The sequence below is a fragment of the Neovison vison genome, chromosome 1 (genome assembly GCF_020171115.1).
Source record: "Neovison vison isolate M4711 chromosome 1, ASM_NN_V1, whole genome shotgun sequence".
Classification (NCBI taxonomy): Eukaryota; Metazoa; Chordata; class Mammalia; order Carnivora; family Mustelidae; genus Neogale; species Neogale vison.
Window position 1 is genome coordinate 178,754,049 of NC_058091.1, and position 144,179 is coordinate 178,898,227.

General features: G+C 45.6%; 1 protein-coding gene across 1 annotated transcript; it reads left to right on the forward strand.

Annotated features, from left to right (window-relative positions):
* The first annotated feature begins 8,003 nt into the window (after positions 1–8,003).
* On the forward strand, positions 8,004–110,369 carry PRDM6 (PR/SET domain 6). The gene is made up of 7 exons (XM_044263827.1): positions 8,004–8,586; positions 17,645–17,952; positions 78,224–78,351; positions 81,896–82,020; positions 93,575–93,917; positions 102,520–102,696; positions 109,393–110,369. The coding sequence occupies exons 1-7, from the start codon at positions 8,004–8,006 to the stop codon at positions 109,505–109,507; spliced, it is 1,779 nt and encodes a 592-aa protein (XP_044119762.1). The 3' UTR covers positions 109,508–110,369.
* Positions 110,370–144,179: the final 33,810 nt, after the last annotated feature.

Sequence of the window (144,179 nt, forward strand, 5' to 3'; positions counted from 1 at the left end):
ATATATATAACAAATAATAATAATAAATATATATGTGAAACATAGTTCTTTATTGTTTAAAAAAAGCAGGTCAGAGAGTTCTAGCTTGTACCATCCAGAGCCAGGAAGTGGCGTTGCTGAGCTTGCCAAATCTAATCCAGTGTATTTCTGCTGTGCTGCTGGCTTTATACTGGAGCTTTCAGACTTAAACTTGAGCATATCAAATCAGGACATTCTCATAAACCAACTGTTCTGAGGCTGTGGAATAGAAGTCCAGGCCCCCGGTGCAGGAGTGGGGAGTGGGACTCACTCTGCCTTGAGAGAGCACGGCCAGCCACCCCGCTGGTATTCCCATGAACGGGCTTAGAGAAGTCCCCTGAGCCTCCCGGTTTATCTGTTTCGGGTCTTCTCTCCGGTCTCTGCTCAGGCAGTGCCCCCTGTCCTGTAATGCCTTTCCTCGCTTCCTCACCACCTGCCTGAATGTGGACTATCCTTAGAGCCCATCTCCTTCGTGGAGCTTTGCCTGGTCATCTCCTTGCCTAGTGACGATGTCTCCTCTCCAGAACTCTTACGTCACTGACCGGCTCCAGATCCTGGGAACTGGGCAGAGAAGGCTGGGAATCCATCAGATTTCCCCAGACCATGGAAGTCGAGGGCACTGTGATTGATCTTCTTCTGCTGCCCCCAGCATTCTGCACAGGGTCTTCATTTGGCTCTAAAGACAAGTTTTCTGGTTCCAAAAAGGAAACCAAGAGTAGGTTCTATTTGTTTGTTTCCTGGGAGGCTCTTACACAGAGAACAGAGACCCACCAAAAATCATACAATAGGGGCGCCTGGGTGGCTCAGTCGAGTAAGACTCTGCTTTCCGTTCAGGTCATGATCCCAGGGTCCTGGGATCAAGTCTTGCTGCCTCAGGCTCCCAGCTCAGTGGGGAGACTGCTTTCCCCTCCCCCTCTGCCCATGAACTCATGCTCTCTCTCTCTCTCAAATAAATAATCCCTTTAAAATTAAAAAAAAAAAAAAGAAATCAAAGAATAGAAACACATTTCAGGGCCGTCCTTTGACCCCCGAAATCAGAGGAGCATGATAGCCTGACTCCAGCCAGCAGAGCATATGATGATAGGGCAGATAGGTTTCTCAGGGCTCCCACAAGTATGTCCGAAGAGCCCCTGTGGAAGTTGGGGGGCCTATTTCCGCCAGCCACCCTGGGGCAAAGCCCTCAGGGCCCCCTTATTTGTGGGGCTCCCTGGAAGCCATGCTAGCTCTCAGACCACTGCCAGGCACTCGGGGGAACCCACCAGGCAGTAGGAACCACCACCCCTCCGAATGCGAATCAACTGTAGCATATGTTCCTAATTTCAAACAGATGCCCTACAATATGCTTGCCTTATCCTGATCAGAATGTGAGGCCTACAGGCTTCGCCTAATTCAGGCAACACTCTGGTGACCAAAAGCCGACTGTGTTAGAACCAGGTGGGTCTGCTAGAAGAACGTCAATGGACGTTGTCCCAGAGATGCCCCCCACCCCCGTAGTCTCTTGCACATAGTAGATGTCCCTTAGCTGTTCGGTATAGCTGTTAATTTGCAGCTGATTCCTCTTGGTCTCCTCTGTTCTTACAGAATCTGGGGAGAATGGAAGAGTGGTTTAGGGGAAATGATGGGGGCGGGGGGTTTGGGGAGTAGCTAAGAAAGAGACTGTGAAGGAACTACCTGAGTTTCTGAAGGGACAGTTCTCTACGTTTAATTATTTCTCTTTTCTTTGACTTGTCAAGATGAAAAAAGAGCAGCTGGCTTTCGCTCCACGGCTGTTCGTGAAATCTTTACGGGACTGAACTTCCTTGATATGTTTTAAAGTCATGAAGTCTTTCCAAATCATAATCGCTGATTTCCCTGAGCTTCGGAAGGGATATATTTAAAAGCTTTCCTGCGGGGGAATGAACCGGCCCCAGGGATCGGTAATGGACTGGAGAGCCTTTTGCCTCGAGGTCAGCAGGTCAAATCCAAATCCAAAGCAGGCCCCGGGTGCAGAGAGAGGTATTGTTTGAGTGACAGCTGTTGGGGGACCCTGTGAAAGGTACTGGTGGGTTCGGCTGCATTTCAAGTGAAGTGAACAGGTGCCATGTACGGTGATGTTGGCAAAGGATGAAAGAGGGCGGTCAGAAATGGGCCAAGCTTGGGCTCCTGGCCTCAGAGGCCATCTCTGACCTGGCAGAGTGTGGCACTTGCCTTCCCAATCCAGTCGTGACGGGAGGCAGGCAGAGGAGATGCAGGGTCTGAACTGCCAAGGCCTCAGAATGGAGAGCCTCCTGCGGCAGCCTCTGAGGAAAGAGCTTTCCAGCAACTTCCATTCCCCCTACCCCAGCCCTGCGTCTTACCCCTCACTGGTGGCCTTTCTTTCCCACACACTGCTTTTTGTCACTGAGTGAGGACAAAGCGGGGAAGATGCCAAGGGTCAGGAGGGAAATGGCAGTGATTAGCGTAAGTGGTATGAGTGTCCTTGTTTTGGGTTTCTCGGTACATTTTGCACACCACACATCTTAGACTCTCTGAGGTTGGGTGTAAAATCGATCACAGACATGGAGGTCAGCATTTGGTAGCTCCTTCATAAAAACCTGAGGATGGAAAGCTGCATTAGTCCCATCCTTCCATTTGAACGTTGAAGAAACAGGGTAGTTGGGGTTGGGAAGGCTCTAAGTCACCAGCAAGAGCCGACTTCCGCTGATGTCAACATTGCCTTTGCAAGGACATGGAGGAGCTCACAGCATCTTTCCGGAGCTGGGGGGAACTGGTGGGAGCAGAGGGAGCCCAGTGTCCAGAAGCTGACAAGGCAGACTCCTCCCCAGGGCCTTGGGGCTCCTTGAGAGGAGGCCCTTTTATTAAGGGAGCCCCAGGGCCAGGAGGGTGGCATAGCGAATGCCCCATGCCAGGCACAGGACAGTCCTCCTCTTGCTTTGAGTCTGTATTCCAGTCAGAAGAGGAGCCTTTCCTGACGACCGTATTTCAGTTACTAACACCCGCTGGTCCACAGCATGTTCTTTCCCCCTCGCCCTTCTGCAGTTGCTCCCCAGAGCACTTATGAGTATCTGACAACTCCTTGTTCATTGTTTCTTTTTTTCCTATCACCCACACCCCCCAACCCTGCCCAGGATAGACTTCTTATGGATCTGGGCTTGGTGGTTTGGTTTGGTTTGCATGCCCCCATAGTGCCTTTCTGAGGGGATGCTGTCCACCAGGATCCCTCTGTGCCCTTTGACATGGGTGCAAGTTGTAAAGCTCCTCCTTTGGGAACTTCATAGGAGCTGGCGGGGGTGAGGGGTAAGGGGGTAGGATCATCTCTTTCCAGAGATTTCCCCCTTTTGCCTGCATTCCAGGGTCCTTGGATGCCTCTTCCAGATCTTCAAGCTGGAGAAAGGGGGCTTTGTGAATAAGGCAATGTCTACAGAGGCAGAAGGACTGCTGGAGGCCAGAGTCCCTGGGCTGTTTGGATGCCACATTTTCTACCAAGTTTTTGTCAGCAGGCTGGAGGGACCTGTCCACGAATCTGGCTAAATAAAGATTCCTCCTAGCTGGGTCCAGCTCTCCCTTCATTTCCATTTTTCTCCTTCTCCCTCCTTTCACCTGCAGCCCCCCCCCCCCGCCTCCATTTCCCAGGAAAATAAATCTCCGGGAGGAGGCGGGAGAGCGGGTCTCAGAGAACCCTTCTGAATAAATGTCTATATTAATGAATTATTAACTCAGCCATCCATGACCTTAAACCTAGAAGCGGGAGCGCCGAGGGCAGACAGGAGAGCTGCTGAATCCTTTATTGGAGTCCTGTCAAAGGCAGCGGACCATTTGTTCCCCTCCTCCATCAGGAAAAAAAAAAAATATAATTAATATGAAAGGCAAACTTTAAAATTGTATGTCAAACGAAATCAGATCGAGGGTCTCCCTGACAGAATCCTCTTCTTGTTTTCCTGCCCTTTCCTGCCACTCCCGCCTGCTTCCGCCTCCAGCTCCCCATCTTCCCCTCCCAGCTCAGGGTGCAATGGGCTTCCCAAGGATAATTTTCAGGGAAAAAAAATTGCTCGAGAAAATGATGAATTTGGGTAGTTAATTTATCGATCCCGACTCCTCTTCCCACTTGTTTTATTTTAGAGGTCATTAATCAATGAAGAAAAACACCACCGTGTCCCCCCGTTTGCATTTAATACACTCACGCTCCTTATTTATTCCTCTGGAACAAATTCCCAGCAAATATTCGTCCATCGATTTGGGAGCGATGGATTTTTATAAAGGTTTGATCGCTTCCTAAGTGGTGCAAGTGATTTGTTTCCGCGGTCGTCTTCTAAATAACGAAGAGGAGGGGAGCAGATTTGAGGGGCGCCTGTCCTTCCGGCCGGTGGGCTCGCTTTCTAAGACCCCGGGAGGAGATGTGCCAGGGAGGCGGCGAGCCCGAGGGGTCCGGGCTCAACTGGGTAGGTGGGCGGCGGACTCCGCCCGGCACTGAGCGCCCCGGGCCGGCCGACGCAGCTCTACGACCACGCTGACCTCGGCCCCAGCCCAGCCCCTCCGGCCTCATCTGGGTGCCAGCAGCGCCCTGACCTCGAGTCGAGTCGTGGGCCCCCTGGGGAGGTGCTGGGGAATGCTCAGACTCCCAATGCACTCTGCTCCAAATCTGGTCTTGCGCCCCTGGACTCCCAGGCCTTCAGAGCGTCCGCTCTAACTTTTAACCGCCTCCTTCACGCATGTTCTCTAAGGCCTTTGCACCCTAGGGCCCCGTCGAACCTGATGAGTCAGGGACACCACTTCCTGTCATAGGGACGGACCGAGGGGACAGAGACTCCGTTGCAGTCTCTGCTTCTCCCCTTGACCCCCCACAAGGCAAGGGGAGCCAAATCTCCCTCGAAGTACCAGACAACCCTCTGGCGTCAGTCTGGAAGGTGAGAGGAGAGGTTGGACTAGGGTGGACAGGAGAGTACACGTGGTGCCTCATTGGCCCGGTTTCCAGCACTCAACAATGGTGTGACCTGAGGCAACCTAGTTTCTGAGCCTCAGTGTCCCCATCTGTAACATGGGGTTAATGGTAACGCTCTCTCCGCGGGGCTGCTGGGCAGAATAAACATAGTGGAAGCTCCTACCCGCGCCTGGCCAATCCGAGGCTCTCGTGGACCGATCCCCTAATCTTCCTAGAAAGGCAAACCCCTGGCTTCCCAGGGTATGGGCGCCAGGAGGTCTTGGGAGCAGTTCCTGCAACTGGCGTCCGAAAATCTCGATAATTTCCAGTGTGTTTGGGGGTGGCGGTATGGGGAGGAGTTCTCGGAGAAGGCCAGTCCCGGGTTACCAAACGCTTGTGCGCAGCCGGCTTGGCTCTAAACAAGAAGGCGGCGGTGCCGCTGCCGGCGGCGTCCGCGCTCCCTTCCCCGGTGCTCCCAGTCTGTCCCAGAGATCCAGCAAGGAACCAGCAGAGTGTGAAAAAGAGAGCTTGTTTGCCCCTTTTCCCGAGGCCCTACCGCTTCTCTTCGGCAGTTCTTCCAGCAAGTGGATTGAAACGGGCCTGGAACTTCCTACTCTCCTCCCGATGGAGTTGTTCAAAGCCCGCGCAGACTGCTCGGTTAGCCTCGGGGCCCACAGCACGTGGGTTTTCCCTCGTGGTGTTGGCCTTAAACTTGGGTACTATCAATCTATCCAAGAATGACTGATGACCTTGTCACAACGACGCCAGTCAAAACATTGTTGGTCCAACTCTGTTCCAACCAGCGTCGAAGCAATCCTGCGTGAGACCCGGACAAAGTCTAAACAGCGCGGTTCCCAGGCTCAGACGAAATGAGTGGTGGGAAGACAAAAAGAAACAAGCAGAAATCAGGGAAGAGTGGCTATCAATTGTTCAGAGTGGCGGGTGCTAAGTAAGTTGGCTTGTTTGGGGAAAAACAAATGTCATTTCTTCTCTTTGAGTGTGGACACAACTCCAGCGTGGGGAAAGCGCCTGAGCCGGTCAATTTCACAACCCTCCCCCCACCGCCCCCGTCCGTGCCCTACCCCCACGGAGCTCTGCCGGTTCCTGGAGGAACTGGGGGCCTGTGCCCAATTCGTGGATGTGAGACCGCGCAGGGAAGGGTAGCCTCGCGGCCCAAGGCACCGGGAGCGGTCAGGGTGGAGGTGGGGCTGCTCTCCCAGCCTGCACCCCGGATACCAAGTTTGCGGCAAGAACCTCCTACAAGACACACCGCTCCCCGCCCCCACCCCCCACACGGCGCCGCCGGGGGCAGCCCCTACAGTCAAGGGCAAACAAGCTTCGCAGGCGTCCGAGAGCAGTTTAACACCGTGAAGAGAGCTGGGGATACTTGCCTCCGATGCCCACACGGAGAAGAGTTCCCCAGGGAGACAACTGGAGAGTGGGTGGGCTTAGCGTTAGCCCGGTGAGACTCCGCTGTGGCCGCCTCCCCTGTCCCTATGCGGACAGACTTGAGTCCCGCCAGCACTAGGTGCCCATTAGAGACCCTCGGTCTCACGCCTCCCAGCTAACGAAAGCCCGTCTCTTCGTCTGCAGCCTGAGGCTTTCATACCAGCGCGCAACCCGCCCTGCCCCGGCCTCTCCACGCCAGGATTTCTGTGGGAAGTTGCGTGGCAGGCTAGTAGATTCTGGCACCCAACAGTACTCCTGCAAACACTGAGCGGGGTAAAAGCACAAACCCGGTAGTGGGACTTGGTCCCCTCGCGGTTTGGGCGCGCCTGCTCCAATGCGGACACCCGAGTGCGTGCGGAGATGCATTCCGGTTTCCGCGTTTCCACTGCTTGCACGATCAGGGCCGTGAGCTGGCACCTCGAAAAGACTTATCATGGGCAGAAAGAGACAACAAGCGAGAGCGAGACGTCACGCCAAAACCGGGCGGGGGCCCGGGTGGCTGGGTGGGAGGGCCGAGGAGGTAGCTGTGCGGGAGAGGCGCGCCAGCCGCGTGTGGATCCAGCCGTTAGAACTTCCTTCTTACCCCCTCCCCTCCCCTTCGTGATTCTGGCCTGCCTCCTGCCTCCCTCCTCCCCCGACTCCCTACCTCTGTCTCTCTCCCTCTTTCTCTCTCTTTTTCTCTCTCCCGCCCTCCTCCTCCTCCTCCTCTCTCTCTCTCTCTCTCTCTCTCTCTCTCTCTCTCACACACACACACACACACGCACGCACGCACACACATTTGTATTTTGTGCTGTCGTAAAACCCACGTGTCCAGCCGGGAGGCTGCCAGAGCGTGGAGCTGAGGGACCGGGACGCGGCCGCGGCCGAGCGCAGCAGCCTACCGGGGCTCGGATCCGCGCCCGGGTCGGCCCGCGCTCCCGCGCGCTCGGTTGAACTGCTCCAGCGCGCTCCTCCGGCCTCCGCGCCTGTCCCTAGAGGCCGGGGAGGGTTTGAGGCTGCAGGACTACATCAAGGGCTTTCCTTCTCCGCCGCGCAGGGGCATGTAGCGCAGCCGGGACGCACACTCTCCCGCGCGCTCACGGATACACACGCACGCACGCACCCACGCACCCGCCGGCAGTTCTGAGTTTCCAGGTAAGGCGAGGCTTGTCTAGGGCTAGGGGTCTTGGGCCTCCTGGGTAGGATACTGGAGATCCTGGGCTAGGGGCGGGGGGCGAGACTGTCCCGCCTCCTGGCGCCGGAGGCCAACGAGGCTCCGGCGCTGCGCCACTCCGGCTTGGTCGGCTCCGGGCGCCGGCGGACAGCGGGGGCTACCTCCTGCCGCCGAGTTGTGCGGGCGAGCGCCCTCGCGCCCTCGCGCCCTCGCGCCGGGCTTCAACTTGCGGGCCGGGAGCTGGGCGCCCCGGGTCGGAAGCAAGGCGGGCTGCACGGAGCTCCCTTCGAGCGGCGCCGCGGCTTCAGAGTAAACTTTGCGCCCTAGTGGAGTTGGAAAGAGGGAGCCGCGGCGCCGGGCGGCAGCAGGCGGAGCCCGGAGTTCAGCTCTCGCTCGGGGGTCTGGGCGGTCATCCTCCCCGGCCCTGGGGCCCGACTCACGCACACCCTCCTTTCTACCCTCTGCTCCCAGCTTGAGAGGTCGGACATGCTGAAGCCGGGAGACCCCGGCGGCTCGGCCTTTCTCAAAGTGGACCCAGCCTATCTGCAGCACTGGCAGCAACTCTTCCCGCACGGCGGCAGCGGCGGCCCGCTCAAGGGCGGCGGCGCCGCGGGTCCCTTGGGCGCGCCGCAGCCTCTCCAGCCGCCGCCGCCACCCCCGGAGCGCGCAGAGCCTCCGCCGGACAGCTTGCGCCCGCGGCCCGCCTCGCTCTCCTCTGCCTCCTCCACCCCGGCGTCCTCCTCTACTTCGGCCTCCTCTGCCTCCTCTTGCGCCGCCGCGGCCGCCGCCGCCGCCGCGCTGGCGGGTCTCTCGGCCCTGCCCGTGGCGCAGCTGCCGGTGTTCGCGCCTCTGGCCGCCGCCGCCGTCGCCGCGGAGCCGCTACCCCCCAAGGACCTGTGCCTCGGCGCTGCCTCGGGCCCGGGCCCTTCCAAGTGCGGCGGCAGCGGCGGGGACCTGCGGGGCGGCCCGCGCTTCCGCTGCAGCGCGGAGGAGCTGGACTATTACCTGTACGGCCAGCAGCGCATGGAGATCATCCCGCTCAACCAGCACACCAGCGACCCCAACAACCGTACGTAGCTGCAGCCCGCGCGCTCTCCAGGGGCGCGGGCGCCGTCGAGCGCGGCCGCCCAGCGGGGAAGCGGGGCGGAGGAGCCGAGCTGGGACTCCGGGGTGGTGGGCTGGTCCAGGCCGCGGCTCTGCACCTCTCAGACCATTGTGGCAAAATTTTCCCGTTAGAGAAAGCGAGAGAACGTATGGGAAGCCGGGTGGCACCTCAGGGTTCCCTTTTCCTAACCCCCTCATCCCTGCTTCGCAGCCCCGCGTCTTTAAACCCGAGCTTCTCGAGGACCGGGCACACATCTCTGGCCTCCTGTGGGATTGTGCCCAGGGCCGGGCGGGTACGAGCAGCGCACGCAGGGGCTTAGCTTGGCCTCAGTGGGACGCGAGAGGGACGCTCAGTTTTTCTGGGCACCGTGAATTCCAGGGCTTGTGTCTCCTTCTCCTTATTTTGCTTCTGGAGTTAACTTCATCTGCTTATTTTCGGACCGCCGGGTTGTCAGGGGACCCGCTGAAAGCCGCTGGAGTAGGAATTTTGGATGACACTGGGTCAGTTTCTTCTTGCAGGCAGGCATTATTATTAGGTCTTCTATTTATTTAGAAAGGAGAAAAAGAAAAATTGCCAGCTGCTTAATGAGAAAACATTTCCGTCTGCAGGGTGGGGTCGTTCCCTGCGGATCCCGCGTTCTCCCTGCACCCGAGATCGTTTATACATTCGCAATCCGTAGGCACGCTTGTTGGTTTACTTGTTTTGTTTTGTTTTAATGATTGTGGCAGTGGTTTAGTATTAGCAGTGTACTCTCCTTGTTGCCCAGTAAAGGGCAAATGCCTAATTCAAAAATTAGGCAAAAGCCTAATTAGAGCTCGATGCCTATATTCAGAGTTTCAAACGCTGCTCACAAGTACAAGCTCTGTTTTGAGGTCTTTTTTTTCCCAATTTATTTATTTTCAGAAAAACAGTATTCATTATTTTTTCACCACACCCAGAGGTCTTGCAACAAAAGACTAAATGAAGGCCAAGAATGTGCATTGCTGTACACCCAGTTCTTTTTGGTAGTGTCAGAAGTTACGATGTGAACACCTAAGGCACTGGTGAAGGTGCTCCATACAGTTCCAGAGAACTCTGGAGAGAATATTAAAGGAAAAGAGAGTCAAGTTGAAAGCAGTAGAGGATTTGAAAGCTCAGCGCTCACTTGGCCCTTTTCATCTCATTCCTTCCTTTAGTTCCTGCAGGAGGAAAGTTGATGATAAACACGTATAATCACTCTACTTTGAATAAGCCCCTTCCTGCAGAATGTCTACCGCTCCCTGAACTTCTTAATTCCCTGAACTTCTTAATTCGTTGTAAAAGCAAAATAACTACAGGTTTGCGCTAAAGGACTCCCAGAGTCATTACTTTGATGAGGATACGCTAGACACGAGCCTAGGGATGGCGATATTTCAGTCTTTTCATAAGGGATGGGGATCGTTTTTCTGATGGTGATAATTATTACTAACAAAAAAGAGCAGTTATATTTACTTTTTTCCTCTTCAGAGCTTGAGGGTAAAGTATTGGTTTAAAATGAGGGTTTCTCCTCGAATTTGCCCTGCTGTTAAGAAGAGGTGTGTATTTTGGAACTTTAGAAGATTTGATAAAATTATATTGTCCTAATGGATTTTTTAAAAAAAAAACCCACTTATCTTCCTCCTGAATTTCTTGAATATGTTGTTTTCATAAACAGTTCTTTTTTTTTTTAATGGGAATTAAAAAGGCAAGAAATGCTTTGGAAAAGACAGTTCTGAAATACAGTCATTGTGGCCTGAACGTGCCTCATCAAACTTGCAGTTTCTCTGCTGAATTAAATGAGTGTCGGAAAAGATGGCAGCAGCAGCACCCTAGACCTCTGCCTATGCCCTGGGGTCCTGTATTGTTCATGGTGCAGTCTTAAGGTTCAGTGCATTTTCAGAAGAAAACCTAGATTAATCTGAGAAAGAATTGGGAGAGTGCTAATTAATATGTGGCTATTGAGCCATCTGATCATCCAGGTAACATTTTCCTCTGGACGGAGGAAATGGATTATGATTTATTTAAGTTATTCCCATTGTGTTAATCATCCGGTATCCCCTTTTAAGTCAACTGACTGAACTGCTTCCCTGTGCAGAGTTGGGGGGGGGGAGACCACAGAAGGCAGAGAAAGGCAGTGTGTCCTATTAGAGGTTGCACTTCTCGTTGTTTCCTAATTAAAGGGCCTTTGAGAAAGAAAATGGAAAGCTGAGGTAGCTTTGTGTAATGCTGGCCTAGCGGGCCTGCCATCCTTCCAGAAACTTCTCTGGGCCAGAGTACACACTCATTGGAAACCTTGGGATGTGTTTTCCAAAGATAGAGTGAGAAGTGCTTGGGTTTAATCTGGGGGAGGGAGGCGGAGAGGGGGTCAAAACAAAATCGAAATGCAAAACAGAAATGCAAACTTTGCCCCCCCCCCTTGGCGGGGTAAGTTGGTCTGTTACTGGAAAGGTGGTGAAAACCAGAGCTGCTGCTTATTCCCAGGTTTTATGAGGGTGGGGGTGACATGGGGTGGGGTGAGGGGCTGCCGAGAAGGAAAGCATCTGTTAATTTTTCTCCCCTGCACACACTTTCCTAACTAGGCAAACTAGGAACCTTTTAGGTTCTTGCCATCTGCTTGTGGAAGCAATCTGTGAAGTGACCACTCCACATTGCTTTATTTTATTATTTTCTATTTAAAAGGATGTTGAGTCATTTTCTTTCTCTTACAAGGCTAAGAAAGGGACCCCCTCAATTCTCTTTCCTGTACAAGAGTCCCTCTTTGCCTGGGAGCAACAACCCAGTAACACGTGTGAATCATTAACACTCGCTTCACCTTGAAACTTTATTGGCATCTTTGGCCAAGACCACAGTTAAGGCATAGCGGAGGGTCCTGTAGTTTGCTTTCACACGAAAGGACTTAAAAACAGCAGACACTGTATATGCTGGCTGGGGTGAACTCTTCCCATATATTTCTCTTATCCCTGTGGGTTTATTCCACCATGGAAGTACACTTTCCCCTGACTCTCTGAATGCCTATTTGCCTCTTTTTTTCACCTCCCTAATCCCAGTGGGCGGTGGTATAACAGAAACGGAAGACGGGGCCTTTCTTCCGTGTCCTGTATTACCGTATGCCCGTATTTGCTGCCTGGTTGCCTAAAGCCACTGATTAGGTCAGTCTCCTCTGCTGTTGCCTCTTCTCAGTTTGGGGAGCTGGTGCCTTGCTTGAGACCCCGTCACTCCTCTTGGAAGGTAGGGAAAGGCGGCCACAGGGCGCCCCTGGTGTTTGTACGAATGATACAGGCAGTGTCTCTGGTCTGGCTGATTGCCTTAGCAGACCTTTCAGGGGAGGTGTTCCTTTTTTCCATCTGGGAGGGAGTTGGCAACTAAGTCCTCCCTGGGGGGGGGTGTCTCTCCGCCTGGGATGGGGACGCTTTGCAACTTCCCCAGTTGGAGGTCTCTTCCTCCTTGCACGTTGGGGAAGCCTTGCTACGCAGGGAACAGTGGAGGGAACGGCACTGGCAGGTGCTCAGGTGTCAGAGTAGGGCCCGAGGCTTTTATCTTGGTAGCACCACCCTTTCCAAGGGTTGGGGGAGTGGGGCTTTGTAAGAGAAGGGAATCTGGGGTTTGTCCAGTAGAGTTAGAGACAGACGGGGGAGAGTGCGCTAAAAGGAGGGTACTGTCAGACCTGCCCCAGTCTCTTCCCATCCAGCTGGGAAACGCAGGTCCTATTTGGGGGAGCTCCCGAGCCCAGTAACCCCGCAGTGGGGTCTTCTTGCCACTAAGGCCCAGGCTCCGCTGCTCCTGCCCAGCGTCCCCGTTGTCAGCCGCCAGCGACTTAGATTTCAGACCTAGTCCCTGGTGGGAGGGAGGCTGGGAGCCAGCGCGTGGGCTTTCGTGTTCTATTTTTCTTTTTCTCTTTTCTCTCTTTTTGTGTGCAGGCCCAGCCCCATCCCGTAACACACATGATTTAGCTATTTTACATCATTCGTTATCTAGCGCCCTGAAACTGAACATAGAGCCATATATTAGATTGAGGTTAGAAGAGGTGGCGACTGTTTATTTAAGGTGATAAAATGGTCCATCAGCAGTAATCTCCATCGATATGTGCCACCAGGAGATGAAGGATGAGGGGACAAGCCACAATTAATTGCCCTATGGTTTTGTAGGGGAGAGTGGAGCCAGCCCAGGCCCGCTTCGATCTCCTCTCCGTCCTATTCATCATCTCTGTGTTGTGTATGGCCGCCTCACAGGGGCAGGGGCCAGCCAGGTTTATCTCGGCGCAATATTCTCCCGCCCGCACACCCCGGCGCTCCCATTTAATTTATTAATACAGTCATCGGAAGACAAGTAAAATCCACATTGCGTCCCCCCCCCCTTTTCTGTTCCTCCCCCTTTTGTCTCTCGCTCTTGGTCCCTGGGCCAAGCCGGCAGCCAGGCGGCGCGGGGGAAGCCCTGTGCCTGTGCGATTTCGCCGGGAGCTTTAAACTCGCCTAGACAGAGCGCTCCAGAAGGTTCCGCGCGCCCACAGTCGGCTCCCCTCACCGGCGGCCCGGGCTAGCCTGCCTTGCCTTCTGGACGCGCCTCCGGGGCCTCTCCCGGGAGCCCGAAAGGCCCGAGTGGGGTGGAGGCCGAGCAGCCGCTGGGAGGGGGCGGTGTGTTGCGGCCACTTAGGTCTCGTCGGGGAGCCCCCGGCGGGCAGGGAGGGGCCGAGGTCTTCAAGGTTCGGACTGGGGTGCCGGGCCTCCAGCCGGCCTGGGCCTGGCCCTCCGCCCCGTCCCGTCTAGCCCCTGGCGCGCGAAGGCTGGCGGCAGAGCGCAGGCTGGAGGCCGGGGGCGTGCACCCCGGTGTGGGAGCTCCGGCCGCGGCGCCCTGCTTGCCCCCAGGCTCCGGACCCCGGCAACCCCGCGCCCGCGCCCAGAGCGCGCACGCCGCTACCAGCAGGCGGCACTCCCGGGGCGCTTCGCCGGCCGGGATCGATGGGCGACCGCCCCGCCGGGCTCGGCCTGCGGGCCTGGGGCCACGACCTCCCCAGCGGTCGGGGACGATTTATAGCTTGGCTGTTACTGCCGCCCAGGCGGGGAGGCAGGCTTCTTTCTCAGCCGCATCTCGGTGTCCTTTCCAGAGGATGAGTGAGGGCAGGCGGAGGCCTAGAGGTGTCGTGGAGCCGAGGCTTGGTGTGGTGGGGGCTTTCCCCGCGGATCCTGGCTCTGCCGGGGCCCACACGCGTCCGTCAGCCTCCCCAGACAGCAAAGAAGGCCCGAAACGTTTTAAATTTCACCTTTCCTAGAAGGCGAAGTGAAACACCAGGAAAGAAAACCGTGGCCTGCTTTGGCCCCCTTTACCTTCAAATAGGTCCGTTTTCAGTTGCAAAAGTTGTATGTGTCGTGGGAGAAATACTCCCAACAGTACACAAGGGTATGAAATGAAGAGTGAAAGTCTGCTTTTCGTTACACTTGGCCTGGCCTTCCCAAGTCAGGGGGTGAATTCAGTCTGTAACCTGGTGCTCCCTCCTCTCATTCAGGGACGCAGAAACAGGAGCACTGACAGACCTAGGAGAGACAGAGGAGGGAGGGACCATGATCTCTCCTATTGCCTAATCCTAGAAATAGCATTGCACAGTATCTTGCTTGGAGATTTCTGATTATGTTTCTCACAGATATAGAAAACCCTTTACAAATAATAATTAGGGACTTATGGAAAATTACCCTTTTATTTTAGGATAACCCAAGAACGTTGTATTTGCTTACTCTTTATGAATACAAATAGACTTGTATTATGTATTTCCTGGCGTGGAATGTTGTGTGTAATGTATGTGTGATATACATTTTGGAGGGGTGCAGTTGGGGCATCTAGTCGGCTTGTCCCTCAGACCTCCTCTTATATACGTGTTTATGGCTCTTCTCTAGAAAACACTCTGCTAGAATGTTTGTCTCACTGTGCCGCTTTTCTCAACCCCAGAGTAATAACTTGTCTGGAGCATCTTCACAGTCCTCTGGGACCCTGGGCTGTGTAAGAGAGTTAGAGGCCAGGTGTTTTCAATGGCAGAGGTTTTGTGTATTAAAAAACAACAAGATATAAGATGTAATTGGATGGCATTGGTCAACTTCTCCAGCAGAATATTTTGATGGAAGCACGAGGTGGTTTATCATTTAAGACTCGTGTAATTGAAGTGAATTGGCCTCCTTTCGCTGCTGTGGACTTCATGCACCAGTATTCTTCTACATATTGGGAGAAACTCTGCTTTTTGTAAAGCAAAATGCCGCTATTAAGTTTTTCAACACCGCTGGAGACCATTGAAACTTAGGTAGAAGAGAGTTTCGGAGGATCGCTTGGAGGAAGGGCTAGCCATTGTTTTATCCTGTGTAACAAATATGGGGGGTGTGTTTGCTGTCTGTGGGGGTGGTGGCCGGAGTTGGTATTTTTCCTCCTTATTTTATTACTGATATATTTGGTCTGATAGTACAAGTTGCGGAGATGTGGGAAGTTGACAGGATCTCTGGTGTGGATGGGTGAGGAGTGAATATCAAATGCTCTTGCTCCTTCCGCTGTGCCTAGTTGAGTCAGCCAGAAAGGGAAAGGGAGTTAAGCAGCTCCCTGGAGTGATTTGATTTTTGTTTTTTACGGGGCATGTTGCCTTTGCTTATTGCTGTTTGTTTTAAGCAGTTTTTGCTACGATGCTGAAAGGTCATCTCTGAGGTCAGACACTAAAATTCAGAATCCAGGGTATCATCTGTTCACTTTCTGATACATTGAACCTCCCCAAACCCAAGTGTGGGAGAGAGATGCAGAAATCTCTGCAATTCACTGATGTTAGAGCAATTTTTGTGCTCCCCCCCAATAGTGCTTTCAGTGAAATACTTCAGTTCTATGGATTATGTGTTTGGGTATAAAACTCTCCCAGCTTTCACTGGTCTCTGTAGATCTTTAGATCTGGAGGCTTTGAAGTCATCCAAACCTGACTGTGAATCTTTCTACCACTTTCTAGTCTCTGATCCTTGGTCTCGTTAAAATTGCCCGTGAAGCCTCAAATTGCCTCATCTGCAAAATGGGGATCGTGATATGATATTTGGTTCAGGATAGGTGTCTGGAATGGCATAGGCACTGGGTGACTTTGAATTTTTATCATCTTTCTTTCTTTCCATTCCCCCCTTGTCATGAAGTTGTCGTTTTTCACAGTCAGAAGCTTGAGAGGATGTGTGAAGCATTTCTGGAAGGGCTGACATATAGTAAGGTTAGGAATACTTTCCACCTAGGCTCTAAAGTCAGAAGCAGAGCCTGACGCTCTACTTGGATTAGTTGGTGTTACTGGGAGAGGGGGCCTTTGTGTGATGGACGCCCAGAGGCATGGGTACTTCCCCACCTGTAGAAACAGGTTGCTGCTTTTCACTTGGGGGGACTGGGACCCCTCCAGGAGGGGTCTGACCCCTGCAGTCAGAGGGTCCCCCATTTCCTGGGCTTTCTTGGGAGGAGTGCGGGATAGGGGGCTGAGGAGAAGCATGTCCGACTGGAGCCCTTCTTCACTGAAATGGGATGAAACAAATGTCAAAACCAGGGTTCGCGCGCCCCAAAGCGGTGTTACCCTTAGGGGTTCCTTCCTTGAAGATTCCTCAGCGATTCTCTTTGTCAAAGGTTACCTGGGCTTTCCTCTGTCTTAGCACGGATGGGACACACTTAGAGCGATCCCCCAGGCCTGGCAGTGACCAAAGCCAGGTGCAAGAGCTAGGAGGCTCTGAATGTGCCCCAGTTCCAGCCATTCGTCCCTCTGTCCATCAGTCTGTCACTAGCCACGGGGCTCCCTTGCGTAGGGGGTGAGGCACCGCGGCTCCCCAGGGAGGCTGGGCTGGGGAGGCTGGGTCACGCTGGCGGGCGCCGAGGCTGCCTCGCTGAGGCAGGTCTGCAGGGCCGGGGCGCAGACACCGCGGCTCCGCCAGGCCCATTAATAACCCGGAGGGCGCTGCGATCCGACAGCGCGGTCGCCGCAGGCCCTGCTTCCCGCAGCCGCCTGGCCTTTTCCCATCCAGTTCGAGTGCAGGGACCCTGGGCATCCACAGCCACCCGACCCAGCGGGAGGGCGAGGGTCCCCTTGCGCTGCTGGCTGCGCTGGGGAGCGCGGGAGAGGGAGGTTTGTTCACAACAGTTCTCCTTTGCGTACAAGTCCTGAGAATTGCTTGCAGCCTTGGGGATCAACCCTTTGGGCAAGAGTTGGGGCCCTCGCTGCTGAACTGTTACCCTGATCCTTAAATTTGCAATTTATTCCTTTTTGGCTTCTGGGAAGAGCTTGCACTCCAGCATAGGCATCCAAACCTGGCAGAACAGTCCCCCTTTTTCCACCCGTGGCCAAGCGGGCTCCATCACGGACCCCAGGGCCAGTGCGCCCTCAGTGGCCGGTGTCTGATGTGCTGGAGGCCACGGTGACTCTGTGCTCTGGTGCAGGCACCAGGGGGTGGGTGGGTCCCTACGGAGTAAGCAGGGTGCTCTGTGCCGGGCGGGTAGCCCACCTGCCCCAGTGGTTTTAGAAGGATCTTCTAGAAAAAGAAGAAAACCAATTATACTCAGGCGACCAAAGCAGAATCTCTCTGAGACAGAAGGTTGAGCAAGAGATGGGGTCTGCTCCTGGCACAGTGAGAAACACACCTGCAAACCCCTGGTCAAGAGAGGACTTCTGGGAGCCGGGGAGAGGAGCAGAGGGGACTAGAGAAAGAAGGGAAGAAGCAGGGAGAGACACACCTCGAGGAGTAGAAAGCAGGCCGTGGGGGATCCTCAGCAGGAGCCACACCATCCACACCCAGCTCGCCAGCCTTTTGGGGCACGAGGCAGGGGTGGGGGCGGGGAGGCAGGGGGGGCTTGCCCCCTACCGGGCCGATTTGGGTGCGGCGATTTCCCTCTCCCCACCTTCCCAGTGGCCTCCGCGGCCTGCAGGGCTCACTCGGCGGGTGGCTTCCTGGGAGGGGATGGGGTGGTCTCGGGGTCTCTCTCCCCGAGGACGGGCCGCCTGGAGCGGCGGGTTAACCTTCTTCCTTCCCTCCCTCCCGCCCGTCTCCGGCAGGTTGCGACATGTGTGCGGACAACCGCAACGGCGAGTGTCCCATGCACGGGCCGCTGCACTCGCTGCGCCGGCTCGTGGGCACCAGCAGTGCCGCGGCCGCCGCGCCCCCGCCGGAGCTGCCGGAGTGGCTCCGGGACCTGCCGCGGGAGGTGTGCCTGTGCACCAGCACCGTGCCCGGCCTGGCCTACGGCATCTGCGCGGCGCAGAGGATCCAGCAGGGCACCTGGATCGGGCCCTTCCAGGGCGTCCTTCTGCCCCCCGAGAAGGTGCAGGCGGGCGCAGTGAGGAACACGCAGCACCTCTGGGAGGTAAGCCCCTCTCGGCCCAGCACCTTGCCAGCCCTTTGGAGCTTTGGCGGGCGAAGAGCCTGGCCCTTGGTGGTGGTGGGGGCGGGGAGCAGCTTTGGGGAGAGCCCCCCTCGTTCTCCAGATGGCAGTGGAAGATAGGTTTCTCTGGTCATGCAAGTGCCAGGTGTCCATAGCACCTGCAGAAAGAAGGTGCCTGCTTTGGCCTGGCCCAGCAGGAACCCAGTGGGAAGACAGGGCCTCCAGGTTTCTGGGTGCAACAAACCTCTGTTCCAGCTGGGTTGGATTTGACTGTTGGTCTCCCTGGGTCTTGAGAGAAAAAGAAGCCAGCAGAGGTGACAGAGCAGAGGAAGCTGGGGCATTGGGGTGTAAGCTAGGTGGATTTTGTGTCCCATTCAGAGCTCTTCCAGGATGGTTTCAGGCAATGGGCAAGAAGGAACATAAGCATAAACGGGAGGAAGAGAGTCAGGCTTCTTTTCTCAGATAAAACCATTTTTCTTAATGCTGAACTCGAGAGCCTGGGGCATGTTTCATAACTTTCAGAGTGTCCCAAGGAAGCAAAATTACCTCATGAATCAGAAAAATCACAAATTCTGCTTCTTCTCGGACAAAGCACAATCATGCAGTCTTCCACAAGAGAGAGAATCGAAACAGAGGGAAACCCAGAGCACTTTGATATCGCCCAATTAATGATATTATTTCAGTGGCACAATCTTACCTCAGGCTATTATTTAAAAATCAGCAGTGTATTTCAAAAATGTTAATCTGAGATTTCTCCCAGAGCTTTACCATTGATTTCTGAGATCCAGCGCTGAAGAGGCAGATTCTTAGCCATCGCTGGGCCGCCCCACCCCCAACTAGCTTTAGCCACCTCTCATCCATGGAGTGATTTCTGACATACAAGATGGTGGAAGTCTTACCCTTAGGGCCATGTGTAAATCTCACAGAGGCCAGGCAATATAATGGCAGTAGCCAGAAAAGAAAGTCTGTCAAGTGCCAGAGGCCAGCTTGGCCAGGACCTGAAGGCTCCGTTAATGGGTCATTTCTGCGTACACTCATTGTGTCATACACTTGGTTGCTGGCCTGTCAGGATGGGCAGCATGCTCCCTGTGAGCTGCCGCCTAGTCACTGACTAAAACTCCAGGGATTCAGTAACCCACTCAGATTTTCGCTGAGCCCTCCCGCTAGCACCGTCCTAGGCCCTGGAGACACAGTGTTGTGAAAAACAAATCTGGTCTCCACAGGCATTCCATGAAGGTTAGCATGGGGCACTGGGGCCTGAGCTGGTAAAACCCCCTTTGATGGGGGGGGGCGGGGAGCTAAGTGGTTAAACTCACAGCCCAGGAGCCCAAGATGGTAACATGGCGGCCATGGGCCGCACACCCCACCCTTATCCAGGCTCCCAGGTTCCATTTCGCTCCTAAACTGGAAAAAACAATGACACGTTTTTAATCTTTCAGGATAGGATTTCTTGAGCGAGGAAGAAAATGTTGGGCGTCTTTATGTCACCAAAGAGTGCATTTCTTTCTTTCTTTCTTTCTTTTTTTAAACAGATTTTTTAAATAGGAAAACGGCAGGAGAAAATGGCTTGGTACGTAGAGCCAGGTTAGAAGTTAGAGCTTTTTGGATTGGAAAAACTGACAAGTGGGGAATAATCAAAGCATCTGGTTTTGAAATATTTCCCAGTTGGTTTTTGTTTCTGACTAATTAGTTGTAACCTCCAATGCGGTTTAAAGTTTATAAAACACTTCCAGGCACTTTTCATGTTCCAGTAGTGTTATTAGGAGCTCTAATACCCTACAGTTAAAGGTCTGCCAATACTTTTCCGAGGAGATGGTGAAGCAGTTGTTCAAGGGTACAGATTTGTTCCATCTGCAAATGGTAAAATTGAACACTGTCATATTGCCCTCTGATGCCCCAGGTTTGGAGTTCATCTATTTTTAGAGTGTCAGGGGATGGCGTCATAAACATGAAAACAAAACAAAATAAAACAAAACAAAACCCCAACAACCCAATAGCTCATTGTTTCGTTTTGCTTGAAAGGATCTGGATATGAATGGGATGCATATTCATACCGAAACCTATAGAGCCTTCTTTTTGTGCTTTTTCCTTGTACTTGATTAAGTTAAAATTCTGTCGAAATAAGGAGAGTGGGAATTGAGTGATGTTGTTGACGCCTCAGTGGAGAGGAATTGCGTCTTCCCTGTTGTTTTAGGTATGTGAGCTGGTTCTGTGTTCGAAGACTCCCTGGGCGTGTGCATGCTTGAATCATCTCCAGATCCCTCCTAGTAGATTCAGAACATGATCTATTTATTTTTATCATCTGTTAGAACAATTAGAATAAGCAAACATTGCGGGGATGGAAGGGATATTAAAAGTGATCAAAACTGCAGCCGTGCAAAATGTATCCGTCTCCTGGGAGAACCTATAAAATGTGACAGAGCAGGGCCAGGTAACTTAGGGCCAATGTCCATTTGTAAGATAAAACACTTACTCTAGTAGGTTTCAGGTTTTTATTCGTATGATTATTTTTATGCCGTGAAGTCTGAGTTTATTTTTAATTTTGAGCTTTATGATTTTTTTTTTTTTTAACGAAACGTGACACTTTGAATTTAGTCAAATTTACGACAGGAGAGTCTAAGTGTTAGGTTGTTCCTGAAATGTTAGTCTGTGCTTTCAGACCTAAATTCTCTTGTGGAAAAAGCTGTCATCATCATCGTATTCTTCCTATTAAGAAGGATTCCATCATCGGAATACACGGTAGATCTATAGGAAACTTTCGGCACTGATTATTTAATGACTCATGTAATAATTATCCATTAGAAAAAACACATTCTTTTTTTTTTTCCCCATAAGATTTTATTTACTTGACACAGAGAGAGAGATCACAAGCAGGCAGAGAGGCAGGCAGAGAGAGGGGGGGAAGCAGGCCCCCCGTCAAGCAGAGAGCCCGACGCAGGGCTCGATCCCAGGACCCCGAGATCGTGACCCGAGCCGAAGGCAGAGACTCAACCCACTGAGCCACCCAGGCACCCCCCAAAAACACATTCTTTTAGACACCTTCCAGATTATCAGGTCGACATAAAGCAGATCTTTAAAAACTTAAAAGCAGTCGAATTGTTACCATTTCATTTTAAAAGTCAACTGGAATCGTCTCTCTTGCTCACATTTTTTTTCAAGTCACTTGCTGATGAAGAAATGTCTTTATATTTAGAGTTCAATACTCGGGGCCCGGCGGATCTTACCGGGGTTACTTATCTTTATTTCAGTACAATAAATGGATGGCTAATCTTTTCCCGTCACTGTTTCCAAGTAGATGATGGATTTTTGTTTCAGTTTACAGCCCGTTGTTTTTAGTATGGCTGTACTTTATTATACACATGAAGGCTTATTACAGAAACAATCAGATTCACCTTAGTTACTGCTTTTGTTTAATCATTAAAAGCTCTATTTTCTTTGTAGAAAATTACTTTTTAATATTTAACATACATCAGCCATGGGGAGCTTATTTGATTGTTTTGTCAGTATGCTGTCATCTTTTAGTTAATATTTTCTTTGTGCTAATCCTGGTTCTTAAAAATAAAGCAATTTAAAGAAAGTTCAATATCATTCCATTACCTTCAATAAATTTTGGCTCTATGGGGGTATCCGAGGGAAATTCTAGGAGTTTTTTTTTCTTCTTTCTCTTTTTTTAAAGCCAGGAGGCCCAGGTGATTTTTTTTTTTTTTTTATCTTTTGTAGTTTAAGGAGATTAACAAACTAAAAGACAAATTACTCACTTTTTTTTTTTTTTTGGCCAGTTTCTTTTAGAATCAGATTTTAATGTGTTTTACAAAAAACAATAAATTCATTGGGTTTAAAAAAAAACATTACAGGATGGATTAAACAATCACTCGCTTTTGCTTACATACATTTATTCCAGCAAGACTTGAATGCATGGTATATTTCTAGCTCTTTGGCTAAAATGAGAAACGTCTTTCTGAATATTTTGCAAAGAAAACATAGTCTTTCTCAGCAATTAGGTCTTATTGATGAGAGTGAGATAATTTTGTTCTAATGTGTTTTCTAATAAAGAAGTGAAAGGCACGTTTGATTTCAACATTTATGAAAACATTATCTCAATTATTAATGTGCGCTTTTTCCCTTGAGATAAATTAATCTAGTTGCACATGGTTTCCCCTTTCTGCTTAACATCAGGATTTAATGTGGCTGGACCTGAGGAATGTATGTTGTGCAAACCTAAAATTCTATTGGATATAAAATACGGAAGTTTAAAATAAAGTACAGTTTAATTAAGATGGTCCACAAGTACCCAGGCCTTTATATCAGAGTCTGATTTGACAGGGAATTTTAGGGACAATGACAAAATAAATCGCACTTGTTTTCACCCTCGAAAAATTACGCTGCTAATTGAAATAATGTAGTGACTTGTTAAGATTACAGTCAAGGTACTAGAGGAGGCTTTAATTTTATAGAATCTGTCTTTGCCTCAGTAAATTTCAGTGTCTCATTTTCATTTACACTATGTGAAAACCTTCATTATTTTTCTTCAGAAAAGCAAGGGGGATAACATAATGTGGGGCATTTTTTTTGTGTGGTTTGATTTTATGCCATAATACTTTAGATTTAATAAGAGATTTGCTTCTAAGCAAATGGTCGATTTTTCATCATTACCATTTAGCTTAGGTCAAAAGACATTGATGAAACCAATATTAAAAATATATTACACATTGCTAAATGTTTATATTTCAGAACCATCACTGGCAATTGGTGCTTGAAGGAAATGAATTGGCTTCATAGTTTAAATGCATTACTTACATTTTTTTAATCGTCACCCAATTCCACGTAGAGTACTGTACTCACTTGTATATATATTTAGATGTTGAAAAAACAATTTTTAAAATTAATCATTTAAAATGAAATTAAAATCACTTAAACATTTGATTGAAATCATTTTAAAATTGTTCCCGTGATAGTATTATAATTACATAGCCCACGGTTTTGCTTTACAGACTTTGGCTCATTGGGCCTGATTCACCAAAGCACCAAGGGATAGAATTATGTGGCCGTTCCCAGTCATATTGAACTAGAAATTGTGCTTCTTAGTAATTTATCATTTCATATAATGGACTGCTTGTCAGCGTGGTTTTGAATATGTCCATTTCACGAACTCTAAATAATTTCTCCTGAAGAATAAACCGGAGTCCTACCCCTGTGATGTCTTCAATTTGCAGAGGAACAGCTGGTGTATCTCTTCAGCTTTGCCTCATTTGATTTGAAGATGTCTGTGATAGCGGTGCCCATTTGATAGAGTGCGAGCATTTTATAGTTTTACATAAACTGTACAACCATCTGCCGCCTCTTGGAATGGTTTCCAGCATTGTGTTAAAAAATCAAAACTTCGCGCTCCAAGTCGGCTTTGCAGAGGCCTGGGAAAGTCCTTCTTTTAAAGGGGTTATGGCTCGCCCTGCCCAGTACCACCCTTCGTTTTTTTTAAGTCCAAAACTGATACCGCTTAAAAAAAAACCCAAAAAACCAAAACAACAACGTCGATAGCAGCCATTTGGAAATTCTCACATGAGTGAGGTTTAATCCAAATATGCATGTGACGTGACAGGGCCTCAGTTGCAAATACTTGATGAAGAGTGATGTGTTCTGTATCTCAGGACTCTTTTTCTCATTAGTCAGTTCATTTTATCTGTTGTTTACAGATCGCTTCTCTTATTGATAGCATTTTGTCCATGCAAAGGAAATAACTCATAAGTATCACTTGTCACAACTGCATATTTCCTGACCTCCTATGCTTTTTTTTCCCTATGCTTTTTGTCTCCCCTTTTTTCCACACTGACTTTAACCACAGGGTCAAGAAATTAAAGTCAGAAACTCAGCCTGCTGCCACCCCCCGCCCCCGCCCCCAGTAGCAGGCAAGCCCGATGAAAATGTGTTTATGGTCACGTTGGGCCCAAAGAACCTGGAGGGGAGCCTCTTTCTTTTATTATTTTACTGTGTCGTTTCAAGCACGTTGAATTATCCGAGGAACTGTCTTTTGTTACCCGGAGATCACGTAACAGCGCTGGTATAATATGACGGGTTTTTCCCGATTTGATGGAATACAAGAAAGGGCCTGTTCCTTAATCAGGAGTCAGGTCCACGATACCCTCATCCCCTCGTGCTGCCGAGCCTAGACCCGCTGCGGGACTGCCTTGCTCTCTTCCTCGCTTGCTCCCCCCAGCCCACCCCCTCCCGAATCATCCAGGCTCCAAGCTTTCATGAGTTCAGACATTCCTTGTGTATTTACACAAGAAATACAGGCTCCGGGATAGCTACTTAGCATAAAAGCCAGAGAAGCCGGAGCAGAATATTCTTTCCCTTGTAAGCCTTTGCCACCTCGCTCAGATAAGTTACAGAATTCCATTATCCAAATTGTTACACATGTGTGACAGAGGTTGACCTTTTGTCATGTCAATCCTTTTTGTGTAGGCCCCAGGCTCCAGCCTAATGGCTCAAACCCTGATTTACTCACTGTAATAAGGGCAGGAGGTCAAGCAATTGTCAGGCCGTCCTCTTCTTGGAGCCTGGTTGAAGGCTGTTAACACAAAGCTTTTCAAAGTGAATTTACAACCAGCACCACTGACAGAGGCCAATCAGCGCACCATAAATGTCAGGTTAGTGAGATTGAGCAGTAAGTAAAGTAGTGACAGCACGCTATTGGCTGGAATCAATTGGCCAAGGTTTAACTGAGAAGAGCAGTGTAGGGTAGGGGTGGACGGGCCGGGGAGGGCGCTAAGGGCGCAGCCTGGGTTTCCAGGTGGGAGCGCAGAGGCAGAGATGTACCTGTTGGGCAGGGGAGGGTTAGCGGGCACCGGAGGATCTCTGCATCCCCCGGCCCCCCTCTGAAGCTTGGTGGCAGAGAAGGGTTCAGCATTAGACAGAAAGGAGAGGGAGCCGAACTGTGGACGGCGTGGGGCTTCCAATACCAAGGGAATGCAGGCAGCGCCTCCCCGTTCAGCCAAAAGGTAATTATTGTTGTTCAAACTCCAGAACCCTAATGGGGATGTGCACAGAGGCGCAGACGCAAAGGAACATCCCCCTCCCGACCCCACCCTGCTCTTCCCGGGGCCATAAGCAATGCCAAACTTTCGTGGAAGTCACTAATGAGTGATTATGGGTTGAGGGCCTGAATATCCATGAAGTGTGGTTCCCCTCCACGGAATGTTTTTATCATTTTGTGCAATGACAGCCTGGACAACAATTCATTTAGCTCTGAAGGCATCAGCATTAAAATGGAGGAATCCATTAAAAGGCTGTATGCAAGGATTTATAAATTAGGCAATTTCCTTGATTATTGCAATCATTTACAAAATTGATTGTTCCAGTGTGGTATAGACAGATTTCAGCAACTCTCATTGACAACAAGCACATTCGCTGGTATCTATAGCTACTGGTCACTAAACCAGGTCACCGTACCTCCCCGTGCCTCCCCCGTCGTGTTTGGTCTCAAGGTCAGGCAGACTTTCAGAGAACCTTGAAAATTAGGAAGTTTTGGTTGCCTTCCGAGGAGACGTGGGTTCTTTGAAAGGTTTGTGGCCTTGTTGGCACAGGTTGAGTTCTCGCTGTGGAAGAAGGCGCTGATGATTCCGATGTGTTTCAGATCAGCACAGATTTTGAAATGATGCCAACTGAAAAGGAGGTCATTTTGGCCAATCGCAGCCATAAATATCTGTTTGATTGACGATCTGAAAGTCAATAATTTGTTTTATTTGTTGGTCCTTTGAGTTCTAATCATCCAACAGATATATTGCAGAGTCCCTGGATTCTAGGTCAATTAATTCTGGAAGGTATAATAAAGACATTGTTACAAGTGTGAGGTGCTCAGAATGCTGCAGATTTTCCTGTAGAAGAACACACACCACAAGTCCACTTGGTGCTTAATCACTAACCACAGACCACAGAGTTGCCTTTATTCCTGAAATATCAGAGAGGGGCATGCCAAGTGTGTCTGCAGAGCTCTGTCCCATGAAAGCTAGCCCTGCGGTTTGTGCTTAGTACACAATAACTGACTTGAGACATTTGTTTTTAATCATCATTTTGTTTTTAATCACAATTTTTCCCTTTTGGAACTCCGAAACAAAATGGGGCTTGTAAAATAATAATACTTGAGAAAATCGGTTAATGCCGCTTGGAAGACAAAGACATTTTTTAGCCCTTCCTCCTTTGAATCCATAAAGATTGGATCTCAGGGTAGCCCTTTGTTTAAAAGGGTAAACGTTGAGTTTTAGGAAGTCCTATGGCTTGGAGTTTGGGTCTTGTTGCTTCAGAAGCCAGAAGTGCCTGTTCATTTTTAATGAGTTGCAATCATGGCTTACAGAGTCAGTAGAAGGGCAATATTTTCATATTGGTGTCTAGATATTGTCTCCTCGTTTTTATTTACACGTTCCTTTCCACAGGTATTTCTGGTTTCTGTTAGGACTTAAAAGCCACAGGACCAGATCTGCCCAGAGTGATCTGCCCAGGGTGAACTGTGAAGCAGGCACTCACTATTACAGATGCTTTCTACCATGGCTCTTGTACATTTATTTAATAAACCGAAATCTACAGGATGCCGCGATGAAATAAGGACATGGGGCTAAGCCTATGTTATTAAAATGAAGGGTGTTTTTCACTCTCTGTGATCATTTTAAATTAAAGCTGCCTCAGATAATGAAGTGTCTTCTATAGAAACATTCAGTGTAATCTAATTCAGCAGAAACTTCTTAAGTGCTTTTTAATTGGAATCAAATTAAATGTAATCAAGTCATGTTTTCAGGGTCTTGTAAAGCACCGAGACCTAAGTGTTCTTAGCACGCTTGGGAATATTAATGTTGATCACAAATTTAGTACAACGGTGCTAAATTCTCGGATGTCCATGCAAACTTCAAAATGGTAGATAATGAATGCATAAATAAATTTTTGGTTAGAGGACAGTGCTTTCAGAATCTGTTTCATTTGTCCCCAAACTAATATTGAGATTCATTTGTGATGTGTGATGTGTGATGTGTGTATGTGTGTGTGTGTAATGTATATATATTCATAGATGTATGTGTATATGAAAAACACGTGTTATTCCTGGGAGAGAGAATTCTGAAAAATGTTGGACTAGTGAGAAAAGCACTTAATTTCAGTTTGTTGCAATTTAATTGCAACTTACAGTTGGACCTGGATAATCTACGTGGAAAATCTAATAATTAAGCTTTAAATAAGGGAAATGAGATTTTCTATGAAACCTAGTTAATGCTCATCCCAAGAAATCCACAATGTATAGAAGTATACTCTAGCAGTAACTGTTGTGGATGGTTTGTTTGTTTTAAAGATTTTATTTTTTTAAAGTGATCTCTACACCCAGCATGGGGCTCGAACCCACGACCCTGAGACCAGAAGTCACACACTCCACCAACTGAGCCATCCAGGCACGAACTCCTACCTCCACCTCCCGTTGATGACTTTTGTAATGGCCTTGTGAGCAATGACTATGTCATATACTACGTATTTATTTCATTGAAATCACAGTTTTGGTTACATAGACTTGTGCAATGTCTTTATACTACAAAACAGATTTTGGGAAGGCAGCAAGCAGGGGCACCATTTTTATGGGATTTTCTGCAAATGGTTAAATTTGGCTCAGCCATGAATAGATGTTGATTTGGGGTCTAGTTCCATCCCCCCCACCCCTCTGTATTTCTCCTGGTGGGAAATTTCATTAGCAGTCTGCAGGTCCTGCTGTATTACAGAAACACTTCTGATATTTTTGTATGTTTTTAGTGTGTGTCTTTAATATGACCAGAGGATTTCTGGGGTCTGTAGGGAGGTTTTAGTGGTCCTCAGAGAGGAAAAAAATTTCTGTTTTTCTTTTTATGCATGAAGGTGTTAACAAAAAAGGATCAGATCTGTTTGAAAGGCTTTTCTAAGCAGGAAGACTCATTAATTTACCTACTTAAATGTTAGAGTTGAGGAAAACTGCTAAATTTCTTTGTGCCATTATTTCTCCTTGTGTAAAAGAGAGGCCACTGTACTGTTGTGCAAGTTAGTATTTATGACTTTTGTATAACAAGAGAGATTTCCCTTTTTCAACTGGGGTTTTAATAGTAATTTTTAGGTCTCTACGAGTACTCTGAACGTAGTTATAAAGAATGTTGTTATTTGTCTGTTAAAACAAAAGGCTGTGCAGAGTAGACCATGACACACAGTTTGAATGGATTTGATTACTTACTATAAAAATAGGTTTAAATAATATTTAAATGCAAAGTTATTTAGTGCTGCTTACGCGTAAGAAAAGACTATATATTAAAGAGATCCCAGGGACCCCTGGGTGGCTCAGTCAGTTAAGCATCTGCCTTCATCTCAGGTCATGGTCCCATGGTGCTGGGATCTGACTCTCTGTCCAGTGGGGAGTCTGCTTCTCCCTCTCCTTCTGTAGCTCCCCCTGCTTGTGCTCTCTCTCTCTCTCTCTCTCTGAGAAATAAATAAATAAAAATTTTAAAAAGAAGAGATCCCACATAACATGGGTATAAAATCATCATTGGATTGCTTTACTTTTTAAAGTTTATTATTATTATTATTATTATTATTATTTAGTAATCTCTACACCTAATGTGGGTCTTGAACTCATGGACCCTGAGATCAAGAGTTGCATGCTCTTCCAAGTGAGCCAGCCAGGGGCGCCGGGGCGGCTTTAATTTTTAAAACCACATTTCTAATGGAGGGCAACAAGGATAAGTGTAACTACTGGACACATAAATAAGAGTTTCTAGGTGTATGATTTTAGTAAGTGAAGGGATGGCACTTCATCCTCATGACAGAGAATGGACTTGAAACACAAAATGTAAGGAGAAGGGCTGAGACACATCTAGAAAAATCACAAGGAATGCCCAAAACCTGAAGGTCCTTTGACCATGGACCTCAAACCAGGAACCTTTCATTAAGTGTGACACTGGATATTGAATTCTGAATAGAACAGCCTCTCAATGCCTAGTATCTTGTGGCTTGTCCATATATTTTAAATGACAACAAATCAACATTGTGGTGCATTTACCATTGTCCATGGAAACGTGTGTGCTGCTCTGTGTGTGCTAGCAGATAATGACATAATGGTACACCATCAGATTTTGAATGTGTCCATTTCAACCGTATGAAAAGCAATAATTCTAACTAACGTTGGGTTTTAATTTTTTAATAATTTTTTAAATGTTATTTTTTTAAAAGATTTCATTTATTTATTTGACAGAGAGAGATCTCAAGTAGGCAGAGAAGCAGGCAGAGAGAGGGGGGGAAGCAGGCTCCTTGCTGAGCAGAGAGCCTGATGCAGGACTTGATCCCAGGACCCTGAGATCATGACCTGAGCCGAAGGCAGAAGCTTAACCCGCTGAGCCACCCAGGTGCCCCTTAATAATTTTTTTAGATTTTATTTATTTATTTGACAGAGAGAGAGTGCGATCACAAGTAGGCAGAGAAGCAGGCAGAGGCAGGGGGTGGGGAAGCAGGCTCCCTGCTGAGTAGAGAGCCCGATGCAGGGCTTGATCCCAGGACCCTGGGACCATGACCGGAGATGGAGGCAGAGGCTTTAACCCACTGAGCCACCCAGGCGCCCCAGTAATTAGAATATTTTAGATGAAAAAATAAACATAGAACTGAAACATCTCCTAAAGAACAAAAATATTAGGTTATTATATTATTTTTAAAAGATTTTATTTATTTACAGAGAGAGAGAGCAGAAGCTGGGGGAGTGGCAGAGGGAGAGGGAGAAGCAGGCTCTGCGCTGATCAGGGAGCCTTATGCGGGGCTCGATCCCAATACTTCGGGATCATGACTTGAGCCAAAGGCAGCCACTTAACAGACTTAGCCACCCAGGTGCCCCTGAAATTAATATTTTAAAAAATGCTTATTTCATATTAATCACGTCTAACATGGTATTTGGAGTTACTAGTTAGATGGCACTCTAAGCAAGGGTGATACTCAAAATATTTGCTAACTGGTTCAGCTCAGACTTTGTCCAGTGAACCAGGATGCCTACCACTGGATCTGTGTCCCACGGGGTTGCTTCTCAGCTCTGAATCTAGGAGAGTTAGTTGAGCATTAGGCTAACAATTCAATAAGCAATCAGGAAGAAAAACAAGTCTATAATAGATACAGGGGTTTGGTTTTATAAGATAAGAAGTTCTGCTCGTGGGTTGCACAGCCGCGTGAATATACTTTACATGACTGAATGGTACACTTAAAAATAGTTAAAATGCTAAGTTGTGTGTATTTTACCCCAATTAAAAAATAATCTACATTTTCACCAACTTTTCTTCTAATTCTCAAACTCTGGTGTGCAGGAAGAATTTCCCGGTGCACGGAGCCAAGGGAAATTCAACCTGGGCTCCGGCCGCTGAAGATTCTGGTTTGATCATCCAGCCCTGGGACGTGCCAGTCTGTTTTCTTAACATGTGTCTCATACGGTCCTCGAACTGCACTTTAAGAAAATGGAGAATTCTGGGGTGCCTGGGTGGCTCAGAGGGTTAAAGCCTCTGCCTTTGGCTCAGGTCATGATCCCACATCCTGGGATCGAGCCCCGCATTGGGCTCTCTGCTCAGCGGGGACCCTGTTTCCCCTCTTCTCTCTCTGCCTGCCTCTCTGCCTTCTTGTGATCTCTATCAAATAAATAAATAAAATCTTAAAAAGAGAAAAAGTAAATGGAGAATTCCAGACTCCCTCTGGAGACACCCGGCCTCTCCCCTGCTTTGGTTCTGCCCCTGGTCTAGACTCTTCCATTCCTGTGTTCATCCTAGCCTTCCTCTCATTCCTCCTGCACCTTGGGTACCGTTCAGGTATCTCCCATCTCCTCCCTGACCACCCCCTCCAGACAGCTGGATGGAGAGACAGACAGGTAGAGATACGTAGAAATATTGGTAGGGCTAACAGATAGCAGGATACCCTCCCCTGACTTTCATCTTTGATATATTTTGGAGATCTACCTGGTCAGGTGTCAGAAAGCGGCCAGAAAGGCAGAGAGCTTTAGGCTATGTGTAACCTGCAGCATGTCCTCAGCCCCTAGGTAATCAAGTTGTGTTCAGAAGGGGGTGGCCTTCTAGACAACATTTGGTGAAGTTCACAGGGCCTGAGCCTCCAGCTCTGTCTGGGTCTAAGCTGCCAGCAGACCCCTTAAGTCCTTCATCTCTTACCAAGCACGACTCCCCTCTCCGTGACACCCCCCAGCCCCTTCTGTGCAGCCTGCGGCGGTGGAGAGAGGCCACAGGCGCCTTGCCTGCCGTTTGCTATAAGCAGTCGGTTAACTTTCCATATGCCAACCCAAGCTGCACGTTGGTGGATCGTTTCCGGTCTTTATCCTCGAGTTCCCAGTTTCTGGCTATTGACAGAGGTAGTCTGCGGGGTTGCAGCCTGGTTTTGGGGCTCCCCTTCTCACACCCAGCTCCCCTTTTCTTACTGCTTCAGTTGCTTTCTTGGACGGATGGCTCCCATATTCCAGCATGCACACCGATCTTTCTGAAGTCCCGGATTTTCAGTCGTCTTTGAGTCATCTCTGTGTGGAGATGCTGCAAAGCAAATTCATTACCTGTCCCTGCCCCACATCTCCCCCTGCGCCCCCATAGGTGGCTCTTTATCCTTAACTTACAGGACTCTCAGAGTACTTTTTGGCCTGTGAGCCCAGCATTTTAGAGTTACTCTAATGTTTGTTTGTTTTTTTTAAATATTTGGATTCCTGGAAACTAACAGAGTATCTCAACACACAAAAGGCACTTGCTCAACTTGGTCAACCGATGAAGAAACTTTGCAGATGAAGGCAAAAGAAGTTAAATCACTTGCCTGAGCTTGATTGTAGTGAAGGTAGGATTTCCACAGAGTGTGGGCTGTAGAGTCCTTGCTCTAAACCAGTCCGTTGCTGTACTGCTTACCCCTTTCTGCCCTCACCCCTGGGGGCTTGAATGTCTGCCTCCAAGTTCTGCATACAGCTGGCCCTAGCCTCTGGGCCTGAATGTGAGCTTTCCCTCCTCGGTAGGCACTGCTTGGGTATCTCAGGTACAGCCCAACCATAACTTCATAGAGACATGGTATTTTGTCCCTTTACATGACTAGCCCACCTTGTGTTCTAAGACCATGGGCGCCATATTTATCATGCTAGAGAATTCAGACTTGCCAGCATTCAGAAAATCAGAGAAATCCATTTATCAAGAGCCTACGTACATGAGGTGTTGTGCAGGTCACAGAGATGAGCATGACCAGCTCTGCCCTCAAGGATCATAGAATGGTAGGGCCATGAGTAATTCCATTTGGAACAGGTGCAGAGAGTGCTCTTTCAGCGCACAAAGGTGAATTCCTGCTGGGAAGGTCGAGGGAAGGAGGAGGTATTTGACACAGGGACGTAAATGATGAATGCTTAGGGAGTTGGGGATTGGGAGGGAGGTGCTCCTGGGGGAGGATCAGCTCCCATCCATGGATCCAAGGTCTTTCTAGTCCCACCTCTGTTGACTCTGTCTGTCCTCTCAGTGAACAACTTGCTGTTCTTTGGTCTATCAAAGTCTTTCAAGTTTCCAACTGTGATGTTGCCTGAGCAGCTTTTGTACCCAGATGGTTCACCCCTTTTCACTCTGGTCAGGTCACACCTTTGACCTTATTAAGAGCCACAACTCACAAGAATTATATTTTAGGCTCATCTTGGGCCTCCATCACCCTGTCCATGTTCTTTTGTCCTCAGCTATCCCCCTGATGCTTGTTGAAGTTGTGCTTTATTCCCTGATGTTACAGGGGTAGCCTCCGTTGGTCAGCTCCTATTTGGGACATACTTCTACTAAAACATAACTGGTCATTTACCTGTAATTCAACTCTTTGACTGGGTGTCCTGTATTTTTATTTGCTTCATTTGGCAATCCTCTTAAGAGGCTAATGGAGGAAGGGACCGCACAGAAAAAGGGATGACCCCCGGGACTGTCAGGAAGGCCAGTGTGCTGGAAACCAAGGGGATTTAGAGAGGCATGGTGGGAGATAACAACAGAGGGGCTCTGGGAATGACTGTGCATTTTATTGTGGGTGAAGTCGATCTTGAGCCAGACATCTCCTGACCCAACTGACATTATAAAAGGGTCACTCTGGGTGCTACATGGAGAAGTCCGTGAAGGGGCAGGGCTGGTTGCTCGTAGGAGGAGCTCACAGGACAGGGTAGATTGGGAGTTACAAGAACATACCATCATTTCCGTCCAAAGGTGTCCTTGAGCTCCCCCGGGGTGTGTGGGAAGGCGGCTTTGGCTAGAGGAAGGCTACGACGTTCCTGGTTCTGTACACCTCTGTGACTTGGATCTGTTCATCCTAGGTGACTGACATTGGGACAGGTGTGGGAACAGTCACAGAGGCCTCACTTCCTGTCCCTCCTCTGCCAGCAGTGGGACCCATCTTCACCGTTGCCTCTCCGGTTGGCATGGCAATGAGGCCCTAGTATGGCGAGGTCGTAAAGATGGCGCCTTTCCTAAACACACTGGGTTCTGCCAGCCACGAGGCCGTTCTCTGGCCGAGGTGTAGCCAGGATTCTTTTCCCAGAGAGGATGTCTCCTCTGATTGACCTCAGCCTCCTGCCTAGATTCTCCTTTATCTCCTCTGATCACAGGGGGAGCAGCTGTCCCCATGCACGGGTCCACTTGGACGTATATCCTCAAGCTCACTCTTGCCCTCTTGCACTTTTTTTTTCCTCCCCACAGCGCTTCTCGTGAAGGCTTTATGTGTCTGATTACAGCGGGTAAATGGGTGGGAATCTGGAAAATGCAGAAACGTGTTTTTGAAAATAAGAGAAACACGAGCTGTGCCATCACTTTGGTGTCCTTCTTACTGCAGTTAGGGTTTTCTTATTATATATAGAGAACAACAGGCACTTTGCTCTTAGCATGAAATCATGATTGAAAATTCACTGAGTCTCCAGGCAGTGAGTTCTAGGGCCCTCTCCCCTGATGACGGTCGAATCCAATGGGTGAGCATTTGCTATTGATCCTTCCTCCCTCTCTCCTGACTTTGAAGATATTACGAATCATTTGCTCTCCCGACTGCCTCAGGTCGAGCTTGCCAAAGTACCTGCAGGAGAAAACACACACACACACACACACACACACACAGAGAAAGAGAGAGAGAGAGAGAGAAACTACATATAAACCAGAAGAATTCTTAGAACGACAGCAAATACTTCTCCATCACTTTGCTAATTTCAAAGAGATTTCATAATAGGCTTGCTGATTGTCTAGCTTTGGCCTCTGAGCGAGCACAGGGAGCCCTCTGTCCCTCCTGGTGCTGGTAAGCTGGGGAAGCTCGATCCACGAGGCCAGGCCGAGCTGGCTCTTCTGACCTGTACGCTCCAGGGGAGGTTTCCATCTGTCCAAATGTTAGGCTGGAACTAAACGCCTCCACACAGTGATGAAATCCCTAACAAATGTAGTGACAACACTGAACATAAGGCCTTAATTTTTTTCAAATTGCTTGCATTTACAGTTAATTCAATTTGAATGATAAGTCACCTCTATGTGAATGACTCACGCACTTATGATTAGGAGCTTTGTTTTCGAGAGTACCGGAGACAGGGAGAAGATGTCTTCGGTTTGCAAACCACGCATGGCTACGGTAATAAATAGCCACCGGTTTCCAGCTGGGAGACGTGGTTTTGTATCTTTAGGCATCATGCATTCTGGGTCTGGAGTCACATAAGAAAGTGGAAATCTCCCTCTCTCTCTTTTAAAAAAAGATTTTATTAATTTATTTGGCAGACAGAGATCACAAGTAGGCAGAGAGGCAGACAGAGAGAGAGGAGGAAGCAGGCTCCCCGCTGAGCAGAGACCCCCCGATGCAGGGCTTGATCCCAGGACTCTGGGGTTATAACCTGGGCTGAAGGCAGGGTCTTTAACCTGCTGAGGCCACCCAGGCACCCCTTGGAAATATCTTTTTTTTTTTTTTTAAAGATTTTATTTATTTATTTGACAGAGAGAGATCACAAGTAGATGGAGAGGCAGGCAGAGAGAGAGAGAGAGAGGGAAGCAGGCTCCCTGCCGAACAGAGAGCCAGATGTGGGACTCGATCCCTGGACCCTGAGATCATGACCTGAGCTGAAGGCAGCAGCTTAACCCACTGAGCCACCCAGGCGCCCCTGGAAATATCTTTTAAAGGCATATTTGAACCCCTGTCCACGGCAGTTGGAGAGGATAAATATGTGAGCCGAACTTCCTTAGGTAGCAAAGTGAAAAACAGTGGCTTTTTTGGTTTTGTTTTGCCTTTTGTTCCAGGGCATTTTGCTTCACATCAGCTGAAACACCTTGCCCAAGTCCAAACTTTTGGGGACCTAGAGGGGGAGATAGACGAGGCCTTGCAGGCTGTGACAGAAGGGAGGAAATGATTTCAAAAGCAAATCACTTCCACGCTGTAGAAAAAGACGGGAGAGAAATAGTAAGGAAATGTCCAGAAAACAACCATATAAATAGATGATTGCTGAAATATTTGGATAATTTGGAGAATAAATGCAGGCTAACATTTTTGGACAGTGAAATCAGCTTTTCATAATAGCTCTGTCTCCCAGCCCGTAATTTCCTTGTTCTCCCTAATTTACTTCACTTCTCTGTAGCTGGCAAATTCCTGCATTCTGTACCTCAAATAAACCGGCTTTCCAGCTACCAAGCTCTGTTGTGAGACTCTTGCCTCCTCGCCCCCTGCTTTGATGCACAAGTTGGACAGCCCTGGAGGAGCTTTTGGGCCTTCTGATGGCTATCTGTCCGCCGGCTCCAACATTTCATTGAATTTTCAACCCAGCTCCAGAATAACTCCCGAATTATGCAACTTAGGGCTCCTGGTGAGGGCCATGAGGACTGGGAGAGGGCAGTGAATATACCTAGGCAGTCGCTGCTAGGGGCTTATGGCACAGCTGGTCACTGCCCAGGTTGGACGGCCCTGGAAGGCAGTGGGTCATTCAAGGTACCTTTGGGTTTTGGCATTTTGTTTTTTTCCTGGCCAAAGGAGAGGAGCCGTGGTGACTGACTTCTGCTTCTAAAAACACTGGTCGGTGGCGCGGCATGATGGAAATTTTCATGCTCTTGACTTTGGATTATAGCAAGTTGGTATCTGGGAAGTTTAAAATGGGCAGTTTAGGGACACATGAGAAAGGACAAGATCACCAGGAGAAGAGGAGGTGGGTTATGTTTTGCCGTCCCATCCCCTTCCTTGTTGGGCCGGAGTCGCTGACGGATTTTTCTGCTGCTGTAAGATGGCTCGTGATGGACCTTCTGTTTTCAATCTTGCCGAAGTTGCTAGAGCCAGGAGAGCGTGTCGCACGGGGTTGAGTGTGAAGCCCAAGTGTTGCTTTGCATTGAGAACTGCACTGGAAATTGTGGAGACGTGTTCCGTGTTAACAAGACCGTCGCAATTCCGGAAGGCTAAGGAGAGCCATTCAGCGCGTCATGTGTTTGGTAAGCTTTCCCTACATGGTAGGCACTGCACAGGGTCGATGGAGGATGGTGTTTGGAAGACGTAATCCATGGGGTGCTTGGGTGGCTCAGTCGGTAGAGTGCCTGACTCTTGGTCTCAGCTCAGGTCTTGAATCTCAGGGTCGTGAGTTCAGGGCCCATGTTGGGCCCCTGTTGGAGACTGCTTTAAGAAAAGAAGCAAAGACATAGTTTGTGACTGGAAGGAGCTTACAGCCTCTGAGGGAGACATCAAATACCAGAGAAAGGGGCTGAAGTGAAATATCTAAGTCAGAGTGAGTGTAAGTGGGCACATGATCGAGTCCATCCGGAGGGAGGACCGAGGGCTCGTTGGAGGGCAGAGGCTCCTGATGTCTCTGCTGGTGCTTTTGCTGGAAGGTTTTTCAGGGATGGGTGTGTGTAGGAGACTAACCAAGAAGAGAGACAAAAAGTAAGATGGGAAGAAGAGCAAGTGCAGAAGCCTAGAGGAGGAGGGAAGAAGCCGTTAAGTGAAATACGTCAAGCAGAGGAAGACGATTATCATAGGGTTTCACTCTAACGTGGAACATAAGGAATAGCACTGAGGACCCCAGGGGAAGGGAGGGAAAACTGATTGGGAAGAAATCCGAGAGGGAGACAAACCACGAGAGACTCTGGGCTCCAGGAAACAAACTGAGGGTTGCAGAAGGGGGATGGGGTGAGTGGGTGGTGGCTATTGGGGAGGGCACGTGGGGTGACGAGCACCAGGCATTCCACGCAACTAAGGAATCATTGAACACGACATCAGAAATGAATGATGTACTATATGCTGGCTAAGTGGACAAATAAAGAAATACATAAAAATAAAATGTTAAAAAGCTGTTTTTGTCTCAAAGGCCAACTTGGTCCGTGGGTCTCTCTCTGAGAGGTGGTGAGGTCAGGCTGTGGATGGAGGAAGGCCCATCAGCAGGCTTCCTGAAACCTGGTTAGAGGGTGGAGGTGGGTGGGGAGGGGGTCGTGTGGAGGAAACCACGACGCACTCCCTGGGAGGGGGACTTTTGAGGCAGGCAGGTGGCAGGTGAACGGGACGTGGGTTTGCCCTGACAGGTCATGTCTCTATGGGCTCAGCCGTAGGTGACGGACATCTCACGGACGTCTGAGATCGCCCCTCCATTCAGACTGAGCAAGACCGCGGTAACGCGAGGGCCACCCCTGCATGGCAGAGGGTTGAGGGTTTCCGTGACAGAGACACGGGCGACCTTACACGGGAGCGGCCAGTCATGGCCCGCAGCCCCCGCTTACGTTTGGTATGAAACTGCATCTAAGGAGATGGACAGAGGGCGCGGGGGGACGGCAAGTGTGAGTAGAGCGGGGCTCGACGGGGCGTCTGGAGCCTCTCCAAGGTGGAGAGCAGTTCTCTAGTCACAGATCACGCACATGGTGATGGTGGTGGAGTCCCTCGCAGGTGTCCGATCTTTGCTGAAACAAAGGGGAGCATCTTATGCTAGGTGCCCAGTGCATCTTGTTCGATTCAGGATCTACTTGTCTCTGCCCTTCTGTGGTCCTCCAGCGAGGAGCCCTGACCAAGCTGGGCAAATTTAGTGGAAGAAAACAAGCAGAAACCTAGCAAACTCAGCTGCCTCGGAGAACAGAGTAGAAAGATGGGTGTGTGTGCGGGGTCGGGGGTGGGGGCGGTGTTCACATGACTCGGGCAGGAAACTGTGGGTACTGCGCCATGTGACTGAAGCGCAGCGGGGAGCGTTCACCATTGTGTTTCCTGCGCAGCGAAAATGAAAAAGAAAAACCAGTTTCGTAAACTAAAAGGAGCAGGAAGGAATGTGCATTTTTGAGTGAGTCAGGATCCTAGGAGGGAAGACCCACGATGAGATTTAAACAACCAAAGGAACGAGAACCAAACGGGTGATAAAAGTTAGGCGTTGAGAAGGCTAGGACCGGGACTAGGGGATGATCATCCCCTGGAAGATGGAGAAAGGGCTGCGGGGGTGAGGAGGACCCAGTGATCCAGGGAGGGAAATAGGGGTACAGGTGCCCAGTACTCGTGGGGTCCGCCATCTAGCCACCTTCTGGGCTGTTTCCTCAGCTGCAATCAGGGACCAGAAGCTTCCCTGGGGATGCCTGGCCCTGCCCCCTCCCCTCCCTTGGAATTAGAGGAATGCATCTGTTTTGGGGCTGGAGATTAGAGTTTCAGGCTGGGGGGGGTGGTTACAAGGAAAGCTGTCGTTTTGGGTGGCCTCCTAAGACAGGCTTCAGACCCCAAGCCGATACTTCAAAACGTCCTTCTCTGATAATCTATAATATTCTGTTTTTAGAACTACACTGTCCGCGGTGTCAGAGAGACCCTTCTCAGATGATTCATCCATTTAAGACTAGCAGTAATATCTCTTGTTTGGAAATTAAGCAACAGAAAGGAATTCAAGGGGGCAAGCTAAATAAGGACATTTTAAATGAAAATATATCTGTGGTTATACTACCAAGTTAAGTCAGAGTGGTTTTATTCCAGAGTTTATGCAAGGTTAAAAGATTATATTTTAATAGCCGTTTCCATTTCCTTTTTTTTTTTTTTAATTTGAACAGCTTAAGTTGAGTCAAAAATTATTTTTAAAGGTCCTTCCCTTACCATGTTGATACCCATTCGGTGTCTTGTAAAGAGTTTTCGGTTAGTTTTGAATTATCTTCCATTTTTATTAGAGGCCTTTGTTTCTTCTCAGTTCACCTTGTTCCAGAACAAGATGGATACATGTTTCAGATGAAATGGGGAAATTCTAAATAGAAACAAATGTGCATGATTTAAAAATACTCTAGAAACATTTTGATGCTGGGATGTGTTCTGTGCATACGATAATGTCTTGGCCTGGTTACTTGATGAAAACCTCTAGGAGTTCTGTTGTTCGTTTGTGTGTAGAATGGATATGTTGTTGCCATGATGTGATGTTTTGCTCCATCATCTGGAGCCCGTGTGACACGGCCATAGAGATGTGTAGTCTCAGTCTGAGATTTTGTTCTGTGAGCTCTAGCTGACAAGTTGTGCAATGCTGGATTTCTTTCTTCATTGTTTTTTTTTTTTTCTTTTTCTTTTGGTCTTATTTAACAAGTAATTGGTGTTTATTATAAGAAATGGAGAAAATACAGACATTTTAAATTCTCATAATCCACTCCCTAGAGACAAACTAAAATTTTACATGTATTTTTTTCTAGAAAAGTAGATATCCATTCATAGGTGTATATTCTGCCAAAACCTTTTTTTTAAATTTAAAATTATTAGCTCATCATTCCCTACTATAATTAATAGTTTCTGTAATCATCTTCTTTGACATATTGTCCATTAAATGAACATTTGCTTAACTGTTTCCTTATCATCAGACACTTAACGTTTATGTTGTTTACCGTTTTTCACTATTTCAGTGAGCGTATTTAGAAATGGTCCTTTATCTGTTGGAGCCGTGATTTGGACTTCTGTCTCTTGGGAATTATTTTTCTCTTTTAGGAGTTGTGATAATAATGAATAAGGTAATATATGACAGATAAATGCTTATCGAATATGGGTTCCATTTTTAACTTAGTAGGGTTGTCTTTAGTATGTGAAGCTAATGTATATAAACATTAACTCTGTGATGTTTCGTAAATGGTAATTCCAAAAATGTGAAATTTCTTACTTTACTTAAGAGCAGGGTCCTGAAAAAATGGTTTTAGGTCCCCTGTTGCAAACTGAATGTCCTTAATCCACGGAGGTGTGATGTCCAGGTCACTGGGCTGTTTTCCCCCTAAATTTTTATAGAATTTTAAATGTAAGCAGTAGAGAAAATTAAGTACAGAGAAATAGTATACTACTTTTTCTTGTATCCAGGATGCGTTTTAAATAATTTTCTTAACTTTTTTTTTTTTAAAGATTTTATTTATTTATTTGACAGAGAGAAATCACAAGTAGATGGAGAGGCAGGCAGAGAGAGAGAGAGAAGCAGGCTCCCTGCTGAGCAGAGAGCCCAATGCGGGACTCGATCCCAGGACCCTGAGATCATGACCTGAGCTGAAGGCAGCGGCTTAACCCACTGAGCCACCCAGGCGCCCCTTTCTTAACATTTTTGTTTCTTCTGTTCTCTCACATTTCTTTGAAAAGAATTTTGTCAATTTTTTTGTTGTTGAAGTATTTTAACGTCAATCCCAGATACGATAACGATTAATCATCTATCTCTAAAATATATGGATTAAAAAAATACCATATAACCACAATATCATCATACTCAGCAGTGTTAACACATTTGTTAATATCCTCTAATTTCCATATTCCATCATTTCCCGCCCCCCCACCACATCTGTCTTACAGTTGGTTTGTTTGAATAACAAGCAAAACAAGATTGTCATATTGCATTTTGTTGAAGTATGTCTTTTTTTTTTTTTAAAGATTTTACTTATTTGACAGAGATCACAAGTAGGCAGATAAGGCAGGCAGAGAGAGAGAGGAAGGGAAGCAGGCTCCCCGCTGAGCAGAGAGCCCCATGCAGGGTTCCATCCCAGGACCCTGAGGTCATGACTCGAGCCAAAGGCAGAGGCTTTAACCCACTGAGCCACCCAGGCACCCTGCTGAAGTATGTCTTAAGTCTCTTTTCATTTCTAACAGTTCAGTAGTTGGGGAGCTTTTTTTTTTTCTCCTGAATGAGAATTCTTGAGTCTCACTTCTTAGCTAAGAAATCAGAATCAGCTGTGAAGTGTGTAAACCTGGCGATTCACAGACCTCTACCCCTGGGGCTAATAATACATTATATGTTTATAAAAAATTTAAAAATTAATAAAAAAAAAAGAAATCCGAATCATCAGGAATGTGGTCTGATGGTCTGCATCTTATAAAAGCTCTAGTGGTGATTCGGACGGACAAAGAGCTTTGAGAACCTCTGCACAAGGGAACATACTTTAAGACACCTTAGGAATGAATATTTTAGAAGAGAAGTAAACTTTGAAGAGCTAAGTAATCACCCTCCCTATTTCTTAGTTTATTTATTTTATAACCGTGAACCCTTCTTTGTTGGATTTCCCCCAAATGGGACTCATCTGTGTAGATGATGGTTGAGATGCCTCGTGGCTTTTTTTCTGCATTTGCTTCTTTTTCTCCTGGTGGTATTCCTTGCAGCGGGTGTTTCCACTGCTTTCTGTGGGGAAGTCCATGATAAATTGCTTAGTCTGTTTGCATCATATCTGTGGTTACCTCTCTTCCCTTGGCAAGGAATCTTGGAACTGAAAATATGTAGGGAAGTAGAAAGAAAGAAAAATTACCTACAGTCTTTGTGCTCTGCTACTATCAGTATTTTCATTGTGTTTCATTCTAATTTTTTCCTATGATGATAGAAAACGTATAGCGCCTGGGTGGCTCAGCCGGTTAAGCATCTCACTCTTGATTTCAACTCAGGTCATGATCTCAGGGTCATGAGATCGAGCCCCATGTCAGGCTTTGTGCTGGGCATGGAACCTGCTTGAGATTCTCTCTTTCCTTTTCCCTCTGCCCCTCCTCCTACAAAAATTTTTAAAAATTAAAACATTTTTTTAAAAAAACCCTAAAGTCTTACTTTGAAAATTTTTGTAAGTTCACACATAATACATTGCAAATGTTTTTTCAATGACTGAATATTCTTTCCTGTATGTTTATGTTTAATGGCTGCCTAGTATTCCAGCTGTGGGTGTGGTCAAATTTTGGATAGTTGTCTTGCTTAAATGTTTTCTCTTGTATGTTTAACACTCTTTTAGAATCCATATGGTGTGGGGTTTTTTTGTTTCTTGTTTTGTTTTCCTTTTGGCATGTCTGTGATTGTATTCCTGATTTAAATTTCTATTTTTCTAAGTTAAAATGTGGATGCATTTTAACAACTTTTAATTTTGTACAATTTGCCTTCAAACAGGTTCAGTCAGTTTACATTCATCCGAGTGGATGAGGGGGTATTTATTTCCCTGATTTCTTGTCCACACTGTCCCCTTCTCAGTGTGCAATCTTTGTGTGTCCTTCCCACTTTCATATTAGTGGTTTTTAATATAGGCCTTCAGTGCTGTTTTCTGAGGCACGTCTTTCTGATGATGCATTTTGGGCCTTTTTGACCATTTGAGTGTTAGGAAAACACACTTTGGAGGTCTGGTAAACCACCCGTGGTCAGTTCAAATGACCTCAGCTCTCATTACAGAGAATAAAAGATGATCAGAACCACACCATGCAGCTGGCTAATAAGATTTTTTTTTTTTTCCCATCAACTTGGAATATTTTAGATACTGCCTTATTGGCAGAGAAAACAAAACGTGCAGGTTCTACAGGTGGCTGCATTTCATGGGTCCAAAATAAACAATTCTGTCCATTACCTTCAGGATCCTTGGGGGCCAGGATTTTAGCAAAAAATATTTTACAGTTGGTTGTATTATTTTCATTTTTTCTGCCCTTGGTTGTCTTGCTACAGTCACTCTGCTGCTGTAGTGAGTAGCTGATCTCTCCCTCCTCCCGTGCAAACTCTGATACCCCTCTGATAAAGTTTGCACCTTTAGCCCCATTTTATACAGACCCTTAGATGTGCCTCCTGATTTCTTGTCTCATTTTCCTGGCTGCCTCCAGTTCAGTGTCTTGTCCGAAATGGGAGCTCTGTGGGTTCTCATTACAGGGTGACCAAAAAAAAAAAAAAAAAAAAAAAAGAGTAACGTAGAGTAGAAAGGGACAGCCAAAGTATGGATGGGGAAATTCGAATATTTGAATATTTTGAAAAATGGAAGAAATCCATGGTTTTGTGTGGACGAGAGCCCCAACACAAAGCTCACCAGAGTGGAAAGGGCAAAGTCAGGGAAGACAGGATGGCTGGCATGTTTCAACCTGGCCCATGGTGAGGCAGCTGTGGAGACTGCCCTGCCTCGCTGGGCAGCTGCTCCTTCTGGGTAGAGGGCAAGTCTAGGGTGTATGTCTCTGCTTTGTGCTGCTATCGTCCGAGCAGCCACACCAGAATGCTCCACATTTGTGACTGTTTATGCAATACAACAGGAAAAGCCAATCTGGTGGTTTTCTAAATAATTATTTCAGGGTAGATGGCCAGCAGGATAATTCAGACGCCAATGGAAATGATTATTATCTTCAATGGTCCACTTGAGGCACTCACATTGGTAGAACGAACATTGCCAAATTGCAGTTTACTTTTGTGCTGTTTAGACACACTTCATATGCTGCTTTGTTTAAAAGACCTCAAAGTATTTTTATGGAAGTATTTACAGGAAGTTTGGTTCTCAAGGGCTCAGGCAAAAATATCATTACCTCATTGGTAAATGTATTTATCCACATCTGCTTTTTAAGACAATAGCCTGACTTTGACTTTGGCATTAAGGGGAATGGCTCAGGTCTTTCACAGATACAGTGCCTATTTCAGAAACTTTGTTGTTTTTGGCAATCACACTGCCTTGATTTAGGTGGGACAGGGATCAGGGATTAAAATGGCTCTACCCAGGAGGAAAGGAGACAAGTTTGACAGCAATGAAAGCCAAGACATTGCTGCATCCAGAAAATTTATGGTTAGGACCAGAGATGTCTGGAAAGTTAGACAACTCTGTCATTTATTAATTTATCGACCTGTGCAACATGTTTTACTTTAGAAGACGATCTATGACCTCTGAAAGGAGATGTCTTCAAGCTCAGGTTTTTTTTTTTTTTCCTTCTTATCAAATAAGGATATTCTGCATATAGTTTTCTAAAACAGGAAGGTAAAGGGAAAAGAGAGTTGTGCTTTTGCATCCAGATCTGTGGGGAAAAATGTACTTTTCCTCCATATCCACATTTTGTGTACCCCAAAGTTTTGATGACAGAACCCCAACATTATAAATATTTTCCTGCAGAGTGATGGGTGACTTGTAAAACATTTTTTTAAACCTTATGTTTCATTTTCCTGTATACTCTTCCATCCCCTGCCCAGTCCATGTAACTACACACACGCACACACATGTGCACCCAGAAGCCCTTCATCCCTGGGTGCCTTTTGCGTGGCTCACGAAGCTGGGGTTGGTGTGCATTTTAGATCTGGGTGGCTCACGCCCTGTTTGGTTTGATGCCTCATTTACATTGTGGTATCATAAATCACTCCATTTTTTAATCATCTGAGTAGCAAACACCCCAAAGCATTAAAGTTAAACAATGTTAATGGGGATTTACTTTGGATGCCATTGTTTTAATGTGACAAATGGCCGTGCATCACGCCGCGTAGCACGGTTTATTTATGCAGACATAATTAGGTCTTTGAAATGAAATATACAGGGAGCCATTTGCCAGGAAATCAAAGCCTACTTGATGTAGTCCCTCCTGCGATGTTCCTTCCCCCATTCACTTCTTGGGTCTCAAGCAAAATGGTAACTAGATGAATACTTTTGGTTGGGAGAAACTGCACTTTGACTCAGGAGAGAAATCACCAGGTCTTCCCACAACGGAACACTTCTTCCTCCCTATCTTTGGCTTTTTTTTGGTGAATTCCAGTGGGAGAAACTCGAAAGTTGGAAAAAAAAATCTCTTTGGTGTCAGGTGTCTAAAAAGAGAGGCATTTTCTGAAAGTGGTCTCATGGAAGAGAAGGGGAGTGTCGGGCTCTGGAGGACACAGAGCTGCACCCCACAGGTTCTGGAAAGACATGCAGGGAGGCACGTTCTCAGAGATCTTGAAATGAGCACACGTGTGCTCATTTTCAGATCTCTGTTAAGGTTCTAAGGGGTCCTCTCAGCCGCATGACTCAGCCTTTATTCTGCTGTGCTTCTGTGTGGGTGAGGGGGGATAGGAGAAGCAGGAACACATTCAGGGCTGGGTAGATATTCCTTTATGTTCCTAGTTACTTACACTTTACTAGACAGCAAATAGGGACAGAGTTGGCCCAGCAGACATGTCCTGGGAGTAGGAAGCCAGCCTGCAGGGTCTTCTCCCCAACTCAAGTCAGCATCTCCCTCTTGTTCATGGTAACTAGGACTCATCTTTCTCGGTCTGCGAGACCATCGGTAGAAAGAAGGACCATGATTCCATGTTATATCACATTGGTAGTAATTACCTAATTTCTTGCTTGGCATGGAATGTCAAGGAGGTGGGGGACGGCTTCAAAGTCTGAAAGCAGAGAGTTGCTGACCTTAATTGATGGTGAATTTTCTGGTGAATGTTTGAATGTAGTATCTCTCTAGTAGCAGAGGGGTGAGAACCATCATTCTTTGGGATGTGCATTATTTCGAGGTTTAGCTTATTAGTGATGGAAATGGCCTCATGTCAGCCTCCAGAATTTAGCAGTGAATTTTACCAAAAAGCTAGACTCCCCAAATATCAACCACTGCTAGGGTCTTGGACTCCATTTTAACTAAGTTTTGGCTGCTTGGGCAGGATATATTCCCCAGACGACAGATGATATATGTTCTTACCTGTTGATAGAATGTAAGAAAGAAGAGTAATGTTAGGAGAATATTCCTTGCCAATAATAAGAATTTCCAGAGGTTTTATACATGTCCGTACCTTGGGTTCCAAGAAAGAAATTTTCCTGCCACTCCCCTGATTCTACCTTTCAAAGACTCATCACAATCATAATTGCTAATAAGCCAGTCGTGTTTTATAATGTGGCACAAAGTGTCATAAGGAAAGTCGATGAATGTTGATCTTTTTTGTTGTTTTGGGACAGATGACTAAGTGGTCACTTTAGGTGAAAAGCCAGACCCCTCAAATTTAGGGAAAGACCCCACCCCACCCTCAATACTTACTGTCTCTTGCTCCTAGTTACTGAAATCCAAGAGAAAATCTGACAGTTGAGGTGGAAGAAAAAAAATGAGGAGGTTGGGCAAAGTTCCCATTTCTAAGCCTTAAAACTATAAATTTGAGGGGAAGAGATCTGTGTCTCTCTCGATCCTCATAAAAAGATAGTGTGTGAGGCCTCACTTAGAGAAGAAAATGGAGAAGTGACTTTTTGGAATTGAAAACACTGAAATGTTGTTAGTTATGAGACTTGACCCTTTTGAAGATGTGTTAACTTCTAAATCTATGCCTGGAAAAAAAAAATCTGCAAATGAAAATAAAGGCCAGGATTTTGTTCCTAAAACAGAACTTGTAAAGAAATGATTTTCTAAGGGATTTCTCTGATAATATGTGAGGATGAAGCCATTTAGCATCACGTGGAAGCCAGGACTTGGCGTCTGGATTAGTATTAACAAAACAGCGTCCCAGGATTGAGATTCTAGATGACACCTTGCATTGTAAACAAGCAGGACACCAACTGAGGATGTTAAAAAAGGCTGTCCTGGTCATCCATGCATCTGGTTACACAAAGAATGAGCCTTCCTGTGAGGGGAGCTCCGTGGGCTGGTACAATGAACAAGGCCTTAGCAGTCATATGGCTTGACACAAACCCTGACTGTACGTCGTGTGACTTGAGACAAGTCACTATTAATTTAGTTTCACTTTTTTCATTTGTAAAATGAGGAAGGGCCAATCTTCTCTCTGATGAAGATTTAATGAAACTAAAGTTGCAGGAATTTCACAGCATGTTGTTTGTTACATAGTAGGTTCTCTGTAAATGTTTCCTTTTCTTTATTGCTTTTAAAAAAATCTAGAGTAGGGGTGCCTGGGTGGCTCAGTGGGTTAAGCCTCTGCCTTCGGCTCAGGTCATGATCTCAGGGTCCTGGGATCGAGCCCCGCATCGGGCTCTCTGCTCAACGGGGAGCCTGCTTCCTCCCCCCCTCTCTGCCTGCTTATGATCTCTCTCTCTCTCTCTCTCTCTTTCTCTGTCAAATATATAAATAAAATTAAAAAAAAAACAAGTCTAGAATATGTAGTTCTTTTCTGTGTAGGAGCTAAGCCAGTGAGAATCAGAAAATCCAGTGTTTCCAACTAAGCAGTTACTATTTATAAAACAGCTCCTGAATATTCCAACTGCCTGCCTACCTGTGTGTTTTCCTTCCCTCCTTCCTTTTCTCTCCCTTTCTCTCTCCTTCCTTCCTTCCCTCCTCCCTGCCTCCTTCCTCCCTCCTCCTCTCTTCTCTCTTTAGTTGTTTCTCAATACCAGTTAGCCCTGGCATGTGTTTCGAAGTATCAGGAAATCCTCAAGCCTGGGGAATAATTTCCTCATACACGGCGTGGTGCTTGTATGTCTTTGGATCAGAATCAGACCCACAGGATCTTTTTTTTGTAATGGCTTTACTTCAATTCTTTCATTTATTTTGGGATATGCTTTAAACAATAAAATCCATATATTCCACTCATGTGTCTATAGCATTAAGAGATTAAAAATTACACTTGAGGGCTCCTGGGTGGCTCAGTGGGTTAAAGCCTCTGCCTTCGGCTCAGGTCATGATCTCAGGATCCTGGGATTGAGCCCCCCCATGGGACTGTCTGCTCAGCGGGGAGCCTGCTTCCTCCTCTCTCTCTGCCTGCCTTTCTGCCTGCTTGTGATCTCTGTCTGTCAAATCAATGAATAAAAAATAAAAATTACACTTGAGCAAGATGACAGTCAATAAGCAGTTATTAATTCTCTGAAGAAATGGTCCAAGAGGTTGATGCAGCCATAGTCCCTCCGTATTTATTCTTGCTAGCATGCTGTATTTCCTGCTACTCTAGTAGTTCATTGTGTTAAAAAAATGATCCTTAGTGGGGCAGCTGGGTGGCTCAGTGGGTTAAAGCCTCTGCCTTCGGCTCAGGTCATGATCCCAGGGTTCTGGGATCGAGCCCCGCATCGGGCTTTCTGCTCAGCGGGGAGCCCGCTTCCTCCTCTCTCTCTCTGCCTGCCTCTCTGCCTACTTGTGATTTCTGTCTGTCAAATAAATGAATAAAATCTTAAAAAAAAAAAAGATCCTTAGTAACGTTAACAACGTTCACTGTGTGCTGGGCATTGTTCTGTGAGCTTTGCACACCTTACCCATCTCAGACCTGGAATCCTGCCTCTGACGGTGGTTTGATTATTCCCATTTTCTACATCCAACACTGATTCCTGCAGAGTCCGTACCTGTCAGGACGCCATGATGCATTTTAGCGATAAATGGGAGTATCTGTCTTTCTCAGGAGACCAGAGCCAAGCAACTTGAGATCAGAGGTCAGATCCGACTCAAATGCATATCCTCACGCTGAGATAAATAACTTGCTGAATGAACAGTAACGATGACCGTGACTTCCAGACATCGCGTGTTTATTACGTGCCTGGGACAGTGGCGGATGATTTGCATTCAGAATGACGGAGGTTGGGGGCTCAGCTTTGTTCCCTGGTAGGAGTGCCTTCTGGGGTGACTTGCTCAGGCTTCCTGTGTCTCAGGTCTCTCAAAAGCAAAAATGGGCATCCTACTAGTATCTTTCCCATAGGGCAGTGTGGGGATTAGGCGAGGTAACACCTAAAGTACTTAAAACAGGCTACAGATCCCACTTGTCGTGGTTCTCTCTGTCTTGGGCATGTCTCATTCCAAAGTCTGTGCTCCTTCTAGAAGAACACCTTTCTTTTTAAAAGCGTATGTACTATGTAAGGCGGGCACGTGGTGATTGGGTTTGCACAGACAGAGTGAAAGGAGACGGACAGGCCTCCCCGCAGCTCACCACCTCATCACACTCTGATGTTGTACCTAGGTCAAGCCTGCTCAAAGTCTACTCTCAGCGTGTTTCCACTGTTGGGAACAGTATCTTGAGTATGTATACTCACCATGCCTCTCCATTCCCTTTCTTGATGTCCTCATTTGAAATGTTGGCATGGAGTGCCTGGGTGGCTCAGTGGGTTAAAGCCTCTGCCTTCAGCTCAGGTCATGATCCTAGGGTCCTGGGATCGAGCCCCTCATCAGGCTTTCTGCTAAGCAGGGAGACTGCTTCCCCACCCTGTCTCTGCCTGCCTCTCTGCCTACTTGTATCTCTCTCTCTGTCAAATAAATAAATAAAATCTTTAAAAAAAATAAAGATATTGATACAGAGAGATTCAACTTCCTTTGTCTTATTCTTCAAGCTGAATTCCTACATTGTGGTCTTTTTATCACTAAGAATCCCATCCCTTGACACATGGGGTGCAGAATTGTGAAGAAACAACTCAGGACTTTTGAAATTAGAGTTCTTGCTGGCGTGGCCTTTGCCTAAGCAGGATAAACACAGTCCCCCGCTCAAGTAACAGCGAGTTGTGTGGCTTTTCTTGTTTGTTTCCCTGTCCTAAATTATCAAAGAGACATTTCCAGATCCTGGATGCTCTCTAAGTACTTTATAATGGGTTTCCTTGTTTAGTTTTGCCCAAGAGCAGGTATATCCTGGCCGTATCTTCAGTGGAGCACTCTTAAAGTGTGTTGACATTTAGGAAGCTTTGAATGTTTCTAAATGCATCAGCGTTTGGGGCTGAGAGGTTGGCCCAGACTCCAAGAAATGCGTCTGCACATGATGGGTCCCAAGTTTGGTCTTCAACACAATGCAGTTGTGGGTGTGGGCCTGTGTGTTCACGTACAGGAGGAAAGCTCTTACAGAACACCCCTCCCCCGACCCCCGACCACAGTCCTTTTTCTTAACACCATTATTGTAGAAGTATAAGTATATTATACTTATACTTAGTATAGGTATATTATAAAAATAACTATTTTAGGGCGCCTGGGTGGCTCAGTGGGTTAAGCCGCTGCCTTCGGCTCAGGTCATGATCTCAGGGTCCTGGGATCGAGTCCCGCATCGGGCTCTCTGCTCGGCAGGGAGTCTGCTTCCTCCTCTCTCTCTCTCTGCCTGCCTCTCTGCCTACTTGTGATCTCTCTCTGTCAAATAAATAAATAAAATCTTAAAAAAAAATAACTATTTTAATTATTAAAAAATAATTAAAATAATTAAATATAAAATATAATTATAAAATATAATTAAATATAAAATAATTAAAAATAGATTAGTAACAATATTTAATTTAATAAAGGTATTTAATTGTTAAAAATATTCTCTCCCAGATATATTAGCTTTTTGTTAATGCTGTTCTGTTTATGAGTTTTTTTGGATGTGAGTTTTATAACTTTATGTTTGTTGAAGTTTGAAGGAGTCTTCTGTGTTGTCTTGAGCCGGTATCACCTAGAAGACCACTTTCTGGCAAACAGGGCATTTTGTCTTTTCACTTCTCCTAGCCCATGAAGTGTAACATATTATCTGCCCACTAAGGGGCCTCGTCAGGAGAAGGACACACTGATACCGATAATACAATTTATGTTCTGGAAAGAAGAAAGTCAGTAACGCAGAGTATGGGAAGGCTGTCAGCATGGAGGTAAGAAGAAAATAGGATATGGTCATAGAAATCATGTGAATAATCTTTCACATAATCTCTTTGTCATAATCTCTTTATCCTTTTAAGACAAAGGATTCTTATTATCATGGGTTATGTGTTTTTACCAAACTCAAGAGTAGTAGGAATCTCATCAGTTCTTCCCGTAGAAATGTGTGTTTTGCCTGTAAGTGAGAGAAATAATCTTTGTTGCTAGCACTAGTATTATTCTCCTTTTGAAATGGAATCAGACTGAGAATGTCCATCCTAGCAAAGGGGAAAAACATAGTTCTGGGATCTTATTTTGCTTTCTTTGGAGAAAAAAAAAAAAAGGAAAAGGAAAAAAAAGCTAAAAAACCACCCAACTATTCTTTTTCATTAAAAGTCAGGATTAGCATTGCAAATACAATCCAGAACCTCCGAGCTGTCACTTAGGGTGAACCTTTTGATAAATTGTATCTTGATATTTACGGAATCTATTAAAATACAACCAATCGTGTGTTTGTTTATATGTTGACAAGATGATATACACCCAGAAGGTCAAGGGTGGTGTGAACTGTTACGGTGTTCTTGTCAAAGTAGCTAAAAGAGGGGGGGCTGTTTAAAGAGTCCCGATGGAACAGTGGCTTTGCCACGAGTGTGACAGCACATGTAAGGATCCTCGTGAAAAAGTTCTACTGATTGGAAACAAAATCTGTGATGTATATCAATCAAAAAAAAAAAAAAAGAAAGAAAGAAAGTTTCTCTTCCTTCTGTAGCATGTTGAAAAATTGGCAGCTCAAATGGAAAAACAAACAGTAAAATTAAACAGAAAAGCATTGATTTAACTTCTTGGGTGGTTTATCAAAATGCCACAACGAACTTTTCATTCTGTCTTGTCATTTATTAATTACCATCTTTTAATCAAACCAGTGAAGGATCACTTTACACATTTTTGGGCTACTTCTGTATAAATAGTTCCCAAACTGAGAGTCACTTTGTGTTTTTTTTTTTTCAACTAAATATAAATATCTTGCTCTGATTGTCAGCCAAGTTGTAGTTCTTTTTCCCTTGTAAAAACTTGAAATGCATCTGAGAAATAAACTCGAGGTTTACATAATATTTTTCCTAGCATGATTTTACCACTGCGTTTGGGTTCCTTGGTTCTCTTTTCCTTAACAGTTGTAACAGCCTGAATTATTGAAGTGTTCATTCTAAAATGCCACACCAGAAGGAACGTAGATACACTCAGAGTCGGTTAAGTTTTTCAGCAGAGATCTTTACTTTAGTACTTCAGACGGTAAGAAATGGAGTATAAATTGTTCATGTTAACTTCAAGGGAGTAGATTAAGCTTATTGAGGCAGGTTAACAGGCTTTTAACAAAATATGAACTGGTAGAAGGAGGTGGATTGAGATGTTAGATCCCGTCCTTTCTATTTAGAAAGCATTTTTAATTTTTATGTATTTGGGGTTATGGTAGCACACACAGAAAGCTATTTAATGGGCACATTTGAATTTGTTTTTGAAAGGAGCTGAACTTCTCCATGTGTCCACCATAAAATGGATTAATTCAATGAAATGAAGCCGGAGTAACTGTAAGCAGACGTAAAAATTATTAATCTCCTATCTCCGCCATTTTCACTCTAAGATTTCTGCTAAACAGTATGTGGTTTTGCCCCCAAGAATTAATTCTTTGAGTACTTTTCAATAAGCTGGTTCATCTCGAGTTACGGCTCTCAGCATGCGGAGACGTGTAATACGATGTTATATAAGGCGTCAGTGTTTTAAGGAGCTAATCGTACTGCAGTGCTCTGGGCAATAAGGACAGACAGATCTCAGCCAAATAAATGGAAAAAAAAGAGCAAAAATCGGCTTTAAGAAATACTGATCTGTGTTCTCCTTAAGTTAATTAAAAACTTGTGCCGAAAACAAATCTCTCTGGTTGTCTTGATTTAAAAGAGCATGGTCAACCCAGAATTAGCGATGGTTAGATGGTTTATACAGGCACCAAGCCACAGTGAGGTCAATTCCATGCAGTTATGTTCAAAGTCACAAAGTCCTACACCAGTGTTATCATTTGAGCAGGAACGGAGCTACCTTTGTGCGCATTCAGAACGCGTTACTCGTCCTATCAGATGAAGTTTTAGAAATCAGCGACTCAGATGAAAGTGTCAGCGGAAAAATCTTTAAGGCATTGTAGGATTGTGAAAGTCACCTGCTGAAAAAGATAAGGTCCTTCCTCAGAAGAAAAACAGAATAGAGCAGAAAGACATCACGGGTGACAAGAGTGAATGTGGGAGTCCCTTGCCCCCCACTCCCCATCTCCTGGTGGCTTCCTGATGGTATTAAAGACCTGTGGATTTAATACAACTTTATGCTGCGTCCATCAGTGGTTGTTACAGATGGAATGTCGGTGATGTGACATTACCCCCAAACTCCCCTCAGTGCTGTAGCCCAGAGCCCCAGGAACTGTATCTAAGCCACTAAACTATTACTAAAGCTGATTAATCACCCCTGACTGCTTCAAAATAAAACAAATGATTTAAGAATTAAAGTTTCTGTATCCCATTATCAAACTCATTAAGTCATCTCAAACTGCTGAATTTTGGATGAATTTCCAAATTCCTGAGAATATATTCATGTACATTCATCACCCCCTAAACACACACACACTCTCTCTCTCTCTCTCTCCCAGACACAGACACACATACACAGTCTCTCTCTCTCCCAGACACACACACACACACACACACACACACGCACACTCTGTCTCTCTTCCAGACATGCACATACACACACTCTCTCTCCCAGAAACACACACACACATACTCTCTCTCTCCAAAACACACACACACACACATCCATGTTCCACAAATACTAAAATAACCAATCCATTTGGACAGCTCAGTTCAACAATTATTTTAGAGTTTCATTAGTTTGTTTTGTTAACCATCCCATTGCTTTGGCATAGTTAAAGAAAAAATGTTTTTAATACATTTTCAATCTAAGTAAAGGAAATTAAAGTATTCAAATCATGTTTGCAGAGCGTCTTAGTTCTGACCAAAAAAAAAAAAAAAAGGGAAGCTTCTTGTTAGGCCAGGCCTCATCGTGGTGCTGGGTGTGTGTGGGTTTTGCCGAGGTCTCTGTGATGCGGAAGCGACCAGGTTTTTTCACGAGCGGGTTTCAAGAGCCACGTAAATGAAAAAAGACTGTCTTTTTGAAAAGCCCCGCCCCCCTCGGAAGTCAGGCCTTTATCTCCTTTTGGAAATCATTCCACTTGTACATTTCAAGACTATGATCCTATGGGTCGGGCTTTGAATGTGTTCCTGGCTCGGCCTGGAGCGTGGTGTAACGTGAACCACGCCACTGCTGTTTTATTTCTGCTCTGACCACGTTACTGCGTTGATGGGGCTCACGTTGGCCAAGACCAGCAGTGAGATACTGATGGTGGTTCACCCAATGCAGTGGACGGTTTTGCAACGCGGATACACAGGAGGCCTGTGTAGGTTTCTGATTGTTCTTCTGTGCTTTTCTTTCGTAGGAAGAATATAAGTGTGAAAAGAAAAAAATAACCTGATGAGGAACTACTTAAGTAGCCACTACATCTAAAAGATTACAAATAAATTCTGGTAACTTTGTCTCTTATTTGGGAACATTTTGGCCACAGTGTTTTAAAAACATCATCTTCTTTTTGTGGGGGAAGAGGCTAGGCCTGTAATGTGACCTGGGTTGTTTTGGTTTTAGTTTTAATTATTTGTTGTGCTCTTGAAAGGTTGGATAGGGGGATGCCTGGGTGGCTCAGTGGGTTAAGCCACTGCCTTTGGCTCAGGTTGTGATCCCGGGGTCCTGGGATCAAGTCCTGCATTGGGCTCCTTGCTCATTGGGGAGCCTGATTCTCTCTCTGCCTCTGCTTGCCACTCAGCCTGCTTGTGTGTACTCTCTCTCTGACAAATAAATAAATAAAATCTTTAAAAAAATAAAAAAAAGAAAGGTTGGATAGGGCTGATGTTACGTATACAGATTTATGCAAAGAAAGATTCCTTGTGCTGGAGTTTTTCCTTCTAGTTTCCTTCTCATTTTCTAGCTGTGGTTCACTTCCTATATTATTTTTTGGCGTTCTCTCCCTCTGCCTCCCACTGTTCTACTCACATCCTCAGAGTTCTGCGGGCAAAATGGGCATGAGAACCCCAGCAGCTGAGAGGTGCCTCAAATTCGTACTGTGGGCTGAGGACCAAAGTCCATACGCCACGGCCAGGCCTCCCTGGGGCCCCAATTCCCAGCTGCATTGCTTCCAGAAAACCCCATTATCTTGTGCAAGTTGCTTCTCTTCATGCCTCAGTTTCCTATCTGTGCCACAGGTTAAGAGATAGTTGTGAAGATTCAATAAGCTAATAAATGATTTGTCTTTGCACACACCCCGGCTCAGGGCACCGGCTAGATACGTGTTTGCTGTCTCTCGCCAGTGTGCTCATTTCCGAACCGCTTGCACATTTGTGCACACAGCAGGATCAGAACAAAAGAGCACTGAATCGGGAGTCCAGAAACCTGAGGGTTGGATCTGGTTCTGCTCTGATTTACTGTGCAAGGTTACTGTCCCTAGACATTCTGGGACCGTGTCACATTTTCGAATTTGGGAAGAGACTTCTCAGGTTACCCTGATATACGACTCCCGAATGCGCAGAGCAGAAGATCAGGGGAGCTTGGAATGGCTCACCCTGTGTCACCCACACCTAGAGTAAGGCTGGTGGTGGATGCCGACACGGTAATCTTTTTATTTATTTATTTGAGAGAAAGACAGTGAGAGAGAGCATGACCGAGAAGAAGGTCAGAGGGAAAAGCAGACTCCCCGTGGAGCTGGGAGCCGGATGCGGGACCCGATCCCGGGACTCCAGGACCAGGACCCAAGCCAAAGGCAATCGTCTAACCAACTGAGCCACCTAGGCGTCCTGCTGACTCGGTATTCTTACTTCTTAAACCAGCCTCTCCCAAAGTGGGGCATGTTGTTGTAGTCAGTTGTAGGCTGTCTGCAGAAAAGTGGTTTTCATACATCTAGTACCTCAAGCCCATGATTTTATAAATATTCTTGCGTTTGAGGACATCCATGTGAACAGATCGATTTACAGCCATTTAAAGGAGAATATTAAGTATGGGATGGTCCAGGTTCTACAACCATAAAGCCAAACTCCTTCATGCTGATGCTGAACATGGGGAGAGCTTTGCCTGCTCCCGGGGCAGCCCTGTCCCTTTCTCTTACTGATAGAGGCCAGAACTCTGGGACAGAGGATTTTCTGTGATAGAAGACTTTTGTTTTCAGTCATGCTTCTCTGTCCAGAGATAAAAACCTCTTAGGCTCTGTGAGGAGTTTTTCCTGTTCTCCTAACTTCTGGTTTTGTTTTGCTTTAAAGAAGAGCCTCGGCTTGGGGAATTGTGTGACACATGTTCTGGAATCCTAAGTGCAAAGGGAAGCAGTAGCTTTTGGCAATTGCCCGGAGCTGAGGCAAGTGTGAAACACACTTTAGAAGGAAAAGGCAGATAGAAAAACCAAAATGTCAGGCACGGTTCTGATAGTGGGTTATCTTATCACCCGCCTACGAACCTTTACCCATTCACTTTCAGCAAAGCTTGTCCAGCGCCTCTGTGGGCTGGTCGCCTTATCTGTGGACACACACACAGGTAGACCCCGTCTCACCCGGTAGCTGTATTTTTTTTTTTTTAAATGTTGTAAGCCTGTCGTTGTTTCCACTGAGTCCTCCGTTGAGGGCCTTCAGGAGGGTGGATATTCTTAGTGAAGCCTTTTGTCAGGCGAAGTCGCCCCCTTATCTCTAGTACTTGCGGATTTTGGTGTAGGCATTTTCTGCAAGCAGAGCAGGCATCATCAGAATGTTCGAAGTTTGGGGCATGTTAGATAACAAGTGTCTGGTTTTGTTCCAGTTGTTTGTGCTATTTGTTGTTTCTTTTCGGAGGCCTGGAGGGAAGGCCTTGGGAATGTCGGTGGGTCTCCCACAGAGGAGAGGCATGGCTCTTCCGGACTCTTCTGAAGCACCGTGCTCCCTCCCGCCCTCTCGGCCACCTTCCAAGGGCACTGTTCAAGGTCATTTGTAAAAATGAATGAAACTTCTAATATTAAATTGCAGTTCTTTGACAAATAAAAAGGAGGAGAGGTTTCTTTTTTCTCTTTTAAAAGATTTTATTTATTTGAGAGAGAACAATCACAAGCAGGGGGAGGGGTAGATGGAAAAGCAGACTCCCCATGGAGCAAGGAGCCCGCTACGGGACTGGATCCCAGGACCCTGGGATGCTGACCTGAGCTGAAGGCGGATACTTAACAGACTGACCCACCCAGGCACGGAGGGAGGAGATTTCTTATGTCTCAAGCTAGAGATCTAGCCTGGCTGAATGAGCTTTAAAGGATGCCATACAATCTCTTGGCGGATGCTGAGCACTGCTCCTCCTAAGGGGTCTGTGTGCTGCTCTCGTGTGGACGGTTCAGAAGGCGCAGAGCTCCCCATTACAGTGAAGGTTTGGTCTCCCTATCCTGTTTCTAAGTTAGCACCCATTGTGTGTGTGTGGGCTTGGCGTGCTGAGCTTGAGAGAGGAGGATGTGGACAGTGGGGCCAGAGGGTGTAGGAAGGATCCTTTGCTGTCCTTGAAAAATTCTTTGGAGAATGTTTTGCTCCCCGACCCTGTCCTTGGCTCACAGGCCTCACTCAGTGCGGGCAGGCTGTGCGAGACCCGGGGGACTTATCCTCTAGAAATCCACCACATCAGGGTCCCTGGGTGGCTCAGTCAGTTAAGTGTCTGCCTTTGGCTCAGGTCATGAGCTTAGGTTCCTGGGATCGAGTCCCACTTCAGGCTCCCTGCTCTGCCAGGAGCCTGCTTCTCCCTCTGCCTTCTGCTAGTGCTTTCTCTCTCCCTCTTTCTCTCAAATGAATGAATCAGAGCTTAGGGGAAAAAAAAAAAAGAAATCTACCACATCTAGTGTTTTGATTCCATTGACTGGTCCAAGCAGTGCTTAAAAGATGCAGATTTGGACTTAGGGTACAGAGTTGGATTGAAAGAAGGCAGGGATCCTGGAATCCACGTGAGTTGAACGAAATAGAGGCGTTTGCGGGATGGGCTGGGTGACAGAGGAGGGGGAAGGATCGGAGGCCACAAGGATGTGGCCGGAATGGCCTCCATTTGACATCAATGCTTTTATAATTTGTTAGTGAAAAGATGCTGATACACATGGAGCCCTTCTTGCAAACTGCGGTCAGCTCTGCATTTGCTTTTTTTTTTTTTTTTTTAAAGAAAGGAACTGTGGCATTGGTTGTCACAGTTTTTCTTAAGCCATAAAAAATATTCTAAGCACTGTTGCAAGCTTCTAAGACTTTCTAAGTGACATCATAGTGTCAGATCATAATTAAATCATAATTACTGTGATTGATGGAAAAAAAAAGGGGACTGACTCCTAAGATACTGTAATATCTTTAATCTGAAGTTATCTGTGCTGGCCAAATTGGCTTGCCTGTATTTTCTTTCCCAAAACATTTGGTCTCAATTGTAGTTTTCTTACTTTCTTTTTTTTTTTATTTAAAAAAAGGTCAGAAAAAGTTCAAAATGACATGATGGAATATATATTTGTTTGGAAAAATGATCTGGTTATTACCATGGCAGCTATATTAAATTTTTAGGGTTATGTGATATAGTTTTTATATTAATACCATCTTTGAAATTTATTTACATGATGTCACAGCTCTGATGGTTACATTACATCCTTGAAAGCAAAATGTACAAACTAGCCAAGATTTATGCAGCTTCTTAGTAGGAGACAATTATTTCATTTTAAGGGGGGAAAAATGTATTCATTGGGTTTTAATTATACCATTTAGAAGATGACATGTATTTAATTTATGGCGAAAGAAATGCAAAGACGGTTTCTAGAAAAAAAAACTTACCTAATTAAAAAAAAAAAGTCTTAGGAAAGCTCTATAATTTTGCTTTGTAATGAAAGCAGGGGTCTGAGAAATGGATTTCATGAATGAGACCATCCTTGTATTCATTCTTTGCTCTTGTCAGTGGAATTGTTATACATGTTTACTCCTGCTGGAACTTTGGTTTGTAGAGAGCTTACTGATCAAGAGAGGCTAAATAGTTCATTCTTTTTTTTTTTTAAGATTTTATTTTATTTATTTGACAGACAGAGATCACAAGCAGGCAGAGAGGCCAGCAGAGAGGGTGGGGGGGAAGCAGGCTCCCTGCCGAGCAGAGAGCCCCATGTGGGGCTCCATCCCAGGACCCTGGGATCACGAGCTGAGCCAAAGGCAGAGGCTTTAACCCACTGAGCCCCCCAGGGGCCCCTAAATAGTTCATTCTTAAATAGATTCTAATTACAAGTATTATGGTTTCTATAGTTTTTTTTTTGTGTGTGTGTGGCTCTTTTTCAATAGACAGTTCTCCCCTTTTACACTGAATTTCAGATTCTGGGTATAAAACACTTTAAAAAAAATGAAGTCTTGTAATTTTTAGGGTTAATTCTGATAGTCATTATAAGGTTGATGACAGAAAACTATTACTGAAATAGAGAAAAGTATATTTTTTTGGAGGCTTCTCTTTGTTTTAGTTCCTTGGTTTTATAACCCAGTTTTCAGTGATTATACCCCAAGAGCAGAATTTTTCTGTAAAATAAATATATTCAATCCTGATTGTTTTGAGGATATCAAAGTAATGTTATTTTCCCCCTTTAAACTATTATTTTAACTTAAAAGGAAATATGGTATGATCCCCTGAGCTAAAATGAGATGATATGGAAATTCAGGTTCAAGTTGGAATGTGCCTCCATTAATTTTGTAAACATCATTGAATGCCTTGACATTTATGTTTTTAATTAATAACTTTTTAAGTTAAACAGTTGTAGAGGTTTTTCAAAATGTGTTGTGATCTGGCACTTTTAATATTTAAGGTAATGGGGGTCACTGAGCTACAGAGAAAAAAATCAGCTACAAAGAAAATTACTACAAAAATAAAAATGATTTTTATTTCTGTAGCTCAGTGACCCCATTACCTTAAATATTAAATAAGCACTGTCCTAAGCCCCTTGTCGCTTTATTTTTCTTAATTCTCACAGACTCTGTGGGGTGGTTAGTCTCTTATTACACCTGAGAAAACAGAAATTAAGTGATGTGTCCAAAGTCACCCAGCTGACTTCCATGTAACACACAACACCTGAGGGTTGAAAATTCTGTCCTTTTCTTTTGTACTTAGTTTTTCAGAATACTTAAAGTAGCTGGACGTTTGTTTTGGAAAGGAAAACCCAAACCCACCAGTCAAAAGCAATGAAAATAGTGTGGTTTATTGAGCACTTACTATATTTCAGACACGTATATGGATTTTCTCATTTCATCCTCATGGAAAGCCTTGGAAGTTGCCCGAACATCTTCCCCATCTCACAGATGACATAAATGTTTTGCTCAGGATGACATAGGTCATAATTGCTGAATCCAAGACTCATACCCAGACTGGCTGATTCCACTCTTGCCGTGTCTCCTTTTCCCTAAAATCGAAGTGTCTCCATTACACGTTTGCATAAATGAATTCACTTTCAAGTACTTTGGAACTCAACATAACTTAATATAACTGTTACAAAACTTATTCTTAACTAGCTTATATTTTACCACTTTGGAAAGTATAAATTGTAACTAAATTTGCACAGGTGATAAAAAAGCATGTGAGTTATGGTTATGTTATTCTGCCCCCTCTCCCCATTGGGCATCAAAATATTTTTGTGTATGCTTAAAATGGTGGTGGTATGGCTTTTATCCTTCTGGATTCCAGCTGCCAAGTATTTCTATTTAAGACACATTTTTGCATAGTTACCATTTCACAGGATAGTAGAAGTTGGGCGGGAGCACCCTGAAGATTATCTAATTTAATGTCCATGGCTCTCACTGGGGAACATGGAGAGAGTCAGCTTATGTGATTTACCTAGGTCGCGAAGTTAGTACTTCCCCGGGTTAGAAGTAGAGGCCAGGATTCCTAATCTGTGGGTCATCTACTAATGAATCTACTAGGATATAGAAAGGCATAAGTCAAAGGAAGATCAACAATGCTTTCATTTATAAAAATTTTACAGTTTACAAAGGAAGCGGTTCTACTGGGTGGACTGATTCAACGTGAGTATATACTTTCTTTTTAGTAGGAAAAAATGGCAGCATCAAAGGGTTTGATCCAAGTTGGAAGGGAATGCTTTGGAGTATTAATAACCATTAACTCACTAAATCCAGCAACAGGCAGTGCTTAACGTTCAGAAGACTGAAACAGTGAGCTGCCTGATGTCATCTGGTCCTCTCACATGATCTCTACCCTAAAAATATCTGTCTTAGGAACTAAACCAACCTAAGGACTCGATTCCAGTTTACTTTTCTAGTGCTCCTGAAAAATGTGGTGCAAGACTTAGGCAAAACCAATACATTAAAACACATATGCTGTCTAATACAAAGTGAAAGTGCCATAAAAGGAACAAAGGAAGCCCAGAGTCTGTAGATCTGGAAAGAAAGAAATGAGAGTTAGATCTGGTGCTTTGGAGACCAAGAGGTCTGTCAGACTCTGAAGAGAACCTCCTCAAAAGTACATAACACATGCTAAGAATTGTAGCTCATTTACTGGTATTCTCCCTCATTTCTCCATTCAGTAGTTTTGTTGGCAGGTAGTTTTGTTGGGGGTGGGTGGGTATGTGTGTGGTGTGTATAGTGTGTCTAGGTTTGGGGTGTGTGTGTCTGTATGGTTTGTGCATGGTGTGTGTGTGTATGTGTGGTTGTATAGTATGTGGTGTGTGTGGTGTTTGTATAGTTGTGGTGTGCATGTGAGGATGTGTGGTTGTATGTGTGGTGTGTGATTATATTATGTGTGGACGTGTGTGTGGTGTGTGGTTAGTGTGTGGTGTACATGTGTTATGTGTGGTTGTAGGTGTGATGGGTGGTTATATAGTGTGTATATGTGGTGTATGTGTGGTTTATGTATATGTGGTGTGTGTGGTGTGTTGTATGTGTGGTTATACAGTATGTGGTGTGCATGTGTGGATGTATGGTTGTATGTGTGGTGTGTGGTTATATAGTGTGTACATGTGATTGTGTGTGGGGTATGTGTGTATGTGTGGTTGTACGTGTAGTGTGTGGTGTGTAGTTAGTGTGTGGTGTGTATGGATGTGTGGTTATACAGTGTGTGGTGTGTGTGTGTGAATGTGTGGTTGTATATGTGTGTGTGTGGTGTGTGTGTATGTGTGTGTGTGTGGATATATGGTTGTATGTGTGGATAAGTGGTTAGACAGTGTGTGGTGTGCGTGTGTGGATGTGTGGTTGTACATGTGGTGTGTGGTTAGACAGTGTGTGGTGTGTGTGGTGCGTGTGTGTGTGCTGTAAGCACACTCCCTTGAGACACCCCTGACAGCTCTGAGCCTTCTTCCCAGAGACGGTGCGGGCACACATATGCCATCGTCTTGGGGCTCCGGGCTTTCCCAGCCCCGCTGAAGCCCCTCCACGGATCCCGCTGTGAGAGCTCTCCTGGCGTTCTTCCCTTTTGGCCTACAGATGCTTCCTGTGAAGAAGGGAATCCTAAGTCTGGTCTAAAAGTGAGGAAGTGTACAGGTCGTCACAAGGTGGTAATTACGTGGTGGCTTTCTTTGGGTGTTGACGTTAGTCATACCTCTGCTCACCAGAGGATTTGAGGACCTTGTGGCCCAGACATTGAGGTTTCCTGGATCTCTGGGTTGGATTTCCGGGGGAGCGTGCCTTGTGGACTTGACTACCTATCCAGGTGCACAGGGCCGTCTGTCTGTGGGAGAACCCTGTGTCCCGTCCCCAGCTGCACGCTGGCCGGCCCTCTGGACCGATGGTGTGAAAGGGGCCTTCCTCGCAAGCCCACACTGGGGCTCTGCTGAGGCTGGGTCACTCCCATTTCTGGAGGCCCTCGATATATGGAAAGATGAAAAAAAAAGCCAAAACAGGGTTACACAAACTTTACATGTTTCCCTTTAACAGCTTAATGCTTTTATTTTTTTTTAAGATTTTATTTCTTTATTTGACAGACAGAGTAGACGGAGAGGCAGGCAGAGAGAGAGAGATAGAGGGAGGCAGGCTCTCCATTGAGCAGAGCGCCCAATGCGGGGCTCGATCCCAGGACCCTGAGATCATGACCTGAGCCGAAGGCAGCGGCTTAACCCACTGAGCCACCCAGGCGCCCCAGCTTAATGCTTTTAATACCAGAAACATAGAATTACACTATTCATAGGTTAATTACAGGATTTATAAAAATGTTAATTTAGGGCTAGCTGCCGGCCCTGTGGTCCTGTCAGAGGACCCGGTTGAAAGTGTGCAGGGAAGGTCCTCAGTCCGTTGGTGTGTCTCTGCAGTTGTGTGCATAACCTCATTTGGAAAGGACTTCAGAGGTCTAAGTGGGAGGCTCCTTAGGAACCTGACGCCTAGTGGCCCTGCCCAGCACCCCCTGGAGAGGATCCCCAGCAGCCTGGTGTGTCAGAGGCACTGGATGGCCCCTGTCACCAGAGTCCCTTACTGCCTGCTCCCCTGCGCTCCTGTCCTGGAACTGCGGCCATGCAGTCAGCGGCCTCCCCTTGCATCTCCCCGAGGACCCTCGACGGACCCCAGTGCAGTAGGAAGGGTGTTGGGCATGGTCATCTGTCCTCCCCAGGGTGACTTCAGCCCTTGCTCTAATATTTGGAATTCCTTTAACAGGGCACACCTACTTTCAAGGCTCGCTTGGAGATACAGCTCAGATAGAGCTGTTCTTCCCAGAATAACACCTTGACCTAGGTTCACAGTCCCCAGTGAATCTGGGGAGGTGAGTGGAGTGCTGGGCCTGGAAGAGAAGGATCAAAACAGGATGGGGGAAAACAAGAGTTACCAGAAGGGAAAACTGGGGAGAGTGACAGCCGCCAGCAGGGGGCAGGTTTCAGGGTTGGCTTGGCCAGAGGAACAAATACTTGCAGAAAGCTGGGTGTTCCAGCCTCTGGCCTTGCCATTGGCTGAAGTCTCTGCAGCTGCTTCCTCTCTGCAGAAGCTCTTAGGTATTTTTAAAGGAAAGGGTAATTTTAGCAAGTGAGGCAAAGCACTTTTTCAGACAACATTGCATCTTTTAAAATACTTACAGTTGCCTGGGTGGCTCAGTGGGTTAAGGCCTCTGCCTTCGGCTCGGGTCATGGTCCCAGGGTCCTGGGATCGAGCCCCGCATCGGGCTCTCTGCTCAGCGGGGAGCCTGCTTCCTCCTCTCTCTCTGCCTCTCTGCCTGCTTGTGATCTCTGTCTGTTAAATAAAAAAAAAAAAAAAAAAATTTAAAATACTTACAGTTGGGTACAGCACTGCTTTTGCTGGTTGGGTCTTCCCAAAGAACAAACAGACCCAAAGAATGGCTGGACGTGGTGCAGCACTTAATGCTTAGCTACCTCGAAGACGTCCTGTTGTTTCATCTGTAGCCTTCTGTCTATCCATTCATCTTATCTGCCATCCGCACCACTGTCTGCACCTCCACCCACGTATGCATCCACACCTCTATCCACACCTCCATCCACGCTTCTGCCACACCTGCATCCACATCTCCACACCTCTATCCACACCTGTGTCCACCCATGCATCCACAAATGCATACATACCTCCATCTATCCACACATGCATCCACACTTCCATCTACACCTCCATCCACACATGCATCCATGTCTCCACACCTCCATCCATACCTCTATCCACACCTCTATCCATATCTACATCTACACCTCCATCCACACCTCCAGCCACATATGCGTCCACATCTCCACATGCCCATCCACACCTCCATCCACACCTCCATCTGTACCTCCAACCACATATGCATCCACACCTCTATTTACACTTCCATCTACACGTCCCTCCACACCTCCCTCCATACCTCCATCCACACACGTATCCCTACTTCCATCTGTATCTGCATCCATCCAACCAACCAGCTAGCCAGATAACCAACCAACGGGCATGTCTTGAACACCAGGCACTACCATATGCTAAGCTCTGTGTTGACCACTAGGAATAGTACAAATATGACAGACTTTATCTTTGTCTTTCTCAAGATTGCAGCCTAGCAGATTTTAATCCAATGTTTGTTTGACGCTGCCTTTACTGTCCAGCATTTCTTTAAATAATTTGTTTTAACTCTCTAAGTCCTGTTGTCCTTTTTTGCAAAATAATAATGGATTACCTTTCCTACATCTAGGAACACCATTCTGGACACAAAATGTCCCCACATTGTGTGGGAAAATCCAGATTGTGGTGCCAGAGTAAATGTTTTCTGATTTGCTTCTGTGTATATGTCCCCTGTTGAACTATAAATAAGATCTTTGAGGGTGGGGACTAGGTCTTAAGTTTTTAGTGCCCTGCACCATGTACAGCAACTGGCACATAGCAGCTGCTTACTAAATGTTTCTTGAGGGGCACCTGGGTGTCTCAGTTGGTTAAATATCTGGTCACGATCCCAGGGTCCTGGGATTGAGTCCTGCATCAGGCTCTCCGCTCAGTGGGGAGTCTGCTTCTCCCTCTGCCTCTGCCCCCTCCCTCTTGCTCTCTCTCTTTCAAGTAAATAAATAAAATCTAAAAAAAAAAAAAGAAAAAGAAAAATGTTTCTAAGAGGCCAAAATCCATCCCTTTCCCATGTCTCTTGCTGCAGGACAGATTTGGATTTCGTAAGTTTTTTTTTTTTTTCCCTGTGAGTAGTTGTCCTGGGAAGATAGCTGTCTAAGCATCCCAACCTGGGGGCCATGTTTGGATTAGGCCAGTTGTGGTCTTTGCATTCCCACACTTTATACTCTCAAGTGGCCTGAATTGGAGGGTCCGCTTTGTCTCTGCCGTGGTCCCGTAATCCAGGGCAAAATGGTACAGATTGAGTGCTTGCTCAGCACTGTCTCGACTTGACGTAAGGAATGTCTCCTAAATTATCTAAGATCTGAAAATATGGTGTTTTTTTTCTCCCCCCTCTGGACAGATGGTCATTTTCCCCTTAATAAAGTGTGCCTGACAATCACACTTTATTGGTGTGGTTAGGAAAAGAATGTCGTAGACTTGGGAAAACATAATAATTTAAGGAGTGACACATTTCAGCGAAGAAATAAAGCTGTAGACGGTAGGAAACCCATTACTTCATTGGGACAAATGTTCAGTGTCTTCAGAAAGTTCATACTAAAAAAAGCAGGTGAGCTCTAGGGCATAGTGTGTGTTTGACTACACATCCATGGAAGTAGGCACTCAATCAGGGACATTCGCTTTACAAACATTCCCTCCTTAGTACCTTGTAGGTATCTAATATGATTGCTAACATCGCTGTTTGCACCTAGGCTCGGGTCCAAGCTGCTTCTTGGAAATGATATTCTTCAGTAGCTACCCTGCTGAGCTGTAAAATTAGTAATCGTTTTCAGCAAGGCCTATGTGGTGTCAGACCCACTAGAATTTATAAACCAGAAATTTCTACTACAGTAAGGGTTAAGTAGTCCTCTGTAAGATATAGTGCATGAACCATATGGAGAATTCACGTGTATACCACATTGTAATACCTTTAATGTGTTACTTTATGGTTCTAAGTGTTAAACTCTTCAGTATACTATTATAAGATTGTGTGCAGGGGTGCCTGGCTGGCTCAGTGGGTTTAAGCCTCTGCCTTTGGCTCAGGTCATGATCCCAGGGTCCTAGGATCAAGCCCCAAGTCGGGCTCTCTGCTCAGCGGGGAGCCTGCTTCCCCCTCTTTCTCTCTGCCTGCTTGTGATCTCTGTCTGTCAAATAAATAAATTAAAATCTTAAAAAAAAAAAAAGATTGTGTGCAGATCCTTCAGTCGACCCTGGTATTGTCTCGGGATTATTTTAACAGTATAACGATGGGAAAATGAAGGTTCTGTTTTTCCATGTGGGGGAGCATGTTAATTCATATTTCCCTTTAATTTATTATTATTATTATTTTTTAAACTGAGACTTTCTTGCATAAAACACTCGATGGGTGGTGGCTATTTATACTTTTTTCGAAACCCCCCTTCCCGTGATGTGGGAAAGGATGGTGAGTAGCTGAATCTATTTGCCAGCCAGGGTCTGAGATCAATCAGTCCCTCGGCGGGATTCTCTGATGCTGGGCAGAACGGGCTCGAGTTCTGTGGCTCTCTTTCCGCCTCCGCAGAAGTGCAAAGGAGACAGAAGGGCAGGAAAAGGGAGGGAAGCTGGAAACCGTGGTGTTTTACTCATTCGTTTCAGTATACGGAGAAAAACGTGGTCGTGATGTGTGTAGCCCTTTGTTTATAGCACGTACAGTCTGTGGCAGCTGCCTTTGTAAACCCCCACTGGCACTTAATAACTCTGAGAAGATACAGGTCTTCTTGATTACTTCCATCTAAATGTTTATTCAAGCTTTCATGGGAGTTTCTCTGCATTTGCACAGAACCCTCTCCGCTGAACGAATACCCATTTGAAAATGTGGGCTCTGTCCCGATGAAACAGGTTTTCACGGAACCCAAAGTCTCTTCGTGGGTAGATCTGTTTTGTGGAGGTCAGGACTTCTTGTCGGTGGCCTTGATTCAAACTGGATTTTTTAAAAAATCGAGCTGAAGCCTTTTTTAAATGGGTAGGTTTATAGTTTATGAAAGACATTCGTTCTGACGCTTTAGAAAAAAGAAAAAGAAAAAGAAAAAGGAAGAACAGAAATCGCCGCCTGCAAATATTTCCAGGGCTGTTCTGAGCCCTGGAGGATTAGCAGTGTTTTCCTGTTTCGTGTCGGTGTCGTCCGGGCACTGGAGACGGCTGTGCACTCTGGATATTATTGCTATGACGGAGGAGAGGGGAAAAGATAGGATTGCAGCGGAGCCCGGGGATGGCACCCGGCCAGTGCCCTGAAAAATGGCAGACATGTCACGGCTAACAGCTGGATGCAGAAATATTTCTCTTTAATTTGGACGGATAAAATTTTTTTCACAGCAGGGCACTCTCAAAAGAGTACAACATCAAAGAGGGCGGGTCTCACCAGTGAGACATCAGCTGGCTCCAGGACGGAGCAAAATGAATGAACTGTCAGGACTTTTCCAGCGTTTCTGCTTCTGCCAAGTGAAAAGTTAAAGGTTCAGTGGCTTGTTCAGATCACAGACAAGGTCCTGATAATGGAAGCCCGATTCCCGCCCCCCTACCCCCACCCCGAAGTCTTCCTCTGATCAACAGACAGAGGATGTCTGAGGAAGATTCCAGATTGATGAATGACAGGTTTCCTATCGACAGCCACCGCCGTCCTCGGAGATAAGTAGGATGCACCAAACGTCCTACTGGCTCCCGGGAGTTCTTGGGGGCTGAGGATTCTGGGCCGGAATCCTTCCAGCCCCCCATTGTCCTCTGCTAGCCTGACACTTAGCAGCAGCTGACCCCCGGTTGGGACCAAAATACCCGTTTCTGTTTCTCCACATGGCCGGCACCCTGAGGCAGGCTTCCCAGACCCCACCTCGGGTGTTTTACAGTTTATTGACACTTTTCAACTGTTTTTCTGATTACCATATTTCAGTCTTGACTTATATGTGAGTATTATCTGCAAGCTCAACATAAACCTCTAATGATTTTCTAATATTTCTGGAACTTGATGAATGTGAATTGACAGAGTACAGTATATAGCTTTATATCAGCATTACTGAAAATACAACGATGGACTATATAACCATTACTCATTTATTTTATGGGGCATTTATGGCTTGACCTTTGAAGCCTCATCTTGGAAATCTCGGCATTCCAGACATTCCAAAAGATGCCAACCCAAAGGGAGAGGGAAGAGTTTTCCTGTTAGAAATAACAACAAAGTCAGTTAATTCTGGTGGCGGGAGGAAGGAGAAATTACTGGAATAAGACAGCCTGTGGTTCTCTATCTGAGATAAAAGTTGAAAAACTGAACACAAGTAAATATGGGCACACTCAGCTAGTAGGTGGTTTAATGAAGAAGCTTTCCTTGTAACATATGCTTCTTTCTCCGTAGACTTAATGTCTCCCCCGGTTTTTGACGTTCTGGGTTGTCATTGCCAGGGGAAGCAGAGTGATTTTTCCCCAAGTTGGGGGGTTGTACCTTTCTTCAGCGGCGTGCTTGCTTTGGGTCAATGTTACTAATAGATTAAGTAATTCTCACTCAATGGGCGTGTGCTCTGAAAATAGGAGTTTGTGTCATGCATGACGTTATTAATCATTATGAGCATTTTTATGACTCTCGCTTGGAGAATTTCACATGCTTTTAAAGAAAAAGCTCTACATGTCTCCCTAGTAGGACAAATGGGATATGATGAAAAAAGCAATAACGAGGTGGCCTGTGACGGAGTGGGGGTTGTCCTTGTCAAACTCACAGATGACTGCGGGCAAGTCATTTAACCCTTGTTAGCCCAAGGTTTTTATCTGTTCAGCAGAGTAGCATTCTAACCTACCTTACAAGCTCCATTGGGCTTTTGCAGATATGCTGTGAACTGTGGCCTCATTTCGCTTGATGTGGAAGTTCACGAGTGAGGACGTTAGGAGCCCACCACCGTGGTGCGGTTCTCGCTGTCTCCCTCTCTGGACTGGGAAGCCAGGTGCTCCCTGACTGACGGTGCTCCCAGGCTGTGGGACACTCCAGGCTGCCATGCGCAGATGTCCCCTCCTCCTTGGCCAGTTCGTCTGAATGCTCCAACAGCTCGCCAACCTTGGACATGTTCATGTTCATAGAGGCCCCCTAAGTCAAGGTCTCCTCTGGCCAAATAATGCCACTGACTTCAGAGATCAAACAGTGCTCTGTAGTAGTAATGTTTGTTGAGGGGCTTTGGGGATCCTGAGGCCACAGTTAATTTAAAACACATGTGATAAATGCCTGTTTGTTAAAAATATACCCCAGGTATGTTCTTAAAGGTGCAGTGGGTACCTGTGTCTTTTGGATGACATTTTTAAAAAAAGATTTAATTTATTAGTTTGAGAGTGAGAGAGAGAGCCTGCTTGCACAAGAGCAGTGGGAGTGCCAGTGGGAGAGGGAGAGGCAAAGTCCCTGCTGAGCAGAGAGCCTGATGTGGGGCTCGATCCCAGGACCCTGAGATCATGACCTGAGCCAAAGACAGATGTTTAACCAGCCAAGCCACCCAGACACCCCTGGGATGACATTCTTATCACACTGCATGAAATTGAAGTTTCCAAAGTCAGAAATGTAGGATCGAAGAGGTATTTCCCTATTCTCTATACGGTGTTCACATCCATGCGGCATTTTAAAATATTTAGTTTTCTCCTGTAATAGGCTTGTCTGTGAGGACAAAAGCACCAACTAGAATGACTGTTTTACTCGTACATCTCACTTGCGTCACATCAAATCCTTTTCTTCTCTCTCTCTTTCTCTCTTTGAACAGAAGTTGATTTCCTGGTCTGTACAAAGGCTTATGTAAGGTGCCTGTGGGTAAATTTACAAAGTGGTTACAGTGTTATCCTGCTCTCAGTGAGCCCGTGGTCTGGTAACCCTAGCCGTAATGGGTTTGCTCAGAGTACGCCTAGAACCTGGTGGGGAGCGTCCCCTAGCAGGTTGGTTGGTTATGTTTGGGCAGATGTTTCCAATCTAATTATTGTGACGGCCTCAGGGTAACTAACATTCTTTGGGCTTTTACTGTGTGCCCAGCTCTATTTTCAGAATTTCACATATACCAGCCCATTTGATCTTTCTATTAGCCCTTCGATGTAGGGACTTCCGTTAGCATCCCTTTTTCAAGGAAGATCTCAACTTCTTCCAGAGTTCAGTGACTGTCCAGAGCCTCATGGCCACTCCACGCTTTGGAGTTGATACCCACATGCCCTTTCTGGGCACTCCTGACTGGAGGGACTTCCGTGGTGTTTTCTCGCTGATACTGCTTAAGAAAGTTGCCTGAACAACCATACTGTTAAAAGTAAAAGCTTTTATTTAGCATCAGAGGGTGTTCTGGTTTTTAAGTGTACCCAGTCAAAACACTCAAGAATTAATCTTCCGTGGCAATAGCTGTGTAGCTATCCACGGGCCACAAAATCTTTGCACCCTTTCCCTCCTCACCCCAAGGAATCCCACAGTGAAACACGATTCTTTATCCATCTTGGCAAACAGGGTGTTTTTTCAACTGAGGTTCTCAAATTCCTAATACACTTGATTATCGAGACCCTGCTTTTCTGAATGTTCCAGAAAGATGGGCACTACAGGGGGTGCTGTGGAGAAGAGGTAGAGGACATAGGAGACGCTATCTTGGTATCTGGTGTTCCCTACCTCTTGGCTCCTTGAGCTGCGGCAGAAGGAGTTAAAACAGGGCTGGGTTTTCAGGTCTAAACCAGAAAACTCCCAAAGACCATTTCTTGGCCCTTTTCTGTGGGAATTGTTTATTACATTTTAATCGTCATGTGACATTCATCTTTGCATTTCATACAATTGAAAGAAGTAAGAGTCAAGGAGGATATCATATTTTCTTTTACAAGCCCACGTGGAGAGGTGCCTGGGTGGCTCAATAGGCTAAGCGTCTGCTTTCGGCTTAGGTCATGATCTCAGGGTCCTGGGATCAAGCCCCGAGTCAGGCTCACCGCTCAGTGGGGAGTCTGCTTCTCCCTCTTCTCTGTTCATGCTCTTTTTCTCCTGAATGTACACCCCCCTCCCTCAAATAAATAGTCTTTAAAAAAAAAAAAAAACACTTTCGTATTAAAAAATACATAAATATAAAATAAAAGCCTTGTTAGATAGTGCTTAGAATGGAGTTTTAATTATTGTGAGGATTCAATTCAGTTCCCTTCTGTGTGTTTTGGGGTCCTCCTATGTGCCAGGCCCTGTGTTAAGATGTTTGGGCCTGAAATAGCCTCTCTCACATTAGCCGGCCTCACTTTAGGCGGCTGGCAGTTCACCGCGCGACCAAATGCTGGCGTCTGGGGCCTCAGTACAGGGACAGGCCAAGGTGTGGAAACAAAGGAGAGGGGGCCAGCAATGTTTCCCTACTTACTGCAAATCAGCGAATCCTTTTCAGATAAAACCATTGGATTTTTTTTTTTTTTTTCCATGCCGAAATTTAAGGACCCAGATTGTGGAAGGAAGTGTCCAGGCTCTAAGTCACGTTCCTTTTGTGTGGAGTCATTGGCTCTCTTCAGGGTCCTGGCAGGAGTAGAGGAGGTGAGGGAGGCTTCAGCACACTCCCAGTGGGAAGGCAGAGGGATGGTGGGTGGACGGGGGGCTGGAAACGAGAGCTCAGTCTGCCGGGGACTCATAGTCTCGTTTTGTTTAACTCACCGACTTTGGAGCCCTCATTTCCTTGTGGACAAACTGATCCAGTTGGGACAGATGGCCTTTAAGGTTCCTTCCAAATCTGATTTTCCTGGGCTCTGCATGTAGCCAAGGGACCCTGCATTCCAGCAGAAGAATGGGTGACTGAAATCTTCCCAGAGGCCTGTGGTTTTTCAAACAGGGTCCCCCAGTGCGCTGCGGGCCCTTGGTGATAGCCCAGCAGCTGCCTCCAAAAGGAAGGGTGAGGTCAGGCGACTGGTAGGTACTTTCTGGGGGATTTTCTTTTTCTCCATTTTTATGTGGAATTTGACAACTTCTTTGCATTAAAGGGGATCCTTTGTTTAAAAAGGTCATGGAAAGCCTCTGCTGATAAAAAAAAAAAAAAAAGAAAGAAAGACAGACATGAACTCTGCTCTCTGACTCCTTGGAAAACTGCAGCACAGAAAGCCTGGATCTCAACCAGATGGTGGCAGCACAGAAGGAGTGAATGTTTGCAGTTGTTTCCACATTAGCAGTTCAAATGGTTTTCCTTGAAAGTGCCCCCAGCTATCACAGACTGTTTTAGTGATAGCAATAATTCCTTTATGGCTGGGATTGCAAACTTAAATGCTTAATGAGGCTGAGCAGGTGAGTAAATTAGGGAAATAGGGAGCCTGGAAGACAATAGGGAGGGGTAGAGACTGTGGAGAACTGGAAAAGCACATGACTGATCTAAAGGGGGTGACCTTCTTTTCTCTGCTCTACTGTATCATTGTCAGAGATTGGGGACTCATCTTTTTTTTTTTTTTTAAGTTCAGCCTGAGAGCCCCCAGTTTGCAGATCTAGCTTTGGAGAAAGAGAGTGCTCAGAGCTGCCAATGTGTGCCCAGTTACTACCATTCAGAAGATAGTTTTCTTGCTATATGTGGAAATGAGCCCCACTTAGTTGTTGACTTCTATATTTCCTATGATTATTATCACTAATGTAAGTTGGCAGTGCTTATAAATGACAAAGCCACGGACCAGCCACTCGGGATTAGTGTTTATAACACAAAACGGGTGTATTCTTTACTTCTCCTGTTCTCATTTAAAGTAGATTCATGTTCTAGGAAGGTAAGATCATAGGAGAGAGTGGTGCTCCCTGATATCCAGGATTGTGATAAATGCACGGTTTTCCCATGGTAGTTTTCAGCTAATGCCATGTACGGTTCATAACTGAGAATGTGTGATCATTATTTGAACCACATGTGTGGCGTCCCAGTAGATATTATTGGATTGAAAACTGCAAAAATCCCCTTAAAAAGGTAAGAATTAGCTTTCCCCTTTATCTCTCCAGTTCCATTGATAAAAGAGAAAAAGAGAAAGTGCAGACCGAAAACAATGGTTTGAAAACAGCAACAACATCACCACCAAAGAAATCAGTGCCTGATAATGTAGTGATAGGTATTACAAATATTTTCCCAGGAGGATAACTCAGATAGCATTTTTAACCTTGAGTAAGATAGCCTGCTTCACTCTTTTAACAACACATGCAAAAACCAAACTACAAAGAAATAAATGCCTAGGTTTTCATATATTTTTCTCTTTGATTTTTTTGAAAAATAATCCAAAAAGCACAAAATATAATGTGTAAATGTCAGTTTACAGGTCAGCAAAAAAGTAAGTGTTAAGATTTTGCCGTATTTGCTTCAGATTTTTTTTTAAAGAAAAATGAAGCTTTTCAGATAAAACTTCAGATAAATTCCCTTTATTTTGTTTCCATTCCTTTTTTTTCCCAAGGCTGGTGCTCTGATAAAGTTATCAGGAACCTTTCCAGTGTGTTTTCAGAATTTTACTCTATATGTAATTATTTACATGTATATTGCAATATGCTAGCATAAAATATGCTATTGTTATTTTTTATATTTTGAAATGTTAACAAATGGTATCAAATGTATCTGTCGGCACCCTGTTCTTCTTAATCGGCTGCTCTCTGTTCTTGATGTTTATCCATATCAACCCAACCTGAATACAAACAGATCTCGTTCATTTTCTTTAAGTGTCTTATACTGTTGTATTGGATAATTAAAGCACAATTTATTTTTCTTACGATGATGGATAGTTCAGTATTTCTCACTATTTACTATTACAAACAATGCTACATGAATGCCCTTGGACTTGTCTCCTTGGGCACACATATGGGGGTTTCAGTGGAAAAGTTCCCTAGAAGTGATATTGCTGAGTCCTAGGATTTATGCATCATCAGCTGTATTTTGATGTTGCCAAAGTGTTTTCCAACATGACTGTGCTTTATTTACAATCCTTTTCAGGAAAGCTGGAGCTAGCTTGCTTACTTTCTTTCCTTCTTCCTTTTTTATTTGTCTTTTTTTTTTTTTTGGAGCTAACTTTCTAAAACCAATATGTCAGATATACTTGCTATAGTTTTAAGACTATTTTACTGCAAAATTTTACCTTCGTTACATGAATTTCCCACACTTTCACCAGGTCATTTTTTTGGCTGCTTCAGAAAGAATGGAGCAAGTACTAAAACTTTGGTTGTTTCATGTTCATTTAGAACAGAGCACAAAGTCTAAAGCAAAACTATGCTTTATTTCAGCGTTCTTCCAGAATGAATCTTTCTCTTCATATAAATTTCACTCTCTTGCCTTCATTGTCACTGCTTGAATGAATCAAATTTCTGACCTTTTTAACATATTTGTAGATCCTGAGAGGACTGTCTCAGCACTTTGTGCATGGGTTTTGGTATTTTTCTGCTTATTTTAAATCTTTTGAAATGAAAGGAAAGGAAAATGAATGTTGGTGTCAGCATTAATTAATCTCCTTAAATTCCTTCAGTGTTTAAAGACCTACTAGGTATCTAATTTAAAATTTCATTTTAGTGTCACACAGATGTAGATGTTAACACAACCTCCAAAAACACCTTCCTGAACTTGAAATTGTTGCTCTAACCTGCAACTTGCTGAAGCATTTCTTCACTTGAAGTTCCTTCCATCTTGGAGGAAGAAAGTCAGCCCCCACGTCCGGTAGAATAGATGGATAGAGGTACCGTGTCCTTGTATGGTTCAGTTACTTGAGGAGTTTCATGGTGGGGAGGAGTCGAGGGAGAGGAAGAGAGAGAATCTTAAGCAGGCTCTATGGTCAGCACGGAGCCTGATGTAACACTCGCTCTCACAACCCTGAGACCATGACCTGAGCTGAAATCTAGAGTCGGACACCTAACTGACTGAGCCATCCAGGCACCCCCACATACCCCCTTTTTAAACACAGGGAACGCTTAAATGGAAACAAAGTTGAACTGATGATGGAGAGTAATGATGAGGCTCAAATGAGTCCCTAGAGCTTTTCTGAGGAGATCATCCTTAGTTCCTGTTTAGGCTTACATTTCGGTATCTTGGTTTTCCCGCTTTTAATTCTTCTTCTACCAGAGAAATAAGTAAGAAATATCATCAGTACTTTCTTGCCCATTGTTTCTTTCCCAAAAAACACTGAGCTTAAATGTTAACTCTTAACAGCACGGACCAGAATGGGTCCAGGATTGTCCTGAGTCAGTCAAGTAGGCAGACATATATTTTTGGTCTCTCTAAATAACGTTGATAGGAGGTGCTGGTCTTGTTAGCACAATGAGCCCTGTTGAGGAAATGCCACATGCTATGAATCTACGTTGTTGGGACTTGATATTTTATGACGCTTAGGAAGCTTTTATTTTGGCAGGGGAGCTTAGGTGAGATGGATGTGATCAGATTTGTTTTTTGAAAGATCTGTCTGGCCACGGTGTAGAGACTTGGAAGGTGCAAGAGGGATACACTCGGAAAACACTTAGGAGGCAGATTCACCTGGATTTGGTGATGGCCAGGTGCTGGGGGCCAGGGGAGAAAAACCACATCGAGGTTGAGTGAGTTGCCTCAACTCTGATTGGGTACACAGCTATGGGATCTAACGGAGCACCTGAGATTTTCATCCCGGTTCTGTATGAAATGGTGTAAAATCAGTGAAGCCTCATGCCCTGTGGTGTGCTGTGTGATGCTGGGGAAAACCCTTTACAAATATCCATCTACTTTCCCTCCGGGCAGGTAGGAGGCAGGCAAAAATGGTTGGATTCCTGTAGTTACATCGTTGGGGGAATGTAGGAAGAAACCCCTTTATATTCATTTTCAAGGCCGATTGGCTAGTGTAATTTGTTCAGATGAGCCATCATTCTTGGTAGCAGCCACTATAGGTAAAGGTTAGGATGTTGTTGGATTTTTAAAAAATATTTATTTATTGGAGAGGGAGGGAAAGAGAGCAAGAGAGAGCGGGCACCCACATAAGAGCAGGGAGGGGGAAAGCAGGCTTCCCACTGAGCAGGGAACCCGAAGCGGGGCTTGATCCCAGGACCCTGGGATCATGACCTGAGCCGCAGGCATGGCGCCGACTGAGGCACCCAGGCGCCCCACATGTTAGAGTTTTACGTGCTGTTGATGCCATTAGCTAGGAGCACAAAGGAGACTTATACTTCTCAGAATGCTTTTTAATTATTTTCACCAGCATCTCTCAAGGAAAGTTTGTTCATCAGGGAAGGATAGGGCAGAGGGCTGGGTCATCAACATTTTTGGCTCCATTTTAGATAAACATTGGTGTCTGAGGAACTGATGGCTTTTGTTCAGTGTCGCACGGGCTGTCAACAGCAAACTCGGGGTTGAGGCTTTGAATCTTTTAGCTTCTTAAAAAGGACACAACAACAGTAAGCACAACAGAATAACTACCATGGGATTGAACCGAAATGCAAAGCCCATCGTTCGTTTCCTCAGGGAGCAGATGTATCCGCCGTGTGAAATGATTCTGTTCTCTGCCCTGATCCTCAGACCAGGAATTTAAAAAGGTCATTAATCTTAAATATAATATAATCTAGGAATCTCTTTATTTGTCCCAGGCGACCTTAATTATCAGCTATGATCACGCTCTCACACTACCCAGTTAAAGTTTCTCCAATAGTTGCCTTCATTAGATTGATGTCTTTTATTTGGGGGGAGGGGGGTTAGTGGAAAGGTTGGGAGTGGAGACAAATGAGTTGAAGAAAAGCAAAAAAAAAAAAAAAAAGTCAGCTGTTTAAAATGACTGGAGATAATAAAAGAAACTGTCATCACTAAGCCCTCTGGCCCCCAGAACAGAAATACTGAGCTAAATTAATATGAATGACAATAATAATTTTAGGGTCTACTGTAACCAACAAGTCTGTCTGTAAGACATATTCTCCTTGTCTGTTTGGAAGAGACTGGAAAGACTGATGGGAGGGTAAGAGACATGATTTGTCAGGATGCTTTGAGGAATACCCCAGCAGTTACCAGGATCCCCTCGCTGATTTTATTTGAAAAGGACCAGCCATACTGTGGTCCTTCTGAGAACTGTACCCCTTCCTTCCCGGATGCCCCTAGGACTGGGAGTCCCTTCTGGAGTTGCTGTATTTATGGAAACCCCTCATTTCCTACTCATCGAGACCATATCTGCCAAGGTGCCCAGGGCTGACCTGGTTTCCAGAGGTGGAAGCCAGTTACCTTGGTGGTCAGTGCTGACTCTGGGGAGGCACGGGACTGATGTTACGCATGAGAATTTTTGTCCCATGCTCTTTGCCTGGTTTGAAGCAGATTTGATTTCCTTGAAAATGATCTTAAAAGCAAATTCGCATAAGGTGCCTTAAAGCAATCTCAGTGAAGACACTGAAACCCATACAGAGCAGTTAAATTCTTTTTCTTGCTCTTTTTGAGGGTCTCTCTCTCTCTTTTTGACAGTCCTCCTTATAGTTTCAGAACCTGACAGCTGAAGTCCCACATCTTTTGCGATGTGATAGTCCATTTATTTCGTCTAAATCAGAGTGGGAGGAGATGTTTTATTTTTGTTTTTTGGTTTTTTGTTTTTGTTTTTGTTTAATATTTACAGTTCTGTGTATTTCCATAATGCTCCACCTGCTTTCTGCTGGGTGTCACTGAGCTTGTCCAACCGACGGTCACTGCCTCCCAAGGACCGTCGAACAGTTCCGTGTTTGAGCCCGGGGGCCTCCCATGTGGATGTTCCAGCCATGTCCGTGTGGCCTCTCCCTTCAGCTTGCTTTGTTTATCCAGCAGCTCATTACTTAAGAGTAGCCTGTCAAAATAGGTTTAAATATCCTTTGGGAAACATGGTCCCTCACATCCTTGAGATACCAGAAATATGTTGAATACAGGGAAGATGGGCTTGATAAGAAAAACATGGTCGACTTGCATCACCCAAGAATATTTTCCCCGTTATTCGGGTTGAGTTTCCACAGGCTCTGATGAGCCGCTGCCCCCCACCCCAAACAAACCTACAGGCCCTCCGTTTCTGCAGCCGGCACCTAAAGACACCGAGGGAAGCAGGGGAAATGATTGCTGATGATCTGTTCTAACTACTTGACCTTCTGACCTCTTCTCTAGATATATGACCAAGATGGGACACTACAGCACTTTATTGATGGTGGGGAGCCTAGTAAGTCGAGCTGGATGAGGTATATCCGATGTGCAAGGCACTGCGGAGAGCAGAATCTAACAGTAGTTCAGTACAGGTAAAGTATATCTTGATTTACCCCTTAACGGAGCTGCGGCCCTTCGGCTCGCATTGAGGAATTCAGGCCTGCTGCTGGTTGTGGAGAACCCCGCAGAAGCCTGCGGGGACGGACAGGGATTTCTTTCCCCAGGTTTCTGGAGGCTTCCTAAGTTCTTGCAACAGTCACGTCATGAAAATTGAGGAATAAAGGTGTTTGTGGAAGGTTTCTTTCCCCTGGGTGCACGTGGTCAGGCTCCTTCAGTGTCATCAACCCAGACATCCGCCAGGGCCTCTCAGTGAGCCTGGAAACCCCGCCCGTGTGGGGTGATCGCCCTTCCCCCATCCCCTAAGCAGACATGGGCTTGCACAGAAATTGAGCCCCAGACCCCTTGCAGCCCGTGCTCTGCAGGCTTGCTGCCTCCGGAAACTCTCCTTCGCACAGAGGCGTGGGAAACGGAGCACGAGCACCCACCCTGCCCGAGGGTTCCAGCGAGGCTGCTCTTCTCAAACTCGGGGGCTCCGCGGCAGGGGCCGAGCCGCCATCCCGTCTCCTGCTCCCTCGGAGGGTGCCAGAGCATTTGGCTTTGGCCCTTCGACAGTTCAGACTGTGTTTCAGGGGATGAGGCAGTTGCAGAGCCTAGAGAAGCCGCGGTTATCCTGCGAAGGGTGCGCAGAGCCCAAGGCAGGGCGAGTGGAGGCGGGGCCTGCCTCCCTCGTTTCCCAGAATCTCGTGGGTGGGGGAGGGGCCAGGTGGATTCCCGCCTCCCCTCGGTGCACCTGTCGGTCTGGCATCCCCACTTGGTGCTGGAGTCCAGACGAGAACCCAAAAACAGATCACAGAGGGGGAAACAAAGCCCTTTCCTCAAAATCCCTCGAAAACATGTGCCGGATAAATATATGACCTCAGTTATAAACAGCCGTGTTCCCTTTAGAATCAGAAGCAACCGTTTAGCTTTATTAGGCACCACAGACACATCAAAGCAGAAGGCCCTGTACTCGGCAACTTGGAGTCCTGCCTGTGGCTATTTATTTCCTTTCTTTCTTTTTTCTTTTTTAGTTTTTAAACATGAAGCCCTTAAAAAGGAAAAGGGGGGGGGAAGGGAAGGGGGAGGGGGCTTTCTTCCCCTTATAGGTTAAAGACTGCACGGATCTGGCCGCCTCTCCGAAGGTCTCCAGTTCAAAAGGAACCCATTTGGGCAGCGTGTGACTCACTGCCTTGGTTTCTCGTGCCGTTAAAGTTCATTAAATAATGGTTTTGGTGCAAGAGTGCATGGCGGTGTTCGGTTACACGGCCGTGTGCAGGCTCTAGAGCAGCCCCGTTTCTGTCATGAAGCTTTGATGAAACTCGAAGCTAGAAAATGAGCAAACGCTGTGCTTGTTCTCATTCGGGGGAGAGATCACCCCAGGGGAGCCCTTGAGGCAAACACTGAATCGGGGGGAAGCAAGAAGCCCCCAAGAGGAAGGTGGGCAAGTCAGTAAGTCAGTCACCTACCTGTCAGTCTGGAGTGGGTTTTACAGCTCCCCCTCCCAGGACGGCGCTTCAATGTCTAGATCTCTCTGCCGATCTGTTTTCGATTACTTCGGATCACTCTAAAACGAACTACAAAAACACAATTAAAAAAAAAAAAAAACTGGCATCCATCACCAGTGACCACGTCCAAGAGTAAGAAAATAGAAAAGTTGGACCCTGAAGAGCCAGCTTCATTTTTATTGTACATGAATGTCCTCTTCACGAAGAGTCAGCTGGTTTAGATTCATTCTGTTATGATTTGTAATATCTAAATGGAATTTTCTTCAAAGCACCCTTGATTGATTGACCCTTCGCTGAACGTTTTGTTTTTATTTTGAGGCTGACAATAATGTTTGTTGGCATGTGTTCTGCTTCGACTGCGTTGGGACGCCACGGAGCTATCTTTATGAGTCATCCAACCACAATACTAAATACATGTCAGCAAAGGAAATATTATCTGAAAAGGGAAAAATCCCTTTGAAGTGCTTCAACATGCAGAGATTTCTGCGAGCTTTGGAAGCTCTGCCCGCTTGTAAGGAACGGTGTACGCTTACACTTTTTTTCCCCCTCTCCTTCTTTTTTTTTTTCCCCCCTCTCGGCCTACTCAGTGCCTCAGAAGACCACCCATCGCTCGAAAACAGTTCTGCTCTTTCAGCGGCAAAGTGTGTCATTTGGTTTTAGCACATTCATTTGCCGGGCGCTGTGTTTATATTAAGGGAAGCCAAACCGAGAGATGAAATGTTACAAGGGTGAAGTACAAAGTCGACTCAATTTTTCTCAAGTTAGGAGATGCCAGTGATTTATAGCTCGGCTCCAATTTTGATTTTTTTATGTAGCAGTGGAAAGAATTAATAAAATGCACAGCTCTCGGAGTTGCGGGAGGGAGGCAGGGTGTAGTGAGGTCCGGACGACTGGCTGGAGTTTTTGTCAGATATTCATAGAATGTTGGGAAAAACATTCTGCTTAGCTAGCAGTGCCCTCGTGAGACAGAATGGCAGCAAGGAAGGAAAATAACAAGATAAATGAAATTTTTGCAGCTGCGAGTAAAATATTGAGAATCTGCACTTTTTTATTGATCTTTATGATTCTATTGCCAAGAGCCACTTTGCGGTGACGAAATATGTTGACAAGTGCATATCTCACTGCCGTGAAAAATGTGGTGAAGGATTCGCCTGATGTCTGCAGTGTTATACAAGGAACAAATTGCCGTGCTACAGCCAATTCCTTACAGATAGGCTAAATTTAAGGCCCACCAACCCTAAACACTTTTATCTTGAACTTGAGGCTCCTATGTGTAGCCATTCTTCATGGAGGAAACTGGTCACGGTCTCCTCATTTTTTCTTTCTTTCTTTCCTTTTTTTTTTTTTTTTTAAATCTGTGAGTTTTTCTTTACAGTACCGAAGCTGTTATGAAAAATGTTTATTTCTCAGTGCATTCCCTCTATCATTTCGCAAGGTAATCTTTCAGCCGGAGTCAAGCGCTCCCCTTGTATTTATTGAATTTCCATTCATTCCCCATAAGAGGGGTTCTCTTTTCTCTTGTATCAAACTTTAGGAGACAGGCAATGGGGAAGATTTTTTTTTTTAACCTCCCTCAGTCTTTCGATCCCAAAGCTGCTTCATTATACTGCAAATCTGGGGATTCCCAATGCCGAGTGGCGGGAACATGTGTCATGCTTTTCCTTCAAATCAGAAATTACTAGTATTAATTTATACAAGAGGGTGAGGCACCAGTGTCTGTGATTTGCCAAGAGACAGAATTTTCTCATTAGTGTGAGTTGGGATTTTTTTTTTTTTTTTAATGAGCCCTAGCTTTCTGTTATCTCTGTATCTGTCTCTTCAGCCCCAGTGTTCTGTGGAGGGACATTGTGGAAATAAACTGTAAGGTGTTTATTGCTCTGGGGTGCAGGCTCTGCTTGGTTGCTGGGAATGATAAGGTGGGGTGTACAGATTTTATTACAAACAAACTGTTTAGATGGAGCTGGGCAGAACTTTTTTGGGGCCGATAACAATGTACCTCTGACTAAGCTGGGTTTTCTTTTGTTTTGAATAGGTCGAATATATTCTACCGAGCCTGTATAGATATCCCCAGGGGCACCGAGCTTCTGGTGTGGTACAATGACAGCTATACGTCTTTCTTTGGGATCCCCTTACAATGCATTGCGCAGGATGAAAACTGTAAGACTTTATTTTAGCTCTGAATTCACCTCTCACAATACCTCTTTCTGAAAGCTAATATCTTAAGAGCATTGCTTGAGACTCCTGTCATACGGTTCGCTTTGATGCGTGTTGCAAATGTGCACGAGTCTGTTTCCTCGATTTCTCTTTCCCTCTGTTGTCCTTTGCTTTCTCACAGGGCGTCTCGACTTCCCACAGGCCCATCCTTGCTTCACCTGTTGACGATTCCACAACCATTGTCAGAGTTTTAAATGATCTCTGGCAGCAAGGTGAAGGCCACTGGTGTTTACTGAGTACCTACTATGTGTCTGGTTCCCTGCTTGCCTCCTAGTGGGGTGACCAGAGCAGAACAAGGTACAGCTCCTGCTCTCAAGCGATGCACCATCCAGCCAGAAGCACGCTATAGGCAAAAATGAAATAATGAGAAAACAGTGCTATGTAATGAGGAGAAAAAGCTCTCTGGTTAATGGGGGTGCCTCCTCCTAAGTAGTCCTTGGAGTGAGAAACGGTAGCAAAAATTGTAGACCTATCCCTGAGGAATTTGTCTCCCTAAATGTCTTAGTCTAAAACAAACCACATAACGTTCTTCTATCTTTATGACCGTGGCCATCGTTATCTCTAAAAAAATAATAATAATTTCTACCATCCAGGCAAATTCAAAACTTGAAGCCATTTCTACTCAAATTTGTATTTATGTTTTATCAATTTGGGGGAAAATATTTGAAGGTGATTTCCAGGATTTGGAAGAGAATGAGGTCATTCTGAGGGGTTTCCAGTGAGAAACAATGGTTTCCGGTGATATCATTTTTTTCCCCGTTGGCCCCAAACTGCCAAGGGATAATTGTGATAAGCTAATAATTTGGGATTATGTAACAGAAAAAGATGGAGAGAGAAGAGCTCTCTTGAACAAACTTCATTTTGAAAAAGAAGTGTTATTTTTCCTTTCCCACTGACTTTCTCTCTCTCTCTCTCTCTCACACACACACACACACACAATCTAAAAACGAAAAAAGTGTTCATGCTATTCCTGAGGAAAATGCGACAATTAGAGACATTTCTTTCCCACGTTGTCCTTATGTTCTTGGCGAAAAAACAGAACCCTCAAAAAGCGTATTCCTGTCAGCCTTCCCTTTCTCCTTTACCCTAACCCCAAACCAATCTCAAATCAAAGAAAGGAATCTTCAGACATTCAGTACCTTCCTCTTGCTTCTCAAGTTTCTACCAGAAAGTTCTTTTCTGCAGTCATGCTCTGGGGGAGTGTCTGAGGGAGTGCCTGTTTCCATGGAGGCAGATCTCAGTGTTGGACGTGCGTGTGTGGCAGGTGTTAAATGCAGCTATGCACACGTGACCAGTACATGCCATCTCCCCACGTCTCCAGGCCCTTGCTGTCCTCACACTAGACCACAGTCCTTGTATGGAAAGACCCCAATATCCGGCCCCCTGACCTGCCAACATGGACCTATCTCCTGAATCTTGACGTACCCCCATCTTCTGGAGTATGAATTGATCTGTAGGCATGTCCAAAATCCTGTAAGGTCTTCTGTTTCCTCTAACCGAACTCACTACAGATCTGAAGACTGTATTATTATAGTCCTATGAGTTGTGAGCAAGTCTTACTTATTGTGGTGTGCATGTCCAGAAGCGTCTGAGAATAAGCCTGTCAAAGCCTCGACAGTTTGTTTTGTCCTCGGAGCTATCTTTATGAGTTGCTCGGAGCCCAAGGATGTGTTCGCTCCGTGCTCGGGTGTTTATCGGACACCTGCAGTGGGCCTGTGTGTCTTTATAGGTCCTACAGATACAGCAGCCAAGAATTCCTGCCTCATGCAGCTTACATTCTAGTGGAGGGAGACAGATTAATACATGACTAAAGAAGTGGGTACAACGTTGTTTGTTGGGTGGTAACGCTTTGTAGAGAGATGAAAGCAGAGAAGGGAGGAGGCATGCCAGGAGTCGGGAGTTGTGGCTTTTCCGAGTGATCAGGGTAGGCCCCACTGGGATTGTGGTCTTGGGGTTGAGATCTGAGGAGGGGAAGGGTCAGCCACGTGTTGTTTGGAAGAATGGTGTTCCCGGTGGTGAGGTGAAGAGGGTAGAGGCCCTACGATGGGGATGTCCCTGGCCTGTTGGAACAGTGTTTCCAGGGTCAGCAAGGGTGTTTTGGAGCGAATGAGGTGAGAAGGTCACTTCGTTATCAGGTGGGGCATGAACAAGGACCCCCTGGCAGAAGCCTGGCTTTTCCTCAGTGTGGGCCATGCGAAGGGCGCTTACAGTGGTGCTTAAGTTTTGAGCAGAAGAGTGCTGTATTCCGACTGCCATTGTTAAGAGGATGACTCTGGCCACTGATTGGAGACCAGACAGCAAGGCTTGGGGGTGGAGCAAGGAATCCAGTTCCAGGCTCTTGCAGGAATCCAGGGGGAGAGATGATGGTGGTGGTTTGGGCCAGTGTAGACATGGTGGAGGCGGTAAGAAGTGGTTGGATTCTGGATGCATTTTGAAAGTAAAGCCAACAGCATTTGCTGGCACCTTAGGTGCTGAATGAGAGAGAAAGGAGTCAAGGATCACTCTAGGGCTTTGGTCTGAGGAACCGGAAGGATGGAATGACCGCTTCCTGAGTTATGAGGGAGAAATGGAAACCACCATGGAAATGACTTCTTGGGGAATGCATTTCTTACCCTTGATGTGATCTCTGAGGTGGAAGTCATACATTTGCAACCTTGCTTCCACCTCATGATGCTGTTACATAGGATCGGGCTGGAGGAACTGGGGGGTCTTGTGTGCCATTCACAGTCACCTGACAGTAGGTATTCAAGAGCGTACCATCTGGTCCTTGGATTCGGTGCCGAAGTGCCGACAAAAGGGTATTTTCTGGAAACACCAGACTCCTAGTCTCCGACTGCTTAAAGCACTCTTGAGGTTGCTGATTATTGAATTCCATTAACTCTCCCAGGGTTTCTGTCGTATCATTTAGCACCTGAAATCCTCAGAAGAAAAACTGAAAAACCGCAGCAGCTCAAAGTACTGTGGATTCAGGAGGTAGACCAAGCGGCTCTTGTGCGTGGAGTTCTGAGCTCAAAGTGAGGGTGGAGGGCAGTTTGAAGAAAATGAAGTCATTGATGAAAATGCTCCATGGTGACAATCCCCCCTTCCCCCGAGGGTATTACAGGAATTTTATTTCAGTTCCTGTCTCCAAGTCATATATCTGTCATGTGATTGGCCACCCAAGAAACCGGCGGAAAGCTTCATCAGATAGCGTAGGGGAGATATATGACTTTAACTCTAAGATGGATTCTCATTCCACAGGATTCATGGAGAGAGCCAGGACTGCTTTATAATGTGGGCTCCTTCTTCTGCACACAGAAAATACTGGGTGTGATTTAAAAGCACAAATGTGTGAAAGGGCATGGACAGATAATTTAACAGATAGCCTTCCACAGCCCTGAGTAATTTAAATCATCTCAACTGGATTAGCAATTCAAAGACAATTTTTATCCCACTGAGCTAGCCACAAAATAAATCAGATACCTTAAAAAAATAAAGGCTTCTGGATACCAGAGACTTAGGTGACAAAATGCCTCAGCAGAGCCTCCTTGTCGGGCCACGGACACGCACCAATTAATAAGCGCCTCCTGGAGCAGTCTGGAGACTTTTGTCACCATTATTTGAAGGGATGAAACATCTCAGCCCCGTAGTTTCCTTTGTTAACAAAATGGTTACGTGGCCCAAGATGTTCAAGGAAAACGTGATTTTACTTAGCGAATAATACTTCCTGAGCATTTTCACGTCTTAAAAGATCATTTTCCTCCCCTGGTCCTTTCAACGATGCAAGTACACGTTTCCTCCTGAGTGGGTGCGGTGGGCTGAGGCTTGAGAGACCGTCCCCTCCAGGGGCTCCCGTGAAACAGTGGGCGCCCTCAAGGTGGGCACCCTCAAGACAAGCCCCTGGAAGCTGCAGGGCCTCAAAGAGAAGACAGCGTTTCACACAGACCTTGGGGCTCTGGAAGCAATTCCTCTGTTTCTTTCTTTTTTTCAAAAACCAGGGTTGTAAATGTAATAGAGCTCCAAGGAGAGAGCTGCTCCATCCATCGTGGGCCTTTCTGAAGAGCCCGAAGCAAAGCCGGTGTCGACAGATTGCCTCCGTGAGGAGGAACGAGGCTCCCCAGAGCTTCCGGTGGGGGATTAGCTCCCACCGAGTGTCAAGACCATAGTGTGTTCATATTCATTTCAGAGGAAATTAAAAAAAAAAAAAAAAGGAATCAATGTTCAACAAGTCTCCCTGCTGCTCTTTCTGCCTTGGCCTTGTGACACCAAGGTAGAGGAATGTGGACCTCTTCGTCCCTGCCGCAGTTCCCACGCTGACATCAGCGCTGCCTCTTTCTCTCGATTGTACAGAGCAGGAAACAAAAAGGGGTTCCTCTGCATAAGGCCCCTCACCCCTGCTGTCTGGCCGACAGGGAGGAGCTAGGCCCAGGCTCAGGTCTTACGTCTGGGAAGTTGGAGAAGCTTGCAGTATTGTCGGGTCGAGCCCTGGGAGGAGGAACACGGGGATGACAGGCCCAGGCCCTGTCCTCAAGTCTAGAAGAAGGCACGTGAGCACACAGAAACACAGCAGACACAGTGCAGGAACCTGGTGACGCGGCCGTGGGCATGAAGCCGAGCTGAGGGGGATTGTGCCGAGCTCTAGTTTAGCTGGGAGACGTCTAGGTTCTAGGCCCCTTGTCTACCATGCGAAGTTGGGTTTGCCCTTCTTCAATAAGTCCAAGAACTGGAAGTTACTGTTCCATCTCTGACTGAGGACCCGAAAAAGACTCCCCACCATCCAGGAAGCCAAGGAGCTATGTCATCTCAGGCCGCTGGGAAAAACCGAGTGCTGCTCTGTAAAAACCAGCCCTGGCCCTTGGGGTGTTATGGGGCTGGATTTTGTACTACCTGCTGGCTATAGAAACCTTGGGCCAACAAACAAACAAAGATCGGTCCAGAGCCGCAGAAACCTGTAGGGTGCTAGAAGAAGCAGAGAGAAGCCACCCCATAGGGATGCCTCTGTATCTGCAGGGACTCCCAGCAGAAGACGGCACCGCTGGAAAAGCACCTGCAGCAAGAAGTGACCAAAAAACACAAGCAAGTCCACTGTCCTGAAGGATTTGATCTCTCTGGGTACTTGGGAATGCTGATGTGTGCTACCTAGATTGCAACCTTGTTATTAGCTCGAGGCACTCATCCCCCAGTTTGTGGGAGAAGAAGGGGCTGTCAGCTTGCAGATGAGTTTGTCTTCAGGAATTACCTTCTGCCTAAGAGAGCATCTCTGCCCTCAGCCGTGCTGCCCTTCCATGCAATCCATGTCCAGTGACCGGTCGATGTGGGGGCTACTAAGGACTGCTTCACCTGTCCCAGAGCAGGAGAACTGTGAAGTACCTCCCTAGCTCCGGAGCTGTCCATCTCCTCCATGGACACGGTCCTCCTGCCCTCAGAACTGCAAATCTCCATTTCAGAGTCTTTTCCCCAAGGACCCGACTTAGGTATTTCCAGATTTGTATTTCTAATCCAGATCCTCTCTACTGAGCTTCATATTCCTGTCCACTTATCTACTCCACCTCTGCCTTTGGTATCTCACCAGAGTGTCCAGCTCCGCATGTACCATCGAAACCATTCTGCTTCTCCCCCAGTCCAGTAGCTCACCCCCATTCATCCAGTTCTTTCTAGAAACCCCAACACCTCACTCTCACTCACCTTTCTCTCCAATCAGCTACAAAACCCTGTTGATTAGGTATTCTTACATGCGCTTCTTTTCATCTCTTCTGCTACCCCTTGGTCAATGAGAGCATCAGCTTTGGCACGGACTAGTGCAGTAGTCTCCAGCACGTCACATTTTCCTCGGCGGCGTCACAACGGCCCAAGTGAAGTCTCATTGATTTTCTTATTTTATTGTTTCAGCTCATTTGTGTGTTTTGTTGCTAGGGAATTTGGTTCCATAGGTAAAAATCCAGGAAGTGCTATGGACATATAAATCCCCTTAGAAGTCAGTTGATAGATAACCAGATCTTCTTCCAGACATTTGTGTGTGTGTGTGTGTGTGTGTGTCTACTCTATTAGATCATATTCTCCCTCACTTTCTCTGGCTCTCACTCTTCTCCTTGCCCTTTTCTGCAGATAGTAACGTACTATATGCAGTGTTCTGTACCTCACTTTTTCATGTAACGGTGTAGAGTGGTGATGCATTTAGAGCATAAATCTCATCACCTCATACCCTAATTTAAAACCCTTTCTTGGATTGCCATTACTCTTATAATGAATCCCCAGTTCTTCAGTACAGTAGCCCATGGGCCATATAGAGTCTCCAGAAAGTACTTTGTGTGGCTCCCATCGTGCTTGACAGAATGAGAATTTGAGTGTTGTTGGACTGGCCATGCCCCATTCAGTTTGTTACAGATCCTACATCCTCTCTTGAGCTCCTTCGCTGCTCAGCATCCACACAGACACTATGGCCGAGCTGCCCACATTTCATCTTCTTGCATTGTCTTTTTTCCTCCTTCCCACCTGATACCTGCATGCCCTATAGGACTCACATTCAAGGTCACTACCTTACAGAAGCTGCCCCTCACACCCCAACTGTAACCACAGAAGTGATACGCTTTCTAGGAACCCCTTCGTATCTCTCATAACATGCATCTGCTTGTAGCAACACGCATACGTTGTTCCCATTTTGTTCTTTCTGAACCTGGGAGATGCCTGGCAATGAGTGGTGATTGTTCACAGAGCAACCTGCAATTGATGGCATTTTAGATTTGATGAAACAGAGTAAGTACATATTTGTAAAGACTTTGTTTGGTATCTGTCTCTCTCACTGGAGTGTAAGTGGCCTGAGGCCAGGGGCTGGGGCTTCCTTATTGCTGGAACCCCACAGCACCAGGGGTGTCAGGCACCGAGTGGACGCTTATTAGGTATTTGTGGGCTGAATGAATGGACGAAGGTTTGTTTTGGGGATTCTGCATTTGCCGTTCCCAGCCTTTTCATTTGCCTGGGTTGGAGGAGTTCATGTGGTTCCTTGACACTAGATCCTTTCGGACTTGGAGAGTTTGCTCTCTACTTTTTCATCTTTGGTAGGCGGAAGAGACTGTACTAGCTGGGTGTGTCATTGTCAGGTCACTTTGGTTAGTCATCTCTGGGCATCTTGCATTTGTCTGGACGGGCTGTCTCCTCTCTGATAAGGTCCTGTGTCTTGTTAATACTTTGAATTGTTGTAGGCAGCGGCGAGGCTGCCTTTCAGGAAGAACAGCTTTCAGTGTCCTTTAAGTCCTGCTTTAAAAAAGCTATACTTCGGGGCACCTGGGGCGCCCAGATGGATCAATCAGTTAAGCATCTGCCTTTGGCTCAGATCATGATGCTAGGGTCCTGGGATCGAGTCCCGAACTGGGCTCTCTGCTCAGTTGGGGAGCCTGCTTCTCCCTCTCTGCCTGCTGCTTCCCCTGCTTGTGTTCTCTCTCTCTCTCTGTCAAATAAATAAATAAAATCTTTTTAAAAATGAATAAAAAATGAAAAGCTATCCTCCCTCGATTTCTAGGGTCTTATGGAAATGTGTAGAAGCTCTGCAGGACAGTTTAGAGCTCAGATTCATTGCTATTTTTCCCGTCTTTACTTTTTCTTCTCTCTGCATTACATGCTCATTTCATTCAACAGGATTGAATTGAGCCATACTTAGAGTAGAGGAGTGTATACCAAAAGGGAAGTAGTGTCTCATTGTTGCTGCTTACAGTTTAAAAGCGTATTACCGGGGACGCCTGGGTGGCGCAGTTGGTTGGACGACTGCCTTCGGCTCAGGGCGTGATCCTGGAGTCCCGGGATCGAGTCCCACATCAGGCTCCCAGCTCCATGGGGAGTCTGCTTCGCTCTCTGACCTTCTCCTCGCTCATGCTCTCTCTCACTGTCTCTCTCTCTCAAATAAATAAATAAAATCTTTAAAAAAAAAAAAGCGTATTACCTCTGCTCTCAGGCATCACAGAGAAGGCAATAACGAGAAAGAGCATAATTTAATTCCAGCCATCTGCACCGTTATTGCCTGATACTATTACTACCTCGGATCCCATATATCCCAGATTATTATACAAACTGGTGTAAATTCTTCTTTATTACCATGTTGACATTGATCATTAAAGTTAAATTCATTTGCCCACCAATTCTCATGCTTCGTATAAAGGGGATGTGACCTTAACCATTTTGGGGAAAATTAATTTATTAGGTTATTTTTCAGGAGAGGTGAGAAGTCAGAATTTACAATCTGTACGTAAAGTTGCCTTTGCTTTAATTTCCCCCAAAGGCATTATATTCCTCTTCCCGCGGCGAAGCTTCTGGCTGGTGACCCTGCTCTCATGCGTGCTAGTGGTATCCTCATTCAACGATCTTTCCACCGTGCCTTCCTGTTGGTCTGGCGCTTACCACCCTGCAAGAGCTTCGAGTTGCCTGAAAATGTGTGGGTTCCCCGGTAATTTGTCGCTTCTGGATTAGTTATAAACAGGCGACACAAAACGGGTTCTGCCCTGATCTCTGACAATGCTGCTGTTACTTTTTGCTAGAAAAGGACCAAGCCCCTGTGTCAAATATCCCTCCTTACCTTTCAGTGCCGATTTTTAGAGTAGTAGTCTGTGTGCGGTGATTTTTTATTTTTGGAAGCCTAAATTGTGTGGACAGATTTCATATTGATTATACACTTTTGCCTCAGAGGTCAAAATTACACATAAATATTTACCTATAAGATAAAGACGGACACACATGAATGTGTACATGGGTGTGTAAAGGTGTATATATAGCATGTATGTATATGACATACATGTTTATAGGATATAGTTACACACACACACACACACACACACACACACACACAGAGAAAACACTGTACTAGCCATAAAATGTTCCTTTTATTTTTGAAAAACAGCTTGTGAGCAGTGACAAGATACAAGTGTGGCCAGAAAAAAGAATGCCTTGTAAGTTAGAAGGCTAAAGCTTCCAGCTCAGCTGTCTTTAACTGCCTGTGTGACCCTGGGCACGTGCCAGTATTGGACCTTCTGGGGCTTCAGCTTTTTTGATTCATAAGAAGAGAGGGTTGGTTTAGATCTGTGATTCTCAAACCCGATGGTCCATGAGAAGCACTTGGGGGAGTTTCTAAAGTTCAGATGTCCAGGTCCTATCAAGAGAGTCTGATTCATTCATTCGTTTGTTTGTTTGTTTGTTTTTGACAGAGGGAGAGAGACAGCCAGAGAGGGAATACAAGAAGGGGGAGTGGGAGAGGGAGAAGCAGACTCCTTGCTGAGCAGGGAGCCTGATGCAGGGCTCCATCCCAGCACTCTGGGATCATGACCTGAGCCAAAGCAGTCATCTAACAACTGAGCCACCCAGGCACCCCTGATTTAATTTTTTAAGAGCCTCTCCTGTGAGTATAAATGTGCATTCTGCTGCACAGACCCTAGGGTCTCCCCAGGTCTGTCAGTCTCTTGCTTTCCTTTCCCTTCCCAAGACAGGATGGGCCATGCTGCCAGGGCCCCATAAACAGAGCTGTTCCTTTTGGTGTTATTTGTATCATAGCTGTATCATTGTATCATTGCATCAGAGCTGATACAGCTGCATAGCTGTATCAAAATTCTACAGAACATTCTCTGGGTTGGAGAGTCCTTAATGGCAACAGTCCACTCACACTCCACTGAGAATGGCACCTCCCTGTCCACCCAAACATGGAGCCTCCTGGTGGTCACTGCCCACCACCATTCCCTCTTCGCTGTTGAACTGCTTGAGTTTGTGTGCTACATAGGCATCTTCGTGATGGTCTGTGGCAGGGAAGGACAGAAGCCCCCAGGTCATCTGTGTTCTTCCATGTGGCCTTGAACCAGTGGTCCAGAGCCATGGTTTCCTTCCCACCCCCTGTCTTTTTGCCCTTCAACCTCTTCCAGTTTTTTGGTCTCTGATTTTCTTCTCTTGCCCACCCTGTAAACTTTCATCTCTTTGACCCCTGAAATAACCAATAAATGCATGTTATCGATGCAGGAGTTACTTAAAACAAGAATGGTAGTTTCAAAGTGTGTTAGGTTCTGATCCCTTCTGCCCATGTGAGTTGACCAGCAAGTGCATGAGCCAGATTATTAGCAACATAACAACTTAAAAAAAGAAACTGATTTCACCTCTCTTAGTCTCCCGTCCTCAGAAGTGTTTCTTACTTCTAGTTCTTTCCCCACCATTGCAGTCCACATCCATCTTTCCTCCTTCCAGTCTCTTCTCTACAGTGGTGGGAATGGTGGCTACCGTTGATGGGAGGCCTCATGAGGGACGCTTTCATTGTCTCATTTACATGTCCTAACAGGAGGTTTCAGGATGAACCCCGCGCTCCTTAGGGCGCCACATCTGTGGAGTAGCAACCGTGGCATTTTCTAAATACTGTCTATGCATTGACTTAATCCTCAGGGTGACCCATTTTACGTTTCGCCAAGGACAAAATTGGGGATTTCGACTTTCAGACTAGCCAACCATCCCAAGACTGATAAAGGTAGTGCAGTTAAGATAGAGGACATCTCAACCACTTCGCCATGCTCCTGTTACTTCTAGGATTCTTCCTCCCACTGGCCTCCTTTTACAGATGGGGAAACTGAAGCACAGGGAGTTTTGTGGGTTTTTTAAAATAACTTACCTAAGATCACCAAGGTAACAGAAGGCAGAGTCAAGATTTGACCCCTGGTCTTTCTGATTCCAAAACCCGAGTTGCTGGCACGCTACTCTGTTGCCCACCCCCCCACTCTTACCTTAGTTGCTGCACCCTGTCTGTAAATCACACCTGACTCAAACCCACCCTGAACACTTTTCTTGCACTCTCTGTACAGAAACACTCTGTGTCTGTTTCCTAGGTCTGATGTCTTTTATTTATTTGGACTTTAAGGAGTCTTTGAGATTTACCTCCTCTTATATCCCTTATTCCCACGGTGTTGAGAACCCATTCCTGCTTGGTCAGCCTGTCTCCATCACCGCCCCACCAAGGTGCCAGACTTCTGTCTCCAGGTGTCGTTCACATTGCTGCCTTCATCTTTCAGCCTGTGCTTCTGGAATGTTCTGTGCTGGCAAGGTCCAGTGGAAGGCCTGAAATCCCGAGGGCCTGTATCTCTACCTTCTCAGCATTGCTCACGTTTACCCTCTGTGGGCAGCCACCCTTTCTCTCCCCCTCCTTTGCTGTTTTTTACTTCTGAACGCCCTCTAAACCTCAGAGGCAGTGTGGAGTCTCATTCTGAAGACTTTATGCCTCAACCTGTAAGTGAACTCTGTGAGGCACAGACAGCGTGCCAACAATCCTGAACGTATAGTATTTGCTAAATAAGTAGGCATTGAGGGAGCTAGGAATTTGCAAAAAGCCTGCTTCCCCCACCCCCCGAGGCAAAGAGTCTTCCTGTGTTACTTTGGAGTCCAGAAAAAATTTTAAAATCTTGATCTGTAGGATTGTTTGTTTTGTTTGTTTGTTTTTAAAGTGTGTGTTATTGTGTTTATTTTCAAGGCCTGCAAAACTGATCTTGTCACCCTCTTGCTGTTCTCCCAGTAAACGTGCCCTCGACGGTCATGGAGGCCATGTGCAGACAGGACGTCCTGCAGCCGTTCAGCAAGAGCGGCAAGCTGCCCCCTGCCACCCAGCAGCGCTCCGTGGTCTTCCCGCAGACTCCCTGCACCAGGAACTTCTCTCTCCTGGACAAGTCTGGGCCCATGGAATCAGGATTTAACCAGATCAACGTGAAAAACCAACGAGTGCTCGCGAGCCCAACTTCCACCAGCCAGCTCCACTCGGAGTTCAGCGACTGGCATCTCTGGAAATGCGGCCAGTGCTTTAAGACTTTCACGCAGCGGATCCTCCTACAGATGCACGTGTGCACGCAGAACCCCGACAGGTAACCCCGAGTCTTGCTGCTCCCCACGCAGGGCGACCTCATGGCTTGTCTTCTGCCCGCCGGGCTTCCGGGCGCCTCCTCCGGCCGCACTGTGCCTGCGTGGGGGCTATGGAGGGGCGGGGTGGGGGAGAACCCTGTGATGGGTTCTGGAACCCAGCAGGTGTGTGCGTTCTGGAAGGGCACAGATGAATGGTGGGGCCCCTGCTGGACTTTATGGTCGAGACGGGCTGTGGGTTATGGGGAGGACTCTGCTCTTGGTGTCCACGCTGTTCTGCCCATGTCCAACAGGGAGCAAAGTAGATGGCGCACGCCTGAATATCATAGCTGGAAAAATGAGGTCAAGCTCATCAGAATCCTCTCTGTCTTCCTAAGATAATATAGCTGGCTGCTCTGCTTGCTGTCACAGTCATTTCAGGGTTCACCTCCAGTGTGCCGTGGGTATGAACTTAATTAAGTACTAAGAGGTAATGAATTGGAATTTTTTGCTTAGTACTATTTTTCTTCAGAGCATGCAAAGCCATAAATCCTGCAAAGCTGTCAAAAGGAAATACCTACTCGGCCAGTGATGTGGAGGAAAACAGATGCCACTTATTCAATAAACTAATATCCACACAGAAGAAAAATGTTGACTAGATACCTCAGAGTCAAAGTTGGTTTGAAAGTTTGTCAATAAAGAATTTTATGGCCATGAACTGAGGATGAAATTTAGCTGAACAAGTGAATTAAAATTTCAGGTGCTCTGACGAGTGGCACAGTAGATATAATGGAACTATTATTTATGAATCAGAACTGGTTTATTCGACAGTCTGGATAGCTAGGAGCGCAAAAGACAAAAATCAAAATAATTCAATAAGAAAGGAGTGTGTTTTCTCTCTCTCTCCTTCATGTCCTGTGAAAAATTTGATTAAACCCCAGATATCCAAGAAAAGCCTTGAAAACGCACTTTGCATAGAAACGCCGGAAAGGATTTTTTGGAAGGAGGATGGGAGACTCGGAGGCAGGTCTTCTGAATTATTTTCTTAATTTGGCCACTGATTCACTTAAGTCACTCATACTCTCTGCCTTATTTTCTACGCCGGGCTGTCCCCTCCCAGCCATGCAGAGTCTAACAGCATCATAGAAAACTCAGCAGGGACACAGAGAATGGAGGGGTTGCATAGAGGGGATGGATCTCTTCTAAAATAATAGAGTCCCCCTTTTTTTTTTCCAATTTATTTATTTTCAGAAAAACATATTCATTATTTTTTCACCACACCCAGTGCTCCATGCAAGCCGTGCCCTCTATAATACCCACCACCTGGTACCCCAACCTCCCACCCCCCCGCCACCGTCCCTTTTAGTGTATATAAGCACATACATTTATATGTGTGTATGTTTTAATTTGTGCCATTCTAGAAACCACTTGCTTAAGCATCAGAGCTTTGCTGTAATTAATGTTGAAATGGTTGCATGATGGGTGTTAAGGCAGCTGGGTCTTTTTTTTTTTTTTTTTTTTTAGGATTTTTATTTATTTGACTGAGAGAGAATTCACAAGCAGAGGGAGCGGCAGGCAGAGGGAGAGGGAGAAGCAGTCTCCCTAGCTCCCCACTGAGCAGAGAGCCAGATCTGGGACTCAATCCCCGGACCCTGAGATTGTGACCTGAGCTGAGGGCAGACGCTTAATCGACTGAGCCATCCAGGTGCCCCAAGCAGCTGGGTCTTTATAATCTTTTACTTCTGACAGGAGAGGCCCTAGTAAAAATATCACCAGATCTGAACACCTGAGTACTTTTTGGCTTTACAGGAGTTAGGAAAGTTTTGAAAATGTTTTCCTCACTCAGAAAGTGTTTTCTTTGAAAGTTCCTCTCTCTTGCAGGTGTACATAGAGCTTTAAGATCTATCTATCTAAAGTTTGCCATGCATTTTCATAGTTTTTTAAATATTAAAAGATGCATTAATTTGTGTGATCGTCAACATTTTAATCGAGTGCATTCAGATGTGTTTGGATCTGCTGTATGCACAGGTGCACTGATGTCATAAAAACTGAACATGCAAAGTGAAATGAAATGATGGTTGGAAGTTTCTGGATACTGGAATCCAAAGCTTAGCTTTGAGTATGATTTCATGCTGAATATCACATAAAACAATGAGAATAGGTCGCAGTAAATAGTTACTGAAACAGACTATTTTATGCAACCCCAATTACATTAGAAAACCATATGTGTATTATGGTTCAAGTCCCTTGGAAGTCTGTCCCATCAAATAATAGTATCATCATTTGCAAAGCATCTGTATAAACTGCCAGAAAAATACCTGACAGATGGAGAAAACTTACCTATACAAAATGCATTTTGTATCTCGATACACTGGTCAGTGCAGATTCTAAGCTAATTTAGAATTATTGGCAAAAGTCTGAACAGCGTGAGATTTCCATCCTGTGCGAGATCCTCGTGGGCTTATTTGACTCAGATCCCCAAGTGTGGTGTGGCCAGCCTTCCCAGATAAGGTACAGTGGTGGGCACTTGGTGCCCAGGTAGAAGGGCAGAGTGGGATCTAATTACTCAAGAGGTGGGTTTGTACTTCTCCCTTCCCTGAGCTTTGTTGCTCAACACTTGAAAGGTGGTCACCGTCACTCATGGATCAGTTGAATTCAAGATTTATGACTTCAAGAAAATTAGGCCCTTTATAGGCAAAGTAGTAAGGTACATTGCTTCTTCTTAATCGTGTCAGGGAGATGCTTGAATTACTCCCATTGTATTCAAATTGATTATTGGAGGTAAGGGGCAAAGAGTGGGAGATACCCACTCCCTTGGATGCACTTGTTTCTCTCTAGGTATCCAATTTGCTTTTAGCGTATAGGACTGGAAGAGCTCTTTTCTGTTCTAGACCCTAGAATGCTGTCTCGGAACTACCAAGTCTGGAAGCAAAAGACATTCTCCATAATACTTAACCACATGAGTGAATTGCTAAATAGGAGAAATATCCAGAACTAAAATGAGGCATCAGATTTCTATACGATGGTCCTGAAATTTGCAGCCTTTTCTCTTATTATCCATGGGGAGAATTACAACTGCTGAATGTACGTATTTTCTTTAGGTATTGACTTCCTAAACGAGCTGGCTTTTCATCTTTGGCAGTTTGTGCCCATTCAGCAGTGACAAAGCTTAGGACGTGCCAGTCAGAGGCCGTTTCCCCTCTGTTTGAAAAACTCAAATGCTTTTATTTTGATAAGAAAATTTTGCTAGCACCAGAGGCGAAAAAGAGAGACATCGAAGACAAAGTCAGAGGGTAAACAGGTTAGAGTTTCAAACAGGTCCAAATTTGAAACAGGCCCCTGAATCTGAGGTCCAAAAGATTTTTCACTCAACAGACAGAATATTTGGCCATGAAATCCAAGACATTTGAACCTTCATCAAAGAGACTGTATTTGTGAGTTTTTCCATGTGAGAGACCATCAAAAAGTCTCTGCCTTGATATAAAAGAAAAAGATCTGGGGACACCCAGGGTTGCCAGCGTTACCATTTTTCATTACTACATTATTTACACTAAATGCAGAAGGAAATTTCAGTTGACCTGGCCAGGTAGGAATTAGCACTAAAGATAAAAGCATGTCCAGGAGGGTCCGGGAACCACAGAGATGTTATTTCTTGATTTTTGTCTGTTAGTATTAAACAGACCCCCAATTTTCTTCTTCCTTTTTCCCAAGTTACTGACTTTGTCTTTTCCTGAGTGAATTCAAAGGGAAGAAGCTGTTAGGTTGTAGATCCACCAGAATTTTACATAGAGACTTCATAAACACTTGCGGTTTTTGCATTAGCTTATGACCTAGCCTAGGATGGCTTAAATCCCTTTTGCTTGAACCAGGAGGTTAGAAATCCCTTTTCTCTTCTGTTTTTCTGCTGCAGAAACTTTCAACAGTCCCACTGGGGGGGCTCCAGAAAGGGGTAAGCAACGTCTTCAATCTCGGTGGATTATTTTCGGATGACCATGTCTTCTTTTTATTTTCAGCAGAAAGTGTCGTTATAATGCTTATCTTTATGTTGCATCCTTTTCTTGTCCCCTTTTTGATTTTTGTGTGGCCCCTGTTTGCATTTTAGCCTTCTGGGTACCCCATCAGCTCCTCACATTTGTGCTGTGTTCAGTATCATCATCTGTGATTGGTTTGGTGGTACCAGAGGGCAAGACGACCCTCGAAGGTGCTGTTTGGTAGGAGGAGCCTGGAGAGAATCCATCACCATCCCCATAATCTTTTCTTAGCAATGCGTCCGTGTTCCTGTGTTCCGCTGTCCTTCCCCACCCTTCCACACCCCTCCGCCCCAATCCCAAGTGGGAAGCTTCTCTTCTTTCTAGGGTTCCATGTTCTCCAGGTCCTTCGGCTCCGTACTTTTGTCACTTCCCAGAAATCTTTCCTCCTTCGGTTGAGTTGCATTCTTTTCTCCCTCCTCACAGCCAGCAGGGACCTAAGAAGTGCTCCCTTTGAAGTCCTGTGAAATTTGCACGAGGGCGGACTTGACTTAGGGCAGAGACAGAATGTGGGCCCAGCCGAACAACATTTGTCCTGGAGGCCTCTGTTGCCGTGAACGAAAAATCAAAAGATTAATATTTTAAACCAAACCACACTTAATTTTGTTAAATGTTTCATCATTTCTGCTCTGTGTACACCAAACCAATCACAGATTCAAAGCAAATGAATTGCACATTGTCCTGGAGGGGAATCTTGGGGAGGGTTAGTGCCAGTCACAGAGAGTGCCCGGGGAATGTACAAAATTGTCTCGCCACTTTCTGTCTGCTTAAAAATAGACCCACAGTGATAAATGTTCACTAGGTCAACCCAGGCTTTGTCGGTTTTGTAGTTATTATTTTTTTTTTTTTATTATTGAGTATGGGACACCTTCTCGTTTTCCACGAAGCCTTGATATTTCTGTGTTGACACTAGTCACACACAAGGCTAGGTAAATTGAAAATCATCAAAATTAAGTCATTAATTTCTCATGCCATGAACTGTGGCCATGAACCATGGAGCTCTTGGCTTCCATTTCAGATAGTGTAGGCACAGAACCTTTCCAGCATCGGACAACAGTGCTAGATGTCTCAAGTAATAAAAAAGCCATGAGCTTCTTCTGGTTTTAAGATGTCATCACTGTGTGAGGAATGCTGATTGCCTTTCTTTTGAGAATAATGAAATGTCTGTGGATGAAGACTTGGGGAGAATCAGAGTGCTGAAGGAAGGAGAATCCCATTGAGCTATGAACCTGGAAGGAGAAAAGCCAAACACAGCCCTCCAAGATGTCCATCGTCCTGAGCTCCTGATGGTAGGGAGGAAGAACTTTGGAGTTGAAATGGATTGTATCTACTGTTTTAGTAACAATTGCTGGATTGCCGTTTGGCCAGACATTGACAAGTTAATGAGAATGTTAGTCATCAGAATAAAAAGCTGAGTAATGGCAATGAATTCCATGCCCTTCAGGTGTAAATTGTGAGTCTTAACCCCTGTGGCCATTTTTTCCAAAGAAGATTCCATAGTGGTGATAGTTTTTTCTGAGCCCTGCCCTCAGTTTTGGAGAATTCACTTTGTCTTGAATGTAGGCCTTTGTCTTTACATGAAGCCCAACAATGCCTCCGTCCGTGTCAAAATTACTTTTAGATTGTTTCCTTTTATTCGTTTTTTAGGAAATAGCAAAAATCCAGGGAAAGAAGGAATCTTGTCTACTTGCTGGATATGGCTTCTGTAGTTTCTGAAGGCCAAGTTTCTGTAGATTTCTAGGCTGAGAGAGAGACAAGCTGTTATTACAGTGCCAGCTAGAGTATACGTTTTAGTTCTGAATCGTGTCTAAAGTCAGCTTCTGCTAAGGCAAATGTAACCATTTGGTATAAAATCTTATTCTTCAAGGTGCCGAAGGATGAAAGTATATCACTTCGTTTCTTGAGATCAGTTAAAGTAAGGTTTAGTTCTACATTTTGGTACTAGATTTTCTTGTTGCCTTGAATTCTTGGATGTTTACTAAGTTTAAATGGTTTGTATTCTAATGAGCATGAACACACACACACACACACACACACACACACACAACCTTAGAAGGCTCCATGTCCAGGGAGCTGTCTTGTAGACGCAGTAGAAGGTGGAGGTCATATTATTGATGCCGTGTCTCATGGGGCCGTGTCTTGGACGGATCCCCAGGCCGCACGTGGTTGTTGATGATCTGGAAGGAGGAGCAGAACAGGATGAGATGCAGGAGAACAGCTAGCTCAGCGTATCACTCTTAGCCTCGAGATGAGACAGTCATCCGGAAGTTGAGTTGGCTCGTCCAAGTCCCACAGCTGCCTGATGCTAGTGGCTGAAGCAGGGCTCCACTTTGCTGTCTCCCCCTTTTCTCTAGACCTTTCCATTCAGTCCAGCTTAATTCTACAAGGTTTTTATAAAGCTGTGCCTTAGGTTATTGGATACCTAGCAAGTGCCTCTTGGGCCAGGACTGGCCAAGGGGGATGTGTTAGAGTCCTCTGTGCCTTCCCTTGGGATTCCCTTGATAGGAGAATCCGAGATAAGCCTCCCTGGGGTCATTTCTGCTCTTCCATGTGCAAATCTTTGCCTTGGCGACTATTAACGTAAAACGAATGGATTGACTTCTGACTATAGGAAATAAATCTCTCCAACTTCTGACAGTGGACTTAGAAAAAAAGAAGAGATTAATTGGTTTTATTTAGTGGCTTATTGTTTATTGTGATAGCTATTAAAAATAGGTAACCAGAGGCTAATCACTGTTAATGGTCCCTTCACTATTAGAAAAATCAATTGTCAGGGGATATAGCATATATTAATAAATTATTTTGTTTATAATCTTCCATAACATTTTAAAAAGTGGACTCCTGAGAGAATTCTTTTCTTGAGGCACACTCTAAGGTCAATGGTTACTACAAAGGCCAGATCTAGCAGGGGGACCTTTCCGTGTATATAAAATTTTAATGGCATTCAAAGCATTATTTAATAACACGCACGTGCAATTATCAAGATTGATAAACTCCTTACCAAGGACGTTTCTATATATTTTTTGAAACTTGTTTGAGAGCAGTTAAATAGATTTCTAAATGTAAGTAATTAAAATTGTATAGTATTGAGTTATTGACCAATCCTGGACTATTAATCAAGCTAAAAAATTCTACAATCAGTGCTCAGCGCGCTGAAGCCTGGTAAAATAATAGTTTTGGTGTTCAGTGAGGCAAGTAGCCACAATTAAGCACTTCACTTGACAAATGAGCGGGTCCACTTTATTTTGCACTTAATTGAATCATTGTCCAGACTCGCTCACCATTGTCTCCTGGCCCTTCGTTTTGGTTCCTAGTCTTTGGAGCTTATGCATTTGCGGAAGGTAGAGCAATTAAGTCAGCATCTGCCACTGGCTTTCTCAAACTCAGCCAGGAAATATCTGGGCCACCAACCAGGACTTTGCCAGCGCCTTTGCCATCCCTCGTGACCAATTCTTAATTTTCTTCACCAGAATTTTAATAAACAAATGAGAGCACTGTCCAAAAATGATGTGCGGTAGCTTCTAAAGGGGCAAACTCCCCCAGGTTTTCCCATCCCTCCCCAGATTCTGCTTCAGTCAGCAGCAGAACTTACGTAGAGAAGACAGAATTTTAATCTATTTTATGAAAACCCCAAATTGATGTGCTTCTCCTGAGCTGGAAAGAATGCTCTCTGATAATCTTGCTAATTATCAGGTACTTGTCACAACTTCCTTCCACTTCCCTCACATCACCGCCCTCCCTCCTGCAAACACAGTGACACCCCGTCATTTCTGTGCCGCTCTAAGTCATTGCTTGCCACCGAATTAAACTGGGGAGTTGAAGTTTAAAGAGAAGACCCAGGGTATAAATACTACTGTGTGCGCATTTGTGTGAAGATTAAGCACAAGTCAGGATTGCTTTTATAAAGAGACAGATCTGGTTACGCACCTGGGTTCGTCCATGAACTCTCCAATGACCCCGAGTTGAGGTTGTATTTGCAGACCCTAAGGCAGTTGTGTATTTATTAAAACATGCAGGCAGCTTGCTGCCTTCTCTGCATGTTTATGCCAAGATCAAGTCCCCACATCGTACAGCAACCTTGGCCTCAAGAACTTAATTCCTGAGAGGACAGTGTATCCCGTGTTTTCTGAACTGACAGAGCTAGTAACAGATGCTCTCCCTGCCACAGAGGATTAGTGTGAAGATGAAAGTAGGTAATTGATGTAGCACTTTGAAGAGTTTCAAGTGGCACAGAATTAGGAGCAACAATTACATATCTTCTCTTCTAATGTTCTGCTTAATCGAGCCCCAGTGCTCCCAAAAGTGCGCTAATACTTGCCTCGGGTGGGGATAAAAACAAGAAAGTACGGGTTCTTGAAATGATATGGTTAATCCCGGAAAGGAATACTTGTTTGGGAATTAAAGTGCTTCAGAAGCTCTGTGAATTTTGTTCCCGTGGCCCCATGCGCGGGTCTCAGGGGACCCTGCAGCCAGAGCCCAACGGTGCTGTTTGGAAAACTGAGAAAATGTCACCAGAAAGCTCTGGCCCTTGACTCACGATGCTGATTTGCCCTGAATGACACAGACGGTAATGACCAGGCAGTCTCTTTATTTATTTCAGACCTTATCAGTGCGGTCACTGCTCCCAGTCCTTTTCACAACCGTCTGAGCTGAGGAACCACGTGGTCACCCACTCCAGTGACCGGCCTTTCAAGTGTGGCTACTGTGGTCGTGCCTTCGCCGGGGCGACCACCCTCAACAACCACATCCGAACTCACACTGGAGAAAAGCCCTTCAAGTAAGTAGAAGCTACCCGCAGAACCTCCTTTTCTCTCAAGCTGTGCGACCATGGACACAGGACGATCTTTCTGGGTCTGTTTTCTCCTCAGAAAAATAAGAAAGTAGGAATAAGTCATTTTAAGATTCTTGCTAGTGCCCAAGGATCTATGTTTCTAGAGTTTAAGCTAGGAGCCCCCACAAGGTGCCACCTTTGGGCCACCAGCAAGCCCATGACCATCAAGTGAGGTGACCCCGGTTTAGGACATCTAAAGAGTCATCCCTTGGGAAACTTGAATGTTTCAGGATTCTGGTGGATTCTGTCCTCCTCTTTCCTATCTGTTCAAGTGGTTTAAATCTGTGATAGCAGCCAACTTGTAGCTTTCCAAGTGTGCTCTTCAGATCTCAGAATTACTGTGTTGGTGACACAAAACCGAATGAAACACAACCACACAGGGGGCACATCCGAATTCTTGAGGATTCAGAGAATGTGGAAAAGGTAGGACTAAACTCCAAGGACTTTGCAAGGTAAGAACTCCCCAGAGAGAGATTGTTCTAGATACAGCTCAATCATAAAAACAGCAGACATTTGAATCATGCAGGATGGCCTGTTCTTTCACTCATTCATCTGTTTTTGTATGTGCTGTTCATTCAGCAAATATTTATTGAGTGTCTGCTTTGGTGCTGGGTACCCAGCTAGGTGTAAAAGATATAAAAGATTCATTCCCCCAGTCTTCCACATCATTTATGGGGAAGCCCAAGTAATAAGCAAGTATTACAACATAGGATGAAAAGTATGAAAGTGAAGAACAGTAAGCTATATTCATACAGTGCTGCAGGGTAGCCCAGAAATGGAGTTCTCTGTGCTGTCTGGTGGACATGATGTTTAAGATGGGTTTTGAAGGATGAGTAGGAGTTTTCCAGGCATACAAAGGAGAGAGGCATTTCTGGCAGCCCACACAACATGTGGAAAGGCTTGGGAGTGAGAACCAATACTTTTGACTTGGTCACTTGTGTTAAAGGATCTTCTGGTGTCTGTGTGATCAACTCTTTTCTCTTCACCCCTCCACATATCTCTATTCATTTGCCATCTTGGTTTTCCCTGGCTGGGAAGGAAAATTTGAAGGACAGAGATGTAGACTATTTACTTTCTGTAAGACAAGATCAAGCAAGAAGAGAAATAATTCAGGCAGTGGGAGACAAATCCACTTGCTCCGTCTCAGCCAACAAGTCTTTGTAGAGTCTAATAGCCCATGATCTCCCTTTTGGACTTGTTGGCGTGGTCTGTTGTTGTCCCGGTGTTCCCCCTGAGGCTCAGCTTGTCTCAGGGTGGCAGAGTCTGCTGGCTTGGGTCTTGCCTGCCTCGGTGTCTGCCACCAGAGGGAGGAACTCATAAAAGCTGTCATCTTCACTTACCTCCCCACAATTTAGTTACCTTTATTCATTATCCTTAACTAGTTTCATCATGGTTTAATTTATGTTATTGATAATCAAATGAGTTTTAATTTTTGTCTGTGTACATGGATGCAGGTTGTACACTGCACAAAAACTTTTGACTAAGGGGACAGGAAGAGGTTGAAAATCAAACCTGCACTGTACCAGCCAGGTTGGACCTTCTGGGGGTTCTGAGAGCCCAAAGGGACTGCTTTTTTGCAATCTACCCTAGGGGCCAGTGGTTAGCACAGATGCTAGAGTTCCTGTCACAGGTGTTTTCATCCCACACTGTGGACTTTGTCATTGCCCTCAGGCCTGACCCACAGATTCTGGCTTCATGACTGCTCTGGATGGGGAAAAGGGCAGTCACCCAAGTGCCAAGCCTTGGAGCAGGAAAGCTTCTCAAAAGCAAAGGTGCTGGAGGATTGACGATCCTTCTGGCCCCTTACGTTGGAGAGGGCAACCCGACGGAGAGAGTGCCAGGAATCAGATTGATTTTTATCTTGTTGCTCTGTAAATAGATTTTAGTAATTAATTGAAGAGGTTTCAGGGTCAAAATGGGAAATAGATTTCTATTAATGTTAAGGTGTTACTTATGTGTAACCTCGTTGACTCCACTCAATTTTTTTCCTCTAACATCCTGTTTTTGTCATGTTTCCAATAGAGTTGCCATTTTAACTTTAATTCATCAGATTAATATTTGAGGGGCTTTAATAATTGCATCTTTTTCCTTTCTTAAAGTATGTTTTTTGTGACCATCACCTAATTTCACTGGGAGAACAAATTAAGAAAATCACATGGTTTGGTTGAATTAGATTCTAGGTACACGCTCTAGTTCCTTCTGCTTCTACTCATATTCGGGTGGCTACATGCTGTATGTAGCGTGGGGTGGGTTTTATTTCTTTTGGTTCATCAAATATATATTCCCAGGGGAGACCCAAGTGTATGGTCATGTAAATAGAGCAAGTTTTAAACATCTTCTAGGAAATGGAAAGCTCAGCCTTTCAGTATATACAATCAGACCATCCAGGATTGAACTATCCCAAGGGAGTTTTGGGAAGCTTCTCACCATAGCTCATGGATATCCATCCCATGGGCATTTGTAAATATTATGAATATACCCTTTTTACCAGCTCATAAAAGAAACATTCAAAAAAACTTTTGTTGCCGATTAGTCAATAAAACGGATTTTGCCACAACAGTTAATTTTACTATTTCAACTAATGGGTATTGGCTTAAACAATGTTACAAAGGAGGGGAAGGACCTCATAAAGATGTAGACCCCTAAAGTGTATGCCTCGGGCAGCTTCCACGGAGATGCCCCAAATGGCTCAGCCCCCAGATTGTCCCACCCACCATGGGCCCCAGAGGCTTTCACAGAATTTGCAGGGGCCTGCCACGACAAGGGAGGGCCCTTTCCAACATCTGAAATCTTCTGCTGGGATGTGGGTGTCAGCAGATCAAGATTATTGCCATCCAAAGAAGGCTGGAGAAGATCTGGCATTACGAGATCAGAGTCTTGGTCCAGGCTTTGCCTCATGATCTGGTTGGCTGAGATCCCACCGGAATCCACTCCACCCCCAAAGCAGCAGGTTGGTCATGGGCAGGTTGGTCATGTTGGGCAACATGGTCATGTTGGCAGGTGACTTGACTGTCTTGGTGGGACTGGAAGTCATTGACAGCAAAGGAACAAAAGCAAGACATCATTTCATTTAACATAATTCCTAGCTCTTTACTGAAAAGAGGAAAGAAGGAAGAATATTAATTGGCATCTCCAACTTACTCCTTCTAGTGAGGACTCCTTTCTCCTTCCCTGTTCCTAAACATAACCTCTGAAGATTTCAGACAGGCACCGCTCTCTGCTCTGCTCTGTCTGGATCCTTGTAAATTCCTCTGTGCTCAGCTTTGGAGCATGGGAAGACCAGGACTTCCCATATGAAAGGCTCTTCTCTGCATGTTTGTAAAAAGCAGGGGAAAATACTCATCAGTACATCTTTGCCTAAAGTAAAGAGTGGCTCATTATAAAATTTAAAAAAAATCCAAGGATATTCCAAAGAGCATCTGATATTTTTAACAAGACTTAGGCAGCAGAGCAAATGAAGAGAGCACATCAGTAAATCGGCATTGAGCACTTTGTATGCCCAAGCCCTGCACAGGCTGGTTCAGTCCAAGAAATATTTGGTGACAGGCCACAGAGGCACAAAGGAAAGCTTCTTGAAGGTTTTCTTTGTAATGGAACTTGATGTCATTTTGGCATCTGTCAATTTCCGCTGGTAATTGTTAGGCTCCCGGACCAATAATCCAGCCAACCATCACATAAAGCAAAGAATGACTTCAAATCTACAAGGAAACCAAATCTAACTAAGATACCCAAACTTGTAGCGAGTTGGAGGCTTTCTATGTCCTGAAGTATTCAGATCCCTTTCCACTTCAGTGTCCCTGCGATAGCCCCTTTAAGGCTGTGACATCAGCACAGAGAGGAAGACCCCTGTGCAGGAGCCTTCCTTTGCTTCTGGCTCATTACCCCATCTCTCCTTCCTTCTTATTCTGCTATGCCGCATGAAGTTCAGGATCAGAGGCACTCAGGCCCCCATCTGGGTTGGACCTCAGGGTTCATTAGATGCCAACTCAGACAAAGTCTAGCTCTGACTTGCCGCCCCAGGCTTTTGCATGAAGTATGTCTTTCTGAGGAGTTTTATTCAACTATAAAAAGACCTCAGGAAGAGAACTTTTCTAAAATGAAAAGTAATGAATGTAAAATGGAGGCTCTTCCTTTATTTTAAAATAATATTTTTTTCAGGGCCCCTGGGTGGCTCAGTGGATTAGGCCTCTGCCTTCTGCTCAGGTCATGATCTCAGGGTCCTGGGATCGAGCCCCGCATTGGTCTCTCTACTCGGTGGGGAGCCTGCTCCCCACCCCCCTCTCTCTGCCTGCCTCTCTGCCTGGTTGTGGTTTCTCTCTGTCTGTCAAATGAATAAATAAAATCTTTAAAAAAAGAAAAAGAATATTTTTTTCTATCTATTTCTCTTCACTTCCATAGTGGGTTAGTAAGAAACCAGACCACACAGGTACACACATCTGCATGTGTTTTCATTCGCACTTGGAGGAGGTGACCCTGGAGGTGATTTTTCAGTGAGCATTTTGGGAGCCCGACAGCGTGGACTTTGTAGATTTCCGATTCTGGGGGTGTAACTATCTGTGTGGCCACTTAGGCAAACAGCTAGAGAAAAGCCTAACTCGCCTCGGAAAGTCTCTGTCTAATCTAGTAATTAATTATCACATAGAGATGTACACTTGGCCTTATATGAAGCACGGAACTTCCTATGTCCGATTCTTTTTTTCAAATACCCAGGATGAGAAGTGCAGAAACACAACCCCAGGTCAATGGTCTTTCCTTGTAAGTGTTCCAGCAATTCTCTTTGAAGTGGATTCTAAAGCTTCAGAATTTTTTTTTTTACAAAGTAATATAATAATTTGAAAGTTTCTCAGCAGTGAAAGGTAGTATATTTGGACACACTGATCCAGTAACTAATCAGTTTTCTAATAAACAATCAGCAATTCGCTAACATGTCATCAGCACCTCGGGAGGCTCTGGAGAGAGGATGAGCTGCCCGTGGACGTTAATGAATACACCAAAAATCATTAGCTGATCAATACTTCTGAGTTATTTTCATTGAGCTGATAGGTCTGATACATTAAAGCTGACATTATACATTTGTCAAGATCACAGTGCAGTTTTTAACAGTGGAACAGGCTGCTAAAAATATTCCTGGGAAGACAATCAAAGAAACACAACTTCTTCACCCTGACACATGCAGCTGGCACGGGAGCCCTGGAAAATACCAGTGTGACGGTCAAGCCCCCAGCCTCCCAACATTAAAAAATAGACAAGAACACCCCAAAGTGGAGGGATGTGGTTTTTTGTTTTTTTTTTTCCTTTTAGGTAAAGGCACTTTGTAGGGTGGACTAAAAAAGTCAGGGAGGGAAGAGAGGACTATTCCCCAGATAACAGGGCATGTGGCACACAATGGAGTGGTGAAGGCTTTAGAGGTCTGGAGAGCTCTGCCCCAACCCCATAGCTCTGCCCCAACCCTCAGGGACCTGAGACCGAAGGTTGTGTTATTTTCAAGAGGGACAAGTATCTGCAGGGCTCCTGAATATCCTTTTCTTCAAAGGATTGAGGAGAAGACTTTAAGGGGATGATGTGGTGGCCACTGTACCCTGCCCCCCCCACCAACCGCCGCGGGTCTCGGCCAGTGCTCCAGGCAGCCCAGATGTGGAGGGCAGTGAGTGACAAGAAGGCACAGTTTGTGCCAGCTTGCTGCACTAGTTTGCGTGTGTGCATAACCAGAGACAACCAGCCAGGAATCATAGCCACCATGGGAAAGCTGGAAGCCACCACTGGACGTGTGCACACATGCACACGCATTAGTTTCTCTGTGGCTTGAGCAGCCATCGAGCTAGTGAGTGGGTTGCATGGGAAATGGGTCGAGCTCAGCGTTACTAGGTTACAATTTTTTTGTTGTTAAGTTGAAGACAGGAGCTTTTCCAGAAGGAGGATGCCAGTTTTCTTCTCATCAGACACACTGACCCCCTAATTATGGCTTCCAGGGTCATGCTTGCCTGTACCTTCTCGGGAGGTGGATTTCTTCTGACTGATGGTGAATTCGTCTGTCTCCCACCCCACGCTGTAGACAACTCTTTTAGTCGCCCCCCCCCACCCCGCCAATTGTGGCTGCTTGGTGATACTTGGGCACCAAAGCAGCCACCCACCCCCCACTGCCCATAGTCACGCAGACGGACGTTGCGCTCCCTCCGCCGTCCCCATTTGGAGGGGATGGCCCTTGGGCCGTCGTGCCCGCGCGGAGGACAATTCCCCGATTTTAAATGAGCAGCAGGTGAAATTCTATTTGTCGTCCCTTTCTCTTTGGGGTTACGGAGCAGAAAACAGCGGACGAGCTGCGGCTTTGATGGCTCACTCCTAAAAATCTCTTTTTGTTCTTTATCTATTTGAACTGACAGTGATCAGAGCTGCAGCAGGACAGGACTCTCTGGAGAAATCACCTTCCCCCTGCCTATTGACAGATCCCTCTGTTCCGCACCAGACGGGCTTTGTCCCGTCCCGGCCCTCCGGGCCTGGGAAGGAGCCACCAATTAAACCTCTCGAGCCGGTAAAATCGGAAGCCACTTTGGAGTGTCAGTTCTCATTAGGCAGGATGAGAGGAAGCCCATCACCCTGCAGGCCCCACTCCCCGGTCTCAATTTTCTCTCTTGCCTCCACTAGGTGCGAGAGGTGTGAAAGGAGCTTCACGCAGGCCACGCAGCTGAGCCGGCACCAGCGGATGCCCAATGAGTGCAAGCCAATAACCGAGAGCCCAGAATCAATTGAAGTGGATTAACTGATTGACTGGTTGGAATTAAACTGCAAGGGAAGTCATGATTAAATGTCATGGACACTTAAGCAAAACCAAAGATTTCCTCTGAGCAACTTTCAATCAGTCCCAGAAAACCAAAAGCAGTAATAAAATAAGTAAGATGTTAAGAGATATTGATCCTGGCGTGGAAGTCCGACCAGGACAGAGATTATTTATTTATGACTAGGGATGAGACTCGTTTCAGTGGATGACTGACCTGGGGCGACTCCCGTGTCCGGTCCCACCGTGTATTTGCTTTGTTTCTAAAAAGCTTTTTTAAACTGTTATTTAATACCAAAGGGAGGAATCCTGTGGGTTCTTCTGCCCACACTTGTGACTGGGGATGCACAGGGACTTCTTTCTCATTGCACCTTTTTTTAGTAGCATGATTCAAGGGGACCCATTGTACGGCAGCCTCCCCCAACCCCCACCCCCTTTGTGCCGCTTGGGTTCAAGGTGGGGAGGGGGCCGATGCGGCTGCCCCGCGGGGACCGTGGAACCAGACGCCAGAGCCTCCACTAGGTCAATGCCACTGTGGGCCCCGAGGCTGGTGCGTTTCTGTGTTTTCCTACGCACTTTTTACGCCGCTCCTTCCCTCCGCCGGCCTGGCCTTGATGCAGATGAGCCTGGAAGAGGCAGAAGATGGTTCGGTTTCAGAATTCAAGGAGAAGTGGGGACCTGCCTTTGGCCTGTCAGGATGGCAAAAACATTGACAATGTACAGAGCTTCATAATACAGTATATTGTTCCGAAGCAGCTAGTTGAGAAGAGTTTGTTTTCAGTACCGTTTTAGCTTAAAAAAACAAAACACAAAAAATAAAGTTCTTCGGTCTGAAGCTGAAATCGAAGGTATGAGGCTTCAAGGAATTTTTTCGTTGTGTCTATGAAGGTGTTGAATGTGTGAGCAGGACGGGTGCCCAGCCCCATTGCCAGCGCCCTGTGGAGGCCCTTTCTTCTTCCTTCCTCCCATAGGTGAAGCCTGGGAGACCCCTTTCCTCCCTCTGCAGTGTCAGGGGAATGTTCCTGCAAAAATAAGGGACAGGAGCCCCGTCCAGGAAACAGTGAGAGAAGCCATCCAGGAGAGGGTTGTGATGAGAACAGACCGCGTGGGAACCGCTCCTTTTATCCATTGGAATTACCTTGTCCTCTCCTCTGGCCCTTGACAAGGCTCTTCCTTCATCATTAATCTGTTGAAAGAGGAGGGATGGTGTCCGTAATTTCACCGTTTGGTTGAGTGCAAGGAAAGCGAGTGAACTTCAGCTCGTCTTTGGGCAGCCTGACGGTCGTGCCCAGTCCCTCCAGGGCACATCCCACAGAATGATCTGTTACCCGGGAAGAACCGGCCGCTTCTGCCAGCATCATGGCAGGGACCGCATGCACCTTATAGATGCCCTGATCACCCGACAGCGGGACACAGTCTTTTAAGAAACTCCCTTATCTTTTAGACCTCCCAGGGTCTTCCTGTAACAAACACATGAGACCCAGAACTCGCTCCTAGAAGGCAAGGGTACTTTGTGGTTCACTCTACTTGGTCTTCATGGATTTGGCTCTCAGAACATCTTCCTTCCCTTCTAAGTTTGCTTCTCCGTCCCTTAGCACCCAACTGTCCCATTGAAAGTGGAGGAACACAGGGCCTCGTTAATTACATTTGTAACTTATTTATATATATGTTGTCAAAAAACAAAACCGAATCTAGGCAATTTGGAGATCTGATTGGCTTTATTAAAGGATTCCTGAATTGGGCCATGTCCTAGCTTGCCAGTCCCAGGAGTTGGGAGTAACCGAGTAGGAGGTTTTTATAGGAGGGAGGGTAGGGCAAGGAAGGTACCAGCAAAAGAAAAGGAAGGATTCTTTCAGGCCAGGGCATCATCTTTTTTTCTTTTCTTTTTTTAAGATTTTATTTATTTATTTGACAGAGGTCACAAGTAGACAGAGAGGCAGGCAGACAGAGAGGAGGAAGCAGGCTCCCTGCTGAGTAGAGAGCCCGATGTGGGGCTCGATCCCAGGACCCTGGGATCATGACCTGAGCCGAAGGCAGAGGCTTTAACCCGCTGAGCCACCCAGGTGCCCCAAGACATCATCTTTTGGGGGAGAAAGGGACCTGCAGGATTTTTCTCATGTAGGTTACCTCGCTAGTGTAAGTCAGACATTCCAGATTGACTCTTAAAGGGTCATGTTTGTGGGACAGGTTGAAACTGTAATTAAGTCTTGCTGGGCTCTCGTAGGGGCCAGATGGCTCCATTTGGGGCTTGTTATTTCTCTTTTCCACAATATATTTATATCTCAAAATAATCTGTAACGTGGTGCGCTCCAAAGACGGATTGGAACAATCCCGATCCCCATTGTCCAAGATAACCTAGAACATTCCCTCCCTGCATTGTTTTTGTTTTTTTTGTCATGGAACTGCAGCATTCTGTGCTCCTATGTAACCATTGCTGATAGAAGTGTTCCGTCTGGTAGATCGGAATGTCTTCTGTTTTATAGCTCCTTGTCTGAAATGATGGGAGACATTTGCCAAAAATGTGTGCCACTGGGAAGGGTAGAAAGAACATGGAGCCATACGAATCCAAAACCTGTAAGAAAGTGTCAGATCGGCTATACAGACGAGTAAGCTGTTCTGTTGATTAAGGCAGAAGCATTTGGTTGTACGTTTTGAACGTGACGATGTACAGGGACGCACCTGTACATCCCTAACAGTTTCTTCCAGTGAGAACAATCAGTTCTGCCGTTTGCCATATTTCACTCTTCAAGAGAAATTCACTCTTCTCCTTTCCCGTGGCCTCCACGTGCAGAAATTAGAAGATTTCACTTTTCCCTTGGTGTCTGCCACGGTAACTTTCCATAACAGTGGTCTCTGTCACTCTTCATGGTCTTGCCAGCTGATTCCAAGGTCCCACTTAGTACAGCGGTAGCCTTTTTAAACCAGAAGGTTCTTCTAGCTTTCTCCCTCCATTTAAGCTTATTCCCACCTCACCCCCATCCCCGCTTTCTTAGTAAGGCAGACTTTTGGCCTGTATTTCCCACCAAACTTGGCCAGAAGTATTTTCTCTTTAACAAATAGAAAATCGGGGACACTCCTAATGGTCACGTTGCTAAGCCATTGCCAGTTTCTAACAGACTAGCTTCGGCTATCGGTCTGTAAGACAGGTCTCCACTTGTAAATTGACTCAGAGTCCTGAAGTAGGTCTTGACATCATTTGGGTCCCAGAGGCTTTTACGTGAAGTATGTACTGAAATAAGGGTTTCTCCTTAAAATCTCCCAACTGTTGCTTTAGTGTTTTTATTTAAAAATTGGCAGATACTCACACGGGACCTGCAAATGGGTGGCAGAAACTGCAGTCATAAAGATTTGCCCATTTCCCTTATTAGCAACTTCCTAGTTCATTACAGCCTAAAGAGAGACAGGGGGAGGCTATCTGCTGAATCGGTTTGACTTCTGGGGGATTCCCTGTTTGCTCTCTTCTCTCCAGGGTGAATATTTCTCCCCCCAGAATAAGATGTACCATCCTCACACATGCTCATTTGTCTAGCTAAGAGTCTGAGCCAAACGGTCATGCCAAGTAGGGCTGCAAACATCACATTTCTAGAAAAATCTCGGTAACCTCAAGTAAGGCCAAATATTTTCCCCAGGAAATGTGCATGATTTTTTTTTCTTAAAGATAAGCTCTTTGTTTTGATTGTCTTGATCTTTAAAAGTGACTTTTTTTTTTAAAGGGGGGATATACTTTTACATAGTTATTGTGTGGATAATTCAAGTTGTAAACCTACATCTTGCAGAATTTGTATCATTTGATTCAGTAGAATATTTATTGAACATCCATTCAAATGCAGCCATTTGGTGGGGAAAAGAAAGATTTCCGGTGTAACATAACAGAAAAAGATTATGTTACCACTTCTCTCCTCCGAGGGCTTTCTAGTTTATTGTGTTGTATCTTGGGAAAGCTTGATTCGAGTCCGGATATACAAAGATTTACTAACACTTGCCGGCTCGTGAATTCTTGGCATCTGTTGCCTCATCCCTCGTTTCATTCCTTTCCTCAACACATATTTAGTGAACTCTTCCTTGAGATAAAAATCCCATTTTTGGTGTTCGCTTTCAGTGGCATCATGTAAGCGACTGTTGGCGGGAAAATGTGATTCTCCTTGTAAGTGGCTGGCTTGTGGCACAGGGATTGTAGTTTTCTACGCTGTTATTTTAGTGAAGTCCCAGAGATCGCTGCATCTGAGAATCAGAGAGCTGCAAACACAGCTAGAGACCAGAAGGTAGCGTAGTTCAAGACAAATGAAGATATGCCACTACCTTGTCTTTGGTTGGTCCACTGGACCAGTGGTGATTAGTGTCCGTGTCAAGATACCAAGACTAGAGTCAGAGTGTTAGGAATTTGATGACCCTTTTCCACAGTGATAAAGGCTGTGGACAAATAGGACAGGGTGGAGTGGCTCAGGGAAAGAATCATGCAGACCTGGTGTGGGTCTGAAAGGCCTCATGGGTGACGAGACTTGACCATGCAGCCCCTGTCCCCAGGGTGTGGCTATGGGACTCTCAGAGGTGGGGGCCCCTCAGTTGTACTCAGGCATTTCAGAAAGCAAGTCAGCCTGGATATTCGCCTCTGGTTTATGGAGAGCAGTTGTTTGGTTAAGTTTGTTCTTGAACCTCACCGTCTAGCTCTCAATGCAGCTTCCTCTTCAATGGCGACATGTTTCAGGGCTCCAGGTCTCTGGTGCATCATTGAAAAACGAATTGGTAGCTATTAGTTGTAACAGTTGTACATGTAAGAAGCTACTATTTCATGGGTTTTCATGGTAGAAGTAGCATCATTACTGTATTTGCACGGTTTAAAAAAGCCAAATCCAAGTATCTTCCGAGGTGTTGGAAATGGGAAACCTGGCGCATCTCACAAAAGCAGGGCCTTGGGGCGCCTGGGTGGCTCAGTGGGTTAAGCCGCTGCCTTCGGCTCGGGTCGTGATCTCGGGGTCCTGGGATCGAGCCCCGCATCGGGCTCTCTGCTCAGCGGGGAGCCTGCTTCCCTCTCTCTCTCCCTGCCTGCCTCTCCATCTACTTGTGATTTCTCTCTGTCAAATAAATAAATAAAATCTTTAAAAAAAAAAAAAAAAAGCAGGGCCTTTCTGGAACAGCACGGGGTCCGTGGGTCACTCTGGGCAGGCCCAGCAGCCTCGGGGCTCAGAGCGAGTCTGTCATTCTCTTACAAAGGCCACCTGCAAAGAAGTCAGTCACGTTTTCAGAAATGTTCCTCTTTTCCTTTCTGGGTGTGAATTTAATTTCATTTCCCATAACATGTAGTGATTTCTGACATCAAATCTGGAAAGATCCTAGGAGATAAATTTCTTTAAGTGAGAAACGGCACATTCCAGAAATGTCATTCATTTGTCAGGAGCCTTTCAAAAGGCAAAGAGGTTTGGAGACATTTTACGAAGTGACATGACATTTGCGTCCTTACCCACCCGAGAGTCTGAGGTTTCCCCATCACTGATACTTACCTAAACTACCACAGAATAACAACATGGAATCCCGGGAAGATCCACATTTCAGGTCTTCTCAAGATTAAATTCTGGGGGCGCCTGGGTGGCTTAGTGGGATGAAGCCTCTGCCTTCGGCTCAGGTCATGATCCCAGGTGCCTGGGATCTAGCCCCGCATCGGGCTCTCTGCTCAGTGGGGGGGCCTGCTTCCCCCTCTCCCTCTGCCTGCCTCTTTGCTTACTTGTGATCTCGGTCTGTCAAATAAATAAATAAAATCTTTAAAAAAAAAAAGATTAAATTCTGCAAACCCAACAATCAGCTGTCAGGGACAACTGGCCGGGGAGAGCCAGACTGGGAAGGATATTGCTTTACCTGCGGAAGCCTTGCCACAGGTGGTTAGCCTGTAACTTGTGGTTGTGTTTAACGTCAAAAATATTTATTTATTTCCTCCTTTTAACTAATGGATGTCAGCTGTTTCACCAGATCAATATAAAAAGCGACAAGAAACAAAAATATGTCAGAAAACAGGGCAAAGACGTAAAACTATTGAACTATTTTCCCTCTGTATCGAGTACTACCGTTGTGTTCAAAAGAACTCTGTTGAGGGGCGCCCGGGTGGCTCAGTGGGTTAAAGCCTCTGCCTTCGGCTCAGGTCATGATCTCAGGGTCGTGAGATCCAGCCCCACATCGGGCTCTGCACTCAGCGTTGAGTCTACTTGGGATTTCCTCTCTCCCTCCCCCTTGGCCCTTCCCCCACCTTTAAAAAAAAAAAAGAATCTTAAGCAAATTGTAATAGAAAAATGAAGTGAGCTTATTCTCCAGTTGTTGACAGGGATAATGAGAGCAATGTACACTGTGCCGTCACTGTCAGGCACTGTTAGCTGCTTGACGTGGATTATCTGATTTAATCCTCAGTATCTCTACAACCAAGATACTATCATTATCCCATTCTCATATGTACTTCATCTTAGCAGCTTCTTTACCCTGCCACCTGCCCCCCTTCCCTCCTGCATCATTGCAAAACAAATTGGTAGCTATTAGTTACCAATACGGGGGCGCCTGGGTGGCTCAATGGGTTAAGCCTCTGCCTTCCGCTCAGGTCGTGATCTCAGGTCCTGGGATTGAGCCCCGCATCGGTCTCTCTGCTCAGCAGGGAGCCTGCCTCCGCCTTCTCTATGCCTGCCTCTCTGCCTCCTTGTGATCTCTCTCTCTCTGTCAAATAAATAAATAAAATATTTTAAAAATAAATAAACCAAACCACACACCAATAATTTTTTTTTACAAGGAAAACTTTCTTTATTCAAGCTTCTTTTTGAGAACGAGAGCTTTGTCAAAGGAAAAGACACAACCATCCTGTGTTTCTAAAATGCGTTTCTGAAAGCAACGCTGAGATACTCTTAAAATACATACGTGGTAGTTGCTGATTTTGTAATCACCAAAGCCCTGCTGTTGGACGGCAGAATTTCAAATATCCCAATGCTGGCCACCATTGTTTTTGTTTTTTCTAAACATGGAACTAAAATTCTGTGTTCAAAGAAAAAAAAAAAAAATCCTCTCAAGCATGCGAGGCACATGGGAGACAAATGGCCACCGGCAGGAAGGCAGATTATGTTGGGCACTGGCCAAAAGAGAGCTAGGCTAGAGCACTATTGACAGGCGAAAACACATCCTGCGCAGGGCTAAGTGAAATCTAGTTTTCTTTTGTTCTGAGGAAATGCTAAGTGAGTTACTTTTCAGGCATCAGTGGAGTAATTATGTAGTCGTGTCCATTAAGAATATGAGCTTATGTGGTTAGCCTGTTGGTTTAGAGCAGTGAGGTAGAAAGATTGGAGTCCTTACGGCTTTGGTCTGTCAAAGGCACAAACAATGGAGTTGAGGTACTCGGGGGCCAGGCCACGTTCTTAGGCCCAATCTAGAGACTATTCGTGAGGCGTGTTCCGAAAGTTGACACAATTTCTTCACGAACTACCTTTCTGGCAAAGCAGTTCTTGACCATGCCATTGAAACCACAACGTATGCTACTTTTTTTGTAAATTCAGATTCTAACGGGCTTATTTGTTTGTCAAAATGATGAACACGTTTTCCCCATCAGTCAGACATGGTGGGTTCCAGCTGCTATCTCCTTTCTTTTGAAACATCTCTGTTGGTATCTTTCTACCTCAAAGCTTGACTGAAAACAATCCTGATAGAAACTTCAGCCAACTGAAGGGGTGGTCTCTACAGCAGAACTCTTTTTGTCTGTTGTGTTTTTTTGTTTTGTTTTTAAATCATGTCACGGCAAGTGATCACCACATGGGAGGGAGAGCAGCCATTTAGACTGAATGTCTGCCTCCTCACACTGTTGATCCCCCAGTCGAGCCTTGTCTAAAAAACCAACCCTCGTAGACTCCCTTTCTCTGAATGATCCAGTATGCCTATTTGAGTTTTTCCCGACTGGGAGAGAATGAAGTAGCAAAACCAGAGGCAAAATTCTTCTCCTGGGAAGTTCTAAGTACTCTGTGAAAGACGCTGCCTCTGGTATAATCATGAAGGCCCAGGTGGTGACTCCAACATTAAGAATTTTGGCTCACATCAACAGACTTATTTTGGAAACCTGATGTCCCCAAGTTAATTTATTTTGTTCTCTTCAGGGAAGGCTTCCAGCTTTGTAGCAAGCTAACAGAAGAGTTAGATATTTAAGTGTTATGAGGGCACTGTGTCAACTTCCTCAATATGCTAATTTTAAATTTCTTGAGAAAAAAAAATTTATTGTGAATGCTCCCTCTTGGAATAGAAATATGACTCTCTAACTTCCCACCAAATAAAATGTTAGGGGTAATACTTCTTTTGGGTTCTTCTTTTTGAGTTTGGAAAGTTTAAACAAGTCAGTCAAGAGAAGGAGGAGAAGCTCGTTGTGGTGTTGAAAATTTGTTGTAAGAGCCCTTGATATGACCACTTGCCCTTAGAATGGTCAACAATTTGTTTATGTATTTAAATCTTATTAAATTCACATCTAAAAAAAAAAAACAAACCACTACGGGGCTCCTGGGTGGCTCAGATGGTTAAGCGACAGCCTTCTGCTCAGGTCATGATCCTGAGTCCTGGGATCGAGTCCTGCATCAGGCTCCCAGCTCCACGGGGAGTCTGCTTCTCCCTCTGATCTTCTCCCCTCTCATGCTCTCTCTCATGGTCTCTCTCTCAAATAAATAAATAAAATCTTAAAAAAAAAAAAAAGAAACAAAAACACTACAAAGGACCAATGAGATCATCCCTGCAGCTGTATTCTTATGATAGAATCTATTGGGATTACATTATGTTTAAATGAAAAGCAGGCACACACTTAGAGATAATCGGCCAAGGAATGTAAATATATTTGATGCATAAAACACTCCTGCACTGACTTGATCTGCCCATGGGTTCTGCCTTCCCAGTCCCACATTGGTCATTTTCCCAAGGGCAAGCTCTTCGATTCCAGAGTCAGTCAACAAACTGATTCAGTAGTAGATATCAACAGATTCTTCTTGGGAAAGTGTGAGCTAGACGTTGGAAAGAGGTAGTTTGTGGAAGTCGCTAGCAGAAAGACTGTCATAATTCAGCCCTTTGGTTTAATTTGAGTATTTCTGAGGTGGTTCTTTTCTTCGTTCCTCCTCCTCCTCCTGCTCCTCGAGTGGGGAGCCTGACCCGGGGCTTGATTCCAGGGTCCCAAGATCATGACCTGAGCTGAAGGCAGACACTTAACCGACTGAGCCACCAGGGGCCGCCAGAATTTTCAGTTTCAAACTAACTATATAATAAATAATTAGCATATAATAACTATATTAAAGCATGGAATGATTTTACAAGACCTCCTATCAGTTTTCCCTGCCTTCAAGTAGCCAGTAGGTATACATGCACACACAACAATTATATGAGATAACAATTTTATCTGTAACATCCTTACTAAAAGAATTTCAAGCTTCCATATGCATTCTCTTAGTTTTTACTATCCTCTTTCCCAGTGTAAGGGGTTGAATGGTACCTGTCCCCCAGCCCCTGACCAAAAAGTAGGAAAAAAAAATGTCCACCCAGACATGTGAACGTGACCTTACTTTGGAAAAGCGTCTTCGCAGATGTAATTAAGGATATCAAAATCGTCCTGGTTATCCAGGAAGGTCCTGAAGCTGAAGGTGCACAGAGCAGGCCATGTGAAGACAGAGGCAGAGGTTGTAGACTTGTATCCACAAGACAAGGAATGCCTGGAATCCCCAGAAGCTGAAAGAGTCAAAGATTCTCCCCTAAAGCCTTGGGAGGGACCGTGGCCATGTTTACACCTTGATCTCAGACCCCTGAAGCCCCCAGATTCTTTTTGTGCTAATTTGTTACTGCAGACGTAGGAAACGAATATACTCTGTAGTTCCTAACCAAGCTTCTTGCAAACAGTGAAGGAGCAGTCAGATTTATCTTTGGGAAATTCTTTCACCAAGATCATTTAATTTGCTTATATTCTTATCAGCCAAAGAAGTCTTGTGACTTTTGCTGTGCAGAATGACAGCATTCTGTCATGATAACCATTCCTAAGTTAATGAAGTACCTGCATCTTTATGGAATCTGTGTTCTGCTGACTCTCGGGATCAGCAAGCTTTTTTTCAGACTTTGGCTAAACATTCTTTGCTTTTCAGACTTCTGTTGTTTACAGGGAATATAACAGAAAAGAGCCTATGTGTAACCCACTGGTTTTAGGTATGTTTCAAAAGTTATACATTTGCAAAAATAAAATTTGAAAACTCAAAATAATTTTTTAATGTAAACTATGGGAATAATAACATATTCTCCACATTGTCTTCCTGGATATCTTGAGGCATAGATCTGCTTCTGTCCCTGACTGGATGTTTCTTTTTCTCCCTTTTCATTTAGAAACACTTAATTCCAATTTTAAGTTGGAATAATAAAATTTTAAATTTATATAATGAAATAATAAAATTTTAAAACTCAAAATAATTTTTTAATGTAAACTATGGAAATAATAACATTTAAATGAAGTCTTTCTCCACATTGTCCTCCTGGATATCTTGAGGCATAGATCAGCTTCCGTCCCGGATTGGTTCTGTCTCTTTTTCTCCCCTTTCATATAGAAACACTTAATTCCAATTTTAAGTTATTGTCAATGACAGCATATATTCAATGGCTCTGTCAGAGTTGTCTATGTTTGGGTTATGCACAAACCTGGGAATTAAGAATATTTCCCTGAAAATTATGTTTGGAAGTGTGTCAAAACCTAACCTGAAGAAAATACACTGTTTTGAAGTTGGAAATTTGAAATTCCATCTCAAGAGTTATAAGCAAATGGTTTCATAATCCACTGTGGCCGTGCATGTAGCTGGGGAAAGTATTTCTTCCTGTTCTGTTGTAGTATCTGTTTATGCTCTTGAACTGTGCCTGATAATACATCATTAGTATTTCTTCTCCAACAAATGATAAAAAATGATCAAATATCAGAAAATCTCTCAGCCATCAGATGTTTGCATTCCAGTTTTGTCTTCTTAAGAAATTATAGTTAGGACTTAAGACTCACAATATCTTAGGACTTCTTGTAGAATTAGAGTGTTCTCAAATTACAGGGCATGTTATGAGCAGTTTGTAAAAATACAGCCCACCAATTATGAAGTGTATTTAAAAAGTGCATCCCTTGGAGAATAAATCTTGGGGGAAAGCATGTTTAGTCACCAGAATGGTCTTTTGCTTTGCCGGTCTTTGCATTCATTCCCTTTGCCCTGTGAATGTGGAGTTGTGGCCAGTCCCAAGGCAAGTGTAGACTGTAGTTCCCATCCCCAGTGTCGGTTGGCTTGTACCTTGTTGTCAATAGTGTGCAGTAGGAGGGAGCGTGCGTCAGTTCAGAACCTCGTTCTGAACCTCACTCTCAACCTCGCTTGCCAAATTCAACAGAGCTGCCAAGCTAATCCCCAGATGATTCCAGCTGTCTGAGAAAAACATTGTGGCAGGTCACAAAGATTTTGATTCTCTGTAACGTGGACTAACCGTGGCCAGGGATGACCACTATTAAGTCCACACAGCTCAGTGCAGGCCATCAAAGGGCTTAAATTTACCCCTTTCCCACTGAATGTCAAGAAGACATTCAGGGGCTGTGAATTGAGGATATTTGCAATTTTCATTATTGTCTTCAACATTTATTTAATTGAGATAGAAAGGCATATTTTTGGGCACTGTTCTCTGGGAATAAAACCAGGTATGGATTGACAGTTATTTAATAATTGCCTATTGTTTTACTGTTTTATTCTTGGCACACACATCGGTTCACACTACACCAATACTCTAATGAGTCTGCCTTTTCTACTGATGTCATAACTCATCAAATAATTATGAACCAAAAACTTTTCTTCGTCTGTTGTATTTGCTTTCAGTGTGAATTCAAACAAAAGTCCTCATACGTTTCTCCCTCGTATATGTACATATACGGGTTACATTGTACAACAGCATCTTTGTCCAACTATAAGGTGAAATATCTTAGCACACATCATGTCAACTGATTCGACAAACATTTATTTTACAACAAGCATCCTGGACCAGGCCCTGCCTCCAGTGCTTTACTGTATTGCCTAACTTAATCCTTTTAGCAGCTCCACACAGGTCAGAACCAGGAGGTGGAAGTGGGCATTCTGGCTCTGGATCAGCATTCTAGATCATGACCCATGCAGATGATTGTTGCTCCACACTTCACGTCATAGTTATTATGTGACACCCACAGTGCCATTTGAAAAGGGAGATTTTCACTGGCACGTTTTGCTTTCTCACCAAAACACAATTAGCAGTCAGGGAATACATAGTTGGCTTTCCAAATTTACCGGCAAAGGTGTGACTTGTTTTGCTGTAGGACACCCCTTTAAATAATGTCTCTGTACTTTTGGTCTCCCTGAGGCCCCAACAGCATGTCTGGTAATCTTTTACTGTCAAAATTATTCTGTACTTGTTCTAGAAAAGTGCTGGTGGTTTTTTGGAAAGATGCTTGCACTGTGTTTATGAATAAGGGGAAGGCTTGAGATGCTTCCTAACCTGATATGATAAAATTTCATACCATAAGGTACTTGAGAGGGGGTAAATGGATAGACGATCATATGAAATCTTATTTTCAGATGTTTTATACTGGGATTCATTCATCCCAGATGAATATAGAATATTCATCTATATTCACCCATATAGATACATATTTGCTATTGGTACTTGAGTCCTGGTGATCAATTACATTCATGACATTATCCTGAATTGTGTATTTTTTTTTTAACTTCTTTTGCACTTTAGCATATCTGCCACTGTGGAGTTAGTGTATGTGTGTGTGTGTGTGTATGTGGTGTGTCTATGAATTGGTAATAGAATGAGGCATAATTGAGAAGCATCAGAGGTCAGAGTCCACAGTCTCAAGCCAGTTTGCCTGAGGTCACATGCCAGATCCAATGCTTAAAAATTAGGTAACCATTAGCTAGATACGTAATCTCTCTCTGACTCAGTTTTCTCACCTATAAAATGGGGATAGTAATAATACCTGCCTCCTGGGATCAGTCTGAAGAGTAAATGTATTCACTCAAAACAGTGTCTGGCATATACTAAGTGCTTTGTAAATATTTGCCATCTAACCAATAAAAATGTATGTATAACAAAAATGAAAAATACAGATTTAGATTTTATAAATGTGAATGTACAAATATCATGAAAGATCAGCCTCCTGTTACCTGAAAGGTACCCATGACAGTTTAGCTACCTGTCATCCTAGTGGTGGGTGTGTAACATTTAAGAATATAATGGTTACTAAGAACAGAAAGGGAATTTTGCAAAAGCCATCATCAATGTTACATCGGCCATTTGTGCCCTGAATCTCAACAAAGTTGTCTCCGTACCTTTTGCACAGAAATCACCAAACTACTAAGGGACCACACTCCAGGTACTCTTGCTGGATAATCACTTCTCCCAAAATTCAGTGACTTTAAAATGATCTTTGAATTTTGCTCATGATTTTGTGGATGAGGACTCTGGAAGGGCTCTGCTGGGCAGTTCTGGTTTGGAATCTGTCAAGCACTTGTAATCAGTAGAAGTATGGGGCTGGGTTAGCTGAAGCTGCACTGGGATGCTGGTCCCCCATGATCTGTGGTGTGGTTGACACTTGATGCTGGGTGTCAGTTGGGAGCTCAGCTGGGACTGTGGACCAGAGTGCCTGGACATGGCCTCCGTAGCATGGCAGTCTTCTGGGAGTTTGACGTGTTACTCCAGCTTCCCCCAGAGTGAGCCTCTCAAGAGGACCAGCATTGGAGTTCTTTCGACTGAAGCTCTTACAAACCTGCCCAGATTCAGGGAGGGGAAACTGACCCTCACTTCTCAGTAGAAGAATGTCCAAGAACTTGGGTGCCATGTTTTTAAAGTGACACACACCACTTAACTGAATTTCAACAATGACAGAAACCTGCGGGAACATTCTTCTGTGAGATGTATGTCTAGACTATTCAATCCCAGTTTCTTTAATTCTTCTTCAAAGACTCATGTTTAACCTTTGAACCATTCACAGAGATTATTCTGGTCTGTTCATAATAGAAATAGCCCAGGGCCAAACAAAGACCTTGGAAATCAGCTAAAACTTTGAAAGTGTGAGGAGAGTCTGGTAGACTTTCTTAACGTCATTGGTAGTGTTTTCATCTCTCTCGGAGCTAGAACCCCTCACTGGGTCTACGACCACAGGGCATTGAAGTAGCTCCCTGTAGAGCCTGCACAGGATCGACTCAGCAGTGTTGAAACATCACCTTTCCTTAAACTTGGGCTATGAGTTTGCTGTCTCCTGGCCCTTCTGCTTCTCCCAAGTGAATTTTGCACATGACTCTGGAAAATTAATTCCTTCTTCACACCACGTTCCATTTTGTTCCGCCTCATGTACTGGGCACTCCTATGTAAAGTTTCCCTGGCTCTGAGTCTTAAAGGGCCTCTTGGCTGAGCCTTCCTTTTTTAGGAGCAGAGAGGGACCTGACCTAGTGAGTTCCAAGTATGAGGGCACCACCCACATAAAGCAGGCCAGAAAGCAACTGGCCTAAGAGAAATTATTCTTAGATGAATCCATATGGAAATGGGCCAAAACCTACAGCTGGATGAATTCTGTTCTCAGGTTTAGAAATAGTTTGCTCTCTGAAAGTTGACATTGTCCATGGAACAAATATATTTGGTATCTCCCTTTGCTGTTGACTAGGAGAAACTTGGATAAATTTACTTTGGGACTAATAACAAAAGGCTACTCATCCCTCAACTGAGAAAAATTAACCTAATTCAACGTAGAGGTTCCTCACAAAGGGAGATTAGAAGAATCATGGGTAGGTTTGGTTCATTTTCTTTGAGAAGACCATTTCCCATAGCTAAGAGCATACCTCCAGCATCTCACTCTGCCTCCCCCTTTCTAGCTTGTTTTCCATTTAAGATGACTTTCCTGCATGGCGTCTTCATTTGCACCAGGACACCAACCTAGGGAGGCATGTTACTCTTCCATGAGCCGTGTCTCTGTGAATGTGAGCCAGGCAACCAAGAAGCCAGGCCCGAATCTGGCCTCCTGCCCTCCCCTGCTTTTGGCAGGAGAAGCCTTAAGGAGTCAGAGCTCATCCCAGTTTCAAGGACCCATAAAACCTCCAACTTTCATTCTACAGCATTTTCTTACAGCCCTTTTCCTTTGAGCCATGTTTCAAAAGAGCTCAAACTCCACAGGCCTGACCCTGGGATGTGAATGCGAGTCTTCCTGGCTCCGTGGTCTTCTGGCCAACCACAAAGCCTCCTTCCATTAAAAACAAAGGAGATAAGAGGCAAAGAGCATCTTGCCCATCAACAAGAACGTCAAGACAACATTTCAGAAAATGCTAATGTCTCAAACCAGACGGAGTTCATGTCCCTGAAAGAGATAGGAAAATCTGGAAACACAGGAAGTGCAGCTCGGGCCAACCAGTGCAGTTGGGTTTTCCAAATCATAGCCTCACTGCGCCCATCACCAGGCTTTATCCTACCCCCTACCCTCACCTATCTACTTGAACTGACACCGCCCTCAGCCCCTCTTCAGAGTAACCCAACTTAACCCAGGTGGAGGCGTCCAATCTGGGGTGGCATTCTCAGCCTCTTTTCATTACCTAAATGCACTTAGTTCAAGGTAAATCTTTTATTTTCATTTTTTTTATTTATTTTCATTTTTTTTCCAATTTATTTATTTTCAGAAAAACAGTATTCATTATTTTTTCACCACACCCAGTGCTCCATGCAAGCTGTGCCCTCTATAATACCCACTACCTATTTTCATTTTTTTAAAATGTGGTAAAACATATAGAAGATCAACCATCCGGATCAATGTCAGGTGTACAATTCAGAAGCATGAAACATACCATACAGCCATCACTACCGCCCATCTCCAGAACTTTTTACAGCTCAATCTGAGACTCAGTCCTCAAAAAACACAAACTCCCCACTCCTTCCCCCTCCTAGCCCCCCGCAACTACTGGTTCACTCTGCCTTTCTGTGAACTGGACTCCTCTTCGTTCCTCAAATGAGCAAAATCATGGAAGGTTTTGTCCTTCTGTGTGACTGGCAGATTTTACTCCGCATCATGTCGTCAAGTTTGACTCATGCCATAGCATGTGTTAGAACATCCTTCCTTTTTGAGGCTAATCAGATTCCATTGTACATACATGTTTCTTTTTTCTTTCTCTTTTTTTTTACCCATTCATCCAGTGATGGACTTTTGGGTTGTTTCTACCTTTTGGCCATTGTCAGTGATGCTGGTGGGTGTGCAGATATCTCCTGAAGATTCCCGTTCAAATTCCTCTGGGTGCATACTCGAAAGTAGAATGTGAGATCATGTGGCAATTCTGTTTTTTGGGGTTTTTGTTTTGTTTTGTTTTGTTTTAAGATTTTATTTATTTATTTGATTTAGACATAGAGAGAAGGAATAAAAGCAGGGGGAGTGGAAGAGGGAGAGGGAGAAGCAGGCATCCCGCCAAGCAGGGAGCCTGATGTGGGGCTCAATCCCAGGGCGCTGGGATCATGACCTGAGCTGAAGGCAGATGCTTAATGACTGAGCCACCCAGGTGCCCCGGCAATTCTGTTTCTAATTGTTGATGAATTGTCATGATGTTTTCCATTGTGATGGCATCTCTTTGTACCACCACCAGCAGAAAAGATTACAGGCTGTCACATCTTTTAGAACGCTTGCTGTCCTCTGCTTTTTTGATAATAGCTGTCTTACTGGTCTGACGTCGTATCTCATGATAATTCTGATGTGCATTTTTTTTCCCTGCTGGTTAGTGCGGTTTAAAGCACCTTCGCATGTGCTTATTGGCCATGTGTGATATCTTCTTTGGAGACATGTCTATGCAAGTCATTTGCCCATTTTTAAACCGGGTTAGTTTTCTTCTTGTGGAGTTGCTAGGGTTTAGGATATTCTAGATATTAACCCCTTATCAGATATGTGATTGACACATATTTTCTCTCATTGTTTGGGTTGCCTTTTCACTCTGTTGCTGCTTCCTGTGATGTATAAATTTTAAAAATTTTTATAAAGCCCGAAGTATCTATTCTTTCGTTTTGTTGCCTGTATCTTGGGTGTCACACTGAGGAAATCATTGCCAAATGTAATGTCTTGAAGCTTTCCCCTATGTTTTCTTCTAAGAGTTTCATAGCAGTAGCTCTTGTGATTAGATCTTTGGTCCATGTTTTTAAAGGTTATTTTTAAAGAGAGAGAGAGAGAGGGCACAAGCAGAGGGCCAGAGGGAGAGAGAATCCCAAGCAGACTCGGCTTAGTGCAGAGCCCAACGCAGGGTTGGATCTCACAACCCTGAGATCATGACCTGAGCTGAAGGCAAGAGTCCGAGGTTTACCTGACTGTGCCACCCATGTGTCCTTGTCTTTGATCCACTTTGAGTTGTTTATATATGGTATAGGGTCAGGGTCCAAGTTCACTCCTTTGCACATGGATATCCAGTTTCCTCAGCACTATTTGTCGAAAAGAGTGTCCTTTCCACATGGAATGGCTTTGGGACCTTTGCTGAAAATCACTTGACCATATATATGTGTCGCTCTCGACCCACAAGAACGACACGTATCCTGGTCTCTTGTTAATGTTGCTCTTATTTATTCTCATACCACACTTGCTTATATGCAGTAGGGCACCCTATCAGAAGACAGATATTCTCAAGACATCCAATCACAGACCTGCTGCTAGGCTTCCCCAGTTAGTCTATCCAGGGTCTGCTTTTCCTCCTCCACATGGGCTGCCGCTGATATTGACTTGTTTACGTGGAGGTCTGTTTTGGCACCTGGCCAGGCACCATCTTGCAATGGTGGGAACTTCCTTGGCCACAGGCGGTCCCCAACATATATGAGGGTTTATTTCTGAGATAGTGAAGTAATTCTTGACTTGTGGGTTGTGTCAATGATCACAGAATCCCCTCTTGCTCCTTTGGACCAGAGGCCAGACACAAAGGCCCCCAGGATGTCCTAGAATATTTGATTCATTATGACCAGTCCCTTCACCCATGGGGGGCATAACACTTCCTCCTCTATGAAAGATGTATACTGCATTTTCCAAGGAAGTGAATGAACACAGCCCTGGAAACGCTAGTGGATTGAGGTAGGAGGGAGTGTAACAGACAAGCCCTCATCTCTGTGGCGAGTGTTAGAAAGTGGAGACAACAGATGCCTTCCCGGTGGGTAAAGGCATGGAGTTTGGGGACATTTCCCAGACCAGGTGAAGTCCAGCCTGAAAGCTGAAGAAAAATCAGAATTACTTGTCTGAAGAGCTGGAAGGAAATGTTTCAGGAAAGGGAACAATACATTCTTGAGTCTTCTCTGGCCTTCTGAATATACTTTGGTAATACCAAGAGCTCCACAGAAATAAAATGATGTTGCCTTAATGTGTCTCCCTCCTTAGACCCAAAGTTTCCCTGAGGCAGGACTGTGTGAGATGCACCTTTGCACCTTCAGTGCCGAGCCTGGAAATTCTGCCCAGAGCTAGAGGACAATACATTCTTATGCATCGGTCAATACTGAGCCTATGTCTTTGGAATCTGACCACTTGCAAGCCAGGTATCACTCTCAGATGAAACACGGACTTCTGTCAAGTCTCTGATTTTGTCCTCGGAGCTATCTTGTGAGTTCAGCCTTGTTGCCTGGTTTAGAGATAGGAAAACCAAGGCGCTAGAAAGTACATGGTCTGGGATGACGTGGTCGTAAGTGAACAAAGCAGGATTTGGACCCAGATCTGGTTGGCATCGCAAGTCTTTTTCTTAGAACAAAATTTCGTGTGGCTTCATTTGGTACCGGCCCAGGTGACTCAGAACTGTGGGCAAGGAAACTAGCTTTCACTGAGAGCCTAGATGCCTTGCAAGGGGCTTGACGTGGGTCGTGATCATCGCGAACTTTTACTGAACACTTAGTATATCCTCGGCTCTTCTGAACGCATGCGTGTCTTTTCTCACTGAATTCTCAGAACAGTCCTATAAGGTAGGGCCTTGAATGGTCAGTCTTTATCAGCCAGGGAAACTGAGGCCCAAAGAGCCTGGGCATCACACACCACACGGGGCTGCTCCCCCTGGGTCCTCTCAGCAATGCTAGGAGGTGGATATTACTACCTTTATTTAAAAGAGAAAAAATCTCAGAAGGGTAGATGGGGACCATCTTTGCTCTTGGTTTTAAGTCATTTGTAAGACATGGATTCCGCCCCCTCCCCCCCAATCCCGTCCATCCCTTATCTGCCTCCAAAGAATAAGAAAAATTACTGAGGATGGAACAGAATCACTAAGAAATTCCTTCTCTCAAGCAAAGGCACCAGTCCCTCTTTAGGGTCTCAGTTGTTTGATGTGCATTCCGCCTTTTGAGGTCTGATGAAGAACCCAGCAAAAAGAGACCCTTCCGGGGGTGTCTGTGCTCCAAAAGGGTCCCTGGACCCTGGGGCACCCCAGCGGCAGGGGCGGACACGGTGACCATGATTTATAGATCAATAAACAGAGCCCTTCCAAACCCTGGTTCCCCTTCCTCAAGGGAGTGAGCCATCAACTGTGTGCATGTAAAACTTTTTTTGGCGGGGGGCAGAGTTTCTGTTTATTACTGAGAAAGGCCTTCGTACTGGGCGTGGGAGTGGAGGCTGGTGGTCGTGAGCGCCAAGGATGACGTGAAGAATTTCGACCAGAGAGAGAGACTTGGAATCCTCACAGACCCCCAGACCCTACACATTTGGACTCAGGAGGCTCTATGCAGTCTGACGCCGCTGGTGTTCGTGGGGTTCCCTTGCAAACCGACAAGGGCTGTTGCTTCATGCGCTTCCCTGAGGAGAAGAACGAACACGTGTAGGAAATGAGTCTTCACCCCCAGACCCCCTCCCCGCCCCGTCCCTCGGAAAAGTCACCACGCTTTTTTTTTTTTTTTTGAGCTCCATGATGCAATGTGATTTTTTCTCCCCACCCTCCCCCCACCCCACGACAGAGAAGCAGCCGTTTTTTTCTTTCTTGACTACTTTTTGTTCCAAGACCTCACAAGGCGAGAGGAGAGTAACTTCCTGAGGGAAAAAAGCATTTGAGCGTCTGTGTCTAAAGATACACAGATCCAAGAACTTAATGGGTATAGGATAGAGACAAGAGCGAATGAAAACACAAGAAAGTCATTCCTGCTGCAGGGACATTAGAAACCAAAACCCTTGTTTTGTTTCCTTCCTTTCTCTCCCTTCCTTCTTTTCTTCCTTCCTTCCTTCCCCCTTTCCTCTGTCCCTTCCTTCTTTCCTCCCTTTCTTTCACGATCCCCTACATCTCTGAATTACTCTACACACTTTACATAAGTTAGCTTTCTTCAGCCTGGAAAACATTCCAAGGCATTCTTTTCTTTTTCTTCTAAAGATCTACGTCACTGATTATGGAAGTTGGGATCTCGAAGAATTCTTAGGATAGGTTATTCTAATAAATTCTAGCCTGACTTGTTGTGAAATTATAAATTCTTTTAAGGCAGAGTTTCCTCCAGTCTCTACTCCGGCACGTTTCCCCTGTCTGAAATGCTCAGATTACACACAAGCGAGCACTAAAGTGGAGACGGCGGGAACAGGGTAGATAAGGGGTGGGCGTCACATCTAGAAAATTCCTCTAGCCACGAACCTTGGGGGTGGGGGAGGTGGTGCACAATTAGCAGGCTTCCTGGGAAAAGTTATACATCATGTCTAGGACTTTACATTAAAATGACTTTTTACTTGAGTCATTTGTTAGTCCATTACCAGCCCTCATATCAGATTGCATTTCATCTTGTATTAAATCAAGGTAATCTGGCCTGTGAAAATGGACTCCTGCACCGCAACTTCCCAGCCCGGGCAAGGTAGCGAGTCCCGTGGCGTTCTGCCTCGCGCCACCCCACCCCCCCACCCCCCCCCCCCCCGCCGGAGGCCCACAGAATCACAACCTTTTGCGGAAAAGTAGTCACTGTGGATCGAATCCTAGAGTCTCTCGCAAAGATGGGCACTGGGCAAATCGAGGCCTGATCCTGTGCTAAATGCTGATTTTTCTCTTTAGGGTTCCGCTCATTCTTCTCCAACTCCAGTCCTAAAAGGAGCTGAAATTACATGACTCCTGTCGCTCATCCTTCAATCATTACAGACACAAAGAACAGAAGAGAGACTCCAAACTCATGACGGAGGAGCAGAGGAAAGCAGTGTTTAAAAAAAAATAAGAACCAACTCACGCCCTTAGGCTCTGAGGTCATGTAGATCTTCCTTATATGATGACTTAGCCCCCTTTCCAAGCAGTGTGTCCTTTTATGGGGGCTCAGAGGAGGGCTGGTGAATTACCAAGACTTCCCTGGTAGGCAAACTGAGCCTTCATAGAATTCGTCTTATTTATTGCACCAAGGTACTGTTGGGTTTGTCTCACCCCGGGACGTGAACGGCCACAGTGTTGGAGGGAGATCCTGCCCTCCGTGGGCCAGGATCCCATGTGCCACATCAATTACGTTCCTAATGCTCTTCCCCAGGACCCCTGTGTTTCCAGAGGCTTAATGCACCTATGAGTAAATGATTTCTTTCCACGACTGCTTAAAGTGCCAGAAGGCAAGAGAAATTTAAACAGACCTAAGATCAACATTGTGAGTTTACTCGGCCTCCCCATCTAGCAACACTGCCATAAATTTCTCCGGCTTCTTAGTTGGGAATTTAAAAGGCCTATAGTCTTGGCAACGTTTACATAACCACATTTCTTCTATGTGGATTACAAACTTGCAAGATCCCAACCCGTGCTGGGGTATCCTATTTGGTCCGCGGGTCAACCTGAAAAGCCAACAAACTCAACACCACGTCCAAGCAAACTCTTTCTTCTGGCTTTGACCTGACTGGTGGAAACAGCTTGGCCTCAGGACCCTGGGTCTCAAAGGTCTTTTTATTTTTTTTTTTTTTTTGGTCCCCCCCTCTTTGGGGTTTGCTACCCTAGAGCCTCGTCTTTTGTGGCCTTTGTAGAGTTGGGGACCCTCAGCAATGCCATGGTTGGAAGAGTGCATGAAGAATGCTTCACTGGGACATGATATGCTTCAATGTCATGAGGCTCTGTCGGAGAGCCACTCCTCCACGCCGGAGTCCTCGAGAACGGGGACGCTGCTGCTTTGTGCTGAGGCTGACCCTGGGAGGCATGGGGTTCATCAACCAGTCAAGTGTGCTTGCTTCTATCAGAGGGGCCTCTGTGATAAGAAGCGCTCCTCCTTCTCTGCCTGACCACATTTTCCTCTTCAGGGTGACCTGCGGTGGGAGTTAGATATGCCTCTTTTCCCAGGTGCGTGGTAATAGGCCCAGAACATTCTCACGCAGGACCAGTGGGCAGATCTTGTAAGTGACTTATCTCCCAAGGTAAATGCCAAAAAGCCTTTCCTTCCCGAGAAATGAAACTGCCCTCCAATCACGTATCCCGTTTTCTCGTATGGGGATACTCGGCAGAACAGTCAGTCTCCACCTTGAACCTGAGTCCTCGCGTGTAAAGAGCTACGCGTTAGGGGCTGGAGGCCAAAAGTGTGAAAAAGGACCAGGAGACCTTTGTCCTTCTCTGCCGCTGGAGAAAATACACGATCATGAGACTTGACTCTGACTTTGGAGGGACATTTGAGCTTTATCCTTTTAGCTAGAAAAATTGGGAAGATGGATCTCCCATCTCGCCTTGGTCATCCAAACAGGGCTGCAAAGGGAGTTTCCCACCAGCCGGTCTGACGAGCAAGAAAGGAAGGGAAGGCCAGGAAGTTCTTGGGTTGAAGAAAAGATGGCATCAAACTTTGCATTGTACCAGGATTTACCTTCACAGAAGGACCCCAAAATATAAAGGAAAGACAAGGATGCAGAAGACCAATGAGACCAACAGGAGGTCCTCGGTTCACAGGATCGGGCCAGAGAGAGACGTGTCAGCAGAGAAATGACAGACACTGAAGGAAGGCCTGCTCCCACACGTGTTTCTGGTTTGCTCACTCGTAATTCAAGACCCCCACGGTATGCCACGAAGTCAAAGGCTTCTATGGAAGGTTGAGTCAAGGTTATCCTCTTTAAGTGTACACATCACCCACCTAGGAAACTCATTGCCTGGAATGATTATTTAGGTCCAAGTAAGGAAGAAAAAAAAATGAATAATTGGGACTCCAGTTTAGGTCAATAATTTTAAACTAAAAAAAAAAAACCAAAAAAACAACAGTTGAACTGTTTAAAAATGGAAACCTAAAACAAAATCCTCATACATAAAGCAGCTAGAAGTGGAAATGCTGTGGTTAGAGGGGTACCCACTGACCACCTCTTTGTGCCTTGAAATACCCATGGCTCCATAGAGAGGAATGCAGGAACTTGCGTTTTTGATAATTATCTTTAAAACTTCATCAGGATGGGGCACCTGGTGGCTCAGTGGGTTAAAGCCTCTGCCTTCGGCTCAGGTCATGATCCCGGGGTCCTGGGATCAAGCCCCGCATCGGGCTTTCTACTCGATGGGGAGCCTTCTCCCCCGCCCCCCCGCCGCCTGCTTCTCTGCCTACTTGTGATCTTTGTCTGTCAAATAAATAAATAAAATCTTTAAACAACAACAACAACAACAACTTCATCAGGATGGAAACAATGAGCACATAACCTCAAGAAATCCATTCCCCAGGGGCTGTAGCCAGCAAAGCTCTTAGCCTCAGCATTTCTGGAGAAGAAGCTTCGAGGTCTTGGTTTTGCCATGCACGATGGCATCACGAGTGAACAGAATAAACACTACGAGCCACCGGAATTTCCCACCTGCCTCCCTTGTACTATGGGGTTACTCTGTCTGCCATCGCAATGAAAACGGTGCAGTACCCATTCTCTTGAGTCTCTCCCGCGACGGCAGTACCTGTCAGGGTCACTCTCGAGTTCCTGGATTTGCCGCTGTTCATGGTAAGCAGTCTGAAAGGTATGAGAAACAGATTGTGTCACAATGTTACCTATTGAAAATGGCAATAATAAGGTCACCTCATTGGGCTTGTGGAATTCTTCTCACCAGAAAATTCACTCCATTAGCCAAAGCAAAGAGGCCGTTTAGGATTATTTTCCAATTTCCTGCATGCGTGATCCCTTCCCAAGGATGGCATGTCTGTCTCCCTCATTTGGGATGTGATTAAAACGGATTGATTTGGGGGGCGCCTGGGTGGCTCAGTCGGTTAAGCATCCGCTTTCAGCTTAGGCCATGATCCCAGGGTCTTGGGATCGAGCCCCGCACTGGGCTCCCTGCTCAGCAGGAAGCCTGCTTCTCCCCGCTCCCTCTGCCTACTGCTCCCCCTGCTTGTGCTCTCTTGCTCTCTCTCTCTCTCTCTCAAATAAATGAATAAATAAAATCCTTGAAATGTATTGATTTTCAAATCAAATTCCTCTGCCCCGTGTCAGCCCTCAGTTGTACGCGTGACGCCTTCCTTACCTTACTTTCTGTTCTGCTTACGAAGCCAGTGCTTCTGGAAGCCAGGTTCCTGTGGGTTTGGAAAATACAGTTGTAGCCCTGGCACTGGGCTAGCTGGACGTGAAATAACTAGGTTAGCCAAGGAGGTACAAATCTTACCTGAGGGTCTGTAAATCTAGTGTGGATGTTCACTTCCAAAGAAAACTGGAATCCACTTATCTCGCCAAAGGTAGGTAAATATGGGTCAGATGACCCTGCCATGGAGAACTCCGTGAGTCTTTCTGAGTTAAGATTTTGTTCAGTTCCACAAGAGCTGACTATTAAAATATGTGAGGAAGTTCCACTTTATGTGGAGATCTGACTCCAAAGTCAGCATTGGAGGCAAGAAATGTGTGTAGCGTAATCATCCTTGACAACCCCTTGTAATGTACGTAGGAAGGACAATAATATGTATGGATAAAATTCCATTATATAGTAAAACACAAGACCCTATGGTAAAAATGGCACACACAAGAAATACTTTTATGATGTTTCTAATTCAATGAGCAGACAGACTCCCTCTGGGCACATGCATCGAGCTACTGTAAGTTCAGCAACACGATGTCACAGGCATGTGGCGGGGGGGACCCCCGCGGGTGTCGGTACCAGGACTGAATAATTCCTCTGTGCTCACACTGCCATTCCCAGACTTTGTTTTATCCATCACGCAGTCCTGCTTTCAAGGTCCCGTTTCTTTGCAGTATCTCGTAGCTTCTTTTTTTTTTTTTTTTAAGATTTTATTTATTTGACAAACAAAGATCACAAGGAGGCAGAGAAGCAGGCGGGCGAGATGGGGGGAGCAGGGTCCCCGCTGAGCCCGATGCGGGGCTCGATGCCAGGACCCTGAGCTGAAGGCAAAGGCTCTAACACACTGAGCCACCCAGGCGCCCCCTCATAGCTTCTTGGCATCTGATTTGCTTTCCTTGAGAGGAAGCATAAGACGAGCTGTCAGGTGTTGTGGGTGTTCTTCTGATAGGGAGAACTCGTTTGGTAGACAGAGTCAGAAACCAGCCTCATGGAAGAAAGGTGAGCCCGTGTTTGGACCAAATACAAACAGGCTGATACCGCTTTCCGGGGCTTCCGTCCACCAGCACTTTGGGTGAAGGTATGTAGGGAGACATTGCGTCGTCCACACGCTCTGGACAAAGATGTGGTCAAAGTCACAGTGCTGAGAAGGAGACTATCAGTCACTCTCCCAGTGTGCCAACTGAGCGGGACTGTTTGAAATCTCAAGTGAGCTTTCGCGTCTTGGATCTTAATAAGGGCAGACTATTTGAACGCCCTGCACACAATCTGCGGGGTACTCTTGTTGCCTTTGGAACTGACTTCTCCATGTTTCTGTTGCTCAGAAAGAAAGTTAAGATAGGGTACATTTATACAGAGTTTTGCAGTCTGAAAGGCACCTTCATTGCTTTTTCTTATTTGACTTTCCCCACACGCAAGTCATCATTGACAGTGTTGCTGTCCCCACTTTACAGATGAGAAAACAGAGTCTCAGAAAGACCAGATGACACCCCCCCCCGTTTCCACAGCTACCGCAGCCCTCAGATGACTTCCCACTCACCAAGCAAACTTCTCATTTGTGACCTTGGGAAGTTGACCTCTCTTTTTTGTGTGTGCAGACAATGAGGAGAAATATGTTTCACCTGCACTCAGAGAGAAGGTGTCTTTCTCAGGCTCTAAACTTGCAAGAATGATGACTCTGTTCCTGGGACTTCATTTCCCTTTTTATTGGACAGCCAAAACACCAGTATAGTCAATTCTGACATTTGATCCGGAATTTTAAGGGGAGAGTCAGTTGTTTAAGCGTTGTATCTACATCGTCTGGCTTCTGCTAAGGAGCCTTGAATCTTGGCTGGGTTTCCCCTCTGCAAGCTGCCAATGAGTGATGCCTCCCTAGGTCCCTGGCCATCGTCCTTCTGCACGGGCTCATTTGCCCTGGCCTCAAAGCCTCCTGAACGCTTATTTCTCTTCCCTCTCTCCTTCCTGCTGACTGCTATACCAGCATCTAGCTTGCTTTCCAGAGGCACAGAGACAAAGGAATTCTGTGGGGCTTGGCCACCTCCCCGTACTCACGTACTCACGATGGGAAGCAGGCCCAGTTCCCTACACTTAGCTGCCCATCCCCCAGCCTGGGCAAAGTACCCCTCCCCCCCAATCTTAAGGCCACTTATGAATTTCTCAGCTCTCTCTCGCTCGCTTGCTCCCTCTCTTTCACAGCTCCAAGGATCACTGTTTTGGCTAGGGGTGAGAGATTAGTTCAGTTCGATTCCCATCGCTGCTTCTGTCCTACTAAAGGATAAACGGCTTTTGAATTTAAAAACTCATCTTTTGCCCCTTTGTTCCCCCATCCCCTCTGAAATTGCTCTCCAGTGGAGACCATATGGCTAATGGTCCTAACGGGAGATGCTCATAAGGTCACAGTGCTAAACGCACACATACACACACACAAAGGAAAAACCTAACGTTGCTTCATATATCAAATCATGATCCCGCCGCAGTAAAAAGTGTATAGAGAGTTGATACATGGCTATTAAATAGAAAACATATATGGTCACATAACGTTGGTTCCCTTCTCCAAAAGCCAAAGACAAATGGACCATCAAAAGGTCGATAAAGTTACAGCCGAAACAGTCTTACAAGGAGTATGTGCCCAAGGAATCATTAAAGCATGCATCATTTCAAAGCACAGTGTACCAAGGGGAACCCTCAGAAGTGAATTTCACATTTGGTGAAACCTCTGTCTCGGAAGTTGAGAAGTGGGGTAACTCCAAATGGTTATTAATCTTCGGCGTTAATCACTTTCGCAACGGCAGCGTTTACACACTGTTAGTGGCTTGTCAACCCTCAGAGTGGATTTTTAATGTTGGGAAGGAGATATGCCAAAACTTAGAGATGAAATTTATGATCTGTGTATCACTACATAAAAAAAGCAGGATGTCATTTTTGAGGCATACGGATGGATACAAAATTGATACAGATAAATACAGTTTAGGGCCGTCTTCCAGCAAGCTCCCTCAGTGCTAAAGAGTTCCATACAATAGATATCCATTTTCAAAATCACATCATTTTTTACTCAGAGCATTTCTGGAAAAAAAAAAAAAACAGGTACAGCCACCTCCAATCAGTCAGTTGCTTGGTGATAATTTATAAGATTCTCTTTCCATTAACTTGTGAAAGTTTGACCAATGGATGGCAAAACTTCGTGGTGTTGGTGTCTTAATCTAGAAATCACTTGTTTTCAAGGCTGCCAAGCATCGTACCATCAGTTGCCATGGGGTGAAGGAGAAAAAAAAACCCACCCCGAACTTTTCCTGGAGTTTGGAGCCACATCATTTGGAAAAGAAAGAGAGGTCTTGGGCCAAGCTCCATTCCATGACTATATGTTTGGAACAGGAAGCCTCTCTATGGCTGGAGAATTGATTGATCGCTTGATTTTATTGAGAACCCATGGTGGGTTTCGTTCTCAATGAATGTGAACATGTCAGTAGGTTTCTATGTCAACCAGAAACATGATGCCTCAAGATACCGCCTTAAGGACTTTCCGAACAATTCTACCTGGAGTCCTTCCTGTCAGGATGCAAGTAAACAACAATTTAAGTAATTGTAGTTTTATTGGAAGTCTTCTGTCCTTCACTTACTGACCCCAAATATGACTCAGTCCTGAGTTCAACCTCTGACCAGGAGGTTGACTTGCCTTTTGCCATTTGTCCATGGGAGCCAACCCCTCCCTGACCTCCACGACAACCATTGGTATATTTTAGAGGAAACGTTTTCTGGAATCCAGAGGACTCCTATCATTTCTACCACCAGCAAGAACAAAAGCCCCAGACCTGGCAACCCTAGTGGATGGTCTGTGCTTCCAAAATGATTGCCCAGGAGGATTGCTCTCCTCTGGGCTAGATGATTTCATTAATTGGTGTCTAACTCATAAGTCTGAGTTATTTATTGTAAAAACCAAATAGGGACCATATGACTTTGAAGATCTGATCAGACCGGGCTGTGTGGGCCAGATACTGAGCAGAGCAAGTCTCCCAGCATTAATCTGTCACAGCCCATTTTTCACTTGCTAAATCAGCTTTATGCAAATATTCCCCTAGCGAGGGGGCTCACCCATTCAGGGACTCCTCTCCCTTACCTCCAACATCTGTGGATGTTTTGAGATACGGGCACATAAACTTTCGTCTTCAGATGTGCACTTAGAATTCTAGAGTGGAGAGAAATATTAGCAGTCATCTTGTTTAAGCCTGGATTTCACATATGGTGAAACTGATGTGACGTGACTTGCCCAAGATCACAGGGCCAGAATGACACTCAGGAGAAGATCATTATTGTGCGAGTTACGCACACGTAGTGTGAAAAAGAGTCCCAGTGCCTCTCCTACCCTTTGGAAAACACCCTCCTCCTAGACATTGCCCTCTCTCCCCTCCCCTCCCACCAACTCACCCTATTGGATAGGTTATTAAAGGAGAACGTAATGCCAACAAACCAGCAAGCAAAAAGTGATAGATATCTTGGAAAATTCTGAGTCTTCTACTCTTAGGAGCTGATGTGTTTACTTCCACTGTCGTCTTAACTGAGACATAGAAGGAGTTTTTATTTTAATTTTTTTAAGGTTTGATTTATTTATTTGACAGAGCGAGCCCAGGTAGGGGGAGCAGCAGAGGGAGAGGGAGATGCAGACTCCCCACAGGGCAGGAAGCTCAACACGGGGCTGGAACAGGACCTCGGGATCATGGCCTGAGCTGAAGGCAGACGCTTAACTGACAGAGCCACCCAGGCGCCCCTTGATTTTTTACAAAACTTGGCTTGCATGAAAACTGGTCAAAGTCATAGAATTAGTTATGAGATTAATCTTGAGTTCTTTCAACAAATTCCGTTGTGATTTTGCACTTGTTAAATAAACCCCAGGGAAGTTAGGACACCATCCTGACTCTGCCATACGTAAGCATGGAGCTCTTATTTGGGTCTTGATTCTTTTATAATGAACTCAGGTCTCTGGATTGAGGAATAGTGTTTTTCTGTCACAGATCTTCAGTGGATATCTCCTCCACCCCTTCAATGACTCCTGACCCAACTACCCATAGTTAGACTTTTCGGGGTGAGGACACCGTCCCTTGCAAAACCTCTCTCCCTTTAGACACTAGCCACAAACTCGAGGTCCCCAGACCACCTGTACTTTTGGTCAACTGACTACAAATTTGAGAATTTCCCCTACCCTCTCGGGTTTGATCATTTGCTAGAAGGACCCACAGAATTCAGGAAGGTGCTTTACTTGGGATTACGGTTTTATTTAGCAAAAGGAGATGAATCAGAATCAGCCAGAAGGTAAGACACACACACAGAGTGAGGTCTGGGAGGTTCCCAAATGTAAAGTTCCTGTGTTCTCTGACACATGGATATGTGACAGCCAGGGACGTTTGCCTCAGCTTTGATATCCAGAGTTTTTATGGGATTCCAATATACAGACGTGACTGAGGGAACCACTGTTCACTCTGCTCAGTGTCGAATCCCTTTCCCCGTAGATGAGCATGACATCACAGGCTTCGAGCCCCGCGTGGTCTTTCTGGCATCGCCAGCCCCATGCTGAGGCCCCTCAGCAGCATAGACCAGAATGTAATGGGGTGCGGGCACCTGCACAAATAGCGCGGACACTCATGACTCAGAACATCTCAAAGGTTTGGAGACTACCTCCCAGGAACCTGGGACAGAGGTCACCAAATCCTTTATTCCTGGGACCTGCATAAGCATCACTCCTTTCCTTCATCCTGCCCTCACCTCCAAAGTATATTTTTTAACACTGGATTAAGAAATGGGTTCGACTGACAGGATGTATGAGTGGGTGTAGGCAGACAGAGGTCTTGAACTTGATGCGTCCATCAGCATTATTCCCCATCTCTGGGGAGGGTAAGCAAGGTTTGTTCTTCCAGTCCAGGGGTCTCATTCCAGACTGACTGACTGTGGCTAGTGACTGGGGAGCCACAGCCCTGAGCTTGTAGTTGCCTGGAATGCCTGAAGGCGTGATGTTGGTCTCATTTAAAATCTGTACATCTCTCCTTCGCTGGTGAGCTTGATCATTATGTTTTCTACATTGGGCCCTAGGCAAGCCCTTAGACTGAGCATGTGATAGGGAGAAAACTCTTGTAGCCTTTCTTGAGCTGCTGTAGTTCTCTTTTTCTCTCCAGATGGGTATCTCCTCCTCCGCCTTCCAAAATGCTCAGAGGGAAGAAGTGTGTGTTTTAGAGCAGATGCTGGACTGGGGTGGGGGAATTCGGAGCATCAGGAAACACGAACTTCTCCCTTTGGGATCGAAGCCTTTGAAGCCTCCAGCAGGTCCTGGCATTTTCCATTCTTTTTGTCTAGCACTCCCTCTAGTGACACCAGAATTCTCTCGGGTTACAACTGGACACACGGTAGGAAGCGACAACCATCTTTAAGGAGGCATACCATGCTGTAGAGTTAGAGAACAGCGATTGCTTTCATTTAGAAGTCACACGTGACGTGGGATCGAAATGCTCAAAGTGAACAAGAAAGGACCAGCTCCGCTGAGACCTGGAAGGAAAGAGAAGTAGGTAAAGAAAGAGTTAACCAGTGCAATGGAGACTTTGAGAGTATAAAGAGGCATCATGAGGGATAAGTGTGAGAAGGTTCCAAATGTCAGGGTCTATGGAAGGCCAGGTCAAGGATACTGGGAAGCCAATAATCTGTGTTCCATTTAGAGATTTACTGCTGTGTCCTTTCACTTCTGAGGATCGCAGGCCTGACCCTGTTCATCCCCATCCACCAGGCAGGAACATATGCAAGCTGTCCTAGGCAGATGCATGTTTATCCAGTGATCTCAAGGCTCTTTAGGAGAGAAAGTACCATTGGCTCATGGGCTGCCTCTGAATCCGCACTTCGGGCCTGTATCTGTGCCCTCTTCATCTGTGCATGGGAAAAAGTCGTATAAAATGGGGCGCTGATAACATTTAGCCATGCCTAAAGGCTGACTTGAACATAAAAAACAAGGTTGTGCAGACTTGACTCAAAATGCCTCTCATGTCTATGCGAAGAAAAAGTGGCCAACTTAATTCTGTTTTGATTTTCCCTGATGTGTGACTTGATCTGTGGGCTGGATTTCCAGAGCCACAGTTGTGCCAAACCCCGTTAGTGTTTAAGGCATACTCGTGCCCAAATATGGATTTCTCGTGTTTGGTGTTGACCATGTGCCTGGGCTCCACTGTCCAGTCCAGGGCAGACTCCTCGCCAGGACTCTAACAGACACAACAGAGACTAGCATTATGTGATGTATAAACAATTTTGCCTGAAATGACAGCATGTGACTAGCTTGCCTGGTAGACGCGTGAGCAGGGAGTATGAGGTAGTCTGTGAATGGGCTCTCCTCAAATTGCATTCTCGTTGTTCCCTGCAAGCCTCTGCAGCAAGGGTGAGAGGTGCTTTACGGCTCTTGGGAGCTCCTGAATGCCATTGTCTTTGAGAGAGAAACCGATACAGAGTAACATGTTGGAAAGAAAACTAGAGACTAAAAAAGAAGATACAAAAATGGATAGAAGGGGACGCCTGGGTGGCTCAGTGGGTTAAAACCTCTGCCTTCGGCTCAGGTCATGATCCCAGGGTCCTGGGATCGAGCCCCGCATTGGGCTCTCTGCTCAGCAGGGAGCCTGCTTCCCTTCCTCTCTCTCTGCCTGCCTCTCTGCCTGCTTGTGATCTTTGTCTGTCAAATAAATAAATAAAATCTTTTTTAAAAAATGGATAGAAAGTAAGGAGGGAAGGGAGAGTGTGGGAGAGACAGAAGGAGAAAAGAAGGAAGGAAGGAAGGAAGGAAGGAAGGAAGGAGAAACAGAGACTTGGGGGTAAAGGAAACAGAGTAGAAGTGGGAGAGAAGGGAAGGAGAACTGGAGAGGAACAAAGAAGGACTTAGGTGGGAGCAGAAATGAGGAAAACCCCAGAATTTAGGAAAGTCAAACAGGGCATCCATTCCCTCGTGTTGGTATCATGAGAACTTTGGAGAGCCCACGAATCCCATAACATTGAGAAAGGCTGGAGGACACCCCCCTCCCCCACAGCCGACACTATGCTAAATCTGGATATTTCTATCGAATTTAAATGCAGGGCTTCCAGAACTGCGGTCTTCATATCTCCTTCATGATGTTGCTGGCCTGGTTGTACCTCAGCTCCACAATACCCAAGAAAGAGTAGCCAGGGGTAGTCAATATCTGGGTCTTATGTGTATATGTGTGTGTATGTGTGCGTGCACGGGTATGCGTATGTCTATGTTGATTATCTCTCCTTTCCCTAAGCCATACCCCCCCACCAATGTCTCATAATAGCTGCCTAATGCATAGCTGTATGTTTGAAACTTTTGTCTCCTGGAGAGTTTTGTATCTGCCTACTAAGTCCCCCTTCATTTGCTCAAACAAAGAGTACCGACCAGTATTTATTTCCTTCTACTGGACAGTGTTCACAGGGGAAAAGCTCTCTGCTTTTGTAGACTGGCAGGCTAGGTAGCTTGGGCTCAAGGTATCTAGTCGGTAACTTCCTTCTACTTCCATTATTTAGTTGTATGGACTCTTTTACTACATAGAGACCCTCCCCCAAATAATTCCATTTCACGTTTAAAATCTCCTAAAATCATTCTTTCCAAGTTTCACCATGCAATATCCATTCTCTTCCAGGGTGAGTGGAAAAAAGTGGTTGTAAGATACTCACTCAGTGATTAGGGCCAATGATGCTCACTAACGGGGCAGTCTTAACCAGTCCAAAACAACTTTCTTCATCTGTGAAGTGGGCGTGAGGAAAAGATAACATGGAGTATGTGGAGAAGGTCCTAGACACAGTAACTGGTCATAGTAAGAATCCAAAAATACGGCTCCTCACACGGGGTTGATTCTGTCCCAGTGTGGGGTACTCCCAGAAGGGCATGGTCATCTGCTTCAAGAAAAATGTGGACAGTCTAGAACTTATCTTGGCTGAAATTACGCAGAAAAAAATTAAACAGGATTGATTATCAAGTCTCCTCTTGGATGGAAGATAATTATTTAAATTCCAATTGAGGAAAGGGGCTTGGCAGTGCTGACAAGGTCTAGAGGCACTGGTTGATTAAAGTCAATGAGGAGAAAGACAACTATCATATGATCTCCCTGATATGAGGAAGTGGAGATGCAATGTGGGGGGTTGGGGGGTTAGGAAAAGAAAAAATGAAAGAAGATGGGATTGGGAGGGAGACAAACCATAAAAGACTCAATCTCAAAAAACAGACTGAGGGTTGCTGGGGGGAGGTGGTACGGGAGAGGGGGGTGGGGTTATGGACATTGGGGAGGGTATGTGCTATGGTGAGTGCTGTGAAGTGTGTAAACCTGGAGATTCACAGACCTGTGCCCCTGGGGATAAAAATACATTATATGTTTATTTAAAATAAATAATTAATTAATTTTTTTAAAAAGTCAATGAGGAGAAGGCTTGGTCGCTCGTGGTTGCCATTCATAGAAGATGATTCTAGAAAAGAGAAGTAATTCGGGTCATGACACCCCTAAATTATGGCATAAACTATTGTGTGGGGAGGTCTGACAAAATGTGGACAAACTAGAAATATCTGGAGAGGGGTGAGACAGAGGGTATAAAATCTGGAAGTCTGCTTTTCCGGAAAACACTTATAGCGTATTTATTAAAGGCATGGGCTTTGAAACGAGATAGACCAAGTTTCTAGCACTAGATGCCCCTCTTACTAAATGAATTGGCTTGAATAAGCCATTTAACTTCTCTAATTTCTTCATCTAGAAACTGGAGATGAAGTGAGATAACATGTTGTATTTATTAAGGTTAGATTGATTGCTACTAAAATAGGTCTACTAAGGTAAGATCTACTACCAGAAAAAAAAAAAAAAAAACCAAAAACACCTCTGACTTCTCAGGAACCCAATGCAATTAAAATTTATTTCTTGACCCCTCCACGGTCAAATGTGGATGCTCCCCTCCCTGAGGTCATTCTGCCTTATAGCTGTACCTGCAGCTGAGGAGAGAGATTACTACATAAATCATTTCCAGAAATACTCTGTTGTCAAGAATTCAGTCCAGTAGCCACACGTAAATGCAAGGGATTCTGGGAAGTCCATCTACTCTGTGCCCAGGAGGAAAGAAAAGGAGTTTTAGTGAACACATAGCAGTGTCTGCCACACTCCAGCCTTGGGTCACCTGCCCCCCTCCATCGTTGTCTTCCATGCTCACCTCTTTCCGAAAGGATACCGCTCCAAATCCCATCGCCTTAG

Bases quoted from the DNA above. Each gene is read 5' to 3' on its own strand.
- PRDM6 (XM_044263827.1), top strand. From the start codon at position 8,004: ATGCTGAAGCCGGGAGACCCCGGCGGCTCGGCCTTTCTCAAAGTGGAC. The intron at 78,352-81,895 runs GTAAAGTATATC...TGTTTTGAATAG, and splicing joins CTAACAGTAGTTCAGTACAG to GTCGAATATATTCTACCGAG. The intron at 82,021-93,574 runs GTAAGACTTTAT...CTGTTCTCCCAG, and splicing joins CATTGCGCAGGATGAAAACT to TAAACGTGCCCTCGACGGTC.